General features: G+C 35.4%; 10 protein-coding genes and 1 long non-coding RNA gene across 11 annotated transcripts in view; 10 read left to right on the top strand and 1 right to left on the bottom strand.

Annotated features, from left to right (window-relative positions):
- synj1 (synaptojanin 1) overlaps nt 1-14,155 on the top strand; it is a 36,197-nt gene extending 22,042 nt beyond the window's left edge. The window contains exons 23-31 of the mRNA XM_073830253.1: nt 1-165; nt 1,737-1,868; nt 2,039-2,077; nt 3,131-3,178; nt 4,568-4,606; nt 4,942-4,988; nt 5,075-5,261; nt 6,593-6,891; nt 9,593-14,155. The exon at nt 1-165 is cut by the window's left edge and continues 21 nt beyond it. Of these exons, the coding sequence (XP_073686354.1) occupies nt 1-165; nt 1,737-1,868; nt 2,039-2,077; nt 3,131-3,178; nt 4,568-4,606; nt 4,942-4,988; nt 5,075-5,261; nt 6,593-6,891; nt 9,593-10,381 (1,745 nt within the window). The 3' untranslated portion in view covers nt 10,382-14,155. The remainder of the gene's footprint in view (nt 166-1,736; nt 1,869-2,038; nt 2,078-3,130; nt 3,179-4,567; nt 4,607-4,941; nt 4,989-5,074; nt 5,262-6,592; nt 6,892-9,592) is intronic.
- A 2,376-nt stretch (nt 14,156-16,531) lies between these two features.
- Nucleotides 16,532-32,852, top strand: slc9a6b (solute carrier family 9 member 6b). The gene is made up of 16 exons (XM_073830252.1): nt 16,532-16,898; nt 19,096-19,295; nt 19,437-19,514; nt 19,634-19,710; nt 19,802-19,914; nt 22,036-22,141; nt 22,449-22,590; nt 22,849-22,954; nt 24,912-25,000; nt 25,108-25,221; nt 25,316-25,427; nt 25,520-25,673; nt 25,758-25,788; nt 25,946-26,031; nt 31,853-31,958; nt 32,043-32,852. The coding sequence occupies exons 1-16, from the start codon at nt 16,625-16,627 to the stop codon at nt 32,325-32,327; spliced, it is 2,073 nt and encodes a 690-aa protein (XP_073686353.1). The 5' UTR covers nt 16,532-16,624; the 3' UTR covers nt 32,328-32,852.
- An 859-nt stretch (nt 32,853-33,711) lies between these two features.
- Nucleotides 33,712-47,205, top strand: fhl1b (four and a half LIM domains 1b). The gene is made up of 6 exons (XM_073829670.1): nt 33,712-33,814; nt 42,985-43,166; nt 43,691-43,865; nt 45,886-46,055; nt 46,219-46,405; nt 46,496-47,205. The coding sequence occupies exons 2-6, from the start codon at nt 43,011-43,013 to the stop codon at nt 46,648-46,650; spliced, it is 843 nt and encodes a 280-aa protein (XP_073685771.1). The 5' UTR covers nt 33,712-33,814; nt 42,985-43,010; the 3' UTR covers nt 46,651-47,205.
- A 5,734-nt stretch (nt 47,206-52,939) lies between these two features.
- Nucleotides 52,940-70,002, top strand: LOC141298957 (adhesion G-protein coupled receptor G4-like). The gene is made up of 20 exons (XM_073829249.1): nt 52,940-53,587; nt 60,992-61,089; nt 61,181-61,254; nt 61,337-61,367; nt 61,704-61,747; nt 61,936-62,084; nt 62,255-62,461; nt 64,010-64,083; nt 64,212-64,294; nt 64,385-64,418; nt 64,525-64,547; nt 64,648-64,796; nt 64,943-65,066; nt 66,839-66,948; nt 67,341-67,545; nt 68,117-68,285; nt 69,409-69,555; nt 69,655-69,780; nt 69,853-69,898; nt 69,947-70,002. The coding sequence occupies exons 1-20, from the start codon at nt 52,978-52,980 to the stop codon at nt 70,000-70,002; spliced, it is 2,559 nt and encodes an 852-aa protein (XP_073685350.1). The 5' UTR covers nt 52,940-52,977.
- LOC141299070 (uncharacterized) lies at nt 70,002-75,973 on the top strand. Its single transcript, XR_012341697.1, has 3 exons — nt 70,002-70,106; nt 71,411-71,532; nt 75,715-75,973. It is a non-coding gene; the product is annotated as an uncharacterized lncRNA (long non-coding RNA).
- Nucleotides 75,974-76,082: 109 nt separating this feature from the next.
- Nucleotides 76,083-78,364, top strand: LOC141299558 (adhesion G-protein coupled receptor G6-like). Its single transcript, XM_073829924.1, has 5 exons — nt 76,083-76,183; nt 76,271-76,551; nt 76,629-76,730; nt 76,980-77,144; nt 77,230-78,364. The coding sequence occupies exons 1-5, from the start codon at nt 76,134-76,136 to the stop codon at nt 77,379-77,381; spliced, it is 750 nt and encodes a 249-aa protein (XP_073686025.1). The 5' UTR covers nt 76,083-76,133; the 3' UTR covers nt 77,382-78,364.
- Nucleotides 78,365-78,503: 139 nt separating this feature from the next.
- On the top strand, nt 78,504-88,861 carry htatsf1 (HIV-1 Tat specific factor 1). The gene is made up of 10 exons (XM_073829923.1): nt 78,504-78,578; nt 79,161-79,325; nt 79,434-79,650; nt 79,738-79,785; nt 80,349-80,503; nt 82,067-82,230; nt 82,369-82,465; nt 84,435-84,524; nt 86,301-86,438; nt 88,120-88,861. The coding sequence occupies exons 2-10, from the start codon at nt 79,161-79,163 to the stop codon at nt 88,393-88,395; spliced, it is 1,350 nt and encodes a 449-aa protein (XP_073686024.1). The 5' UTR covers nt 78,504-78,578; the 3' UTR covers nt 88,396-88,861.
- Nucleotides 88,862-89,897: 1,036 nt separating this feature from the next.
- Nucleotides 89,898-93,078, top strand: LOC141298726 (uncharacterized). Its single transcript, XM_073829028.1, has 3 exons — nt 89,898-90,081; nt 90,151-90,555; nt 92,563-93,078. The coding sequence occupies exons 1-3, from the start codon at nt 89,898-89,900 to the stop codon at nt 92,604-92,606; spliced, it is 633 nt and encodes a 210-aa protein (XP_073685129.1). The 3' UTR covers nt 92,607-93,078.
- A 5,322-nt stretch (nt 93,079-98,400) lies between these two features.
- On the top strand, nt 98,401-102,695 carry tmtops3b (teleost multiple tissue opsin 3b). The gene is made up of 4 exons (XM_073829248.1): nt 98,401-98,761; nt 100,085-100,413; nt 102,165-102,395; nt 102,477-102,695. The coding sequence occupies exons 1-4, from the start codon at nt 98,401-98,403 to the stop codon at nt 102,693-102,695; spliced, it is 1,140 nt and encodes a 379-aa protein (XP_073685349.1).
- Nucleotides 102,696-116,047: 13,352 nt separating this feature from the next.
- fgf13b (fibroblast growth factor 13b) lies at nt 116,048-138,675 on the bottom strand. Its single transcript, XM_073829831.1, has 6 exons — nt 138,441-138,675; nt 138,082-138,228; nt 127,055-127,165; nt 126,858-126,961; nt 123,297-123,495; nt 116,048-117,526 (listed from the first exon to the last, which is right to left on the bottom strand). The coding sequence occupies exons 2-6, from the start codon at nt 138,131-138,133 to the stop codon at nt 117,390-117,392; spliced, it is 603 nt and encodes a 200-aa protein (XP_073685932.1). The 5' UTR covers nt 138,134-138,228; nt 138,441-138,675; the 3' UTR covers nt 116,048-117,389.
- Nucleotides 138,676-142,814: 4,139 nt separating this feature from the next.
- f9b (coagulation factor IXb) overlaps nt 142,815-144,179 on the top strand; it is a 7,381-nt gene continuing 6,016 nt past the window's right edge. Inside the window, exons 1-4 of the mRNA XM_073829115.1 lie at nt 142,815-142,999; nt 143,419-143,588; nt 143,674-143,698; nt 143,791-143,904. Of these exons, the coding sequence (XP_073685216.1) occupies nt 142,933-142,999; nt 143,419-143,588; nt 143,674-143,698; nt 143,791-143,904 (376 nt within the window). The 5' untranslated portion in view covers nt 142,815-142,932. The remainder of the gene's footprint in view (nt 143,000-143,418; nt 143,589-143,673; nt 143,699-143,790; nt 143,905-144,179) is intronic.

Genomic DNA, 144,179 nt, shown 5'->3' with positions numbered 1-144,179 from the left:
AGGATATTTTACCCCAGCATCTGCAGCCTGGAGCGGGCTTGGATCTAGGCTCGTCCCCTGCAACATCCCCACGCTCCAGCCCCTGCCCCTCTCCTACCCATGGAGATCCTGCGCCCCCCATCCGGCCCAATAGAGCACCTCCACGCACAGCTGGACCACCACAGGGTAGTGCTAGTATTTGACTCTACTAAATATGGATGAGCTCTTATGCCAATTTTTGGCTTTTATTTCTATATTTCACATATGCACTGCCGTTCAAAAGTTTGGCATCAGAGGATTTTTATTGTTTTTTTTAAGTCTTTTCTGGTCATCAAGGCTGTGTTTGTTTGATTAAAAAATACAGGAAAAACATAATATTGTGAAATATTATTGCAATTTAAAATAGTGGTTTTCTCTTTTAATAGACTTTAAAATAGAATTTATTCCTGTGATGCAAAGCTGAATTTTCAGCATCATTACTCTAGTGTCCAGTGTCAAGTGATACTTCAGAAATCAGTCTAATGTGCTGATTTATTATTAATGTTGGAAACTGTTGTACTGCTTTAATTTTTTAATTTTTATTTTTTTTTAAACCTGTGATACTTTTTCGGGATTCTTTGATTTAAAGTTTTTAAAAGAACAGCATTGTGTAACAATATACCCTACCGTTCGGTTAAGTGTCAGTAAATGTTTTCTTTCTTTTTTTGTTTGAATGTAATTAATACTTTTATTTAGCAGTGTTAAATTGATTAAAAAAAGTGATAGTGTAAGAAAAGATTTTAGTTTTGAATAAAAGCCGTTCTTTTTACCTTTTTTATTCATCAAAGAATCCTGAAAAAAAGTATCACAGGTTTCAAAAAAATATTAATCAGCACAACTGTTCCCAACATTGATAATAATTCAGCATAAATGATTTCTAAATGATTGTGTGACACTGAAGAGTAATGGCTGATGAAAATTCAGCTTTGCATCACAGAAATAAATTATATTTTAAAATGTATTAAAATAGATACTGTTATTTGCAATAATATTTCAGAATATTACTTTTTTCTTTAATTTTGATCAAATAAATTCTTTAAAAAACATTAAAAATCTGACACCGAAGACTGGAGTAATGCTTGCTGAAAAATCACTTTGCATTCCCAGACATAAAATAAAATGTATAATATATTAAATTAGAAAAACGTCATTTTAAATTGTAATATATATTTCGCAATATTATTATACTTACAAAATATTTTTGATTAAGTAAATGCAGCCTTGGTGAGCATAACAGTTTTCTTTAATGACATAAAAAATCTTACAGACCCCGAACAATATAGTTATATACGTAAAACATCAAAGAAGTAGAAGAGAATAAATGTGATTTTTATAAATTAGTTTTCTTCCTTTTTTCTATGTTTTCCAACTAAACATAGTAGATTTAAATTGACAGAGTTGTACAAAAATGTAAATTTCTTATGAATCTCTGCAACATACAAAATTCCAGTCTATTAATTTTTATTTGTTTTTACACTGTGAAAAGGAGGATTAAGCCCAGCATCCATTAGAAGGGAACTGGCAGGTAAAGAGTGCCGTTTGCAGAAGTGTTTCTGATGTGCTTCAGTGGTTCCTGAGCTCTTATAGAGTGTGTATATGTGAGTGTATGTCTCAAGTCGTCAGTGTGGTTGGCAGTGCTGTGAGCTGAGCGAAATCCCTCAGGCTGTTGATTTGACACTTGTGATAATAGGATGGTTTTTTCCTCTCTCATATCTCAGGTTCTCCTGTTGATGGTCAGCCATCTGGAGCTTCCTCTTTTCAGGGACTAGAGCCAAAACGCCCCCCTCCTCCACGCCCCAACGCCCCACCAGCCCGACCTGCACCTCCACAGCGCCCACCGCCACCCTCAGGTACAGTTATGAAATCTTTGTAAATGTTTACACAGGCATGACAGATTTTTGGTTTTGATCTGTTCTTACCAGAAGCCAAACCCCAAAAATCATGAGTTTATTTTTTATTTTTATTTTTTTTTTTATAATTCACATTTCATTCACTTCACAATGTCCTGTGGTTTCTAAAGGAGGCAGAAGTCCAACACCTGTTAGGAAAGGTTCAGCAGGTAATGGTGTACATGAACCAGCATTGTGTAGTATAAGTTGATTATTGGCTTAATGCTGTTTAGTCTTAATTGACTTAGTTTCACCTGATATTAGGTTGACATAGGGTGTGTTCACACTAGTCATGTTTGTGTTAGTGCAGTTCATTTGAGTAAGTGTAAACGCTGCCATCTGAACCCTGTTGCGCAGCAAACAAGCAGACCGAGGCCGCTAAAAAGCAGGAAGCAATGAAAAGATGCGACGTATGCGATATGATTTCACGAAAGGAACAAGTGGTGTATCCAAAACAAAATGAGCAGAGGGCAAATGTTGAGCAATGAGGAGGTAAAGTGCCTTTTAGGAGCTCTGTGAGTTAGCGAACTTAAATGGCTTTAAGTAGAACACCTTTTCCTTTTGTTTGGAGTGTTTAGTGAGTTCCGTCACCAAATATACACCATTCAAACTGATCAGTCAGGTTGTGAATGTATCACTATGCCTTTAGGTACGGTATCTTTAGGTTCGCTGTCAAAAATGCCAATGTGAACGCTAAGCAGACCAGGACCAAATGTATCATTTTCCTTTTTGGTCTGGACCAAATTAACCAAACTGCAAGTGTGAACACACAAATAGTGAAAAAAGTCTGACTGACTATTTGAGAATGTACTTGTAATGTACAATGATGCAGTTCTGTGCTTTGTTTGGTTTGCATTTCCTCATGCTTTTCCATTGTAAATTTGGCTTTTTGTGGTATAAAATGTTAAAGATTTAAAGGGATTGTCCACCCAAAAACAAATTACTCAACCTCATGTCCCAAACCTGTAAGACCTTCATTCATCTTTGGAACACAAATTAAGATATTTTTGAATAAATCCGAGAACTTTCTGACTCTGCATATATAGCAACGCAACCATGTTTAAGGCCTAGATAAAGAAGATAAACAAATGTCTTATGGATTTAAAACAACATGAGGAAGGGTAATTAATGACAGAATATTTGCCATGTAGATTCAGCTTTTTATTACTGTTTTTTGGTTTATAATGTGCTTTTTTGGAAACATCTTGAATTTTCTTTCGAAGGCTTTGCTGAGCCTCTCAATCTAGAGTTTGATATGACTGATTATGAAGGTAATTTCTGAAAACATTTAGATTTTAGACAGTTTTTGCAGTGTTTGTTCTTGTGCGTGATGATCACCTGATCTCTTGAGACCTCCTGCACTTGCTAACAGAAATATTATGGACGTAACAATATTTACAATATTATCAAAACTCGATATCATTGTGGTCACATGACAATATGAAAAACTTGTAGTTTTTAAAATATATTTAAACTTATCTTAAAAAGTTTTTAAAGTTGTATTTTGAGCTATTATGCTTTGGCACAGTATCTGTCAAACGAATTAAAACCGAAAGCACGAAGCATGCACTTCCTTCAGGCAATCAGCTTGTGATCTGGTGTTTTTTGTGCCTCAGAACAGCTCAGTTCACAATGAATGCAGTGAACTAATGTATTGCATGTGCTGTAAGTTTAGCACATGTTTGAGAACAAAACAGCCACCAGTTATGCTTTATTTAAGTGGCAGATGATTACAGCGTTTCACTAGATTTAAAGTGAGATGCAATTTTTGTAAGCCTGTTTTCACTGAAGCTGGAGTTTTCTGTCAGAATAAAAGATTAAAAGTGCATTATGAATTGCTGACAGCTAGCAGTTTAAATGGGCGACGTTACAGCAGTCCACATTCAAAATATCTCTTTCAAGTGTAGAAATTAGGAAAGAGGTATTGTAATTTCCCGACTTTAGTATAAAGCTAAAATAATATGCCTATGAAATAATATTGATTTTCATTTATTTTACAGTGCAGTTGTTTTACAATATGCGGCTATTGCTGTCATAGGAATGACAATGTTATTATTCTAATTAGTTTGGCTTCCTAAAACACCAGTGTGAATGTAATTTAGACTGAGACAGTATACCTTTAAAGTTCAGGTACAAGTCAGTTCACTTTTTTCTGACTTAAGCTTTCTTAGTTAAGAACATGGGTTGGAGCTCTTAATTTTAAACTCTCAATGTGCATTAGATAGAAAAATGTAACTTTTAAAATGTACAAAATTTTCATTTTTGTCCAAGTTTTCAATTGTCTTTGTTTTAAATATCGTATTGTGGACTTCCGATCGAAATATTACTGTCAAGTGAGATTTTAATATCATTACATCCCAAAGAAATAGAGTGATTTAGATGGGACAGGATTGTTGAGGTCAACCATCTTGCTATGATGCAGTGCATGAAGTCTCAGTTATTCCAGTGATTTTGGTTTAGTGTTTCAGTGTGAAGTGACACTGACTTAGGCAAATTAGCTTTTGTAATTGAATAGAGAATGATAGAAATGGTCTCCCTATCAGGTAAGGAGTCTTTTGGACCACATATATTTGATCCCTATAGCTAATAGCTGTAACATGCTACAGAACTGAAAATAATTGTAAATTTTTTTGAATAATTTTTCCTCATGCCAACAAAAGGACAAAAAAGCCCAGCGTTAGCACGTGCAGATGCAGCTGGTGAGTTCGTACACACTCTGCCTTCGCTCATCAGCACTCAAGAATAACATCAACCATCTGTAACGGACAGAAAATTTCACTGACGGACATATTTGGGCCTTCTCATGCCAGAATAATGTAACCCCAGGCTAGTTTCAACACAAAATAGAGCTAGATTCTTGACAGAAGCACTGATCTGACGTTTTCCAAGCATCTGTTTATGTATTGTTCTGTTATCAGGTTTGTAGAGATTGTGCCAATTTGACTGAAGTTAACACAGGTTTTCTGATATTTTTACAAACTTATTGTGTATAACTATTACTAAATATTTGATTATTGAATTGGCTGTTTTTCAGGTCGAGGTCAAGCTGTCGGATCAGCTCCTGGAGGTGCCCCACGGCCGGTGGGTGGACTAAATGAGTTCAAAATAATCAAAGAAATAACTAAAAAGTGAAAAATACTATGTTAATGTTCTTGTTTTTGCTTTAGGTCCCTCCTCGAGCAGGAGTCATCAGCGTCCCTCCTCAGGCTAGACCTCCTCCTCCTGCTCATCCCGGGGCCCCCAGACCCATAGCAGAGGTGCATCCTGGGGCCCCACGACCCTCACCTGATAATCACCCCGGAGCACCAAGACCCACTCCTGAACCCCAAAGCAAACCGTCTGAACTGCCTCTGGGTATGTTAAACACTGTTGATTTATACGTTTTTCTTTGAAAATGTTTTGTTTGTTTTATTGTTATTTTTTATTATATTTTAAAATGCTGTACTATTGTTCTATAATACAGTTTGATAAACAGGATTCACATTTTTCAGATTTGGATTTATATTAGGATCTGCCACAGTGTTTTTGGTATCCCTGAGAAACTATTATTGTTTTTATTTTTTATTTTTTTTTACTTTAAAGTTTTAGTCATTTTGTTGTGTTTTTGTTTTTTCTTTTAAGCAACAGAAATGTTTTTAATGTTTTTAATTTTAGTTTTAGTTAACTATAGTTACCCTGGTCTGTCATCACACCATTCATTGTGAATTTTATCAAAACTAACTTATTCCTTTTTACATCTGTAATACATATTTCTGACTGGAACTAGATATTTAAAGGTACATTTGAAATTACTGAATGACCTAAATAACTTAAAGTTATTAAAATGAAAGTAATAATAATTATCATTGATGATAACAGTAATCAATCTTCAGTATCAATTTTCAAAAAAAAAATGTTGATAAATGTTATTTATTCCTGTGATTTCAAAGCAAACTTTTTAGCATCATATCTCCAGTCACATGATCTGCTGCTCCAAAAACATTTATTATTATGTTGAAAACAACTGAGAAGAATTTTTCAGGTTTGATGAATAGAAAGTTCAGAAGAACAGCATTTATCTGAAATAAAAATATTTTGTAACATTATAAATGTCTTTATCAATTTAAAGCATCCTTGCTAAATGAAAGTATTAATTTCTATAATTTATTTCTAAAAAAAAAATATTTAAACAAACTATATTGACTCCAAGATTTTAAATATAAATATATAGTATAATGTTATAAAAGGTTTTTATTTCAGATAAATGCTGATCTTTGCATCTTTCTATTTATCAAAAAATCCTGAAATAAAAATTTTCAACTAGTTGTTAATAATAATAATAATAATGTTTCTTGAACAGCAAAGCAGCATATTAGAATCATTTCTGAAGAATCGTGTGACTGGAGTAATGATGCTAAAAATAAATGTAGCTTTCATCACAGAAAAAAATGTCATTTTAAAATACATTCAAATAGAAAGCAGTTATTTTAAATAGTAAAAATATTTCAATATTTTACTGTATTTGCTGTACTTTGAATCAAATAAATGCAGGCTTGGAAGAAGAGACTTCTTTAAAAAACATTTAAAATCCTACTGTTAAAAACTTTTGACTGGTATTGTATATATTTCATACCAGATTTATACATATTTTTTTTACCGGTTTATCAATATTTTTTTTTTTTTTTTTTTTTTAATCTGTTCTTCAGGTCCACCCCCAACACTGCCAGGTCCCACGAGGCTTCAGATGACATCACCCATGCAGCCTCAGGTTGTGTCGCCAATGCAGCCTCCAGTCCAAGCCCAACCGCCCCCAACCATACAATCCCAGCTCCCTCCACCAATGCAGCCCACCTTTCCTGCCCCGCTGGTGCCTCAGCCTGCTCCTCAAACTTCTGCTGGAGCCGCTGCCGCCCCTCAGCCTGGACTGGCATCACCCAAGCCTCCACCCCGGAGCCGATCCTCTCACACACTGCCACCTGAGTCTCCTCCTGCTCCTACATCTCAGGTTAGTCCTCTTTCTCTGCACACATCTGCATGAAAGTCAAGATCACAAGCCGAAACATATAATTGTGATAAAGAGAGACAGGTACCCACAGGAGCCCATTCTGGGGTCATTACCCAGCTCTTTTTCTGCCTTTCTAGTAATATCTTTATCCAGGTGGTTCTTGTAGTCATGTGTCGCTCTTCTTGATGCATGTGTCTCTCTTTTTTACTAGCAGGAGCAATCCTCAGGTTGACAGGTACTGGATTAAGTAATTTCTAGTCTTTACGTTGTCTTCATGGCACCATAGCCTGTAGTCACAATGTATGGGTGCTGCTCATACATATAGGATCCTCCATGTTATAGTTGGTTTTTTTTTCCCTTTCCATCTTTAATTTGACCTTTTTTTTTTTTATTTTGAATATCAGAAAAGTGTAAAGCTTAACTTGAACCCCTTGACATTATTGTATATTGCTACTTTGAGAAAAATAGCAGGTTATGAGTTTAATGTTGTTCCGACAGGGGGTTCAAGGGAAGTGTCATCCAGTATTTGTTGTGGGTATTGTTTGTTTTTCTTGTTTTTAATCTGTGGTATAATTGTTTTCAGTGTTTCTTGGATAAGAGAAAGTAATTTTATGAGTAAATAGCTTCACTTTACTTCTAGTAGACTTGCACACTAGGGCTGGGTAAATAAAAATTGATTTTAATCGATTCTCATTTTTACAAAACTATATTGATTCATAAATCCCAAGAAACGATTAATCTATCCTGTGTTCAGTTAATGAACAGAACATTGTTGTGTGCCTCCCATCCAGTAAATCACGATAACCTTTGTGCTTTGTTACTTTTGATATGAAACAAAGTCTCCGATTTTAAATTATATTAGAATATTCGAACAAGAAATTGCGTTTTTAGCGCCTCAGTTTAAGAGAAGCAGCACTAGGCACACATAAACTGATCTCCTCTGCTTTAATACCAGTTATAGCACAAAATATACATGAATAAACATGCAAGGGTATGTTAAAAGAAAGAGGAAACTCACCGAATGCATATCCTGTCTCATGTAATCGCTCAATCAGTGTTTCAACCGTGCAAAGACAGCATGTAAACAATGTCACATTTACCTCAGAAAAACATATTCAGTGACCAAAAACTTGGTAGTCAGACAGAAAAATGAACTGAAAAGGAGCATTTTGCTAAACGTATGCACAATAATATCATATGTTATGGTTTTATTATCTTTGTTTTTCTTAAACAGTAGCAAACATCAAACCATGAGTGAGATCTCTCAAAGTCTTTGAAAATCCAAAAAGTAGTGCTTGAAAGGTCCTGGAATTTTATTTTACGGTGTCTGTACGAACCCTGTATATAATTATAACTTTATTATTCTAAAAACGTAGATGTGTGTAATTTAAGTGTTAATATACAAATCAGTTAATTTTAACCTTCAATATTATAGTAATGTTACTGAATCTCGTGCATTAGTTGAGATTACATTTTTCCTTGAGAAAATTTGGCATGCACTATCCAATATATATCAAAAATAGTCGAATGTATTGAATCAAATCAAATCGCAAGCTTGTGAATCAGAATCTAATTGAATTGTGAAATTCGTGTCAAAACCCAGCCCTATTTCACACTAATAATATTTGTGTTGTTGATGTTGTATAATGCCATTTTTTTATTGTTTAATTAGTTTAATAACAGAATTCAGATCTTTCTGATTTTGAATTATTTTAAGGTCTGTCATTGCACCATTTATGTTTTAACCAAGTCATTGTGATTTTATCAAAACTTGTAACAAACATATTGTTTTATAGTTGAAAGTCAACATGAAATGATATTTTCAACCATTTTTAAATCTGTGACGATACATATTTGTGAGTAAAACACATGCATTCAGTAGTTTGGTGCTAATTTACGGAATTGCTTAATCTAAAATATCAAAAGAAGTGCAAAATTTTATTGTTACTGCTTGAGTGTTATCATTTAATTGAAAAAGAGGGCAATTTTTTTTGTCAACTCATGAACCTAAAATCCCGCAAACTAACTGTTATTATCATTTGTTACCCTGGACCACAAAACCAGTCATATGGGTACATTTTTTTTAAAATTGAGATTGATACATTATCTAAAAGCTGAATAAATAAGCTTTCCATTGATATATTAGGTTTGTTAGGATAGGGCAATATTTGAAAATTTGGAATCTGAGGGTGCAAAAAAATCTTTTAAGCCTTTAAAAGCCTTTAAAGTTGTCCAAATAAAATTCTTAGCAATGCGTATTACTAAAATTACTAACAACTAAATTAAAATTAAAAAACTAAACAAAGTTTTGATATATTCACTGAAGAAAATTTACAAAATATCTTCATGGAACATGAACTTTACTTAATATCCTAATTATTTTTGGCATAAAAGAACAATCAAAAAGTTTGACTTATACAATGTGTTGTTGGGTATTGCTACAAATATACCCTGTGCTACTTACTGGTTTTGTAGTACAGGGTCACATTTCATTAAAGAAAAACAACTTATTGTTCCAAACAGCCAAGGTGTGACCATTTTTTTGAAAGGCCTTGGAGGGTTTCAATAATTTCGCCCCCACTTTATTTAATAAAATCGCATTTTATTTCATGTTGACTCTGTAAATCCATTGTGTTGTAGCTTCTTCTGAAGCCATAAGTTTGATTTCATAATGTAGTCCTTGTGTGTTTTCTTTCCCCAGGCCAAGGACATGAATGGAGTACAAAGAGAAGCACAATGGAAACTAGACCCCTTCGACATGCTTAACACCCAGCCCCTCTTCCAAAATTCATCTTTTTCCGCTTCCCTCCCTCGCTCTTCTTCCTCATCCACCCCCTCCCCTTGTTCTTCGTCCACATTACCCAGCTCCCTCTCCCTATTCTCAGCTCCGGACACCAGCAACACTCCTTGTCTCCTGCCTCCCCCCTTCCCCGCCCGCAGCAAATCCCAAGAGACCCTTCGTGCATCCCCCAATCCGTTCTTCACAGAAGCCCAACCCAGACCCAACAGCACCAACCCTTTCACCGGCAACTTATTGTCCTCTCCACGCCGATCGCTCACGCCCGATTTCTACACACAGCAGCAGGCCCAGGAGGCCAAGTCAGGTCTCAACAGGGCCATGTCAGCTGTGGTTCACAGTTCAACCCTTCCACCATCGTTCTCTAGACAACACTCTTTAGTTCCTGCTTCAGCAGCGGCCCCAGCCAAACAAACCCAAAAGTGGGTCACATTCGATGACGATTCAGATTTCCTTTCAACAAAGGGTCCATCTGCAGGTGGGACCGGCTCACCGCTTATACCAACAGCCTTATCCCTTCCCTTCCCACAACCCCAGAGCAGCTTCCCCAGCTCAGGCTTTGGCATGGACAGCAACTGGGTGTCGCAGCCCACTCCCGCATTTCCCACAATCCCCCCTCCGATCCCGACCAGGACTAATACCAGCATTAAAAATACCCACATCCCTTCCAGAAATGAATTTACAGAGAGATGATACAGCGGAGAACGTGTATGTAAAATACAGAGAAAACTTTATTGTGTATCTATAATAAGTGTATGGTTTGTATAAAGGTTTAGTGTTGGAAGTGTTTGTCTGAAACAAATCCGGCTATTTCTTTTAGATGGGAAACCAAGAGGAAATCAACACAGTATGTTAGTATGGGCAAAAAACCCTGTCATTTGGGTATTAACATGCATATACACACACGTGTGTGTAACAGTTTACACTTCAGTGGCCAGATTTAGTATATTATACGTTAGTCCGCAAATGATTTAGATTTAAAGGGATAGTTGACCCAAAAATGAAAATTCTGTCATTAATTACTCACACTCATGTTGTTCCAAACCCGTAAGACCTTCGTCTATGTAACACAAATTAAGATATTTTTGATCAAATATGAGAGCTTTCTGACCTACATAGACAACAATGCAACTGACACATTCAAGGCTCAGAAAGGTAGTAAGGACATCGAAAAATAGTCAATGTGACAACAGTGGTTCGATTGTAATTTAATGAAGCTTAGAGATTTGTGCTCAGAGAGTACTTCATTTGTGTTCAGACGATGAATGGGTCTTACAGGTTTGGAACGCCATGAAGGTGAGTAATTAATAACAGAATTTTCATTTTTGGATGAATTAACCTGCATATACATTTTACACTTCAATGGCCAGATTTAGTATATAATACATTAGACTGCAAATCATTCAGCTTTAAGCCACATCATCAGATGTAAAAAATGTACGAATATTAAATTATATCTCATTGTGATTTCAATTTCATCCTTTACTTACCCTCATGTCGGAAAACAAAATATATTTTTAAAATATATTTTTGTTTTTCGTCCGTACAATGGAACTCACTGAGGTCTAAATAGGTTATTTTCGGACCTTATTGATTTCTATTATATGGACAAAACCACTTCAAATATTCTTCAATATACAGTTGAGGTCAAAAGTTTACATACACCTTGCAGACTCTGCAAAATGTTCATTATTTTACCAAAATAAGAGGCATCATACAAAATGCATGTTATTTTAAGATATGTCACGTAAAAGATGTTTACATATAGTCCACAAGAAAAAATAATAGTTGAATTTATAAAAATAACCACGTTCAAAAGTTTACATACACTTGATTTCTAATACTGTGTTGTTACCTGACAGTTGTTCATGAGTCAGTTCAGTTCATAAGTCTGAACAGCCCACTGTTCTTCAGAAAAATCCTTCAGGTCCCACAAATTCTTTGGTTTTTCAGCCTTTTTGTGTATTTGAACCCTTTCCAACAATGACTGTATGATTTTTGAGATCCATCTTTTCACACTGAGGACAACTGAGGGACTCATATGCAACTATTACAGAAGGTTCAAACGCTCACTGATGCTCTAGAAGGAAAAATGATTCATCAAGGCCAGGGTTGTAAACTTTTGAACAGAATGAAGAAATATATATTTTTTTGTTTAGTCCTGCCCTTCAGAACCTTCTGTAGAACCTGCTGTTTCAGCAAAAATGCTGGAAAAAAAAACAGAATTTGTGTGACCTGAAGGACTTTTCTAAAGAACAGCAGGCAGTTTAACTGTTCAGGACAAACAAGGGACTCATAAACAACAACTACCACTAAACAAAAAAAACAACACTATTAAGAATCAAGTGTGTGTAAACTTTAAAAGGTAATTTTTATCAATTCAACTTATTTTCTCTTGTGGACTTATGTAAACATCTTTTAAAGAAAGAATATGCATTTTGTATGATCCCTCTATTTTGGAGTCTGCAAGGTGTATGTAAACTTTCGACCTTGACAGACGAAAGAGCATTAAACAGGTTTGTAATGACATGAGAGTGAGTAAATGATTTATGAAATCATTTTTTGCTGAACTATCCCTTTATTCTGTAACCCAATGCAAACTTGTTATTATCAAACGCACAGATTTAAAATGCCTGGCAGTGTCTAACGTGTGTTCTAAGCCGCCATATCCATAAAATAATATTTTTTTGTCGTTAAACTCATTATGAATGTATCTTTTACCAGTTTCTATTGCCTACGTTTATTTGCAGCAGTAACTATTACTGTGCTTTACTGCATACTCAAATCAAGGGTCTTATTTTTCTGGGTGTTCATGCAAAAGACCCCCTCCCACCCCTTGCGCATTCTGTAGCACGAGTGATGTGCTTAGCTTGTTGAAATATCTTCTATACAGTACATATTCATAGTAATTATATGTCTTCCTAGTGGGGAAAATGTAAAGTAGTTCTGAATTGTGATTATACTTGCAGCATATACATGCCATATCTAAAGTGCACTGAAGAGCTGTCCTCTAGGCTTTGAAACGCACACTTTTCGAGTGGTATTTGTTCGCGTGAGGGTCACGCCGGCTCCTCTCATTCGTCGACACTGTATATACATGTGCTTTCAGTTCATCTGATCCAAAGCTCACTACAGAACTGCTGTATTTAACAAATGTGTTGTGTGTATGTGTATGTGTGTGTTTGATTTGGTGGGTTCCTCCTTCAGGATGTTGGTCATGCTTTCTTTTGTGCAACGTGTACTTATTCGCTCAATGAAATTGTATTTTTTAATTTCGATGAACAGGTTGTTGATAAATCTATTTATTGTTGTGGAGGAATACTGTGCTGTATTTTGGAGTGCGTCGTCTGTTTCTGTGTATTTTAGCTGTTCATGCGAGTGCGCTTGCGTTTGGGTCGTCATATTGAGGAATTCGGATATCTTACGAGTCGGCTGACCCCAGAGTCATTATAGCATTATGTCTTCAAACTGTTTTAGAAAGAAATATGGTATAATCTTGAGAGGAAAGCAGACTGTAACAATGCCTTGTTGATAAAAGTAAGGCATTCTGGAGTTCAGAAGGCCCCAGAGGCGTTTATTTGATTCTGGGTAAGCATATCATGGTTCAGCCTCAGTTGTTTTTGTTAATTGTATAGCATTCCAGACTGACCTGATGCATTATGGGTGAACGATCAGCCTTCAGGCACTTATTTTATGCGTGCAGTTGTTTTACTCCTGTTATGCAGGTTTTTAAAATGTCACAAGGGCATAATGAAATGATTCCTTCTTGGTTAAAGTGTATGTATTTCAGGAAAGCAGTATTTTACTTGTGCTTTTGTTCCTTGTTTACATTTTAGGTACAAATTTAGCATCTGCATTGCTGTTTAAATGTTTGGCTGAGACGTGTTGAGCGATGTATTTTGGCTTTGAGCATTACAGATTTATTTTTGAAGAGGAAAAGCACTGGAAAGTTTGTCTCTATTTGAGGTTTGGTTGTGGAAGGGGTCAGAAGAAGCCAGCCAGTAAGAATTAATGCATGTGAAAACCATTCCAAAATGCATTCCAAAGCACTAACTGTGAATATCTGCAGAATACAGACAAGTATCAGGTTGTGGATAATATATATCTTTTTTTTTTTTCTTTTGATGACTGATGAACACAATGTAACCACTTAACATTCAACGGCATTAGAAGTCATGTGTTCTGTTTGTAACGAAAGCGTTGAACTTGACATTGCTAGCGCAACTTATTGAGAAGCAAGGTTTTATAGGAATTAACTCCTTTTGTGAAGTTAAGGTTCCTTTGTAGCTTTTAGCCCGGTAGTAAACAGAAGTCTGTGGTATTAACCTTATATGTATGTATACACAAACCACAAAACTGCAATTCAGTAACTCGATCTGTAATTTAAGTGCATACCAAAAGTGCACATTTATGTATGGAGCAATTGATGTTGTATGTATGCAATAATAAATGTAATTCAACATGAAACATACTGTTATTAATTATTGCTGCATCGACTCATAATACATATGACAAAGTCTTTAAAGACACAAAAGCTGTTCAAAAACTACTGTAGAATTGCATATTTTTAATTGTATAAACATTGTTTAATTTGAATGTTTAAAGCTAGTTGTTAGAAAAATGCAAAATCACATAAATCAAGATTTTATAATTCGAAAAAAAAAAACTTTATTAGTTTTATATATATTTCTAATTTTAGTTAATAGACTTCTTTAATTAGTTAGCAGTTACAACATTTACAAGTTTTTCATCCAGTATTTATATTTAGTTTCAACTCTATTTAATTTCATTCCAGCTTTATTTTAACAAAGTTTTAGGTTCTATTTTACCGCAATTTATTAATAGAAATTTTTAAGTGAAAATTTTTTTGTTGTTATTTTGACATTTTATCTCACAATTCTGACTTTTTTCTCAGAACTACGTGATATACATGTAAAATTTATATTACACAATTCTGAGGAAAAAAATCCAGAATTGTGACTTTACATATTGCAATTATGCCTTTTCTCCAATTTTGAGGGGGGAAAAGGACTATGTTCTCAGAATTGAGAGTTTATGTCTCACATTTCTGATTTAAGTTGGAACTGTGTGTTATAAAGTCAAAATTGTGACTATATTAGCAATTTAAAAAAAAAAAGGTAAAATTGCGAAAAAATAAACTCACAATTCTGAGAAAAAAAAGTCACATTGCAAGATATACACTCACAATTCTGAGAAAAAAAGTCAGTTGCAAGAAAAAAAAGAAAGGAAGAAAGACATATTTGTCAGATAAACTCACAATTCTGAGAAAAAAGTCACAATTGCGAGTTATAAACAATTCTGAGGAAAAAAGTCATCTGTAAGATATAAATTCGCAATTCTGAGGAAAAATGTCACAATTGCGAGTTAGACTCTCAGTTCTGTGAAGTCACAATTGGGAGATATAAACTAGCAATTCTGAGAAAAAGTCACAATTGCTAGATATAAACTTGCTATTCTGAGGGGGAAAAAACACTTATTTGAGATATTAACTAGCAGTTCTGAGGGGAAAAAAGTCAAAATTGCGAGATATAAACTATAGCAATTCTGAAAAAAAGTCACAATTGCAAGATAAGCTCGCAATTCTGAGAAAAGTCAAAATTGTGAGATATAAACTCGGAATTCTGAGGAAAAAAAAGTCAAAATTGCGGGATATAAACTAGCAATTCTGAGGAAAAAAGTCTAAATTGCAAAAAATAAACATGCAATTCTGAGAAAAAGTCACAATTGCGAGATAAGCTCGCAGTTCTGAGAAAGCCAAAATTGCGAGATATAAACTAGTAATTCTGAGGAAAAAAGTCACAATTGTCAGATTTAAACTTGATATTCTGATGGAGTTACATTTGTGAGAACTAGTAGTTCTGAGAAAAAAAAGTCAGAGGAAAAATTAGCATTTGCAAAATGTAAATTTGAGGGGAAAAAAGTAAAATTTGTGAGATATAAACTAAACTAGCAATTCCAAGAAAAGAAGTCGCATTTGCAAAATATAAACTCGCAATTCTGAGGGAAAAAAAAAACTTAAATTGTGAGATATAAACTAGCAAATCTGACGAAAAAAGTCACATTTGCAAAATATAAACTCGCAATTCTGAGGGAAAAAAAAATTAAATTGTGAGATATAAACTAGCAATTCTGACGAAAAAAGTCACATTTGCAAAATATAAACTTGCAATTCTGAGGGAAAAAGGTCACAATTGCGAGATTTAAACTTGATATTCTGAGGGGGAAAAAAGCAAGTACTGCTCCTCTCAAAAAAAGTTACATTTGAGAGATATAAACTAGTAATTCTGAGAAAAAAAAAGCCAAAATTCAGAGGAAAAATATCACATTTGCAAAATGTAAACTCGTAATTATGAGGGGAAAAAAAGTAAAATTTGTTAGATATAAACTAAACTAGCAATTCCAAGAAAAAAAGTCGCATTTGCAAAATATAAACTCGCAATTCTGAGGGAAAAAAAATTTAATTGTGAGATAAACTAGCAATTCTGAGGAAAAAAAGTCACAATTGCGAGATTTAAACTTGATATTCTGAGGGAAAAAAAGTTACATTTGTGAGATATAAACTAGTAATTCTGAGGGGAAAAAAAGCCAAAATTCAGAGGGAAAATGTCACATTTGCAAAATGTAAACTCGTAATTCTGAGGGGGAAAAAAGTAAAATTTGTGAGCTATAAACTAAACTAGCAATCCCAAGAAAAAAAAAGTCGCATTTGAAAAATATAAACTCGCAGTTCTAAAACAAAAAAAATAAAGACTTTTATTTTGTAACCTCCTCTTTCCGGTCAAGCGGGGAATATCGTCAAGGTTGTTGCTGCCGTCTTCACACCGCTATGTGGAGGTAAATAGATCACCGCGATTCGTTATCAACATCACTACAGCGCTGAACTGATCGACGGACTGGTCTCTCACAAACACAGCCATGATGGGATGTCAAAGGAGACGCACCTTAGTCTCGGGGGCTTTTCTGCTCCCCCGTTTACTCTGCCTGATGTGTTTTGCTGTCATTAGTCTGGCTGAGAACACGGAGATGGTGAATGTGGTGACGGAGAGGAAAGCGGAGGAGAGCCACAGGCAGGACAGCGCCAATCTGCTCATATTCATCATGTTACTCACACTCACTATCCTCACGATATGGCTCTTCAAACACCGCCGCTTCAGGTTCCTACATGAGACGGGTTTGGCTATGATTTATGGTGAGAATGATTTCATATAACGTTAATCCTATTCAAGTTCACATTCAGGAAACCTTGTGTAGGAGGGCACCAGGAATATTGAGCATGAGCTCATTTTATCTTCTTAAAATACTAGTTGCATAATACTAGTATTAGTTGCACACACTAGCCACTAATATGGGACAAATGTTTCAAACAATCCCTTAGTTTAAACAGATTTACAAAGCTGCTAAAATTAACCAGAATTATGTGATTTTTTTTATTACAATTGTTGTGTAATAAGTACTTAAATATTAGTTAAATTAGTAAATAGTCTTAAATCAGTCATATATTTAATTAAATTGAGCGAATTTATGATGCTGTACCACAAAACCACTAACAAATAGCACAGGTATATTTGTAGCAATAGCCAGAAATACATTTTGTGTGTCAAAATAATCGATTTTTTTCGGATATTAAGTAAAGATCATGTTCCATGAAGATATTTTGTAAATTTTCTACCTTAAATAAATCAGAATGTAATTTCTGATTAGTAATATACATGGCTAAGAACTTCATTTGGACAACTTTAAAGGCAATTTTCTCAATATTTAGATTTTTGTTTGCACCCTCAGATAACAGATTTTCGAACAGTTGTATATCGGCCAAATATTGTCCTATCCTAACAAACCATATGTCAATTGAAAGCTCATTAAAAAAAAAGAAAAAAGAAATACGCCATCATTGCGTTGCATAAAAATGGCTTCACAGGCAAGGATATTGTGGCTACTAAGATTGCACCTAAATCAACAATTTATAGAATCATCAAGAACTTCAAGAAATAAGGTTCAATTCTTGTTAAGAAGGCTTCAGGGCGTCCAAGAAAGTCCAGCAAGCGCCAGGATGGTCTCCTAAAGAGGATTCAGCTGCGGGATCGGAGTGCCACCAGTGCAGAGCTTGCTCAGGAATGGCAGCAGGCAGGTGTGAGCGCATCTGGACGCACAGTGAGGCCAAGACTTTTGGAAGATGGCCTGGTGTCAAGAAGGGCAGCAAAGAAGCCACTTCTCTCCAAAAAAAACATCAGGGACAGATTGATCTTCTGCAAAAAGTATGGCGAATGGACTGCTGAGGACTGGGGCAAAGTCATATTCTCCGATGAAGCCTCTTTCCGATTGTTTGGGGCATCTGGAAAAAGGCTTGTCCAGAGAAGAAAAGGTGAGCGTTACCATCAGTCCTGTGTCATGCCAACAGTAAAGCATCCTGAGACCATTCATGTGTGGGGTTGCTTCTCATCCAAGGGAGTGGGCTCACTCACAATTTTGCCCAAAAACACAGCCATGAATAAAGAATGGTACCAAAACACCCTCCAACAGCAACTTCTTCCAACAATCTAACAACAGTTTGGTGAAGAACAATGCATTTTCCAGCATGATGGAGCACTGTGCCATAAGGCAAAAGTGATAACTAAGTGGCTCGGGGACCAAAACGTTGACATTTTGGGTCCATGGCCTGGAAACTCCCCAGATCTTAAAACTTGTGGTCAATCCTCAAGAGGCGGACAAACAAAAACCCACTAATTCTGACAAACTCCAAGAAGTGATTATGAAAGAATGGGTTGCTATCAGTCAGGATTTGGCCCAGAAGTTGATTGAGAGCATGCCCAGTCGAATTGCAGAGGTCCAACACTGCAAATACTGACTCTTTGCATAAATGTCATGTAATTGTCGATAAAAGCCTTTGAAACGTATGAAGTGCTTTTAATTATATTTCAGTACATCACAGAAACAACTGAAACAAAGATCTAAAAGCAGTTTAGCAGCAAACTTTGTGAAAACTAATATTTGTGTCATTCTTAAAACTTTTGGCCACGACTGTACATTTAAATCTAACATATTGGTCTTAATTTATCTATTTTAAAACATTACACATATAAGTCAATATTTAATTAAATTGCTGTGTAATAAAATCTTTAAAAATGAAAAAAAATATTGATATATTTCAATAAATTGAATACATATCAATCCGTTTAATGCAATTTTGTGTAATAAATGCATCTAAATTGAAATCTTAAATAAAAGACTTTGTTAATTGATGTATTGTAATACATTAACTACATTTAAGCCTATTTCAATCAAAGTATTATTATTAAGTAATAAATACTTAAAATCTAAATGTAATTTTTTTCTAAATGGAAAATTTTCAAAATTTTTGTTATTAATTTATTATTTTCTGTCCTCAGGTTTGTTTGTAGGTATAATCCTGCGCTTTGGCGTCCATGTGCCACAAGACTTAAATGACATCACCTTGACTTGTGCCGTGAACAGCAGTCCCACCACTATACTGATAAATGTGAGCGGCCGATTCTACGAGTACAGCCTAAAAGGAGAGGTCCGGGACAGCAAGGGCCATGATGTGCCAAATGCAGAGATGCTCAGGAAGGTACTGCTGTTAAATCCTCTAAAATAATAAAAAAAAAAAAATCTTACCTGGTATTGTTAATATTGTTCTTTTCTCCTCCTGGATGTGCATGCATTTCTTGGAAATACACGATTTTGTTCTCACACGTAAATTTGCTTTCAGGTTACTTTTGATCCTGAGGTTTTCTTCAACATTTTGCTTCCACCCATCATCTTTCATGCGGGATACAGTCTCAAACGAGTAAGATTTTCACAAAATACATAGCATGTTTAAGTGAAAAGTCTCTTATCAATTGCCAATGTGTATATGCTATATTGTTTCATTTTAGTAATTTCTTTTTTATTCATTTTAACTATCAGAGGCATTTTTTCAGAAATTTGGGCTCTATCCTCACCTATGCATTTGTGGGCACCTTGACATCATGCTTTGTTACAGGGTGAGCAATGATTTTTATAAAAGAAGCCTTGTCATAAAAATATACATATATAAATTGTAATATTATATCATTTATAATATCCTCTGTGCAGGTTGGTGATGTACGGCTGTGTGGTGTTTATGAAAGCCATTGGTCAGCTTGGAGGGGACTTCTTTTTTACTGACTGCCTTTTCTTCGGTGCTATTGTATCTGCTACAGATCCAGGTATGGTTGTTGCTTTAAATTTACATAGGTTTATATTTAAAGGGGACATAGGATGCCCATTTTCCACATTTGTATGATTCTTTAGGGTCTTGAAAAGAAATGTCTGCAACATACTTTGGTTAAAAAAAATTTCAATGGTCGTGTAAAGCAACACCTTTTTACCTGGTCAAAAACAGCTCTGTTCACAGCGAGCCGTTTCGGTGTATTAAAAGAGTCTTAAATGATAATTTGCTACTGCTCACTACACCCTTCTTCTCCATTCTTGTGTATTTGGTGGCCCATTACCATCAAAAACAAAGCTAATCCTCTGCGTCCACAATGGCTCTGATGTCAGGAGAAAATTAAAACTCTTATTTTCACTTTTTACATCCAACTACAAAACACCTGCATTGCTTACGAGACAATGGCGGAGAGCGTACAACTAAATGCTAAAACGGGACCGAAAATCTGCTCAGAAATTCAAAACAACTTGATAATTGAAACTGTTTAGGTTTTTTAGGGACTAAAACAAAAGGAGTGAATGGGTTTTTATCATTTTATGGTGGTTGCACAAGTGTATTTTGCATCCAGTGTCCCTTTTAATATGGTAAACTATTATTAAATCAATAGGGATGTAACGATATTTCGTGGTACGATATTTCGCGATACAAAAATGTTACGATATGTATCGTAGAGTGATGACGATACATTTACGATATGACGACAGTCTATTCCTATTGGTTGAGCTGCCGACGTCTCCTACTCTGCTACAGCTGCTTGTGCTTGCAGAATCAGATGCAGAAATCATTTGAACTGGATATTAGTAGAGCAACATGAGTTCGGCTGAAATTGAAATTAAAGATACCCCGTTTTCATGTCCGACAGCATTTTGGTTTTACAGTCACGCGACAGTACGACGGTAGAAAAAAAAATTATAAACAAAACATTATTACAGTCACGATGCATGTTAACACGGAGTGGGAAATGAAAAGTTTCGTGCTTCAGACTCACCCGCTTTTCGAGTCACACATTGGAACAAACATATTAAAGCTTTTATGGCTCTTAGCGACAGGAACCTCCGAAGATGTATTGTAATCGTTTTATAAGCAGCAGCCACGATTTAAGCAGTTACCGCACAGATTATTAACAACCAAAAGAACATTTCACTGAGCGCATGTCAGAGTGTTGAAAATATGATCAAGATAATTTAAAATAGCCTATAATGTAGCTGTATGATCCATAAAATACGGAGAAAGGCTATAAATAAAGGTGAAAAAAAATCCAGAAAATGCGTGTAGACTGTGTCTGATATGAAAACTACGCTAGTCATTGTCCCATAAAATGACAAATAGCAAATAACACAGTATTTTCATTAAGTTTCATTTATTTTGTTTTTGTAAAGTAAAATGAGACCTTGTTGTTTGCAACTACGTCTACCCCGAGACCGCGCGTCGCGAACACCAGCTCGACCGCAAAACACTTTCACTATGAAAGAAAGCTGCAGCCGCGCAGCGAGTCCACCGCTAGACGCGTCCCATGTGAAAGGGCTTTTAAACTGTCTTCAGACAGAGCGTGAACACAAGAACGGGACCGTTTGAGAACAGCGTCAGCGTGTACCGGATTGAGTCCAAAGAGCAAATACCCGTGCCTGTCACCCGCACTGTACCTGACAGATAAACATTATTCCACCTGTTACGTCAATTTTAGCGGGTCACCCGTCTGGTAGGACTCTGTTTCGCACACACATAGAATCTTGCATCGCTAGCAGGTTTAAAGAATTCGACATCTTGACAATTTTATCACTATCATGTTACATTTAAAAAAAAAAAAAATTCAGTGACAGACAGACCTATTCAGTTGTTAATTTTAATACAGAAGGTTTTTATTAAACCTTAAAATGTGACCTTGTATGTAAAACTAAGAATGCTATAGAAATTTGTTTATTTTTTAAAAATAAATCTGTTGTTTGATTTTCAGTTTCATGTTTTAATTTTTGTTCAAAATATCGTGATACGTATCGTATCGTGAAGCCAATATCGGGATACGTACCGTATCGTGACCTAGGCATATCGTTACACCCCTATAAATCAATATTGATTCATAACCAAAATTGGAATCTTTACAAGTTTTAATTGCTTACAGTGACTGTTCTGGCCATTTTCAATGAGCTGAAAGTTGACGTGGACCTCTACGCGCTGATGTTTGGTGAAAGTGTCCTCAATGATGCCGTGGCCATCGTCCTGTCATCGTAAGTGAACAACCTTATGTGAAAAAATACACACACACACACACTTTTATTTTAGGTCCTCAATGCTGTTGATTCCTGTTCACATAATTTCAATCCTATGATTTTTCTTATAGATTGGGAATAAACAGGATTTTAAGTTTGGGGTTTTGGGGGCAGTACAATTTTTAAATGTGTTTATATAAATATATATGTGTGTGTGTGTGTGTGTGTGTGTGTGTGTTTATATTTATATATATATATATATATATATATATATATATATATATATATATATATAAAACCCTAACTCTTTCTCACCTACTGACAGATCAATAATGGCTTACCAGCCCGAGGGAGACAATCGTCACACATTTGATGGCAGTGCCCTGCTCAAGTCACTGGGTGTCTTTCTGGGATTTTTCAGCGGGTCTTTCGCAATGGGGGCTGCAACTGGAGTCGTGACAGCTCTGGTACATTTATTTATTTCCTTATATTTCATCTTTAAAGGGATAATTCACCCAAAATTTAAAATTCAAGCCGTCTTAGGTGTATATGACTTTCTTCTTTCAGACGAATAAGCTATGTCTTTATTCTACGTCATCTGCTGGAACGCCACTCTCTCTTGAACATATGTACAACAGTTAGCAGAAGCTAGAAATTACTTGAACTAGTCAAAAAAACTGTATAAATCTGAGATAGTTGATATATTAATATGTGCTGTTATTTAGGTCACAAAGTTCACTAAGCTGAGAGATTTCCCCTTGCTGGAAACGGCCCTTTTCTTCCTCATGTCCTGGAGTACGTTCCTATTGGCTGAGGCCTGCGGCTTCACAGGTAACCATGGCAACACTATGATCTCTGATCTTTGAAATCTCTGTTTAATCACATGCTGCATGTAGCATCATGGAAAAATTAATACTGACGTCTCTAAATGCTTTAGTACAGGAATATTTGATCCTGATTGGTCAGTCATGGCCTTAGTGGTCAATTATTTATCTGTATCTGTACATTACTTTACAGTACCATCTGTGAACATCTTAAACTGCACTACTGGTCAAAAGTTTGGATTTTTTTTTTTTTTTTTTAAGATCACGTTTTCCACAAAAATATTAAGCAGCAAAAAGGTTTTTTGTACATAATGATAATAATAAGAAATGTTTCTTGAGCAGCTAGTCAGCATATGAGAATGACTTTTGATGATGCTGAAAATTTAGCTTTACAGGAATTACAGGAATAAATGAATACAAAGCAGTAATTTAAAATCATAGTAATATTTCACAATATTATGGTTTACAGTTCTTTTAATCGAATAAACAAATTATTGGTGAATATAAAAAAACATTCAAAAACTTGCTTTTTCCAATTGTCCCAATTATTTCAGATTTTAATGTATATTTTTAATCAATGTTGTAATTAACTAAACTTAAACTTTTACCAATAGTTATAAAATAAAAATATCAGAAATATGAACATTCACAAATTAAAATACTATAAAATAATGTAAACTACCTGTCAAAAATTTTTGAACAGTAAGATTTTTTATTTTTTTTAAAGAAGTCTCTTCTCTTTGTTTGATCCAAAGTACGACAAAAACAAAAAAAGAAATATGTTTGCTATTTAAAATAACTGTTTTCTATTTTAATGTATTTTAAAATGTAATTTATTTCTGACTTGCTGTTTTTAGCATCATTACTTCATTTACATGATCCTTCAGAAATCATTCTAATATTCTGATTCGCTGCTCGAAAACATTTATTATTATTATTATGTTGAAAACAGCTAAGTAGAATTTTTTTCAGGTTTCTTTGATGAATAGAAAGTTCAAAAGAACAGCATTTATCTGAAATAGAAATTTTTTCACTTTTATCAATTTAAAGCATCATGCCAAATAAAAGTATTAATTTCTATAATTTCTTTCATATATACAGTCAAGCCCGAAATTATTCATACCCCTGGCAAATTCTGACTTAAAGCAACACTAAAGAGTTTTTTTTTTTACCTTAAAATAATGTTTCCGAACTTGTGTCAGTGGTTCAACTCATAACAGGGTGAAACGGCACTTTCGTATTCGCTTTGCGACCCTCTATCGGCCAGAACAGCACTATGTAAGTTTGGGTCGTCGGGTCCTGGTTTTGTAGTTCAAATGAGACTACAAATGCGACTTGCTTCACGGAAAAAAAAAAATAGCAAACTATGACATTATTATGTTTTATTTTGTTTTCATACTTTCATAAAGTCATGCAACATACTCTACTTTGTCACTGGACATCGTTATTTCCAAAGCCGGTCCTGGATAGCCTCCAAACAAATAACGTGCATGTGACGCGACGGTAGGGTTCAATTATTTATGACAGCGGTAATGGACAATTCCGCTTCCAACCTTTAGAGTGTTGCTTTAAAGTTACTTTTATTCAACCAGCAAGTTTTTTTTGACCGGAAATGACACAGGCTTCTCCCAAAAGATAGGACGATGTACGAGAGGCGTCATTGTGGAAAAAAAATATTTCTCAGCTTTTATTTACATTTGAACAAAAATGTCCAAAATTATTCATACCCTTTGCAAACTGTCACAGTCTATGGGAAAATCCAAAGTTCTATACCATTCCAAATAGTCCAAGCTGTTCCGAAACTTTTGACTGGTAGTGTATATAAACAAAACGAATGAAAAAATGAGAAAAGAGCACAACAAAATTACAATAGATTTAAATGGAATTGAATTCAAAATATTAATAAATACATTTTTGTAAATAACACTAAAAAGCACTGTTTTGAATCATCTTTGTTTGTTTAGGTGTGGTTGCAGTGCTCTTCTGTGGCATAACTCAGGCGCACTATACATACAACAACCTTTCTGTTGAATCGAAGAGTAGAACCAAACAGGTAACAAACAAACTGTTTTAATGTGACGTCTCATAGTTAAAGAATTCTCTGTTTTTGGTGTTCAAGATTTGCATACTGATAGTATTGTCCACCACTTCCTCCAACAGTTGTTTGAGCTGTTGAATTTCCTGGCTGAAAACTTCATCTTCTCCTATATGGGCTTGACACTTTTCTCCTTCCAGCACCATGTGTTCAATCCCTTCTTCATCATAGGTGCATTCGTATCCTTTCCTAGCAATGTGTTTTTGCTGTACTCATGAACTGTGTACAGTTAAACATTCACACATTATCCTTAACCATAGCTTCCGTTGTTAGCTGGCCATATTACTCGGCAGGGCGGCTAACATCTACCCCTTGTCTTTCTTGTTAAACTTGGGCCGCAAGAATAAAATCGCCTCCAATTTCCAACACGTGATGATGTTTTCAGGTAATACCTACAGTGATCAAAAACATGAAAAATACATAATCTCGCATTTTCTGTTGTTGATGATGTCTGTCGTTGTAACACTGACCTCACAGGGCTTCGAGGGGCGATGACCTTTGCCCTCTCAATTAGGGACACCGCGACATACGCCAGGCAGATGATGTTTTCCACCACACTACTGATCGTTTTCTTTACTGTGTGGGTCTGTGGGGGTGGGACGACTCCTGTGCTGTCACTTATGCATATTCGGTGAGTTTTAGTTACATACTGAAAGGAAATTCTATCTTTCATCCATAGTTTTTTTTTTACTTAAATCACATTGTCTTTCCACAGAGTGGGAGTAGACACAGATCAAGATAATTCGGTAAGTTCTACTCATGTCTGCTCAATATGCTATAGTAAAGAAGTCAGAAAAAACACTGTTTAACATTCAAATATTTACTGTACACATCTGAATCATAATGGTAGTATAACAGATTACATTACCTCTGTTGTTTTGGCTCTTGTCTCTGCTCATATAGGTCACAGCACCGGATGGGATGACACAAAGAAGTACCAAGCATGAGAGTGCCTGGCCGTTCAGACTGTGGTACACTTTTGACCACAAGTATCCTTCAGTTGCTCTGCCGAGTTGTATCAATATTTAGATTTGTTCTTAAAACATGATTGTGTTTTTAATAGTGGTGGGCCGTTATCGGCGTTAACGTGCTGCGTTAACGTGAAACTTTTATCGCGCGATAAAAAAAATATCGCCGTTAATCTATTCTCAAATTTGGGTTGGGAGCTGGGTCTAAACTACGCAAGCTATGATGACTTTCACCTTGATAGTTTAACGAGGATGTATACCGAAGACTGTAGAATATGGTCGCGCGTTTAAGTCTCCTCCGCCAAAACACAGACGGGATCGCGTCGTCCTCCATTCATAAAAACCGAATCTACAATAGCGAAATGCCACGTAAATTCGTCGTTTTTTGGATTCATAAATCAAATGTTGGTCAGTCACTTAATTCAAATCGCGATATGGACTAGTGTATGTGAAAACTGAAATGCAAAAAGACCGTTTTAATGTGAATCCGATATGTTCCGTTTGCCTAGCTGTATGTATGCATTGCGGAGACGAGCTTTTACTACACGCATACTGAAACACACGTGACGCTCCCGGTAATTTTTGGCATTTTCATCTCACATGAACAGATAAACTCAATCTCCCAAACTGCTGTGAGTGTCACTTTTACCGTTTCATTTGAGAAAACTAGCATCATATCATACTGTATGACACAGAAACTTCACGGCAACCTGTCAAAATAAAAGTACGGTGTAACATGTAATGGGCTGGGTAGGTGTTGACGTTAAAAAAAACACAATCTAATAGGGAGAAAAAATAATTTCATTGTTAGTTAGTTAGTAAACACAAGTACATCTAATTGAACATAATTTATTTTCATCAACAAATTATCATAGAACAGCTTTATGAGCTTTATGATCCATTCTCAAAGACTTTAAGTCATTATTTGGGTAGCACACATATTCTGAATGCCTTCAGCAGAATTCAAATTAGCCATTTTAATCTAGATTAATCTAGATTAATTCCAAGATTTAATCTAGATTAATCTAGATTAAAAAAATTAATCTATGCCCACCCCTAGTTTTTAACCATACACCCTACATATTAGATGAGACAGGATTATGCAAACATAGTATTTTCTACATCTTCAACAGTATGTCTTCAGTTCAGCATGTTTAACAGGAGAGGGCGCTCATGATATGCAGTAAAATTATATCAAACAGATTTTTTTCCATTTGGAATTTACCAATACAGGAAAGTGTATTTGTCAGCCAGATTTTAAGTTAATGTTTTAATAATTCTATGTCAGTTAAAGGAATAGTTCACCCATGAAAATTCTGTCATTAATTACCCACCTTCATGTTGTTTCAAACCTGTAAGAGTTTCGTTCAACTTCAGAACACAGATGAAGATATTTTGGATGAAATCTGAGAGCTTTCTGACTCTGCATTGACAGCAGTGCAACTACCAATCCACATTCAAGGCCCTGAAACGTAGTAAGGATATCATTAAAATTAGGGATGCACCGATCCGTATCGGCCGATCACTTGCGCGTTTTGTCAGTAAAGCCGGTTCTGTAATCAGCGGTAAATGCCATCAGGTGCGTGATTTCATGTTGAGCCGTATATACTACACACAGCCGTTGTTCACTGACGAGCTGCGCACATTCACACTGATAATGAACATTGATTTGCGCAGCTCGTCGGTAAACAACGGCTGTGTGTAGTATATAAGGCTCAACGTGAAATCACACACCTGATGGCATTTACCGCTGATTACAGAACCGGCTTTACTGACAAAACGCGCAAGCATGATCGGCCGATTCGTATCGGTGCATCCCTAATTAAAATAGTCCATGTGACATCAGGGGCCCTATTTTAAAGGAGAAGTTCACTTCCAGAACAAAAATTTACAGATAATGTACTCACCCCCTTGTCATCCAAGATCTTCATGTTCTTTTTCTTTTTTGAAGAAAACATTTCAGGATTTCTCTCTATATGATGGATATGTATGGTGTCCCCAATTTTGAACTTCCAAAATGCAGTTTAAATGCATCTCATCTTCTTCCCCAACTTCAAAATCATCCTTCATCGCTGCAGAAGTACCGACCTAGTGTTTACAAAGTGAACATACAAAGAAGATCAAACACCCTTTACAAAAAAAGGTAAAACAGCATTGAAGAATGATTTTGAAGTTGAAGACGAAAACGAGATGGGAGTTTTCCGACATACCCTAACTGTACTGACCCGGATTGCACAGACTACACATGCGCATCGCAGAGACGAGACAAGATGAGCATTTGAGGTTAAAAAGTATATTATAAACTGTTAATTTTTTTTTTTTTTTTTTTTTTTTTTTTTTAAATAACCCATCATTTCGCTAGATAAAACCATTCTTCCTCAGCTGGGATCGTTTAGAGCTCTTTAAAGCTGTGTTGGAACTGCATTTTGGAAGTTGAAACTTGGGGGCATCATATATATCCATTATATGAAGAGAAATCCTGAAATGCTTTCCTCAAAAACACAATTTTATTATGACTGAATAAAGAAAGAACATCTTGGATAACAAGGGGGTGAGTACATTATCTGTAAAATTTTGTTCTGGAAGGTAACTAATCCTTTAACGATCTAAGCACATGATCTAAAGTGCACAGTGCGTGTCTGAATCCACTTTTGCTAGTTTAAGGACGGGAAACATGGTTGGCGCGTCTGGCACATGGTCTAAAATGGTTGTCCCTATTCTCTTAATGAGTCATGGATGTGTTTTGGGCGTAATGTGCATTAAACCAATCAGAGACTCATCTCCCATTCCCTTTAAACCGCCATGGCGGTTTGCTATTTACACGGCGGAATTTGTGAGAACAAAGCCTGAACGCTTCTCCAGAGAGCAGGGCTGGTGCAAAGGGGGGCATTCGCAGACCGTGCCCCCCCAAACGAGTTACAGTGCACCCTCTTTCCATCCTCTCCCCTCGCTGAACGTGATCGTTTTCGATAGCTAAAGTGAACCCAAAAAAACAGCGGCCTATAGGCAAATATTACTGATGCATTCTGGTTTCAGTTGGTCAATGGCGCAGTCTGTTTCAATTGCCTCAAAGTAGCAACGTGCCAATAATGTGCCTGAACACCTCGTTTTCTGACTAGCATGCCTATGGGCACAGAAATGGGTGCAAATGCATTTGCTATTTAAACAACGTGGCACAGGACATGAAAATGATAACTGCATCAGGCTGAAACTAGCATTAAAAAAACTTGCGTTGCATTGTGGGGGGTATATGATAGGGCCCTTGTTGTTCATAATTTTCTTCATGAAATTATGAACCTTTTGCAGTTCCTTCACGAACCCTCAGGGGGGAACACTGCACTATGAAATTATTATAATTATGATAATTATTATAATTACATACTGTTTCAGCTTTGTCATTCCACAAAGTGCAGGTACAAAGCCAATAACATACACTGAGCATTCAATCAGAAGTATAAATAGGTTTACAGTATATGAAAACATTTAAATGGTCAAAATGGTAAATGTGCAAAATATAATAAATTTGCAGTATTTGTGATTATATGTATGCATGCATAGCATATGACAGTTAAGTTAGAACAATTCAAAAGTTTCAAATAAATGTTCTTTTGAACTTCATATTAGTAAAAAATGGATGCATTAAATTGATCAAAAGTTAATAGATTTATGTTACAAAAGATCCTAAGATTCCTAAGATCCTGGAAAAAAAATTGTATTATGGTTTCCAGAAAATATGAAGCCTGACAATTTTTTTTAATATTTATATCAATATGAACTTACTTGATTAGCGAATCGGCTTATTAGAGTGATTTCTGAAGGATCATTTGACACTGAAGACTGCTAAAAAAAATCTGCTTTACCATCACCGGGAGTTATATACATTTTATAATATATTAAAATATAAAGCAATTATTTTAAGTTGTTATAATATTTCACAATATTGCTGTTTTACTGTATTTTATCAAATTGCAGGCTTAAAGAGCATAAGAGATTTCCTTTAGTGTACTTAATGAACATTACCAGTCAAAAGGAATTTTAATGTTTAAAAAAAAAAAAAAAGTCTCATCTGCTCACCAAGCCTGCTTTTATTTGATCCAGAATACAGCAAAAACAATAATATTTTGAAATATTTTTACTATTTAAAAGAACTGTTTCTATTTTGATTTATTGTAAAATGTAATTTATTCCTGTGATTTCAAAGCTGAATTTATAGCATCATTACTCCAGTCACATGATCCTTCAGAAATCATTCTAATATGCTGATTTTCTGTTAATGAAATTTTTTTATTGTAATTATCAATATTTAAAACAGTTGAGTACTTTTTTTTTTCAGGATTCTTTTAATAGAAAGATCTAAAGATCAGCATTTATCTGAAATAAAACGCTTTTGTAACATTATACACTATACCATTCAAAAATTTGGAAAATAATACTTTTATTGGTGCTTTAAGTTGATCAAAAATTATGATAAAGACATTTATTATGTTACATTTCAGATAAAACTTCCTATTCTACGGAGCCCCTTACGTCACCTGTAGAAGAAAAATAATTAATCTGTGGGGACGGTTTTGCAATTCGTTCCCTCAGTTTATAAACCGTACTCACGAATTCTTAAACTGTTCCCTCGGTTTAACAATTCATGCCCACGGATTAACAAACCGTGCCCACGAATTTCCAATCCGTGCGCTCAGATTTTGAATCCGTACCCACAAAATCATAATCCGTGCGCACGCTTTCGCAATCCGTTCCCACAGTTTGTAAACTGCTCTCACGGATTTGTGATTATGATAAGCTTTTCACCCAGAGTTAGATACATGCTGCACTATTAATGTTATTATTAAATAAGGCCTATTATTACATTGCATTTAGTCTGAGAGCAAAGGAATGGCAACATAACCTGTACATTATTTGTTTTGTATTGCTTTTTACCTTCTCCTCTCCAAAACTCGTTTTTTTTTTTTTTTTTTTTTAATTCAGGTAATTTTATATTTTGAAAAATATTATATAAAACAAAGCCGTTTGAACAGCGCTCTTCACTTATTATTTTATTTTGGTACCATGACCGCACTTACAAAACAGGCTTCTTTTTATCGTTTATTTTACATTAATAACCAATAGGTTAAAACACATGATGTTTTGGCAGCTAATCTATTGGTGATTAATATAAAATAAAGCTAAAAACTCTGTTTTGTCAGTGTTGCATAGTCTCATATAGCCTACTGAGAAATAAAGTTTAATAAATGCAAAACAATGCATCCAGCATATAAACAGGTGTCCTGGTTGAATTTGGGGGCGGGGCCACAAATCCGTGAGAGCAGTTTACAAACTGTGGGAACGGATTGCGAAAGCGTGCGCACGGATTATGATTTTGTGGGTATGGATTCAAAATCCGAGGGTACGGTTTACAAAATCTGAGCGCACAGATTGGAAATTCGTGGGCACGGTTTGTTAATCCGTGGGCACGAATTGTTAAACTGAGGGAACAGTTTAAGAATTCGTGAGAACGGTTTATAAACTGAGGGAACGAATTGCAAAACCGTCCCCACGGATTAATTATTTTTCTTCTACAGGTGACGTAAGGGGCTCCGTACTATTCATCAATAAAACCTGAAAAAATTCTACTCAGCTGTAGAATCAGAATATTCGAATGATTTCTGAACGATCATGTGACTGGAGTAATGATGCTAAAAATTCAACTTTGAAATCACAGGAATAAATATAGATTTATAATATAGATTTAAATAAAAAGGAGACTTCTTTAAAAGCATTAAAAAAAAAATTTACAGGTAGTGTACTTATGCATCATTTTAAATAATGTTTAATCCTTAACAAAGTGGTCCAGTTATTTAAAACCCTTCCTCACACACAGTGGGCCTCCTCTCACTTCCACTCTGCCGGCCTGCTGTGGTCCAATAGCACGCTGTCTCACCAGCACACAAGCCTATGAGGTAAAAAATAAATATGTAAAATCATATGAGCACATGAGTGTAAACAGAATTGTGCAAACCATGGATTTTTTCCCCTTATGCCAGAATGCTGGTCAGTTGCATGATGAGGACACAGAGCTGATTCTGAATGATGGCGGTAGTTTGATGTACAGTGACATGACGGTCAGCACGGATGCCCAAGGCATGCCCACAGCCTCCAGCCAGCTTTACTCACTAGCCGGAACCTCGGACGATCCTCTCGACAGGGAGCTTGCTTTTGGAGGCACCCGTCTGGTTCTCCCCACAGATGAGCCTCCAGACCCCCTGACGTCATTCCCTCCTCCGCCGCCGTCCCCGCCCCTGACGGACCCTCTGCGCCACCGAGTCTGAGCCTCCCAGACAGCTGCTGACCTCTTGCCCTGTATGTGATGCTTTCTTTCACAGATATTAAGTTAAAGGTTATTTATGCTTTTACTGGTTTATTATATTGTGCCATATATATATTTATTTATTTGTCAAGACACTGGTGTACAATGGTTGTGGTTGCTAATCCTTCTGTTCCAAAGTTCTACCCCCCAAAAAAAAACTTATTGGTCAAATGTGCCATAAAAGAGTCTAAATAAATTTTGTGTTTGATTAATGTGTAGCTCAAATTAAACATCTATTGTGAATGTGTCCAGATTGATCATTTCAAAGTCTTACGTAACTCGTGGCTCATTGTGGATACATTTTTATAAATAAGTGCCTACGTCCGGTAACCTGGTGTTTGTACTGTGATATCTGACTCATTGTTACCTCATTAACATTACTTGCTTATGAAAAGAGATTTAATAATACTTAGGAAAAGTAATTTTGTTACTGTTCCACACCCATTGATCCTCTAATAAATGAAACTTGATGTACTATTTTTTTTAAGCCGATGTTGAAAATTATTTGAGTGCTGTAATTTCTTAACTGATTCATTTATTTAAAACGTGACCCTGGGCCACAAAACCAGCCATAAGTAACACGGGTATATTTGTAGCAATAGCCAATAATATATTGTATGGGTCAAAATTATTGTTTTTTTTTTTTAATGCCAAAAATTATTAGGATATTAAGTATAGATCATGTTCGATGAAGATATTTTGTAAATTTCCTAGCGTAAGTATATCTCAACTTAATTTTTGATTAGTAATATGCATAAGAACTTAATTTGGACAACTTCAAAGGCGATTTCTCCAGTATTTTGAATTTTTGCACCCTCAGATTACAGATTTTCAAATAGCCAAATATTGTCATATCCTAACAAACCATACATCAATGGAAATGTATTTATTCAGCTTTCAAATCTCAAAAAACTCAAAAAAAACTTATGACTGGTTTTGTGGTCCAGGGTCACATAATCTGCTATCGGGTAAATATTGCTAATATTACTTTGCTTGAACGTACATAATGCATTCTATCTCCAAACGGAGATTTAAAATCTTACACAAATTGACTTTAAATCATTTGTTGTAAAGCAAAGTGCTCTTGTTTTAGAGAATGAGACTGAGACGGTCTTAATTTGATTGTTTTGCGAGGAATAAATAAAACGTCCTTCCAGTTGTCACATCATGTAGATTTACGAATTCTGTCATGCTACTTAATATTCATGAGCAATATCTTCGTAATTTGATGGCTGCTGCGCAGCGTCAGAATCGCCTAATTAATATTCATATGAAAGTCTTAGCCATTGGACGTCTACCAAAGAACGTTAGCATGACCTAATTTATATTTATGAGCTAAGACTTCCCGACAACCCACCAACGCAAAACTGGACCAAGTGCAAAATACTTTGAAACTTCGCAGTGGCGGCAGTCGACAAGACACTTTGAGCACCGTGTAACCCAGACAAGGTAAGTTAAACTTTCTCAAGGGTAAAAAGCTCAGACAAGTCAGCGAAATTTACGTTTTCTTAATAGGATACGGTAATCAAATTGCGCAACATCCAGAATCACAGGGACTTGGTTCTCTGCTGACATGCAAAGACCTGTTCCTTGGAAACATCAGATAACAGAGACATAATAGTGATGTTTTTATATTTAAGTAAATAAACTATAATAAAATCATATGAAAAATTAAATTTAGAACATATTCTAATCAGTTTAGTGTTGTATGATAAACAGGAATTTCACCTGCCATTAAGACTTAGAACAAACATCCTTCATTACTCCTGAAAAAAAGTTTAATATTTAATCTGGCCAATAAAATTTCTACCTTCAACTACTTAATGATACTGTAGCAGTGTGCAAGTCTAAATATGAAGTGTATTGATGTAAATACAGTCATTTTAAGATGGGGCGTTGGCTGGAAGGATTTTCTGCATGTTCTTTCAGCCTCTGAAATATGTTTCTTATTAAAGATTTTCACTCCAAAGATCTAACCGCATGTCTAAGGCATGGACCGATGGGGTGAGAGACTCCGCTGGACAGTTTGTGTCTAAATTATGTGCAGAAAGGAATTCACCCCATGAGAGTGAAATAAAATATCTGATGTCTGTCTTTGATGTCCATAATTCCCTGTCATTATCCGGTGCACATTCCGAGGAAGTAAAATACTCAGAAAAATCATTAGGCCATGTCTATGTTATTTAGTTTCCATCCTTTTTTCCATTTGGATGCTTCCTGCTGGCTGAAGGCGACGGACACTGAATTGCATCTAATTATTTCTAAGGTCATTAATATACAAATGTGTTTTCGCACACAGGCTGTAAATGAATAACAATGGGATACGTGGTGCTGATAAAAAATGCACATTAAAATAGAGGAACTAAACGGTCTGTGCATACCGCAAGACAAGTATTGTATTGTACCAAGGGCTTATGAACAGCCTTATGTGGTTGAGTCACTGCTTCAGGACTGATTATGAATCAGGAGCTAGTTGCAACAAACCTCCTAAAAAGGTTAAAGGAACAGTTCACCCAAAAAAAATTGTTTGCTTATTAATCTACTCATCTTTAGGTCATCCAACATGAGATGAGTTTGTTTGTCGTCGGAACAGATTGGAGAAATTTAGCATTACATCACTTACACACCAATGGATCCTCTGCAGTGAATGGGTGCCGTCAGAATGAGAGTCCAAACAGCTGATAAAAACATCACAATAATCCACAAAAAACTCCAGTTCATCAATTCACATATTGTGAAGCGAAAAGCTGCTTGTTTGTAAGAAACAAATCCATCGTTATGATGTTTTTAACTTCAAACCATTACTTCCTCTATCGTAATATTATTTTCTCCAGTGGAAAGTCATCTCATCTGCATCAGGAGAGAAATATGCACATATCAATCACCATTTACAAGCAGTTCTAAACCAATATTTTGGTGGATTTTAATGTGAGACAACAACAGAGGATGGACTTTTTCACTAGAGGAAGTGTTATTATGGATTATGAACTCATATTTTGTCCATAAGTTTCATAGGTTCAAAGTTAAAAAGCCTTAAACATGGATTTGTTTCTTACAAAAAGGCAGTTTTTTGCTTCACAAGATGTGAATTAATGGACTGGAGTTGTTTGGGTTATTATGATGGTTTTATCAGCTGTTTAGACTCTCATTCTGACGGCACCCATTCATTGATGTAATGCTGTTTCTTCAAATCTGTTCTGATGAAGAAACAAACTCATCTACATCTTGGATGGCCTGAGGGTGAGTGCATTTTCATTTTTGGTGAACTATTTCTTAAGCTAAAAGCAAAAAACTTTTGCAACTATAACTAAGGGTTTTGACATGGACCATCAAAAGATCTCTCTGTTGCTCATTCACATCTGCTCCATGCAGATCCAGTTTTGCGTTTGTGAAATGATCTTTTGTTCTCCTGATACCAAGAGCACAGTAGGGACCTGTAAAGCATTTGCCGTTCCCTTAAAGTCAGATGTAAAGTGATTCATTTCCTTTCCATTTTTGCTTGTTGGGGCCTTTTTTAAAAGCATATGTAAAAACATTTAGGTAAGAACTCGAGGGATTCATACTCTTTTTTTTTTTAATGTATCTTGCTCTGTGTATTTGAATAGACATACAACAGCAGATGGATATCAGTGAGTGCTACAACAAATATTACTGTCAGACTGTTTACGTTGGGTGTTAACATTTACATCATAGGACAGATTAAAAAAAAAGATTAAGAAACAGATTTTATTATTATTCACTAGAATTTTCTTATTGGATGGTCTCTGCATTCAGATAAATGCCCATCCATTTTTTTATCTGCTCTATGGCTGTCACTAATGATTATTTTGGTAATCGAGTAGCCTAATCTGTCGATTATTTGAGTAATCGGATCATTATAATAATTTTTTGTAGTAATAAAAACAGACCCAAGAAAGCAATAGCCTTTAAAATACCTATTTCGTACAATTTAACATTATGCATTATAACAATGATTGCAGAGGGTGCCAATGGCCTGACGATTGTTTTTTTTTACACTCTAATGCTAATCTAATTCTTGTGTAATATTGACCAAACAACATTTAATTCAAATGTCCTCTTAATCTTTAATATTTGACCATTTCTTTATGACAGAAATGCTAAAGCCACAATAATTTCTTGAGTAACCGGTATTTTGCAATCAAGGATTTGTTTAAATCAAATACTCAAATTGAATCAAAGCATCATGACAGGCCTACTTGGTTGCATTTGTATTTCCCCCATAGGACCAAATAGCTACAAAGTGAATCACAACATTACAAATTTTGATTTAAAGCAAAAAAAAAAAAGAAAAAAAATTGGATAAAAAGATAACTGTACAAGACCATAAACTCATTAGCTTTATTGAGGGAAAGACCTACAATCCCATGAAGCTTTTCAAATGACATAATTAAATGGAAAAACTAGTATAAAACTCTTGACTATGTATATAGAAACAGTTGTTATGCATATCTATACAAATTAGGGCTGCACGATTAATCGCACGATGTTGTGAGGTGCGTTTAGTCATGGTACTTTGATTAGTAGTAAATCTCCATCATGTGCGTTCAGCTGGAGCGGCAATTAATACACAGAGGTGTAAATCACTGACAAGCTACGCCAATATTATTGATTTGGCGTAGCTTGTCAGTGATTTACGCCTCTGAACGCAGCTGAACGCACGTGATGGAGATTTACTACTAATAAAAGTACCGGCTTCATTGACTAAACGCGCTTCACAACATCGTGCGATTAATCCTGCAGCCCTAATACAAATATTTAAATAGTTTGAGAGTATAGGACGGGTACATGGGAGTAGGCTGACGCTAAAGAGCTCCTTTGATTGATTCGCTTATCTAGATTCTCTGATTGGTGGAGATGTTTTTAGAGTTATGGGTAATGTAGTTTTTCACCAGGAATTCCACAGGTAAACATTCATATTTCTTTTTGTTTTTAAAAAGGTTGAATAATGCTAGGGCTGCCCCCTAATAGTTGACTAACCGTTAGTCGATGAGAAGAGGCTTGGTCGACCAAAATTTTATTGGTTGTTTAGTTGCAGAAAAGAAATACACAGGAAGTAGAGAAGTCACGCAGTCCGTGAATCACAGATCATTAACGGCATGTCTATATGGTAATATAGTACTTCGGGCGGGACATCCAAACACTTTCCTATCATTCATACAGATAAAAGTAAAACATTTTTCGAATCTGTAAAGACTCTACGTTTATTTGTGTGCACTTAGAATTAACAACGAAACGTTGCACTTTTGTAAAATAATTAAAACAAACAGGATGCGCTTTCTGCCGTCTTGGTCTCTATATGAATTTGAGTGCGAAACTTTGAAACTCTTTTTGAAATGTCTACTTTTAAACTAATTCAAATAGAAAACAAATACTCTCAGATTATGTAATGGGTATGAAACGAATCAGTGTCGCCAAATTATTCTCTTAAGCCGAAAACAAAACAAGCACTAGTTTATCAGTAAATTATTAAAACATTAATGTAGTCTCCTTGCTGTTTTTCCCTGACACATTCATAAATATTATGTCTGCCGGTGCACCGTGGGAAGCTTTTTTTTGCGTGCGTTGAGCACTTATTAGGCTATGTAGGCAATTAAAGCTCATTATTTAGATTTTATGGTTTAGTAATAAACATGTGACTAATAGTCGACTAATGCGACCAGAAACATCTTTGGTCGAGGACAGAAATAAAGCACACCATGGCTTTAACAAAAGCATATACTACAATAAACAACTTTGTGGGTCACAGCAGGCCAATCTTTGCACAAATCTTTATCAGTTTATGAATTACCATTAAAAATCAATTCCTCTATGGACAACATTCCAGAACCCACACAAAAAAGCACACAGGATGGCGTGACCAAATGAAGTATTCCAGAACAGCATGTAATAAGTAACCTATTGTTAGTGCCATGCCTCTTTAAAAGAAACATTATAAACAAACATTATAAACGGCATAATTATGGCGGTTTAAATGTGGCCCCAAATTAACCCCACTTGCCTAGAGAGGGACGGTAGTCTTGTTTGAGTTTCCTCTTCGTGAAAGTGTATTTAGGAGCGCAGATCAAGAGTACTAGGGTTACGCCGCTGGCCAGCCGTCTCGCCTGTTCTTCTTACCGCTGTTTCACAGGCTTCCTGTTTCCATGCTTTCGCCACATTCTTCAGCATGTAGATCATGCCAACACAACACTCTGCCAAGACCCCCTCAATTTTCCCAACTGTGTAACAGGGTTGATTCCGTTACCATACCCATTTCGGATGACCCACGTTGGTTAAACAGAACCACTTGTGCTATAAAATGCATTTAAAAAACATATGTTTAGAGCATATGCACAATGCGCTCGTGTGTGTGGTTTTCGAATGCAGTAATTACTGTAAAAGTGATATTTTCGGCTAACCAGCAGGTGATGTCATAGCCCAGCTTCTAATTTGGTCGCCTTCATCATATGCACCGCACCCTTTTATGAGCCTGCGAAGAAAAATAAGTTGTTAAATGCACGCAAAAGCAGCATAAAGGACGAAAAAAACATGGTCAGCATCACCATATTATTTTTCTCCTTAGCAGAAGTCTCACAGGCTCTCGAGTTGCCTCATATCGCATCAACCAATGGGTCGCAAGCAGCGTGACTGTTCCAATTCTTCCCCTCGTTTGCTTTGGCTGCTACGCTCACCCGACTGTGTTCCAGATGCTGGTGCATGAGGTCATCCTGAAACCAGATTCCAGTCTCAACAGTCTGCCATCTCCCTGGAGATCACATTAAATATTTGAGTAAAACAGGGGTCTGTCAGTTTGCCATTACATCAGCGTCTATAAAAATGCCCCCATTCACGCTTATCTGTGACCCATTTAGCGGGTTCCCTTATTTGCTCTTTATTTGTTTTAATGAAACTGTTTGCTGTTAATTATAACCATATGAGCAGAGCTGTAGTCTAGTGGTTAGCACATGTGCATGTGTGGGTGACATTAGATCAAATCAGAGGTATAGTTTATGAAAATTTTCTAAAGAAATAGAGTAGTACATATATAAGTACATAGAAATAGAAAATAATATATAGAAAATAGAAATAGAAAGTACACACACACATATATATATATAAAAATGTTTTTAGCTCTGCACCAATTTTATAGAATGGCCCATATATATATATATATATATATATATATGGGCCATTCTATAAAATTGGTGCAGAGCTAAAAACATTTTGACCAAAAATGGTCTTATTAAACAAATTTTGTATGTATGCAAATTGTATAATATCCAAGGTACACATTTCTAGTAATTGTGAAGTTAATTCTCATTGTATTTTCAGAAAGTTTTGGAATATTTGTCCTCTCCCTACATTTGTCACAACCAAAACAAAGTAGTGTATAATTTAATAAGAAGGATTATATGTGACCCTGGACCACAAAACCAGTCATAAGGTTAAATTTTACAAAACTGAGATGTATACATCATATGAAAGCTCAGTAAATAAGCTTTCTATTGATGTATGGTTTGTTAGGATAGGACAATATTTTGCCGAGATACATCTATTTGAAAATCTGGAATCTAAGGGTGCAAAAAAGTCAAAATCCTGAGAAAATCACCTTTAAAGTCCAAATTAGGTTCTTAACAATGCATATTACTAATTAAAAATTACATTTTGTTACATTTACAGTAGGAATTTTGCAAAAAATCTTTATGGAACATGATCTTTACATAATTTCCTAATGATTTTTGGCATAAAAGAAAAATCAATCATTTTGACCCATGCAATGTATTTTTGGCTATTGCTACAAACATACCCCAGCGACTTAAGACTGGTTTTGTGGTCCAGGGTCACATATTAAGATTTTAAGCCTTATAAATTTATTTTTTTGCTATTTTATTCAAAAAAGTTTTCAGAGGTAAATCAATAACAATTACTATTTTAACAATATTTCAAGTGTGACTTATGAGATTTGTTGTATTTTGAATCCCAATTTTTCTTTTAAAAGACATAAATGTGACCATACTGATTTCAAGCTTAAGAATTCATTAGTTTGAATATACATTGAACCAAACACTATCATAACATCTTAGTTTATAATTCAATATACTTTATTTTTGACAAAACATCCCATGTTTCGGTCATGACTGGACATTTTCGGTAGTGACTAATGTTTTTGTTGCGACCACCTCACATTACAGAATTCTAACCCACATACTAAAACACTACTAAAACATACTAAAACACAAAAAAATGTGCATAACTGTACTGTAATTTAGCTTATTTCCCCCAAATAAAGGATTATGTGTTCCCTTTTGTCTCTACTGCAACAATGATGACATGTTTCGCTCGTGATTTTATGGAATAACTCCCCAAAAAATCAAACACTATGACACTACTGAAACGTCACCAAATGTTTCGGTAGTGACAATTTCAGATACTTTACAAGCCCAGCTCAAAGATGCTAATTAGCACATAGTCAGCTAGCATAGTTCTGAACAGTTGTACCACATCAAAACTAACTTTTATAGAATAACACCCATGAAAAACCCAATGATGTCACTACCGAAACCTCACCAAATGTTTCGGTAGTGACAATTTTTGAGCCAACCTCAAAAATGCTAATCAGCACATGGTTAGCTAGCACAGTTCTGAGTAGTTGTACACATATAAAAACTAAATGTTATAAAGTAACACACAAAAAAAGTGTGCTTAATTGCAGAAAAATAGTGTCCAGTAGTGACGTTTCTTATAGTTTCACTCAGATTTTGAGACTTTTGAACACATTCACCCTAAAATGATAAGGCCTATCTACTCACCATGTAGCTATGAGAGAGAGTGACATATAAATAATTCCTGATCATAAATGTAGGGGGAAAGTTAAAATCGGTCTCAGCCAATGGACTAAAACATACACTGCTTCGGTAGTGACATAAAAATGCTTTAAGCAGTTAATAAATTTTAAGAAGAAAAAAAAGATAACAATAAGAATATTCTCTTTTGACTTTATAGCCTAAGTCTTTTTAGAAGCTAGAACATAAGAAAGTAGTAGAAACAAAGTTACCCTTAAAAATGTTTTATGAATCCAGACCCTGTCCTCTCTTGACTGTCCCATAAAAACACCATAAATCTCATTTGAAAAAGTATGAGCCTACGATCTTTGAGCTTTGGTGAGCGTGACCTAAAATGTGATCCCTAAATGTCTATCTGCTGTCATTAAAGTTAACCGACCAGGAAACAGAACTGGAAAAAAAAAAAAAAAAAACTATCATGAACAGCACATTTCAAAAGTCTTCAAACTTTCGGGAAAACAAGAGCACTTACGCCAAGTCCTGAAACAGTATCTAGCCTATTTAAACCTCATTACTGTTCAAATACTTCTCCTGTGTCCATTAAAAAAATACTTCTGCTTGTTTAAAACTGGCATGGATGGGAGGTTTGGTTTTAGATGTGTTAATAGGACTACTGGGCCAGTACAGCGGACGCAAAGTCGCAAACTATTCACTATACAGAAAAATAGGTCTGCGATTCTGGTTTTGGCAGGAATGTTTGACAACCTTAGCCGAATTTATTTATGGCCTGCGCAGGCCAACTAGCTCAGTTTCTTTTGAAACTTTGGGATCAAGCAGCTCTCTGACAATAAAGGATATTAGTTTAGAGTTCACATTTGCAAAGAAGACAGGAAAGTAAACCCATTGTTTTTCCTCAGGCTTTGTGACTTAGAAATATGTCAGACCACAGCCATTAGTTGGGCTAGTTGACAGACAACCCACCTGGAAAGTGTTCAGATCTGATGCTCTGCTGCATGCTAAATAATTAACCAGATATGTAAGCTAAGGGTAGAAGTGTTTGAAGAAGTGAATGAGAGTTCCCTCTTCAAACATCGTCGAAGAAATGTTAACATTCCTCACCTCACCACAAGCATACCAGACATACTTATTGAAAAAAAAAATCAACACGATCAAATGTGTGCCTGCGTGCTAGAAAACACGAAGCATTTGCACAAAAGTTAATATTTCATTTCCAAGAAATGCTAACCAGGACTCATTTTTAATGGGAAAGTTCCCATTTTGTTTTGGCGAGCGAAACAATCTGTAATTCAAACCAGACACTCGTTGCGATATGATCCAGTGTGTTTATAATCGAATATCTCATAACAAATTCAATTTTTATTATACTTCCTACCCTGGTTCACGAATCATTTGATTTAGGTATGAATGCGTGCTTTTTTATTATTACCGATTAGCTTTATCATAATGAAAGACGGTCTTTCATCGCGTCTGCCGGTCTGCAAACCCGCTTTACAGCTGCACTGAACCGCTATCAGATGAAGATAAGAACTGAGCACAATAAAAAAAAAAAACATGTGCTGTTTGCTGTTGCCTATGGTTACATAAAAACTTAAAGCAATTTGGTACCCCGCCTAAAGGGAAAACGGAACAAACACTCTCTTATCAATAAAATGTCCTCACTCACTGTTTCCTGAGGAAACTCTGAACACAGCGAGTTGGCCACATGAGGGGGTGTGAGGCTTGTTACAACAAGATGTACTTCTTTTCTGCATTTACACGTTCGTGATGTATTTCTATGACCTAATTGCATGAGGTAATCGCTGTTATTATTTCTCACAGCATTTCACACGGTCTGCTGGGCGACTATGGCGAGCCGTTCCAACTGTTTTTACTGTCGCGACGACCTAAGTGGAAAGAAGTTTGTGAGAAAAGACGAGAAACAAGTCTGTGTGCGATGCTTTGACAAGTTCTGCGCCAACACCTGCACGGAGTGTCGACGCCCAATCAGCACTGAGTCCAAGGTAACACGTGATAGCAGGATCTGTGTGTGTGTTTGTTTTTTCCATGGGTGGTTTTGCAGAAAATTCCGGAGAACCCACACTGAAATATCGCTGTGTTGTTGTAGCTGCCCTTGCGCTCTGGCCCATATATTTCAATGTCAGATAAGAGCATATAACGTAATAATAGTGTAGTGATAATGCTAGTTTAATGATAGGTTAGAGAAAGTTTTACACCTTCGGTAATCTATTAAACAAACTTTTACACTTTCAGTCATGTACTGTATATAAACATTAGGCTTTGAAGTCAAAATGTTTTTTTCTCCAAGCTTTTCTCAATATGTTTTAAATAACGTTAATCAATTAAAAATAAATATATAGCCTACAATAACTGTTTTCTATTTGAATATATTTTGAGAGATAATTCAAGTTTTCAGTGTTACATGATGATTTGCTGCTCAAGAAACGTTTCTTATTTGTTCTTAATATTACTTTAACAAATATTGTTCAGTTGTATTATATCACGTGTGTACCTCTCGTCTTTGTAGGAGCTTCACCATAAGGGCCGGTACTGGCACTCTGACTGTTTCCGATGTGCCAAGTGCTATAAGAATCTGGCCAAGGAGGCTTTCACCTCCAAGGATGACAGGATCCTGTGTGGGACATGTGGCTCACGTGAGGATGCCCCTCGCTGCCATGGCTGCTACAAGCCCATACTGGCAGGTAGGTGGGCAGATAGTCTCGACACCTCGTGCTGTATTAATCATAAATATGTGTATATAAATATCAAATATGTGCCGTTCAAAAGTTTAAGTGGGATCAGTAAGATTTTTAATGTTTTGTTTTTAAATCTCTTATGTTCATCAAGGCTGCATTTACTTGATCAAAAATTCAGAAAAAAGTAGTTATACTGTCAAATATTATTACAGTTTAAAATAGTGGTTTTCTATTTTATATTGTTACTAAAGTAAATTTTTTATTTATTTATTTGCATTAAAGAATTCTAAAAAAAAAAAAGTCCAACAAAGGTTTTAACAAAATATTAAGCAGCACAACTGTTTTCAACATTGATCATAAATCAGCATATTAGACTGATTTCTGAAGGATCATGTCACACTGAAGACTGGGGTAATGATGCTGAAAATTCAGCTTTGATCACAGGAATAAATTACATTTTGAAATATATATACATTCACATGGAAGATTCACATGGTATTCACAAAACCATGGAAGCCTGTTTCTGCCACTGAATAAAAAAAATATATAATTTATTGCAACTTCTCACAAAATCTCACAATTCTGACTTTTGTTCTCAGAATTGTGATATAAACCCACAACTGTGAGTTCTAAAGTCAGAATTGTAAGATATAAACTCACAATTCTAAGAAATAAAGTCAGAATTGCTTGATATAAACTCACAATTCTGAGAAATAAAGTCAGAATTGTGTGATAAACTCACAATTCTAAGAAATAAAGTCAAATTTGTGTGATATAAACTCACAATTCTGAGAAATAAAGTCAGAATTGTGGGATAAACTCACAATTCTGAGAAATAAAGTCAGAATTGTGGGATAAACTCACAATTCTGAGAAATAAAGTCAGAATTGTGGGATAAACTCACATTTCTGAGAAATAAAGTCAGAATTGTGTGATATAAACTCACAATTCTGAGAAATAAAGTCAGAATTGCGTGATATAAACTCACAATTCTGAGAAATAAAGTCAGAATTGTGGGATAATCTCACAATTCTGAAAAATAAAGTCAGAATTGTGTGTTGTGTGATATAAACTTGCAGATCTGTGAACATATCAGTCTTTTTTTCTCCTCAGAACTGGACTTAATCACTCACAATTGTGAGTTTATATCTCACAATTCTGAGAAAAAAGTCTCGCATTTGCGAGAGAAAAAAAGTATGAATTGTGAGGAAAAAAGTTGGAATTGCAAGTTTATATCTGCCAATTCTGACTTTATTTCTCGCAATCGTGCATTTATATCTCCCAGTTCTGAGAAAAAGTCATAATTGTGAGTTTATATGACACAATCCTGAGAAAAAAGTCAGAATTGCTAGAAGTAAACCTGAAATTGCGAGAGAAAAAAGTCAGAATTGTGAGATAAAAAGTTTTTACAATTACCTTTTATATTTTTTATTCAGAGACAGAAACGGGCTTCCATAGAAAACAGTTATTTTACATTAAAATAATATTTCTCAATTTTACAGTTTTTCAGGATGTTTGATAATAAATGCAGCCTTGATGAGCACAAGAAACTTATTTGTTTTTTTGGTTTTTTTTGGTTTTACTGATCCCAAACTTTTGAACGGCAGTGTATAGTACATGTTAATAGATAATTTTATTATAAAGTGATATTTCTTATCTAATTCATTTGCTCAACAAGAACAAGAAATTCTAAATTTAAAATATAGGAGAGAATTTTAAAAGATTTTTAGACTTGAAAAAAAGTGTGGAAATGTATAAAATCCAAAAAATGTAAACAATAATAATAATTTAATTTAATTAATTAAAAGTAATGATAAATAAATAATAAAAATAGATTTATGTATATTATTTTATTGAATTCTTACCACTCGTTGTAAACAAACATATTACAGCAGAACTACCAGAAATATTTTGCAGGGCCTTTAAATTTTGTCTTCTTAACAGTGGGGGGCCTTGGAGTCTAGTGCTTAATTTGTATGTGTCATGTTTTCCTGTATAACAGACCTTTTTCCATTTTCCTTTCCAGGCACTGAGAATGTGGAATACAAAGGCAACTCATGGCATGATGAGTGTTTCATCTGCTATCAGTGTCAAAAGCCAATCGGCTCCAAAAGTTTCCTAACAAAGAACAACAACGTCTACTGCAGCCCTTGCCACGAGAAGAAATTTGCCAAACAATGCGCTTGCTGCAAGAAGGTAAGAGTTATAGTACAACTTTATTATTTTAAAGTTATAGGTTACTATCTATTTTGTAAATAAAAACACATTCTTTTATAAAATATAGACGTTTTATAATAATCCTGACCTCACACGTTGCTTCAGCCTATTGTTTCCACATGTTTTGGCCTTCTTCCTCCAGCCCATTACCACAGGAGGTGTGAATTACCAGGACCAGCCGTGGCATTCTGAGTGCTTTGTGTGTTCCTCCTGCCGAAAGCCCCTGGCTGGCACCCGCTTCACCTCCCATGAGGAAAAGGTCTACTGTGTGGACTGCTACAAAAGCACTGTGGCTAAAAAATGCAGCGGCTGCCAGAATCCCATTACAGGTTTGAATCCACACACATTATTCTTTTTAAAAGTTCTGTATTTGACTTTAACTAAAATGACAAATAAATCTACATTGTCTCATTCCACAGGATTTGGCAAGGCTACCAACGTAGTGAACTATGAGGGTGGCTCTTGGCATGATTACTGCTTTAACTGTAAGAAGTGCTCCCTCAATCTGGCAGAAAAGCGCTTTGTAGTTCACAGTGGAGACATATACTGCTCTGACTGCTCCAAGAAACTGTAAGCGCCTAAGAAGAGTGAGATTTCTTTAGAAAAATATCAGCATTCATTCGAATTTATACAAAAATCCCACATAAGTATGTTGATGTATTGACAAAGGCTTCTGTTATGTTGGTTCTGGCTTCTTTATGAAGGGAGTTTGATATTCCCTGTGAGGAATGCTAGGTTTACCTAGAGGCTTTAATAGGAAAACGTATCCTTTCTTTTTCCAAAAGCTTATTTGTCTCAGGAAAAATAGTAAGACGAGAAGTGTGTATTAAGAAGGTAAAGAGACATATTACTGGTACATCTGTGTTTCAAATATTGTTTGGGTTGATAACGTTTAAATCTTTAACAGCTTGTAATCATGGACACTGAACCTTTTAGTACTATGTGGTTCTGTATCCTTTAGATTGCTTCTTCGGGATTAATATAGTGTTTGTACATTTTGTGTAATTCTCATATGAAAACCCATACTGGAAATTTTCAGAATTACACAAAAGCATTTATCTGTCTCCTTACTTACACATGCTTCTTATTGTAATTAACCGAAAAAATAAAGTTGGAATTCTGACTGTCATTTGTTTGTTAAATGGTGTTTCTTTCATACAGCAGCGACATCTAGTGGCACAATATAGCACAGACTTAGTAAATAACCCATTTCAAATCAGTATGCAGAATCTAAAGTGTAAACAGTTGGAATCAAAATTATTCAACCCCTCAGAGACTGCAGTACTTTACGAATACAAGCTTTTCTGAAGATCCAGGACTTTATAAAAATCACATCTATAACAGACTACTGGCATAATAAAAGTGATAATATCAATATACCCAGGGTTTCCGCGGGGTCTTAAAAAGTCTTAAAAAGTCTAAAATTTAAAAATCTAAATTTTAGGCCTTAAAAAGTCTTAAATTCGATGTTCTAGGTCTTAAATAATTTTACACAGGTCTTATTTTTCCGATGTCCATGTAACGCTACCTCTAATGCTCATTTAAATTATCTTTTTGTTGTTTCCATGGTGTTGTAGTTCTTTATTTCACTATTCCAAATATAATTTGCTGTATTTAAACTACAAATGAGACCAGCATGCAATAGCCAATCAGCTTTCTGTTATTGGCGCGAGTCTCTCTCGGATTGTATCTCAGAAGTAAAATGGATTTAACTTTTTAGCCATGGGGAAGTGCAAGTTTAGCGATACTTAGCTTGAAAAAACTGAATATACTGTTGGGCTTGCTTGGCTGAGGCCAGTTGCTAACAACTAGATTTTTTTTCTCCCTCTGTGGAAGTTACTGCGTCTTCAGAATCGCAGTAGCAGAATACAGGTCAAACGACCAATGTTATCAATAATAATAGAAATATAGGTCGAGCTAGTCCGCCAGCCTTCGAGATACTTTTAAAATGTTTTTTTTTTTTTTTTTTTTTTTTACTTGCCCGACCGAACAAACCGCCTGATTAAAACTGAAGTGACAAAAACAACTAGCGAAGCATCGAAAGGCAAGAAAGATTCATATTTTTAAACATTCAACATAAACAGAAATTGATAATGGATAGTGTATTTCTGGTCTATTTGTGACACACTTTAAAACAAATGAATGTAACAGCACTCTAAAGAAACACACTGAGGTAAAAATTTCAAATGTATAGTTTATTTATAACATGATATAGTTCAGTAATATACCAAGTGAGCTTTTTGCTGAAAATTCTCACAATTACAAATGTTACATTAATTTTAGCTCAATAAAAAAGTAGTTAGTCAAGTAGTTACTTACTTATTAGACAATATGCAACATTAGCAGAAGCATTCTCCTAGCAACGTTTTGCTATGATTCAGCGTTTTGATCGAATCAGTTGAAATAACTCGCTCATGAAGTGACTTACCGCCACCTGCTGGTAGTTTAGTGTGTTTAAAGGTATGCCTCCACACCCAACATTTCTAATGTATATATTTATAAATCAATAAATGTATTTAAAACATTAATCTCACTTTTAATTTTGCTGTGTTAATTATGTAATATCACTGCTAACAGCCATTTAGAATTTATTGATAAATTCATAAAATAAATTTCAAAGGTGATGCATACATTTCAAAAGTAAAAAAAGGCCTTTGTAAAGGTAAATCAAATATGCAGATTTAAGATGTAAAAGCTAATAGAGCACTGATGAAAATATTGCTTCAGAATTTTTTATTTTTTTTTACATCAGATATTTCTAGTGGTACTTTTATGGGGATATTTTGTGTGGAATTAGTATCTGCTGATATGAAAAGTTCACTGTATATCATAGTAATAAATGTAATTTATGACAGCCATGAAATTGTGTTTACTTTTTACATTAAAGACATTAAATATTACATGTATGCATGTAATATATCTATTTCCATTACAGATTTAGGTCTTAAATTTCATATAGGGTGGTATTAAAAAGGTCTTAAAAAGTCTTAAATTTCACTTGTTCATATCTGCAGAAACCCTGATATACCATGTAATATTTTTGAGTTCTAGGATTTTTAATAACACCGCTATTATTCAACCTCTATTGAACATTGCTGAACATTAAGTATTTGTATAGTGGGGAACAAAACTGTCTTAAAACACAATTAAACCATAAGAAACTATTAGAAAACTGATTTAGCTGAGCTGTTATAAACATATATACAGTTAGCCCATGCATGTGCTGAAGTTGAGTAGCTAATGCGACAAAGTCAACAAAGCTTTCACAAAAACTATAATAAGCTATAGAGAAGAAATCATTTTATTACTTTAAAAAAGTCTAAGGTTAATGAAGATTTCCAAGACATTAAAAGTTCCTAGAGACAGAGCTGGCAGACTTATTCCTTAACTTAAAATGTGTTGTATACCAGAAAACCTTTGAGGTTGTTGAACAAAAAATCACAATATCATAAAATGTTTGATCGAAACAACTGAGGAAAAACCTGCAATGTACCAAAGACTTGTAAGATGAAAGGAGGTAAAAACATTTCAATGCAGACTATAAGAAGTCTGGCCTTTATGTTGAGGCATCTTGCCGAATACCACTCTTGACCAAGAACAAAAATTTGACCAAGATTTGAACATGCTAAAATTCATTTGGACAGACCTGTGGAGTTCTGGAAGAATGTTTTATTGATCATAGCCACCTCTCACCGGTAGCCATGCTGGAGCTACGCCATTGACAAGTGTGGTATAGAGGGTCGAAACACATGCAAGCTGCGGCTGATGTAAACACAAGCATTGACGAGAGTGACGATCATCAGTTGCCGCGTCGGAGCCATGCTGTGGACGTGTGCAGCGTGTGGTAAGAGATTTATTCATCATAAAGTGTAGATAGCTTCACTAGCCTTATGCTGGAGCAGGTTTTGGGCATGTAAATAATTTAATAAGTTAGCACAATATTGATAATATCATGTATCATGATCTCGCAGGCTGGCGATCAGACCATCACTACTGTAGCCTTTAAGTTTACTCAGCCTCTATGCATCCTGGGTATATGACTTCCTTCTTTCAGATGAATGCCCCTTCCCAAAGCAGCAAACTAGATTTAAGTGATTCTTACGTTTTGAATATGGATATTTTTCTTCAAAACACACTGGATTGCTAAAGGAGACTTTTACTGACCCTACCCCCCACCCCCCGACCTTTGAGATTTGTAACATTGTAGATGTTTTTTTATGCCCAAACATACACACCACACACTGGTTAAAATTTTTAAATGAAAGAAACTTGCATATCTTAAAATTTGTTAGTGCCATTGTTTTGTAACAAGATGCCCACCAAAGAAAAGAAGAAGAAAGACACCAGATCCAACGCTTCAAGCGATTAAGCAATGTGCTGTGATACAGTTTGATACCGCAACCGAGTATGAAAGAGAATTCATGAGGATAAAATTAAATCAATTTCAGTAGACTTTAGTCATTTAAAATGTAATTTCCCAAGAACAAAATTGTGGCTAGTGAAAATGCTGAGTGGCTAATTTTGGAAAACCATTAGCCACAGTGGCCGGTGAGCAAAAAAAGTTAATGTCAAGCCCTGTTTATTTGACTTGGCGACAAGAGCTTCCAGTGCAGAAGAAAGTAAAGACAGTGCAGACATACTACACAGTAGAAATGAAATTATATAACACTAATATAAGAAAAACAGAAAACTAAATACTAAGCAATGTCATATATACAGAAACTTCTTTTAATTCTTTAAAAGAATGTGCAGATATGTTATTTACAAGTGTACAGTTTATAGTTTACAGATGTACAATTTTCAGTTGCTATGTGTCAGTTATGATGTACAATGTATATAAACATTTCAATTGTTCAGGCTGTATGGCCTGATATGATAACTCCCTTAACGTGACATAAAATAGACTACGATAAATTTGTGGTCTTTCCACTCATACGTCGGCAACATGAGGATTGATAAAAAATGACAATTTTATATAAGTTTGTTGCAACTGGGATAGTTATTTTACACAGGGAATGTTACTGAAAGTCAAATAAGTTACTGTGAGATGCCTAACCTGCTATTCGTCTCATGGCAAGAATCGTCTTCTCTATTTACAGGTTTCACATTCTGAGATGGACCATTCAGAGAGACAATTTTCACACTGCATGGATCCCATATCTGTTATATAAAAAACATTACTCTTGACAAAAGACTAATATATGAGTATGTTTATTTTATTTTTGACTTGTGACTTGTCGGTGACTGTCGAGGCAATTTTCAGTTTCTACTGATGAAGCATTTAGACAGTTTAAAGAACACTCTATAGAGTAAAGCAGATAATAACTATAATAATAACATTCCCTTCAGTGACTCAGCCAGAATCTCATGATGTTTTCACTTTGGCATACAGTTTAAACCTTCCAGTAAGTAACCTTGCCAGTAAGTTACTGTAAAATTTACAGCAGTCTTTTTACAGTGTACTCCAAATGTTCTTTTGGCCCCACCGATTAGTACAGCATAAAATGAAAGTGATCAAAGTAGTTTCAGCACTGTGAATGAAGTTTTCACTTCTATGAGGTTGGTGATTCAAAAACAAGTGCCTCTATGTCTACTTCATACATCTCCAGTGATATGCGACGCTGTGCACATTTGCAAATATGAGAAAGAAGTTGTAAAAAATACAATTGCACCTGTTGTTTGCTAATCATATAACAACTGTACAGACTGCTGCTTTATGAAGATATGCGTATTGACACTGTATGTTATGGCTAATCTGAATAAGTGGAAGATTGATGAGCTTAATGAATAACCCAAAACGATGAAAGCGGACTTTTTAACGGGAACAAGATCTCTCTCATTGTCATTCCTTTTCACATCAACATACATGTTCAAAAACAGTTACTCTGTTGAATGAAGATCAGAGGTATGTGGAAATTTAACACTAGCAGATGCTGAATGTGGTGAGTAACTATTGTTTCATTCATTTATTTGTTTGGATTCTTTTACATCTGATGATTTTGTGACTTCATGATGAAAAAAGATGAATAATTGACATGCACTTTTTTTGTTCAGCAGATAAATGTATTCAAATAATCTACAAATCAGAACATAATTCAACACTGATACATATTTGTTTGTACCAATATTAGTAACTTTTAAAAGTGTTTCGCCCCGGTGACAGTTTTGTTCCTTTTTTCTGAGAGAAGTACAATGAACAATAAAATGGAGAAGGGATTTATAACAGCAATTAAAATCTTTAATGGCAATAAGTGGAGCTTGATATTCTCTTAAAATATATATAAATATTTCACAACACAGTTTTTATATTATATTATTTCATGTTAATGTTAATGTTAATTAACCTTATTAGTAGTAGTAGTAATAGTAGTAGTACTATTCATTTCTTGTCTTTTGTCAGGTGGAGAATGGAAAAACACAATAAACACGTTCAGGCCTTTTTCATCTTTCTCATTCTATGTATAATACCACTAAAGGAAGAAGGTATTGTTCAATAATTTAACATTCAAAAATTATAACATTTTAATTGGGAGCTTTGTGTATTTGCTAATTTGTGTATATACATGACCCCTGACCACAAAAACTGTCATAAAGGTCAATTTTTTATACATAATCTCAAAGCTAAATAAAAAGCTTTTCATTGATGTATGGTTTGTTAGGAAAAATACAGTATTTGGCTGAGATACAACTTGATCTTTACTCAATATCCTAATGATTTTTGGCATAGAACAAAAAATCCCATACAATATATTGTTGGCTATTGCTACAAATATATCCATGCTACTTATGGTTTTGTGGTCCAGGGTCACATATAACCATTTAAAGTGTTTGTTACAAATCTATTTTCTACACCTGAGGTTCAGTAAATGCTACCAGTTTGTGGGGGAAGAAAGTGGATTTCATGAAGAAGGACTGTAGTTACTGGATGCTGAAAAATGAATTCAGAATCCCTGCCATGGATGAGCTCAGTGTGTGTGTGAACATAAGGAGGAAGCTCAGCAATTCACACTGGACTGCATTCACGTACCGGCACCCTAATAAGACAAGCATAGAGGTTGGGCTGAAGGGACATGGACCAGATCTTAAAATCATAATGTTTGGAAGAACCTGGGCCAACTGGAACAATCTGATATCATTGGAAAACTGGCATTCAGTTTGCATGACCTGGTCCAAGTCTATGACCGAGCCAAAAGTGTATGTCAATGGAACCAAAGTAGAATTAAAAGCACAAACTAAAGGACTGGCGTTGTCTCCTTACTGCTGTAGTGTGGCGGCCGGTGGCACTCTGACTTTAGCTGTGGCCCACGATTTTGTGAAGAACAGGATAAGCATTGAAACCGGCACTGAATTGAAAGGCAGCTTAAGTCTGTTCAGGGTATGGGGACGAGTTCGAAGCGCTGAAGACATAAATGGGATGGCCTGCACTGATGGGGATATTCTGCATTGGGAGGAACGAATCTGGAACAAATCACCAGACTGTATGCCTGTACAAGATGTTACGCAAAAATGCGGTAAGGGACACATAAATACACAGAAAAATTGTTAACAGTGCCACTGTATGGCACTTTCCACAACAAAAAGTCCTTAAAATCTCTTTCTTTTTAATATTCAATTCAAAGATACAGTTTAAAACCTAGATTTGTGTGACCTTTCTTTATTTTCTGGCAATGAACAGTAAATAAACATCAAAAGTTAACAGGGTTTTGTCAATTTAGCCTAAATAAAGTCACTGAGTAGTTAGTTTGGAATCAAACATTGGTTTGTAGTTATTAATAAATGGTAATCTGAGGGTGCAAAAAAATCAAAATATTGAGAAAATAGCCTTTAAAGTTGTCCAAATTAAGTTCTTAGCAATGCATATTACTAATCAAAAACAGGGTTTCTGCAGATATGAACAAGTGAAATTTAAGACTTTTTAAGACCTTTTTAATACCACCTTATATGAAATTTAAGACCGAAACCTGTAATGGAAATAGATATTGTATTACATGCATAGATGTAATATTTAATGTGTTTAATGTAAAAAGTAAACACAATTTCATGGCTGTCATAAATTAAATTTATTACTACGATATACTGTGAACTTTCCATATCAGCAGATACTATTCCACACAAAATATCCCCATAAAAGTACCACTAGAAATATCTGACGTAAAAAAAAAAATTCTGAAGCAATATTTTCATCAGTGCTCTATTAGCTTTTACATCTTAAATCTGCATATTTGATTTACCTTAATAAAGGCCTTTTTTTAACTTTTGAAATGTATGCATTACCTTTGAAATTTATTTTATGAATTTATCAATAAATTCTAAATGGCTGTTAGCAGTCAGATTACATAATTTACACTGCAAAATTAAAAGTGAGATTAATGTTTTAAATACATTTATTGATTTATAAATATATACATTAGAAATGTTGGGTGTGGAGGCATACTTTTAAACACACTAAATTACCAGCAGGTGGCAGTAAGTCACTTCATGAGCAAGTTATTTCAACTGATTCGATCAAAACGCTGAATCATAGCAAAACGTTGCTAGGAGAATGCTTCTGCTAATGTTGCATATTGTCTAATATGTAAGTAACTACTTGACTAACTACTTTTTTATTGAGCTAAAATTAATGTTCTGAAGACGCAGTAACTTCCACAGAGGGAGAAAAAAATCTAGTTGTTAGCAACTGGCCTTAGCCAAGCCCTATATTCAGTTTTTTCAAGCTAAGTATCGCTAAACTTGCACTTCCCCAAAGCTAAAAAGTTAAATCCATTTTACTTCTGCGGTACAATCCGAGAGAGACTCGCGCCAATAACAGAAAGCTGATTGGCTATTGCATGCTGGTCTCATTTGTAGTTTAAATACAGCAAATTATATTTGGAATAGTGAAATAAAGAACTACAACACCACGGAAACAACAAAAAGAGAATTTAAATGAGCATTAGAGGTAGCGTTACATGGACATCGGAAAAATAAGACCTGTGTAAAATTATTTAAGACCTAGAACAGCGATTTTAAGACTTTTTAAGGCCTAAAATTCTGATTTTTAAATTTTAGACTTTTTAAGACCCCGCGGAAACCCTGCAAAAATTAAGTGCAGATATATTTATGGTAGGAAATTTACAAAATGTCTTTATGGTACATGATCTTTACTTAATAACCTCATGATTTTTGGCATAGATAAAAAATAAATAAAAAAATCTTTAATTTTGACCCATACAATATATTGTCGGCTATTGCTACAAATATACCCATATACTTTAATTTATAGCAAATATTAACTAATATTTGTTATAAATTAAAGAACTCAGCGCTCTGAAATGATTGATTGTGATTGGTCTTTGCCAATTTCCCCTCTCCAAATGGCACTACTTTCTTGTTTCTTGTATCAAGCTGCAGACAGACACACGTTTGTACAGTTATCTGTTGTATTGCAAAAGACATTGCTGAACTTTAGTATTAATACTACTGTAAATTTATAACGTCTTGTTATAATATTATTACATCAGGATTTAGTCAGTTACCAGGATGCACGGCCATATTGACGATACTGAGATGTAAACAACAGCATGGATTGTATGGTTAATATTACTCAATATGTTGTTCTGCTAATTTACACTGTCTAAACCACAGAAAAAAAAAATGTGTGGAAGCTTTTAAATCATATAGAGAAGGACTTAGTAAGCAGGAAAGGGTGCAATATTTTGATATTTTAATTCATGTTAACAAGTTAATAGGTGGTAAAGATACATGCAAGCAGTTTTAATTAAGATATTAAGACTAATATTTCACCTACCTGACCGGAAATTATAAGAACGAACACGAATGTTGTCAAGATTTCTGCCCTGGAAATTCTGGTTCAGTTTGGCCAACCACAAACACATTTTGTTCCTCAGTTTTTGCACTCTTCTCCTTTTGGCAGTGTATACTTTAAATGTTTTTTTCCCGGTCTGACCAATTAATTCAGGCCAAAACATGACAGTAATTTACCATTTTCAGCAGCAATAATCAGCAAAATATGCGAGTTTCGTTTGGTTCAGTGGCATTGTTTACATTAAGTGAAAACTCATGAGAACTATGAGAACTCATATCTGTTTTCTTAGGCTAAGATACTATATATATTTTTTTAAGTAAATATTTTAAATGATTTAAAATTACCTTTAATAATGATTTATATTTTAGTGCGTCGGGATGGATTTCGTGGAAAATTACAGTTTATTCGCCTGTACGTGTTGCGTCATCCATACACAGAGAAGTAGCTCCGGTTACGCATATGGTGAGAGAGTAGCGTGAAACTGAGCGTTTGTTGTCACAACAACAAATAAGAAAAATCGACAATGTATCATACAGAACGGTAACCTCCGGTGAATCACCGGTTGTAAACACAAAAAATCCGTAAATTATTTGTCTATCCGCTCTGATAAGATGTCTTTTATCTGTGTGCACCGGTGCCTCGATCCACATTCATCCGCGCAGAGAACCAAAGCACAACCAAACAATATTCTTTTAACGAGACGTACAGTTTCAATTTGCTTACATATAAAGTCGATTGTCTGTTTGTTTATTTGTGTGGATTATTCATAAAAATGCTGTAGACACATTCTGTCATGTTTAGTGTGTATTGTAATTATTTTTTGCTAAATTCGGTCAATTATGTTTGCAAAATGATGTCCAATACCCCATACCGAAATGTAATATATGACATATATGTCCCTATATCAGAAGTGCTACTCTCATATATGTTAAATATAGGGCAATATATTATTATCGCATATATACATCTTCTGGATATATGTAGATATATGTTTATTATGAATTTCCCATAGTACAATTTGTATATAAACATATATTGAAAGTATATATATGGTCAACTTTTATATGGTATTGCATGTTATGACCATATATGTTTACAATATATATTAAAATTGTATATTGTATTATATGATAAGACCATATATGTTAACAATATATATCAAAATTACCAATGTATATATTGAATTTATGCAAGTTTATTAACCATTTATGCCTAAAAGATACTGCTTATTGTAAATCACATAACAAAATATTTTTTTGCTTAACTTTATTGTTTCAATTCAGTTTTCTGGGGAAAAAATACAGATGAATATATAACCTGTTCAAAAAATGCCAATGTACTAGTTACTTGTAGTAAAACGAATGTATTATGGAGTTATTGAGGGGGAAAACACTTAATGTAACTGTTTGTCCATATGTGCTGTCGATGAACTAAAACGCATTTCATTAAAATACATGAGCGATTGAGTGCGTGTCACAATACCGCTACTGCGCATGCGCCAAAATTCAAACTCACCCGCGCTAACGGCAGAGTCTGAGCAATGGCTGGGCAATGATACAAGTCATCTGCGGTAAGATGTTTTTCTTAGTAAGTGGAAGGATAACAAATGGGCCAATACATTCACATAATAAACGACAATGATTTTATAGACGGGCACGAAGACAGACCGACATCACTGAGAGGAAACGATGAAACGCCTTTGAATGTGGCAGCGGTGCAGGTAATTTATGCTAATTTACTCAACGCTTTATACCTACGCTAATATTTCATAGAAATTAAGTGTTATATGATTGTTTTGGTCTGCAAGAGCCTCTGTCTCTATATAGAGCAGATAAGTTTTTTAAAATATTCCCTTGCATTGTTTTATATATGATGTTATGTTTACAGCTGCATTGATGTGTTTTGCAATTTGCTTGCATTAAAGTTAATTTTAGCTAACGTTACTGGGTAGGTTAATGAACAATCTGTATGGAGATACTGTGAGCTCATTGTTTTCACTGGATAAGCAATGCCACATTTGGAAATTATTTAAAGCTGTCTGACAAAAATAACGGATGAAAATTATAATGTTTATCTCTGAGATGTAGTCTAGACTAGAACTATAAAACTTCAAAAAATGGAATTATTTAAATAAAAGCACCTTGAATTCATATAGTAAATTACAGTACTTGGTTATATTGCACCAAGTGCATTGACATGTCAGTGACATGCCTAGAGTGGGTGCATAAGAACATGTAACGTTATTTTGTGTACATTGCATAAAGGTAACAGTACACTAAAGGATGTGATTATGGGGTTTTAAAAATATGGTTAATCTATCGTAGTAAATTTTGTTCATATCTTTGCTGATAATTGTGCTATTCTCGTTTGTGTCCCATGAATAGGTAATGAGTCCCGAAATTCTCATAAAACAGAAATGGAGGCCGAACCTGCAGATGTGGATGGCAGTGATGTGAATCATGGAGCGTACACAGAAAAGGTTAAATATGTAGACAAATCAAATCAACAAAATATGTGTCTCCGTGTACTATTTAATAAAATTCTAGTGCATTTAATCTATAAATAACTGTAGAGGTTTTGGATATGGTAAGATTAAACTTATTTTAGTGAATGAAGTACCACATTTCAGCTATCATGTTGTTAGGGTGGGTACACAAAATATTATTTTATCCTTGCTTCAAGAAAATCCTCAATCTATCTGCTTTCTAACAGCTTCATATGGCCGTAAACATTTATCTTAAACGTGGCTTTAAGCACTATAGATTATTAAAGTTTCACTTTCACTGTGACAAAGGCAGTGAAATTGCACTATAAATTACACTACAATGCAAAACACAGTAAATTGATAAACTGTTTGGCGTGATGACGTTTAATGCCTCCGACAGGCCCTGTAGTCCCATTCAGCAGCATGTTAGCAACCATCTTTAAAGGAGAACTCCGGTGTGATATTGACCTAAAGTGTATTGAATCATGATACCGAGTGTGAACGTACCTTGCATATTTCATCTCGGTTTGTGTCCAGCTGTCCGAAATCTGGGGTCAGTTAGCCGATGCTCACAACAGGCTGTCTATGAGAGTGAACAGGGCATCGGAAAAGCCATGTAAATAAATCACTGTTTTACGCCATTTACGAGGCACAAAGTAGCTCCACACATCATCGGTAGACTTCCTAGGGCCCTGACATTTAAAACGAGACATTGAGAACTCAGAAAAAGCACCGGTAGTTTATTTACAAGAAGATTTATACAGACAGTACCTGGGAAAGAAAATCCGGTCGCCGCCATCCTGAACTTAGTCACGATAAATCGAGTGTCGAGCACCAATGAATTTATCAGGTTATCAACATATCAGGTTGTAGTTTCCTTCGTGCTCGACACTCGACTTATCGTGACTACATTTAAGATGGCGGCCACCGCTCTGTTCCTGGTGGAAGATGTCTGTACAAATCTTCTTGTAAATAAACTACCGGTGCTTTTTCTGAGTTCTCAATGTCTCGTTTTAAATGTCAGGGCCCTAGGAAGTCTACCGATGATGTGTGGAGCTACTTTGTGCCTCGTAAATGGCGTAAAACAGTGATTTATTTACATGGCTTTTCCGATGCCCTGTTCACTCTCATAGACAGCCTGTTGTGAGCATCGGCTAACTGACCCCAGATTTCGGACAGCTGGACACAAACCGAGATGAAATATGCAAGGTACGTTCACACTCGGTATCATGATTCAATACACTTTAGGTCAATATCACACCGGAGTTCTCCTTTAAGAAACATAAGAGTTTAAAAATTAAAATACGAATCAAAAGTGGGGTTTAACTGGTGTTTTTTTATGTCATAGAATAAAATGTGAAAGGATTATGAGTTTGTGTGAACGGCGGACCTTATTTTAGGGGATTTAATCAAAATTGTCATTCAAAAATCCATGTAATAGTTCCACCCTGTTTTCTCCAGGCCAAAACAATGCACATATTAGGTATTATGAATGTCAACACTTTATTTAATTGATGCTAAATAGCAAATTAAATTGTAACCTTAGCTGTGAACTCTGTCATTGAGCATTTGGGTTACTATATTTTAGTTCTTCATGTATATAGAGACATATTATTTGAATGGCCATGCAGGCTGTGCTCTGTTGTTCTGCCATGTCCTTGTGGTATCTGGGAATATTTTACAACTACAACTTACAAACATATATACATAATTAGTATTCTGCAGTTTTAAAAGAATCTTTAACTTTACCAACTGTTTAATATTCAGTATATTTGTCATCTTATAGTAGTTTATCACTTTGGTACAATGTTGGATTGCAAGTCTTAAGTATATGGTTCAGAAAATGTATTGTAATTATCTTATCAAAATCTAACTTTTATCTTTTTTTTTTATACAGATGCTGGAATCCAGACATTTCTTCACCTGGGGCCTTCTGGGGATGGCAATAAACCAAAAACTAACAAAGCTGTGGGAATACAAACCTGTAGACCTTTAGCTGGACCACTACAATTGATGTTTTGTTTCTTATGCCTGTTCAGTGTTTTGATCAGTTATATATGTAATTGTTTCTTTTTTTCTATTTGATTGTGCATGTCAGTAACATTTTTTTCCCCTATTTAAATAAATTCTGTTTAAATAAAGATGTTTCTTTGTGTACCATTTAACATTTAAGGCTCAAGGTGTGAAATGTGCAATGCACTGCAACTTTGTAGAGTGTAGTGTCTCACATGTGTCCTGTATTTAAAGATCAAAGATCACATATTAAAATATTAAATATGCATGAAATATATGGTTTCATATATGTCTAATTTGTATATAACATAATAAAAAAATGCATATATCTCACATATATTAATAATTATATATATTCCATATATGGCAATACATGTATTATACATACATAAACATATATTTTTGTATGGGGTAGACTTATATGTCAATATATGAAATTGTTCCATTTTCTAATAGGAATCATATATGGATATGGCATATACAAGACATGTATTTAATACATGGGTATTTCATATAAGCACATATATTACATTTCGGTATGGGACAGAATATGTATGCCATGTTCTCTTTATTGGTCTCTTTTATATCTGACACAATTTCCTCTTGTTCCAGACTGGCCTTATTATGAAGTTAAATTAGTACTTATCATCCTTCGTGAAGACGGAAACAAAACAGACATTTACGATGCTCGAGAAGTTGCACATCAATGGGTAAGCTATAGAAAACACATATTTAAATTTTACTACTGTTTGTACCAAGACAAAATGTCAATGATATTTGCATATCTTCCCCCTCTCCAAGTTGACAAAAGCATTAGAAGAGTTAAAATTGTGGTCGACATATTTGAATAAAGTCAGAGTGTATCCTTTAGGAAGGTAAGAAGTTGTAATATCTTTACAAATATAATAACTTTTTTCGAGGATAGAATCTAAATGTACTCATGTTGTCTTTCAACAGCATTCTTACACACTCCAGTGGAAATGCAAAGGTGCGTCAGTAGCATTAAATGAATATTTCATCCAAAAAAACAAACAAACAAAATCTGCAGAATATGTACTCAACTTCAGGCCATCCAAGATGTAGATGAGATTGTTTCTTCATCAGATCAGACTGACAAATTTAGTATTACATCACAGCACATCTTATAAAGTGAAAAGTTGCATGTTTGCATGAAACAAATCCATCTTTTAGACATGTTTAACTATTCAAGACATGTCAAATTATTGCTTCCAGCAACTCTTTCTGTACAAAATTCAAATCATCAAACATGCTCATTAAACTAACAAGGTAAATGTTTTTTTTTTTTTTTTTTTTTTTCTTTCAGAGAGGAATCATGCAGCTGTGGGCCACCAGTCCTGGACTCAGCCGGTGAGGATCTCAGGCATTTTTTTTTTTGTTTGTTTGTTTTTTTTTTGTTTTTTTACAATTTGCACTTTTCATTCATTAGTTTTGGCATATTCAGAAAAAAAAAACATGCCTTATTATAGATTCATTTAAAAGTTAAAAGGAAAAGTTTGAGAAATGTTTGATAATGTCATCCTTCTGTATCTTCGTAGGTTTGACTGTGTGGCTCACCTGAATGTGGTTCCTAGTGCTGATATCGGACAAATGCAGAATGAACTCATTGAGATCCTCGCCAAGCGTTGCAAAATTGATCACTACGAAATAATTACAGATGCTAACTTCATCTTCATATATCCTCTTGGTAAATCAGATCGAGGATAGCTGAGATGCTTAAAAAATTCAAAGTAGAAAGCATAATTTCCATACAAACCACAAATTCGTCCTTTAGCAAAGTCAAGCATATGTCTGGTGTAGTTAACAAATACAAATACATTCATGAATGTTTTTAATTATGTTTTTTTTACTTTTTAGATGACCTCTTGCCAGACCCAGTCACAAGCCCACCTATAACATCGACTGAGTCTTTGCCTCATACAACTGAAACACCAACAACCACAGTTCCTCAGCTGACATCTATGACTACTGAAATAATTACAAATGCCAAAACAACAGCAACAACACCCATACAAGTGGCATCAACAACAGAATTTATTTCATCATCAACTGAAACAACAAGAAGTCTGTATAGCAACTATATGTATTAGTTTCTTTTAGACTGTAACATGCATACAGTTGAGGTCAAAAGTTTACATACACCTTGCAGAATGTGCAAAATGTTAATTATTTTACCAAAATAAGAGGGATCATACAAAATGCATGTTATTTTTTATTTAGTACTGACCTGAATAAGATATTTCACATAAACGTCGTTTACATATAGTCAACAAAAGAAAATAATAGTTTATTTTATAAAAACGACCTTGTTCCAAAGTTTACATACTTGATTCTTAATACTGTATTGTTACCTGAATGATCCACAGCTGTGTTTTTGTTTGTTTGTTTAGTGATAGTTGTTCATGAGTCCCGTGTTTGCCCTGAACAGTTAAACTGCCTGCTGTTCTTCAGAAAAATTTAGGTCAAACAAATTCTTTGGTTTTTCTGCATTTTTGTGTATTTGAACCCTTTCCAACAATGACTGTATGATTTTGAGATCCAACTGAGGGACTCATATGCAAATATTACAAGAGGTTCAAACACTCACTGATGCTCCAGAAGGAAACACAATGCATTAAGAGCCGGGGGTGAAAACTTTTTGAATTTGCAGATCAGGGTAAATTTAACTAATTTTGTATTCTAGGTAACATATAAGTATCTTCTGTAGCTTCTGAAGGGCAGTACTAAATGAAAAAAAAAATGATATTCAGGAAAAATAAGAAAAATGTATACAAATTCATTCTGTTCAAAAGTTTACACCCCATGGCTCTTAATGCATCATTTTTCCTTCTGAAGCATCAGTGAGCGTTTGAACCTTATGTATTAGTAGCATATGAGTCCCTCAGTTGTCCTCAGAGTGAAAATATGGATCTTAAAATCATACAGTCATTGTTGGAAAGGGTTCAAATACACACACACACAAAAAAAAACTGAAAAACCAAAGAATTTGTGGGACCTGAAGGATTTTTCTAAAGAACGGTAGGCATTTTAACTGTTCAGGTCAAACAAGGAACTCATGAACAGCTGTGGATCATTCAGGTAACAACACAGTATTAAGAATTAAGTGTATGTAAACTTTTGAACTGTGTCATTTATAAAAATGTTCTCTTGTGGACTATATGTAAATGTCTCCTTTGTGAAAACATCTTATTCATGTCAGTACTAATTAAAAAATAACACATTTTGTATGATCCCTGTGATTTTGTTAAAATAATTAACATTTTGCAGATTCTGCATGGTGTATATAAACTTTTGACCTCACCTGTATTTGCAATTTTAGATTAAGCCAGGAATCTCTGAATGTTTATCTTTTCATTTTTTCAACAGTCACTACCTCCACACCATTCATGGAAACAACCTTGGCAGGAAGTTCAACGACACTTAAAGAAACAACTGTTTTGTTCTCCACAACAAGTCTTACATTAAATACAACCACATGCTTTTCTACTAGTTCACCTGATGGAAACATAACAGGTTAAGAATGGCCTTTTTGTTTGCGTTACAAAATCACATTTTCAGTCTTTTGCAATTACTGTGGGTCTCTCTAACAATGTCTCTCTGTCTTGAATATAGAAAGTTACTTCAATGTCAATGTCAATGTGACTATAGATGGCTCTGATGACCCCGAGGGCATAATTACAACCTGGGTAAGAAATTAACCTTAATTGAAATCCTAAAAATTATGCAAATGTGCTGCATGTCAAACTGGAAATAAGTATCATATCTCAGCATCAGTATCATATCACAGTTGTTTTGTTTTTTATCATCACTACAGCTTAATGAAACTCTTTCTAGTAAAGGAATACACGTGTTGCACTTCAAACTCATGACGTCCTCAACACATGCACGAAAACGAAGGTTAGCTTGTTACTCCAGAGAACAGACTAAATCCCAAAACACTATAGAAATTATTTAATTATTTAATACAAATCTGAATTGTGTTTGCAGTGTGGAAACAAAATCAGTCAAAGTGGATAAAAAGGTACATATAAAATCCTATACAGATAAATGGGAATTGAATTGGTTTCTCTTTTATTAGATACACAAACTAATTCTATTTCCTATTACCTTGTATATTTGTCCTGCAGGGATCCCTGATTTTAGCAACAAGGTGAGATCTTCATTACAAGACAGAAGTAAACAATAGTGATCAATAATTGTTGTGTATGTCCTGTGTTTTAATGGGTTTATCTTATATGGCTTGTTCCCAGCCATAGCTTTGTTTTTCATGCCGCGGTAACAACTTCCTCAAACATCACAGAGACAGAAACACTAATTCATGGGCTTCTGGATAAACCATACACGAATGGAGCAGTACGCATTGATGCACAACCCGAGCAAATTTTAATTTCTTATATTGGTATGTGCTGCATCTGACCAGATGATAGAAAGAGATAAAATTGTGGAAATAGAAACTGAGGAATTTAATTTCATTATTAAATAAATTTCATTGTATAACCACACACAGAGTTGTCTGAATGTATCTCTCTTCTTCTCTAAAAACAGGACCATGTCCAGAGCACAGCCATCAGACAAGGCAAGGGCTTTTCAAATGGCCCCAATTTGGGGTTCAGCGCAACGCTTCACTTTCCTGTGTAGGAAACCCTGAAAAGACAGCATATAGACAATGGTAAGAGCCTCTCTTGAAAATATTCTGTTTTATCTAAATAGAATTGATGTTGGAAATTGCTTTGTACCTTTTTAATTAAATATATTTTTATATACATTACCATTCAAAAGTTTTTGAACAGTAAGAGCTTTAATGTTTTTTAAAGAAGTCTCTTCTGCTCACCAAACCTGCATTTATTTGATTTAAAGTACAGCAAAAACAGTAAAAAAAATTAAACTGTTTTCTATTTAAATAAATTTGAAAATGTAATTTATTCCTGTGATTTAAAAAGTAAATTTTCAGCATCATTACTCCAGTCTTCAGTATCACATGATCCTTCAAAAATCATTCTAATATTTTAATTTACTGTTCAAGAAATTATTATTATTATTATCAATATTTAAAACAGTTGAGTACATTTTATATAAATGATAGAAATTAATACTTTTATTTAACAAGAGTGTTTTAATTGATCAAAAATTATGAAAAAGACATAATGTTACAAAAGATTTCTATTTCACATAAATGCTGTTCTTTTGAACTTTCTAAAATTCTACTCAGTGGTTTTCAACATAATAATAATAATAATAATAAATGTTTTTTGAGCACCAAATCAGAATATTAGAATTTCTGAAAGATCACATGACTGGAGAAATGATGATAAAAATCTGCTTTGAGATCACAGGAATTAATTACATTTTAACATATATTAAAATAGAAAATAGTTATTTTAAATAGTAAAAATATTTCAAAATGTTACTGTTTTTGCTGTACTTTGGATCAAATTAATGCAGGCTTGGTGAGCAGAAGAGACTTATTTAAAAAAAAAAAAAAAAACATTACCAATCAAATGTTTTTGAACAGTAAGATTTGTAATGTATTTTGAAATGTTCTTTAAATATGCAGCATGATCAAAAATCAAGGCAAAAAATCATGACGCTTAATGATAAAATAATTAAATGTAATTTCTGTATGACTAGCAGCACCACACATAAATGCAAAAATAATTCACCATTTCCAGCTAACTAATTAATATTCTAAGTTCTCCCAATGTTCCTATTAAGTGCCTATTAAGAAACATTAATTTCATTCAAAGGTTTTAAGAATTCTTTCCCTTACTTATACAAACACTGATATTGAAACTCTTTAGAGAAAACATTAATTTTCTCAATTTGCAAACATCCTGGAAACATTCTTCCAGGAACAGCTGAGCCAACATCTCAAACAGCCAATTGCAAATACATTTGGTGCCACTAGTGGCATGGAAATGACACATTTCATCTTTAATCAAATTCTAACAATTGCATTACAACATTTAACATTTCCACTTCTTAGTTGCCTGTCTGCTCTACTTAATGAGACATTGATGGACAGCCTGTAAATCTGCCTATAAATCTTTTGACACTCCACTGGATTATTGTTCCTAATCACTAATTCTAAAAAGCGGAAGCTGTCTGATTTAATATTTGAAAAGGATGCTGTAAACCAATTAATCAATTGTATGTTCCATGTAGTAGTATCATTAATGTCAGAACTGTTTGTACAATCGATTTCATTGCAGAGGGAAAGAAATCTCTTGTGTTTCCATACAGTTCCAGTCGTTCAAGGTTTATTTACAGCCATAAAATGGATGGGCAGGTTTTAAACCTGAACCTCAACTGCATTATATAATAATGTGTATCTTGGAGTCTAGCAGCTCTGAACAGTTTGCAATAGTTAATGGGGGGAAGTGATCCAAATAATGGTTTGATAGGTTTATCGATTGTGACCATCTCACCCTTCTCTCTAAACAGCTTTCTGGATGCAAACTCTAACAATGCTGTTTGGAAGTCTCCAGACCTGAGGGATTGCCAGGTTGTGGTCCACAGTGTTTCTGATATGGAAGACATCACAGTCACTAAGGGTAAACCCTTCTCAGAATTTACATTAGATACACAAGCTTCCTGTTAAAGGAACAGCTCAGCTTAATTACTCACCCTCATGTTGTTCCAAACTCGTAAGACCTTCGTTCATCTTTAGAACACAAATTAAGATATTTTTAATGAAATCTGAGAGCTTTCTGAACATGTGTAGACAGCAGCGCAACTACCACATTCAAGGCCCAGAAAGATAAGGACATTGTTAAAATCCAGAGTCATAAAGCTCTCGGATTTCATCAAAAATATCTTCATTTTTGTTCCGAAGATGAACAAAGGTCTTACGGGCTTGGAACGACATGAAGGTGAGTAATTAATGACAGAATTTTCAATTTAGGTCGATCTCTTTAAAAACACTCCCTATGCATTTCCCTATTAGACAATGCAGAAGACATTCTGACCATGATTGAGGATTTGGTCCATGAGAACAAAGATCTGGATGAGTCCGACCTCTCAATGGTACTGGATAAATTAGCGGATGTGATTAACGTTAGCGTGATTACGCCTCTGCTGGGAGAGTTCATCATCAACATCACATCTGACATCCTGGAGTCTGACAGCAACCTGCTGCCTTACACCAACAGGTGTGTGTGTGTGTGTGTGTGTGTGTGTGTGTGTGTGTGTGTGTGTGTGTGTGTGTACCTGGTATTCATCACGTTGTGGGGACAAATGGATAGGAATACCAGTAGATTTTGAGCTTGTGGGGACATTTCTCAGGTCCCCATGAGGAAACAGGCTTATAAATCATGTACAAAGAGTTTTTTGAGGAAGTAAAAGTGTGCGCAATCTCCTGTGTGGCAAGGTTTAGGTGTAGGGTAGGTGTAGGGCCATAGAAAATACGGTTTGTACAGTATAAAAACCATTACGCCTATGGAATGTCCCCATAAAACATGTAAACCCAACGTGTGTGTGTGTGTGTGTGTGTGTGTGTGTGTGTGTGCGTGACACACTAATTGTTTATTGAATATATTTGCTTGATTTTTATGAAACAATAAAAGTAATAAAAATCAATCAAATATATGATATAATTTCATGTATGTGATTAACAGTGAAATATATTGTGCGCAATTAGGCTTGCTGTTGTATTTGAGGGTTTTACAGGCAGGTTTTATACTTTCTATCTAAACAAAAAAATCTTTCCCTGTATTTGCATAGTATTCTGAACATCACAGAGTCTGTTGGAGACCAGATGTTTGGGTTCCCTGGAGAGTCACTGAGTTTAACAGCGCCTGCCTTAGCAATATCAGTGGTCAATATTGACCAAGGAAATTTTCACAACCTCACCTTTGGAGTCTCATCCACTAACAAAGGCTTAAACCCTGAGGTGAGCACACCTGCACAGCACCTTTATGAAAATTGTAGAACTTCATTGTGATATACTACTTTTCAAATGTTTGGGGATAGGTTTTTTTCTTCTTTTTTTAATGATACTTATTAGGCAAGGATGCTTTAAATTGCATTGAAAAGTGACAATAAAGACCTTTAAACCTTAAAGAAAATGTATCACGGTTTCCACAACAATTATTAAGCAGCATATGCTTTAAACATTGATTATAATTACAAATGGGTCTTGAACAGCAAATTAGAATGCTTTCTGAAGGATCATGTGAAACTGAAGACTAAAGTAATGATGCTAAAAATTCATTTAAATATAAATAAAAAATATTTTATATTATAAATATTATAATACAATTTTAATAATATTTTACTGTATTTGTGATTAAATTAATGCAGCTTCTGTAAGCATAAATGAAAATAAATTCTTGCCCAAACCTTTGAAACACTGTATGCATATAATATAATAGTATAACAATATAATATAATATAATATGTGACCCTGAACCACAACACCAGTCATAAGGGTCAATTTTTTAAAACTGAGATTTATACATCATCTAAAAACTGATGTTCATGTATGGTTAGGATAGAACAATATTTGTTCGAGATACAATTATTAGAAAATCAGTAATCCGAGGGTGCAAAAACATCAAAATAGTCAGAAAATCACCTTTAAATTTGTCCAAATTAAGTTCTAAGCAATGCATATTACTAATCAAAAATTATGTTTTGATATATATACAGTAGGAAATTTACAAAATATCTTTACTTAATATCCTAATGATTTTTGGCATAAAAAAACAATAATTTTGACTCATACAATGTGTTTTTGGCTATTGCTACAAATATACCCATGCTACTTAAGACTGGTTTTGTGGTCCAGGTTCACATATAATATAATATAATTATAATATAATATACAATTTATTTTGTAATGTGTTCATTATAAATTAAGTATCATCAAGTATTGATCATTGAGTGTTTCAGACAAAAATTGTCCCCTAATTTCATAGTTGATTTTCTCAACCTAGGAAAATGTAATGCAATGAATAATAATAAATCATAATAAAAGCCACACAATGATCAAATGTAATACTTTTCTTCTGTAGATTTATATCAACCGGGAGCCTTTTGATGGTACAGTGGCCTTCATTTCTCTGCCCTCTGAAATACAAGAAAGATTCCCTATCATAAACAACACCAGCCCTCGTGTTCTGTTTCAGTTTTACGGCGTTCCAACTCTCTTCCAAATAAAGGTGACTTCATATTCATCTGTGGCAGATGTTATGTTATGTTAAAGGTTTTTTTTTGTCTATCTCATTGTAATATTATTTTGTCACACCACTTCGTCTCAGAATGACCCAGATGGGAAAAAACTGAACACTTTTGTGGTGTCTGTAAGTGTGACTAATGCCACAGGACCCATTGAAAACCTAAAAGAATATGTTGCAGTCACCCTGCACCATCTAACAAGGAAGAATGTAAGTACTTTTTATAGGAATGTGTAGAAAATTAAAAACAGAAATAATTTCTGAATTGTCTTTACCTAACAGAAAGACCAGGATGTCCAGTGTGTCTACTGGGATTTCAACAAGAATGGCAAGTCACTTGGATTACATAAATTTATTATTATTCTTCTTACATTAGGTGCAATATCTCATAAAGCTGTGGGTGTGGGTGGGTTTGTGCATGTTCTGTTTTAGATGGATACGGAGGATGGAATCCAAAGGGATGCTGGACGTATAATAGCAGCAGTGATTATACAACCTGTCTGTGTGACCACATGACCCACTTTGGAGTGCTGCTGGTACGACAAGATCCTGTGTTTAAAACTTACAGTTGAGGTCAAAAGTTTTCATACATCTTGCAGAATCTGCAAAATGTTAATTATTTTACCAAAATAACAGGGATCATACAATTTTATTTAGTACTGACTTAAAAAATATATTTTACATAAAAGACATTTATGTATAGTCCACAAGAGAAAGCAATAGTTTAATTTATCAAAATCCCGTTCAAAAGTTTACATAAGCTTGATTCTTAATACTGTGTTGTTACCTGAATGATCCACAGATGTTTTTTTAAGCAATAGTTGTTCATGAGTTCCTTGTTTGTCATGAATAGTTTAACTGCCCAGTGTGAACTTTTGAACAGAATGAAGATGTGTAAATTGCTTAAATATCATATTTTTTGATTTAGTACCGCCCTTCAGAAGCTACAGAAGATACTTGTATGTTTCCCAGAAGACAAAATAAGTTAAATTGACCCTGATCTTCAAATTCAAAAAGTTTTCATCCCCCAGGTGAAATGCATTGTGTTTCCTTCTGGAGCATCAGTGAGTGTTTGAACATTCTGTAATAGTTGCATATGAGTCCCTCAGTTGTCCTCAGTGTGAAAAAATCTCAAAATCATGCAGTCATTGTTGGAAAGGGTTCAAATACACAAAAAGGCTGAAAAAACAATAAATTTGTTGGCCCTGAAGGATTTTTATGAAGAACATAAGGCAGTTTGACTGTTCAGGGCAAACAAGGGACTCACAGCTTAGCTTTCCATTGATATATTGTTTGTTAAAATAGGACAATGTTTGTCTGAGATACAACTATTTGAAAACCTGTAATCTGAGGGTGCAAAAAAATCTAAATATTGAGAAAATCGCCTTAAAAGTTGTCCAAATAGTTCTTAGCAATGCATATTACTAATCAAAAATCAAGTTTTTATATATTTATGGTGGAAAATTTACAAAATATCTTCATGGAACATGATCTTTACTTAATATGCTAATGATTTTTGGCATAAAAGAAAAAACGATAATTTTGACCCATACAATGTATTTTTGGCTATTGCTACAAATATACCCGTACTACTTAAGACTGGTTTTGTGGTCCAGGGTCACATATGTAAGCATCTTTTATGTGAAATATCTTATTCAGGTCAGTACTAAATAAAAATGTAAAAATGTATTTTGTATGATCCCTCATATTGTGGTAAAATAAGTAACATTTTGCAGATTCTGTAAGGTGTATGTAAACTTTTGACTTCAACTGTATTTATGCATTCATTATTCTGGCTTTAATAATATCTGTTAAGCCAATACTTTTTTTTTTATTTAAGGATGTGTCCAGAACTCCCATTGATGCGAAGAATGAGCAAATCCTCACTCTTATTACATACATGGGCTGTGGTGTGTCTTCATGCTTTCTTGGGATCACAGTGCTAACATACACCCTTTTAGAGTAAGATGTAATTTACAATTGATGCTTATATATAGCAATGCAGCATACTTGCTTTAATATCATACAGTGGAGATCCAACTTAAAGAACAATCTATAAATACTTGATCTTTCTGAAATATTGTTAACCTTCATCACTCAAAATTTGAAGGAATATTAGCTATAAGTATACCACTGTTCTACTAACATGTTTGACAAAATAACCAGAGAAATTCAAAATTATTTTCAACATTATTTTGTGGAAAACACAGTGATCAAAATTAGAGAACAGTAACCACTGTAACATGAAAGAAAATTAAAACTAAAAACTAAAATTTTGGAGAGTTACAGCTGTCAAGAATTAGCAGAAAGTGTAGAGACCCTTGCTTCAAATGACTTCAGCACATCTGTGGTAGCAGGACATTACTAGTTTCTCACACTGCGCTGCTGTGATCTTGGTCCACTCTCTTCCATAGTTTGGCAACTGTAGTGGGTTTCTTAGCTATAGGATTTTCCAGAGATTTTCAATCAGGTTTAGATCAGGACTTTGCCATTTCATTATTTCAGTGTTCTTAGCTTCAAGGAACTGCTTTATCTGTTTTGCCGTGTGACAGGGGCATTGTCTTGCATGAAAATTGCAGGCTGATTGAGAGATGCTTGCAGGGAAGGTACTGCATGTTGATGAAGAAGGTTCTGAAAAACATTTAAATTCACCCTGCCGTGTATCTGTATAAGAGCCCTGAACTCCTGCTGCAGAAAACATCCCCCAAACCATTACACTTCCTTCTCCAACTTTCCTCAGTATGACACAGAACAAAATATTTTCCATCAGACCCAAATAAATTAAACTTGCTCTCATCTCAAAAGTAAACTCTAGACCAGTTCTCCTCTGTCCACACAACATGCTCCTCAGCAAAGGCGAGTTTAGCCTTTTGATTCTTTCTTCTGATGAGAGACACGGTCACTGCAGAGTTCACTTTCAGTCTGACTCCTCTTAAACATGCCGAGACAGATCCTTACCTTGTATAACACTGAACTGGCAAGCAATTCCAGCTGCAGTGCTGAACCTATTCCCCTTTGAGAGTCTCTACATGATCCTGTCTTCTCATGCATTTGTCTTACGTGGACGACCAGCCTTTCTGGGGGACTTGAATGAATTAGTCATTTTAAAGCTGCAATATTCAAGAAATCACAGGCCTTCATTTGGACAACCTCCTGTCGCAAGGTTTTAGTCCCCTTACAACGGCCCGCCATTTTGCAATCTAATGGCGCTTTTCCACTACACAGTACCAGCTCGACTCGGCTCGCCTCGGCTCGACTCGACTCGGCTCGACTCGGCTCTGTTTGGTTTTCCACTGTGTAAAAGTTGTACCTGTACCTCCACAATAGTACCTGGTTGTCATAGCGACGCTGCAAGAAACTGCCGTGATGTAATCTTCTACGCGACACACACCCGCTGTCTGCACCTCCTCGTTTGACCACGGCGTATTCTTCCGAGTTGCCATAATATGTAATGGATTGGATATGTCACGCAATCTCTGGCCAAACTTTTTAAAAATGGCGGGGTTATTCTGGATACTTTTGCTGGCGCGTGCAATGATGACGCAGTGAATAGTGACGATTCTCTCTGACCAATCAGTAGTCTGCTGTGTTTTCACGTCACATTTTAGTATCGCCTTAGCTCGACTCAGCTCGCTTGGAACCTCGCCTGAGGTGGTACGAAAAAAAGTACCTGGAAGCCGGTACAGGTACAACTTTTACACAGTGGAAAACCAAACAGAGCCGAGTCGAGTCCAGCCGAGGCGAGCTGGTACTGTGTAGTGGAAAAGCGCCATAAGTGAACATTAGAGGAATGCTGCCAGTTAAATAGTGTTTGTCATTTAAATTAAGGAAATTAGCACAAAATATATTTTAAAGGTTGTTATGCTGTGCTTTAGAATACAATTAATTTCTGACTTCACAAGTAACACAAAAATACACATATTAATCACATTTTTCAGTCAAACAAACTGGTTCCATTTTCCTACCTAGTCCAGAAGTACGGTATTGGGAGCAATCAATTCTTGACTTATTTGCAACTCAAATCAGCTGTCTTATCTAAAATCAATAACAGAACCATCAATCTTCACCTTCCTTCCGCAGTAGCAGATTTAGTTAATATATCGTCCCCCAAGAAATTACTTTCTAAATTATACAAAATGATAACCAATTCAAATAAAACCTTAAGTTTACCAATAACCAAATGGGAAAAAGACCTTTCTATTGCTCCTGATACCGACTTCTGGACTCAAATTTGTAATAATATTTATTCCATGACTAAAAACGCCAACCTTCAGCTCATACAGTACAAGACCCTTCATAGAACACACTACACTGGGGAAAGGCTGTTTAAAATGGGATTCACATCAGAAACTTGCGTGCACTGCTCACAAAATAGCCCGGACACATATATCCACGCCACATGGCACTGCCCACCCATTAAACAATTCTGGGAAGATGTCACTGAATCCCTATCCCACCTCCTGGGTTGTCACATCCCATTATCCCCTTCACTCTGTCTACTGGGCGATCTATCAACACTTAATCAGGAAATAACAAACAAAAGGATACTCCTCATAGCTCTAGCCATTGCCAAGAAAACTATCTTCTTGAACTGGAAATCCCGAAACACCATTCACATAACACACTGGAAAAATGTGCTTACAGAATACATCTCCCTAGAATATTTTTCATCTCCATATACATCAGAATCGCAACATCCAACATCAGACCTCAGTCAACTCTTACAAATCTGACACACTTATCTTTAAGTATTCACAAAATATTATTCATATTTATATAAGGTATTAGTAACATGAGTGTTTTCATTATTATTATTTTTATTATTATTAATATTATTATTATTATTATTATTGTTGTTGTTTTCATTTATTGTATCACTATATCAGAGAAACATTGAAAAGTAATAAATTGATGGGATGATGTTTTGTATGGACGGTAACAGTTTTCTGAAGATTACATCATTAAATATACATAATTAAAAATTTATAAATATAAATAAATTAAAACTGCACCCAACAAATACCACCCATGTTTTTAATGCACCACATATTGATTTTAATGCACCGCACTCTTCTTTTAATGCACCACTTGAATTCAAACTTACATACATCATATGATGTCTACAATGTTGCCTTGAATGGAAAAGAGGAAGGAGGGGAAAAAAAACAAAAAAACATGCACACTGACACAGAAGCTCGGATAGGTGTGGTATGTGTTGGGTATGGTTCATTAGTATATTTTCCTGCATACATATATTTAGATAACTACTATTGTGATTATATCATTATTATTATCATCATTATTATTATTATTATTATTAATAGTAATAGTACTGTTGCCTTCATCACAAAACATCGTCACAAAATATCATTGTTACAACTCAAACTTTACTATTGTTATTAATACTACTATTATTATTATTATTATTATTTATTTATTTATTTTTATTATTATTATTATTTTATTATTATAATTATTGATATTACTGTTACCATCATCACAACATCATACTGTAATCACCATCCTTGGGATTATTGCTGTTATTATTATTATTATTATTATTATGATTACTGTTATTATTGATATTACTGTTACTGTCATCACAAAATATTAACCGTATCATCACTACCTTTGGTGTTATAGTTGTTACTCCGATTTATGGCCATTTCTATTATTTTTGAACATGCTAATACTACCTATACTGCTACTACTACTTATACATTATTATTATTATTCAGATTGTCTTGTTCTCATTTCTCATTTATTATCATTGTTGTTGTTTTTTTTGTTGTTGTTAGTATAGTTTTTTGTTTGTTTTTGTTTTTTGTTGGTATTGTTTCTGTTGTTGTTGTTTCTGTTTCTGCATTTACCATGTATGTTTTTGCACTCCAAAAAAAAAAAAAAAAAAATACAATTAATTTATGAAATATGCTTAAAAATGCCCTTCTACTCCTATTAGGATAACTTCAAATAGGACTAAGCAGTGACCTTGAAATTTAGGAAATTGTAGGTTGCTCCCTAATTTTGATCTCCACTTTATATGCGAAATGTATTCAAAATGTTTTAAGAAAATTTACATTTACAAGTCATAGTTCATGTTACAATGCTTTGCCATTAACTTTGATGCACTGCGTCTTAATGCAGGAAATTAAGAAGAGACTACCCATCCAAAATTCTGTTAAATCTGTGTGTTGCGTTACTGGGACTGAACCTGGTGTTCCTGCTGAACTCCTGGATTTCTTCTTTTGGCATCTATGGTCTCTGCATTGCTGTGGCGGCGACCTTACACTATTTCCTACTGACTTCCTTTACCTGGATGGGTTTGGGGGCTGTGAATATGTACTTTGCTTTGGTTAAAGTTTTCAATGTGTATGTGCCCTCATACATCTTGAAATTCTGCCTGCTTGGCTGGGGTGAGATATTTAAGATTATTTACACATTTAGAGAGATTTATGTTTTTAATTCATACATTTATCTCTGTTTGACATCCATTATGTCTTTTTACAGGGATTCCGCTTGTTATATGTGGCTTGGTGGTGGCTGTAAAGAGAGATGCATATGGCATGAATGCCATGAATGGTTCCCAAATGACACTGGATGATTCAGAAATGTTGTTAGTGAAGTTAAAATCGTGACATAACTTTACATTACCATCATGTTGAATGAATCTGAATCTGAATGAATCTCATATCTTTTTCAGCTGCTGGGTGCAAAATGATGTGGTTTTCTACGTGTCAGTAGTGAGCTACATAGCCTTCATACTACTGTGCAATGGCTCCATCTTCTTAGTGGTTCTGATACAGATCCGAAACATGCAAGTCAATCAACCAGCCGGCACCAGGAGTGGGATCTTGAAAGACCTGCGTGCTGTGGCGAGCCTTACCTTCTTACTAGGTCTCACCTGGTCTGTGGCTTTTCTCGCTTGGGGTCCTGTCAAAGTGTTCCTTCTCTACCTGTTCTCCATACTGAACAGCCTTCAAGGTTAGAAAGTGCAAATAAAATTAATTTAGATTCAGTTCTAGGATCCAGTCCATTTAATATGTTGTGATTTGTTCCAGGATTCTTTATTTTTGTGTTCCATTGCCTCATGAAGGAAAATGTACGCAAGCAATGGAGAATACATTTATGTTGTGGTGCTTTCAAGCTGCAGGAATACTCTGGTAAAGCAAAAAATTCTTTCTTGCAATTTTAAAGGGGTAGTTCATCCAAAAATGAAAATTCTGTCATTAATTACTCACCCTCATGTTGTTCCAAACCTTTAAGACCTTTGTTCATCTTCGGAACACAAAAAATATATTTTTGATGAAATCCAAGGGGGTGAGTAATTAATGACAGAATTTTAATTTTGGGTGAACTTTTCCTTTAACAATCTTGGAAAAAACAAGCATTAAGTTACTGATTGTTTTCAGAATGGAGCCAAACTGCGACTGTGGTCCCCAAACACAAACCCAATCCACCAAATACGTTTCCTTTCATGGCATCTGTGAGATCCATCAAGTCTAATTCAACCCAGAGCTCAACGGTTTCCTCAGAGTCCAGCCAACATCAAATGACTATCACAAGACCCGACCTTGGTAAAACATTTCCAATATGACATACTGTTAGTACTATAATGTTCAAATCTTTTACGTTTTCTTGTCTTAACTTTTCCTGTGATAGGATTTGTATATGAAAACAGTTTGGTGATACCAAGAGCCAGAGGAGGATTGACGGTTCTTCCCTATGATACATCTCCTGCCACAGCAACTGGGCTTGAGTTTCCTGCAAAGCCATGGAAGAATGGATATGACACAGATATCTATCCAACATAAATGTGACTGTTTTTGTTTGTTGGTCTGTACTGGTAACTTTCAATTTTAAAATCACTTGGCTGTTAAGAAAAAAATAGTGAATAAACCTTTCATGAAATAATAGTAGAATCAAAAAAGTTATGTAAATCTGGCTTGATTGGGGTCATTATAGAGGGTTTGCACTTACATCACGATTTGGTCAGTTACCTGGATGTGCGGCCATATTGGCGATACTCAGATGTCAACAACAGCATTGACTGCACGGTTAATGTACTGAATACATTGTTCTGCTAATTTATGCTGTCTAAACCATGGGAAAAAGGTGTGGAAGCTGCTAAATCATATAGAGAAGGACTTAGTATGCAGGAAAGGGCGCGATATGATTTACGTCTCTGTGTAGTATTTGCCGCTCCAGCTGAACGCACGTGATGGAGATTTACTACTAATCAAAGTACCGGCTTCATTGACAAAACGCGCCTCACAACATCGTGCGATTAATCGTGCAGCCCTAGCTGAATGTGACACTTCATGTTTCAGCCTAGAATCGCTGATACAGCCTTTAATTAAGATAATAGCCTAATATTTCACCTACCTGACCGGAAATGACAAGAACAAACATGAATGTTGTCAAGGTTCTTGCCCTGGAAATCCTGGTTCAGTTTGGCAAACCACAAATGTCTTTTGTTCCACAGACAGGTGCACTCTTCTCCTTGACTTGTTATAACTTTTGGCAGTCTGTAGTACTCCAAATGTTTTGCCCTGTCCGACCGATTAGTACAGCCGAAAACATGACAATAATTGATCATTTTCAGCAGCAATAATCAGCAAAATATGCGAGTTTTGTTCGGTTCAGTGGCATTGTTTATGTTCAGTGCCGCCAATATGGCTGATTGATTATGCCTCATGAAACTACTCTATACTAGTATGCACCTATTCTTATGTCAACATGTATACCAAATATTTAAATAATGTATAATTTGTGTGCGATGTGCCATTTTTGTGAAATAATCACCTTTCCTAATAAATCTTTAGGTTCTAAATAAACCTTTAAAGTCTAAAAAGTGACTTATTAGTACCTCAAGAGGAACTTTAGAGAGAGGAACTAACGTTACACATGTGAAGTCGATAGTTGTATTCCGGAAGACGCACAGCGGCGCACGTGCACGCTTCTCGGAAGTGCAACACTTGTACGTTTTTGGAGGCTCAACACTGGAAAAGGTGGGATCTTTTTAAATACAGTCCTCATGTAAAATGTTGAAGCAGAGTAAAGACCTTATCGTTCACCTAATATAATAAATCTAGATAGCGCTCTGGCTCAAAATAAGCCGATAAGCAGCCGTGTGTTTACCCTTCACATCATCATAAGCGGATTGATATGGGGCAGTTCACATCAGTCTGTCGCCTCATATAATTTATGAATACATCTTTGGGCTGAAAACTTTGAGAACTCATACCAGGCGGGTCGATTACATTATATAAATATATTTAATTAAAATGTGACGTAAATATGTAGACGCGCAATCCTTAAATCAAGCGACTGAACGCCCACAAGTTAATTATTTCCAGTCTGGTGTGTCGTTTTTTTTATTATTTAGAGCCAGTCTATAACATTTAGCTTATCTACATTGGCTGCCATTAGATTTGAGTAAATATTCATAGTTACAACGTAATATAGTGTTCACAAGGTGATATTACCTTTAATTAGTTCTATCTCTCTCTCTCTCTGTGTGTATGGCTCCTATGTTTTGTTTTCATATATAGTTTCTTACGTGCCTCTGTCTTATCTTGGTGTTTCTGAAGATGAGCGGGAACTCAGATGGTAATAAAGAGTTTCTTGAGCAGCTCCGTTTGCAGCAGCTGTATGGACAACCGCAAGAGGGTGGAGAGAATCCATTCACATATGTCGACCCAGAAGATGGCACTGTGTACGACTGGGACCAAGAAAAGAGAGCATGGTTTCCAAAGGTCTCTCATTACCAAACAAAATACTCAAGTTACTCAATTAGTCTGCTTTCATAACCCAGTCACAGTAGGTTCTGTCATAAAATTCATTTGTTATGTGTTTCTTTATAGGTAAATGATGATTTTATTGCAGCGTATCAAGCAAACTATGGATTCAATGAGGAAGGGGTCCCTGATCCATCTGCTGCAGCTACTGCCCCCGAATCTCTCCCTGACAAACCAGAGGCGAGCAAAAAAACAGAAGAGCCTAAAAAGCTGGAGGAGAGCTCAGACCAGGGCAAAACTAAGGAGGGAGCTCAGAAAGGAGAGAAAAGGAAAGCAGATCCAGGTACGAAGTTATTCATTACTGAATGTTTTTTTTAACCATGTAGTCTAATTATATTAACTAATAAACATTGTGTGTTGTGCTTTACAGGATGGTTTGAAGTTGAAAAGGACAAAAACACCAATGTTTATGTGACAGGTAAATAATTTCGCTACAATTTCGATTACATTAGGTTGCTATTTTTGTCTTTAATTTTGATATGAAGCTGGTTTTATGTTGTAAATACTGGTATGACTCCATCTAGTGGCCATTTCTGTTTTTTTTTTTTAAATCAGTGGACTGGTTTAAAGGAGAATTTCGCTTCCAGAATAAAAATTTCCTCTTGTCATCCAAGATGTTCAAGTCTTTCTTTCTTTCTTCAGTTGCAAAGAAATTAAGGTTTTTGAGAAAAACATCCCCAGCCGAGGAATAAGGGTCTTATCTAGAGAAACAATCCCTTATTCCTCAGCTGGGATCATTTAGAGCACTTTGAAGCTGCATTGAAACAATTTGAACCATCAATTGGACACCATTGAAGTCCACTATATGGAGAAAAATCCTGGAGTGCTTTCCTCAAAAACCTTAATTTCTTTGCGACTGAAGAAGACAGACGTGAACATCTTGGATGACATGATCACACAATTTTTTAGTCTGGAATTTAAGTTCTCCTTTAAATCAGAACTGACAATTTTGATTCATGCGTGAATGTGTCTTTCTGCTAGGTCTTCCTCCAGATATAACTCCTGATGAATTTGTGGAGGTCATGTCCAAATGTGGAATTATCATGCGTGATCCTATTACAGAGGAGTATAAAATAAAGCTTTACAAGGACAAGGACGGAAACCAAAAAGGAGACGGACTTTGCTGCTACCTGAAGGTTGGTCATTGTAGTACTGTGATCATGTATATTTATTCTTTGTGCCATGCTAAAAATCTTTGAATGAAATTGATTGATCGTAGGCCTCATTGTTCTGTGCTTATGCATTTAATTTATAAATTTAAAAAAAGCATTAAATGTGGATACTTTGGCCTATGTTTACTTAAAAACTAAGCTCAGAGTCAGTCTACAGTCAGTAAATGTAAAACCTGTGCAAATTGAAAGAAAACAAGTTGACAGCATAACATTTATAAGCAATTTTTAAGAGACTGGTCATTTTTGATCAGAAACACCAAGTGTAACCAAATTTTTTTTAGTCCAATTTGATAACATTAACTAGCATTTTTAGGAAAAAGAAAACCCTTACTCGGCCTAAATGACCAGAAACCAACATAAAAGTTTTATACTTATTTATTTCATTTTTTTTTTTTAAACACTTACTTTACATTCAATGTTATTTTACTATTATTTACACTACCAGTCAAAAGTTTTTGAACAGTAAGATGTTTTGTTTTTTAAAGAATTCTCTTCTGCTCACCAAGCCTGCATTTATTTGATCCAAAGCACAGCAAAAACTGTAAATTTTAAAAATATTTTTGCTATTTAAAATAACTGCTTTCTGTGTGAATATATAATATATTTCCTGTGACTTCAAAGCTGTATTTTTAGCATCATTACTCCAGTCACATGATCCTTCAGACATCATTCTAATATTCTGATTTGCTGCTCCAAAAACATTGTTAAAAACAGCTGAGTAGAATTATTTCAGGTTTCTTTGATGACTAGAAAGTTCAGAAGAACAGCATTTTTCTGAAATAGAAATCTTTTGTAACATTGTAAATGTCTTTATCATCACCTTTGAGCAATTTGAAGCATCCTTGCTAAATAAAAGTATTAATTTCTATTATTTATCATTTCTATAATTTAAAATTATACTGAATCCAATCTTAAGAGTGGTATGATGTTACAAAAGCTTTTGTTTTTGATCTTTTTTTTTCTATCCAAGAATCCTAAAACAAATGTACTCCACTGTTTTAAATATTGATAATAATAATAATAAAATATTTCTTAAACAGCAAATCAGCATATTAAAATAGAGACATAGTGATCGTGTGACACTGAAGACTGGAGTAATGATGCTGAAAATCTAGCTTTGATCACAGGAATAAATTAATTATTTTTTCAAATATATTCAAATAGAAATCTAAATGTTACTGCTTTTGCTGTACTTTTGATCAAATAAATGCAGGCTTGGTGAGAAAAAGAGAATTTTTCAAACTTTAAAAAAAACTTGAGTGGTGAAGTATATACTATTATAGTATTTATTAATATTTTGAATTAGATTTTTATATTTTAATTTTAAATTTAGTTGAAGTTTTAGTAATGTTTAGTGTTTTTTTTTCTATTTATCTTTATTTTTATTTGCAATAATTTAGTATTCAAATGTAACCTATTTTTTTCAGCTGTATTTTAAGTTGACATTTTAAAGCTCTTTAACCTTATTTACATGTGTTTTTTATAATTTGTAGACAAATATTTTTATTATTTTATAATTCCTTGCAGAAAGAGTCTGTGGCTCTTGCCGAGCGGCTTCTGGATGAGTCAGAGATTCGAGGCTACCAGCTGCACGTGGAGGCAGCGCGATTCGAGCTCAAAGGACAATATGACGCCAACAAGAAGAAGAAAAAGAACAAAGAATATCGCAAAAAGGTCCAGCAGCAACAAAAGTAAGAGCCTGTTCAGACTGACTCCTGCAGCTCTATATAGTCGATTCTGATGGTTGGTGCAACAATGCTCTGCCTAATCACCATATTTTTTGTATTGCTGTAGTTATGACTGACACTTTTGTAATTTATGATTAACAGGCAGCTGGACTGGAGGCCAGAAAAGGCTGGGGATGCTCGCAAAAGGCATGAAAAAGTCATCATCATCCAAAACATGTTTCATCCCAGTGACTTTGAGGCAAGAGTTAATCACAAAACATGCAGACACACCCACAAAATACACTGCAACAAACTACACATAGAAGAACATTTTGTTAGCAGCACTTTACATTGAATGCCATTTGCATGAAAAAAGTACCTCCTAACAGCTTTTGTCAAATGTCTTTTGCTGCAGCTGAAACCAAACCTACAGAGTTTATTTTTACAGCTCAGAATACCTTCAGCCTTGCGCTGGTATTTAAGATGTGAGAGGTTAATTACAGTAATGGTCTTGATTAGCAACAGTTTAGAGCTACGGCATTGTTTAGTTTCTCCGTAACAGCGATGAACATCTTGCGGCAGGTCTGTCTGCATTCCTGAAGTAGGTGCAACCTAAAGGGTCAGATGAGAACAGGAATGCAGGTGTGGATCTGCAATTCAAGCATCGTCATGATTTCTATGACTTTTAATTGTGTTTAATGAAAGAGACTGATACTTAAATTAGACTAAAACTATGTATGTAACGCAACTATAAATAATATAGTGCTTAATTATAAATAATACATATGGCCAATTTAATTTGGAGATAAACTGTGCACACTAATTTTCTTATTAATATTGTAACATTAATTAAAATTCTTACCATGATTTCTATTTTTAAAAAAATGCTGTTCTTTTGGACATTCTATTCATCAAAGAATTTCTGAAAAAATGCATCGTGGCTTCCACAAAAAATATTAAGCAGCACAGCTGTTTTCAACATAAATGATAAATCAAATCAGCATATTAGAATGATTTCTGAAGGATCGTGTGACACTGAAGACTGGAGTAATGATGCTGAAAATTCAGCTTTACCATCACAGGAATAAATTACATTTGAAAATGTATTCGAAATGGAAAATAGTGGTTTTAAATTGTAATAGTAGTTCACAATATTACTGTTTTTACTGCATTTTTGATCAAATAAATGCACCTTTGGTAAGCATATGAGACCAATAACATACACTACCAGTCAAAAGTTTTTGAACAGTAGGATTTTCAGTGTTTTTTTTAGTGTTTCAGTCTCTACTGCTTACCAAGCCTGCATTTATTTAACCCAAAGGACAGCAAAAAGAGAAATGTTATGAAATATTTTTACTGTTTAAAATAACCGCTTTCTATTTTAATATATTTTTAAAATGTAGTTTATTCCTGAGATCAAAGCTACATTTTCAGCATCATTACCCCAGTCTTCAGTGTCACATGATCCTTTAGAAATCACTCTAATATGCTGATTTGCTGTTCAAGAAACATTATTATTGTTATTATAAATATTTAAAACAGTTGAGCACATTTTTTCAGAATTCTGAAGTATCTGAAATAAAAAGCTTTTGTAAATGTATACACTTATACCGTTCAAAAGCTTGAAATCAGTGTATATATCATTATAGAAATAAACTTACTTTATAGAAATGAATTACTTTTAATGTTGATGTTGAATGTTGAAGACATTTATAATTCTATTTCAGATAAATGCTATTTTTCTGAATTTTCTATTCATCACAGAAAACTTCTCTGAAATCTACTCATAATAATAATAAATGTTTTTGAGCAGCAAATCAGAATATTAGAATGATTTCTGAAGGATCATGTGACTGGAGTAATGAAGCTAAAAATTCAGCTTTGAATAAATTACATTTTAAAATTTGTTTAAATAGAAAACGGTTATTTTAAATAGTAAAAACATTTCAAAATGTTGCTGTTTTTGCTGTACTTTGGATCAAATAAATGCAGGCTTGTTGAGCAGAAAAGACTTCTTAACTTTTGACTGGTTCTGTATATCAAACTAACCAAATCTGTATAATATTAGGCCTACAGCTTCTTCAAAGAATCTAACCCTACTAACTAATCATTTAACCATAAGCCTTAAGATAAAAGTTTTTAAATAATGAGGAATATAAATTGCTACTAATGTGTCTAGACTTTTGACTGACATTGTGTTAAAGAGCTGCGCCCTATGTCTCATGCAGGAGGATCCTTTGGTTCTGAATGAGTACAGAGATGATCTACGAACAGAATGTGAGAAATTCGGGCAAGTGAAGAAGGTCATCATCTTTGATGTAAGTCCTCTTTTACTCCTGTCACAGTTATTATAATACAACCCAAAAATTCAAATTCTGTCATTAATCACTCACCCTCATGTCGTTCCAATCCAAACCTGTAAGTCCTTTATATATCTTCGGAATACAAAAAGATATTTTTAATGAAATCCAAGAGCTTTCTGACCCTGAATAGACTGCAAAGCAACTACTAAGAAAGAAATTGTTAAATGAAGTCATTATTTTTGTTTTCTCTGTGCACAAAAAGTGTTGTTCTAGCTTCATAACATTACGGCTGAACCACTGATGTCACATGGACTATTTTAACGATGTCCTTAGTAGGGCTGTAACGTCCCAGTCGATTAGTCGATTAATTGGTCGATACGGTCTGGTTCGACCAAAATTCTGATTGGTCGATTTTTTGCCGCGCTCATTTCATCAGTTTGGCCGTGCTTATTTCATCAGGCGGAAAGCACTAATTGCTAATGGGGGTGTTTTCAGAGCACCCCTGTTTCACAGGGAACAGTCTGTTTTCAGAACACCCCCATTGTTTTCACTTTTTTGGATTAGCCCAACCCACTGGAGAAGAGAGACAGATAAGTAGGCTTTTGGGGCCGTTCACATGTAGCGTCTTTTGCGCGATCAAGTTCGTTATTTCAAATATAGATGCGCGTCTTGCGCGCGCATAATGGAAGCGACGCGCACGCGGTGCGACGCGCTCGTTTTTTCCGCTTCATCAGCTTCCTCACGTTTTTCCGTTACATTGAAACCTCAGCAGAAACAGCTCATCATTGTGGTCTAAGGATTTTCTGAACTTTATGATTTGTCAAGCCTCCATTATTTTGACGCTAATAGAAGCAACAATGCATGAGACGCATATTTGGAGCTAGAGCGCAGCTGATGGTTGCTTAGAAACGGCAGACGCTTCCGGAGAGCAAGCGCCAGAGCGCTTTGTTGACAAGGAAGAAAGCATCGCGCCTAGCGTTTTCCACGCCTTTTTAGTCGCGACATGTGAACGGCCTCTCATCCAAACGGAAAAATAATATCACGGAAGGAGTTAAGTCTATTCGTGTCTCAGCCGCGTAGCTGAGCTCTAATGTTCAGCCTCGCTCTGTGCGAGCTGCGCAGAGCGGCTGAAATGATAGTGTCTGACAGTTATACTTATAACATATGACAAAAATAATTTTCTAAATTATGTTGCACATTCCTCAAAAGTTCTTGTGATATCACTAGTTGACAACATAGTACTGTTTTCAGAAATCACAGGCTATGATATTGCGCAGGTGCACGTGATGCACCGCTGTCAGAGACGACAGACTCGTGTGTCAGACTCATTTCAGTGCAAAATAATTAGGTCAAAAACGATTAAATATACTGCAAAAAGTCTATAAGTTTTTTATGTTTATTTATAATTAATTTAGGCAGACAACAAGGCTACCAAGTACTGAGCACAGTACGTATCTAATTAATGTAATGTACGTTTTTTTTTTCTCCACAACGTCATTTTTAGTCGATTTTTAGTCGAAAGTTACTGGACTTCAGTCGACCAAGATTTTCTTTGGTTGATTACAGCCCTAGTCCTTAGTACCTTTTTGGGCCTTGAATGTATCAGTTGTATTGCTGTCTATGCAGGGTCAGAAAGCTCTCAGATTTCATCAAAAAATATCTTTATTTGTGTTTCAAAGATAAACAAAAGTCTTGGTTTGGAAAGTAGTTGTATTTAAAATCAGTGACAATTCGAATGTCTAATTCTGCTTTTTCTAACACTATACTCTTTACTTTTTCCATGGAAATCAGAGGCACCCTGATGGAGTGGCATCCGTGGCTTTTAAGGAACCTGAAGAGGCAGACTTGTGTCAGATAGCTCTGAATGGACGCTGGTTTGGTGGGAGGAAGCTATCAGCACAGTTGTGGGATGGTGTAACTGACTACCAGGTAAAATACTTGACCTATTTAAAGCCATCATTAGTTGCTGATTGCAACCCACTTTACTTCCTCAATCTGATATTTTCGGAATGAAAGATGTTTGAAGAGCAAAAATGTAGAGGGGAACATTAGTTTACCAATCAGGAATTTACTGAATCATGTAAAGCACGTAACTGTACATATAAACCAAATGCGGAATTGCTAAAACAGTCACTAAATAGCTATCTGGCTGTTGTTTAACACTGTCCAATCATCTGCATGGCCTTAATGATGTCATCAGATAAGGAAAGTTATTACATTGAGTAAACAAAGACATGCATTTTTCTCCTTTGGAATCACATGCACAATTAGACCTGAGATGTACAGTCGTGGCCAAACGTTTTGAGAATGACACATTAGTTTTCACAAAGTTTGCTGCTCAACTGCTTTTAGATCTTTGTTTCAGTTGTTTCTGTGATGTACTGAAATATAATTACAAGCACTTCATATGTTTCAAAGGCTTTTATCGACAATTACATGACATTTATGCAAAGAGTCAGTATTTGCAGTGTTGGACCTCTGCAATTCGACTGGGCATGCTCTCAATCAACTTCTGGGCCAAATCCTGACTGATAGCAACCCATTCTTTCATAATCACTTCTTGGAGTTTGTCAGAATTAGTGGGTTTTTGTTTGTCCACCCGCCTCTTGAGGATTGACCACAAGTTTTAAGATCTGGGGAGTTTCCAGGCCATGGACCCAAAATGTCAATGTTTTGGCCCTGAGCCACTTAGTTATCACTTTTGCCTTATGGCACGGTGCTCCATCGTGCTGGGAAATGCATTGTTCTTCACCAAACTGTCGTTGGATTGTTGGAAGAAGTTGCTGTTGGAGGGTGTTTTGGTCCCATTCTTTATTCATGGCTGTGTTTTTGGGCAAAATTGTGAGTGAGCCCACTCCCTTGGATGAGAAGCATCCCCACACATGAATGGTCTCAGGATGCTTTACTGTTGGCATGACACAGGACTGATGGTAGCGCTCACCTTTTCTTCTCCGGACAAGCCTTTTTCCAGATGCCCCAAACAATCGGAAAGAGGCTTCAGAGAATATGACTTTGCCCCAGTCCTCAGCAGTCCATTCGCCATACTTTCTGCAGAAGATCAATCTGTCCCTGATGTTTTTTTTTGGAGAGAAGTGGCTTCTTTGCTGCCCTTCTTGCCACCAGGCCATCTTCCAAAAGCCTTGGCCTCACTGTGCGTCCAGATGCGCTCACACCTGCCTGCTGCCATTCCTGAGCAAGCTCTGCACTGGTGGCACTCCGATCCCGCAGCTGAATCCTCTTTAGGAGACCATCCTGGCGCTTGCTGGTCTTTCTTGGACGCCCTGAAGACTTCTTAACAATGCAGTGGAAAGTTTTTTTCGGGATCAAGTTAATTTTAATGGCAAAGAAGGATAATGCAATTCATCTGATCACTCTTCATAACATTCTGGAGTATATGCAAATTGCTATTATAGAAACTTAAGCAGAAACTTTTCCAGTTTCCAATATTTATGTAATTCTCAAAACTTTTGGCCACGACTGTATATTAAGAAAGTTAATAGGGTCAATTTCAGGGTCATGTCACAACAAAATGACCAAAAAATGTACACAAATGTAATCATTTCTCTTCTCTTCTGCTTTTTTGTCTCACATTTTGGTTCTGTTCACCCAGATTGAGGAAACCTCACGAGAACGAGAAGAGAGACTGAAAGGCTGGTCCTCTTTCCTGGGTGACGCGAGTGCATCTGCCGAAGTTAAAGCTAAAGCAGCTGAACAACTAAATTCCAGCACACAAGAAGCAGCAGAACAGACTCGACAGGAGGAACATGTGAACGAAAGTACCACAAAACCGCAAGAGGAGAAAGATGAGAAGGAGGACAAGGAAGAAGAAGGAGGAATGGAGTCAACTGATAGCAGTTTAGCAGGAAGTGATAATGAGGATGCGTAGATGTGGAGCGAAACTTGTTTAATGTCTCTTGCTAAAACATCTTCACACTAATATAGTGCTTCCTTTAAATTGTTTATTCCCATGACATGATCATATCAAAATTTGGACTATAATGGAAATTTGACTGTAAATAGTCATTTGTGTGTCATCATTTTGAACGTCTGTTAATAGTTTTATAGTAAAAAAAAAAAAAAAAAACTTTTTGTGATCTCATCATTGTTTCTTGCTTTCATGAAAAAGATGTTTATTAAAGAAGATCTTTGGCTTATTAGTGGGAACAAACAACTAGTAGTTCCATGTAAGCCTAATGACAGCTGTGATTTTATCTGTGTGAGAGACCTTGTTCAACTCGTTCGGTTGCATTTTTCGGTGCACATGTAAAGAAGAGCACCTCCTGCACGTAGTATCGCATTTGTTTTCTTTTAGTATGATCTGTGGCTGGATGTTGGCTGGATTCAGTTCGGTAAGCAGTTTGGGGTTTTAATTTCTTTGTAAATGCAATTAAAGTTATGTTTCTATTGGAGAAAAGAGTGCTTGAAGTAGAAACTATACATGTTCACATTTAAAAGTGTGTTTAAATTTTTTTTTTGTCTTTAAAACAAAACAAAACAAAACTATTACCTACTTAAAAGTGTGTTTTTTTCTAGAATAAATAAGAGCTTATTTATATGAAATAATTAATTTAGATTTTTTTTCCCCCTGAAGGATTTTCTATAGCCAGTTTTTACTCGTTTTTAAGATTTTTCTTTAAAGCATTTTGTTGGTTCTGAGGTTTAAATGTTCTATCAAATACATAATGTTTAAATATTAATAACCTGCACTGTGCCATCTCAATATTTACAAATTGTAATATACACTACTTTTTAAATGTTTAAGTCTGGTAAGATTTGTTTTATGTTGTTGAAAGAAGTATCTTATGCTTACCAAGTATGGTGAAATATATACAATAGAATTTAAAATAACAGTTTTCTATTTTAATATATTTCAAAATGTAATATTTTGAATCATTACTCCAGTCTTCAGTGTTACATGATCCTTCAGAAATCACTCTAATATGCAGATTTGGTGCTTAAGAAACATTTACTGTTATTAATGTTGAAAACAATTGTTCTGCTTAATATTTTTGATAAAACCAACATTTTACAGTTTAAAATTTACAAATCAAAGGTTGTGAAATTACAAAATGCTTGAAAGAAAATGTTTATTGCTGATATTTATATAGGCCTACATTTAATTTAGTTGAATGCACAAAATCATTGTGTTAGGGTTGATGTTGTAGGATACCTAAGCTAAAGCTTTAATGAGAGAGTTCTCAGAGAGTTCTCTCTTTGAAAGAGTGGTTTTATGAGTCTTCGCTACTTTATTTTAATGTAAAATGATTGTAAAATATCAGAATAAAGACAAAATGCTAGATATATTTCATTAAGTAATGTTTACTCATTTAAACGGAACACAAATTGAATCTGTTTTTTAAAACAACTCATCCGTTGTATTCAGTCAGGATGATGGAGGACAGACTGTTAAAGCGCTCAGTGGAGTGTAGAGATCCTCCTCAGCTCTTTACGTACTATCAAGGCGATATCAACACTGCAGTGGATGAGCACTTCTTCCGTGCACTGAATAAAGCAACCACACCGAAAGACCTCAGCATTAAAGCCAAGGACATCAATAGGACTCCCAAATCTGGTGCGTTAATGTTCATCTATCTATCTGTGTGTCTATTCATCTATCTATCTAATGCTTTTCTTCTCATAGAAGTTCCCTCATCATCATGGGCATCTCCTGGTCTAACATGGTCTAACAAGTCCGCACACTCCTCCGGCTCCTCAAAGCTGACCCAACTCACAACCATGGAACATACACCTCCATCCCAGGGAGTTATTGTGAATCCCTCAGTACTATCATCATCATCATCACCATCACCATCATCTCTCTGGCAATGTCCACCTAGACAGGGCACAGCCTTCGAACTGCCTCAAATACTCTACCAACAGCCCGTGGCTGCTGAGAGCAGTGGCAGCACTTACCTGAACATGTTACAACAAATGGATCGGCCAACAGGGGGCATCATGATCTCGCCCTTCTCAAAATCAGAAGCCAGACCGGAGTGGAATTCCGGAACGGCCTTTAAGGATGGAAGCAGGATCGGTCTAGATTCAGGTAACGTATGGTGACCAAACGTCCTCATCCCCGGACATGTCCTCTTTTTGGATTAAAAAAAAAAAAAAATCCTAAATCGCCCAAAATGTCCGGGATTCGGATTTTGCTTTCTACAGTCGCCATTTTCCTAATCCTGCTCCCGCAAACATTCATATATTGAATATAATTTTCGCGCATCACGAAGTATTTAAATCGATTTGGATGCAGCTCGTGTTGGATGTAGGGTTGCCAAATCCGCATGTTTTCCACGGAATTGGGCTAATTTTAAACTGTTGCGGCGTATTGATTTTCTCCCGTGGATTAAAAGTTTGGAATACTGCACAAATTCCATTTAACTGAAATGCTTGTATTGAAACATTTTGCATTCTACCTGTGATAAAAACTGTGGTAGTTATTAGTTTTGTGAAGGATGGCCATTGTTTTAGCTGTGTTTATGATAAATCTGTATAACGGTGACTAAGATATATAGTTTTGGTATGGAAAAGTCCTACGTCCTCTTTTTTGAAAACTAAAATATTGTCATCCTAGGTAACGTTATGTCACTGCTAAGTTCGCAAATGCCTCAAACGCGAGTTGACAAGAAATGAATTGTTTTGATAGGAATAGTGAACAGCCAGCTAGTAATAAAGTAAAAGAAACCAAAACAAGGTGATCAGATTAGCCTTTATCATTCTGAAGGGGTTTGAAACAAAAGAGCGACTAGTTTTCGGTGAATGTGTGCAAGATTTCCGGTTCATTAGTTTCATATTGGCGAGATGAATAACAAAGTGCAGTAAACTCTTTGCTATGGAAGCATTTCCGCCACTGAAAAAAAAATTTTAAATGGTAATTGCGACTTTTTATCTCACAAGTCTGACTTTTTTTTTTCTCACAATTGTGTTTATATCTCGCAATTCTGACTTTTTTCTCAGAATTGCCTGATACAAACTCGCAATTGCAATTCTGAGAAAAAAGTCAGAATTTGTGTGATATAAACTCACTATTCTAAGAACATATCAGTCTTTTTTCTCCTCAGAACTGTACTTTATAACTCGCAATTGCAAGTTTATGTCTCATAATTTTGAGAAAAAAGTCAGAATTGCAAAATGTAAACTCACAATTCTGAGAAAAATTATATCTTGCAATTCTGATTATTTCTTGCAAATGCATTTATATCCCACAATTCTTTTATATCTCACAATTCTGACTTTATAACTAGTCAGAATTGAGAGATATAAAAGAATTGCGAGATACAAACTCACAATTGAGTTTATATCTCGCAATTCTGACTTTATTTCTCGAAATTTTTAGTTTATATCCCGCAATTCTTTTATATCTCGCAATTCTTACTTTATAATTTGCAATTGTGAGTTTATATTTCCCAATTCTGAGGAAAAAAGTAAGAAATGCAAGATGTAAACTCACAATTGCAAGAAAAAAAGTCATAATTGTGAGATATAAACTCGCAGTCCTGACTTTTTTTCTCAGAATTGAGAAAACAAGTTGCAGTTCCTTATTTTATTTTTTAATGAGTGGGGGAAACAGGCTTACATAGTTTACATTACAAACCAGTGTGTTCATAATGAATTGAAGTAAGATGGTAAGACACGCCAGTTTGCAATATCAAGCAGCAAAACGAGTTGTTTTGTACAGCTAAAAATAGCTGGAAGCAAGATCAGGAACCTTGCATGTAAATTTGACAAATGGGTGGCCTTGCTCACTCTTATGGATAAATAAGGTGGATATAATATGAAGTCATATATTTCAGACACAAATGAAAATTCTGTCATTTACTCACCCTCAAGTTGTTCCAAACCTGTATGAGTTTCTGTCTTAGTTTGAACATAAAAGAACAAACTTTGAAGAATGTGGCTGGCCAAATAGTTGCTGGTCCCCACTAACTTCCAAAGTATGGAAAAAAAATACTATAGAAATCAACTTATACAGGTTTGAAACAACTTATATAAAGGAATTTGATGATAAAAGTGATGATACATTTTTTATTTGTGATCATCTTGTGTTTTCCAGGTGTGCCTGTCTCAGAAATCAGTAAGGATTTGTACTGGTATTGAAGAAGCAATTTCTGGCTCAATGACGAAAGTACATTTTCAGCGCCAGACTGCCTGTGTTTACATTATTATGTAAGCTTAAGAATGCCGTGCTTTTTGGACATCTGGCAGAGTGACTCAAACCATAATATTCATGGTGTCAGACATTCCTCAGAGATGAATAGTAGTAATTGCCTGTGAATAAGCTATCTTGTAGTAGGACATAAGAAAATACTTGATTGGAAATAGTTAATTTCTCTTAGCTTTTTAATGGGTGAATGAGGAAGCCTATTTATATTTGATTACAGTTTTACCAAACTTTCTTTGTGTTTAGTGTTCTGTTTTTTAAAAGTTAATATTATTACCACTGACCATGAAGTTCTGAATGTAAAAACTATATTGTCATTTGTCAGCAAATATGTATTTAATATAGGTGCATTTTCTCTCTGAAAAGTTCCTCATAACTTGTGGGATTAAAAAAAACTTCAAAAGTGTGTCGACTCTCTAAATCTGGCTATGCAGAAGCCCAACAAAAGCTAATGGTGAAAGTTAACCGACATGCGCAAACCAAAAATAAATTTCTTTGAAGTTGTACAAATGTTATTGGACTTCGTCTTAACAAACCTGTTTGCAAAACCTGCTTTACGCTTTTTCCCTCAAGCGGTGATGTATTTCCCTGTCACAAGCCCTCACTTTTGATGTACGAGTATGACAAAACAGCTAAAGGACAAATCTCCTCAATTATTTTCAAAAATAGTATACAGTAGTCTCTTTTCAGTATGAATAGACAGGTGTCCATTTGTTTAATTAATCTGACATGTAAATTGTCCGTTCGTTCATACTTTCGGTTCATACACATTTAGACATTTTAATTTCACCTCCTTGACCGTCTGTTGTTTATTAGTACATTAGATTTAGCTTCCTTGTTTAATTCAGAGATTTTTACAAATATACAGTGGTGTGAAAAAGTGTTGGCCCTCTTCCTGATTTTTTATTTTTTTTTGCATGTTTGTCACACTTTAATGTTTCAGATCATCAAACATATATTAATTAAAGATAACACAAGTAAACAAAACATGCAGTTTTTGAATGAAGCTTTTTATTATGAAGGGAAAACAAAATCCAAACCCACATAGCCCTGTGTGAAAAAGTGTTTGCCCCCCTAAACTTAATAACTGGTTGGGCCACCCTTAGCAGCAACAACTGCAATCAAGTGTTAACGTCTGTTACAGCACTGTGCAGGAATTTTGGCCCACTCATCTTAGCAGAATTTTCGAGGGTTTTCAAGCATGAACCGCCTTTTTACGGTCATGCCACAGCATCTCAATAGGATTCAGGTCAGGACTTTGACTAGGCCACTCCAAAGTCATAATTTTGTTTTTCCTCAGCCATTCAGAGGTAGATTTGCTGGTGTGTTTTGGATCATTGTCCTGCTCCAGAACTCAAGTTCACTTCAGCTTGAGGTCACAAACAGGTGGTAGACAGCAGAATTCATGGTTCCATTTATCACAGCAAGTCTTCCAGGTCCAGAAGCAGCAAAACAGCCCCAGACCATCACACTACCACCACCATATTTTACTGTTGGTATGATGTTCTTTTTCTGAAATGCTGTTACTTTTACGCCAGATGTAATGGGACACACCTTACAAAAAGTTAAACTTTTGTCTCGTCAGTCCTCACTGAGTATTTTCCCAAAAGTCTTGGGGATCATCAAGATGTGTTCTGGCAAAACTGAGATGAGCCTTTATGTTCTTTTTGCTCAGCAGCGGTTTTCGTCTTGGAACTCTGCCATGCATTTTTGCCCAGTCTCTTTCTTAAGGTGGAGTCATGAACACTGACCTTAACTGAGGCCAGAGAGGCCTGCAGTAGATGTTGTTGTGGGGTCTTTTGTGACCTCTTGGATGAGTCGTCGCTGCGCTCTTGGGTAATTTTGGTTGGCCGGCCACTCCTGGGAAGGTTCACCACTGTTCCATGTTTTCGCCATTTGTGGATAATGGCTCTCACTGTGGTTCGCTGGAGTCCCAAAGCTTTAAAAATGGCTTTATAACCTTTCCAGACTGATAGATCCCAATTACTTTCTTTCTCATTTGTTTCTGAATTTCTTTGGATCTCAACATGATGTGTAGCTTTTGAGGATCTTTTGGTCTACTTCACTTTGTCAGGCAGGTCCTATTTAAGTGATTTCTGGATTGCGAAGAGGTGTGGCAGTAATCAGGCCTGGGTGCGGCTAGAGAAACTGAACTCAGGTGTGATAAACCACAGTTATGTTTTAACGAGGGGGGAGGGGGAATTTTTCACACAGGGCCATGTGGGTTTGGATTTTTTTTCCCCCTCCATAAAAAAATCCTTTATTTAAAAACTGCATGTTGTGTTTATTTGTGTTATCTTTGATTAATAATTACATTTGTTTGATGATCTGAAACATTAAAGTGTGACAAACATGCAAAAAAATAAAAAATCAGGAAGGGGGCCAACACTTTTTCACACCACTGCCCAAAGCATTGATTTGCATTTAAAGGAGACATTTCTTTGAGGATTAAGACTCAACCATACGTCAAGACTGCCCACACATCTCTGCAAACTCACGTCACGTGCCTCTTTTTTAAAGTTCAGAAGTGGGAGACAGTGTGTGCTGAGCAACGGTGCCAAAGAGGGATTCGTCTCCCACTCAGTCATTCATAAATATATAAGATCCCCACACCATAGGTGTCCTCCTACATGCTTTCATTCAACAGCACTCTCCTCTGCGTGTGTATTCAGGAGATGTGGGGTATGAACATGCACGTGAAGACTGCTTTTCATGCTCTCTGACTCAACAAATCAGCAATTACTGCTTAAAACACTTTGGGAAACTCTCAAGGAGAAGAAAGCTGCCCAAAAAAGTTTTTCCAAAACATTAGACCTAACCTAATTTATGTTAGGTCAGCATATAGCTTCGAACTGGAAACATACTAGATGGAGGCAAGATGCATGATAGTGAGTTGTATAATTTTTCCAAAGCGTTAATTGGGGTAATGTTAAATAGCCATTTTGTAACCAAGACTATTCAGAAATTACGTTTAAAAAAATCAATAAGAAATATACACCCGTGTGGCTTGAGAATGAGAATCCTTGTAAAAACTGAAGGCTTTTAATTCTCTTGGGTTCAATTAGCAGGTCATAACCCTAACCCACTGATTGCTGTATGTTCTTTCTTTCATGTGTTTTTCTCTTTCCCATCTTCCTCTCACATCCCTAGAGTGTATTTGTGAATGAGAAGATGAGATTTGAGATGTTCTCAGAGCATTTACCCTAGATCAAAAAAGATTTTAATGAAAAGATCTTTTCATTTGATTAAACCATTAGCAGTAATCTCAAGCGTGCTACAGGAAGCTTCTGCCTGAGCTCGGTTTCTAACTTTCTTAACCATTTACTCCCGTAATTTGGCGTCACTTGAAACACAGGATATTCAGTGTGCAGGCCACAATGTAATTATGAACACAGGAACTTGGATTGAGAAAGTAAATACAGGGTCAGTTTTATGGTTAATAATGTGGAATGCACTTCTTATCTGTAGATCACAGCAAAAAGGAGTACATTATACTGGACCAGATGGCAGAACTTGTCATTTCAGCAAGCTCACTATTCGATTATTGATGCCTTGGCATATTTTAGGTTCTCTCCCATCTGCCCTAATTTTCATGTTCTCTTGTGAAGTAAATAAATCAGGTTGATGCCAAAACACGAGGACAACAGGGGCACATTCAGTCTAAATCTGTCATGTGTGACATTCAGCACATTTGAGGAACAACCATGAGAAACACTATGCACAATCACTTTACTGACTAACATACTGAAGAAACAGTCAATGTAAACAGAAAATGTTAACTCAGAAAGGAAGAATCAAATGGAAGGGTGCAGAAAAAATGGACTTTGAAGCCATTTATTTCCAATCACCAATGTCTGAAACCTCTGAAGATGTGTGAGACATTCTCATATGTCAGTCTTTATTAATAGTTACCCTCTAGACAGATATCAAAAGACCTTCCATCTCATTAACTGGTGTATAGGTACAGTATATGGGTATTATGGCAAGCCATTTTCATTGTATTCCTTTAATAACTACTCTTATATAATTATTATTATTTTTTAATACAGTAGTGACTAATATCTATTTTAGTTTTACTGGCTAAAATTCAATATTAAAATAGTATCTTACCAATATGTATTAGAGAAAGCATTATTATAGATGACTGGTTTTTGGCAAGAAGTGACGGTTTAAAGGCAAAAAGCCTTTTGGGTTCACCCAAAAATGAAAATTACCCCATTACTCACCCTCAAGTCATCCTAGGTGTATATGACTTTCTGCTTTCAGACAAATACCATTGAAGTTATATTAAAAATGTCCTATCTCTTCCAAGCTTTATAATGGCAGCTAAGAATATAAAGAGCAGGTCATATTGTATTTGAAAGTGTCCTTATATTGTGTTGGTTTAAATGCATCTATGGTCAGAAAAAATTGTAATTTTCTCTGAATATACATTTAATATTAGAATCATTTTGCAAAGCAGTTCTGAGCTTAAAGGAGGTAAACACCTCCTTTCCATAAGCCTACTCTGCTCTGATTGGTCAGCTGGCCAAGTCCGTTGTGATTGGTCTTTCCGTATACAATGCAAGCGAATTGTGCCTTTTAGCCGAGTGCTAACGTGACTAACGGGTGAAACAGTACAGTTTGTAAACCGAAATATGTCTACATTCTTTTTTATTAAACAAAATAATTAGAACAACAACTGTCTACATTAATCATCACATTCTTAGGAAATAGTGGGTTCACAGTGAATTATCAGAAATATTTCAGTAAGACAGTAATATTGTGGTTTACCTGGAAACATAAAGCTGCACTATCACATATTAGCACAAACCCTTGATATTTTGAGCACTCATTTGAAAATGTACACATAACATATTAATCATTCTTTCAGGTTGTGGTTCTAAGACGCTTGTTGGTCCAAGTAAAGACAGTACGGACTTATCTTTCATGGACAAGCGTTTAGCGAATCTTGCAATGAATTTACCAAGATTAGAGAAGCAGTCCTCTGTAAAATAACTAGCACACACCAAAAGGTTTGAATTGTATTGCTGTGGTATTGTGGAAAAAATGACTCAATCATGAACGTGTGTATGACATTTAGCGGAAGCCATGGATTACAAAAGTTTTAAATACACATTTTTCTTACAAAAATGCATTGAAAAGGCCTTTATTAACCCCCCGGAGCCGTTTTTACTTTTTATGATGGATGGACATACTTTTATTTGACTTTAAAATCTTAAACCCCATTCACTGCCATTATAAAGCTTGGAAGAGCCAGGATATTTTTTAATATAACTTATTTGATGAAAGAAGAAAGTCATATACACCTAGAATGGCTTGGGGGTGAGTAAATCATGGGGTAGGGCTACTAATTTTCCTTTTTGGGTGAACTATTCCTTTAATAATAGAACACACATGGATTTTCACTTCACAATATATATATATATATATATATATATATATATATATATATATATATATATATATATATATATATATATATATATTAAGTTTAAGAGATAAATGTTCAAATGGCTTGCCATAGTATGTAGATAGCGTGATTAACTTGTGAGAGGCGTTTATGCCTGTTGAACACGGGGAGGGTCGCGTTCAGCTGAGGAGGTGGCAGTGGGGGGAACCGGGTCTGTGGGTCTATATGGTATTTAAACAACCTGAAAGCCCAACTAACTTTATCTTTCTTTAGCCTCTGCATTACAGCGTACAGGTGTGCTCTTTTTTTAGTCTACTATGGTGGTTACTGTCCACTATGTCATGTTCCTTAGAGAGTCCTCAGAGAACAGCAGCCAGTTGGACACACTGACTCCTGTAGATCAGCCTGGATTCAGCCGCACGGGATACACTGTGGTGGCAGTGTGTTTGGGAATAATTTTCGTTTTTGGTTTCCTAAATAACTTTCTTGTTCTTTTGGTTTTCGCCCGCTTTCATGTCCTGAGGACTCCGATCAACTTAATACTGCTGAATATCAGTGTGAGCGACATGCTCGTTTGTATCTTTGGCACACCTTTAAGTTTCTCCGCGTCTGTTTACGGCCGGTGGCTGACGGGAGTTCATGGCTGCAGGTGGTATGGTTTTGCCAACGCATTGTTCGGTAAGCTCAGCTGGGATATAATTAATTAAGATATTCTATTGATTAGCCTACAAAAAATAAAAACTTTGTGGTTAGCTTTAAGTTGATGTTATTATTTAGGAAACGTGCATCACTAACTGGTTTGGTTCGGTCATTTTCAAAAGTTGCTAACTTGCAGTTCATGACACACCTCAGATTGATTCGCTTCATAAGAATCATTCGTTCGGGATTCGGACACTTGTTGCTAATTCAGTGAAACGAATCGGTGTTCGGCTGAATTCGCACTGAAAAATTGTGATTCACTGAAATGAACCGACTCGTAAGAGTCATTTGTTCTGGTTTTGGATCACGCTGTTTGTTTTTTGATCACCGCTTTTGTCGAAAACTTTTTCCATCTGTTGTGAAATGTATAGATGGTAATTTATTTTGTACATTGTTTAATAATAATTAAAAATAATAATAATTTGGCAGAAACCAGGGCTAATTTTGTAATCTTGTTTTCACCATGCGTCCTGAATCAGCCATATTGGCGGCACTGAATGTAAACAGCGCCAGTGAACCAAACGAAAATCGCATATTTTGCTGATTATTGCTTATGAAAATGGTCACTTATTGTCATGTTTTGGGCTGTACTAATCGGTCGGACCGGGAAAAACATTTGGTGTAGGCCTACTATATAGACAAAACTATAACAAATGAAGGAGAAGTGTGCAAAAACTGTCTGAGAAACAAAAGATGTTTGTTGTTGGCCAAACTGAACCAGGACTTCCAGGGCAAAAATCTTGACAACATTCATGTTTGTGCTTATCATTTCCAGTCAGGTAGGTGAAATATTAGGTAAATATCTTAATTAACACTTCTTGTATGTATCTTTACAACCTTAACTTTAGTTTGTCAAAATATTGCGCCCTTTCCTGCGTACTAAGTCTTTCTCTATATAATTTAGCAGCTTCCACATGTTTTTTCTGTGGTTTAGACAGCATAAATTAGCAAAACACCATATTCAGTAGTACATTAACTGCGCAATGCATGCTGTTGTTTACATCAGAGTATCGCCGATATGGCTGCTCATCTGGTAAGTGCAAACCCTCTGTATGGATAGAATGCAAAAATTTGTTTGGTTTGGTATTTCTATTCCAGGGAAATTAAGATATTAAATTACATTAAGATATTCTCTGAGAGGGAAATTAAGATATTAATTGAAAAAATTTATCACAAAAACAAAAGCCTAATGTTGAGGTTGTTTACATTAAGTAAAGGTTTTTTCTATCAATCAAACAACAAAACAACCCCAAAAAATTAATGAACATATAATTGATATGTCTCCTTATCCATTGTCAACAGGTATTGTTTCACTGGTGTCCCTTGCTGTATTGTCATACGAGCGTTACAACACCATCCTCTGCTGCGCAAAAGCAGATGTGTCTGACTATAGGAAGGCTTGGTTATTCATCACAGGCTGCTGGCTGTACTCTCTCGTGTGGACAGTGCCACCACTCTTTGGCTGGAGCAGCTACGGTCCTGAGGGTCCTGGGACTACCTGTTCAGTCCAGTGGAACCAGCACTCCCCGGAAACCAGATCTTACGTCATCTGCCTCTTTGTCTTCTGTCTACTGCTGCCTCTTCTTCTGATGGTCTACTGCTACGGGAAGATCCTCATTGCCATTCATGGGGTGAGGGACGAGTGAAAGAGGAAAAGGTTGAAAGTGAGAGAGAGAGAGAGTGTGGGAGTGGAAGCAATGATTTTGATAAAGAGCTCTCTTCTAGTAAGACTCATCGATCTTTCTAGCCAAACGTTTGTTCTCCATAAATTAAGCATTTTTCATGACGCTGTCCAGAACCAAAGTCCTTCTCACACTCATTGTCATCATTATTTAGGGCTACTGTTATTTATAAGCATAGCTGGATCAGATTTGGGCACTTTTGTATGTAAAACGCTCAGAAAAATCCATCAGGTCCCGCAAATTCTTAGTTTTTTTTCAGCATTTATGTGTATTTGAACCCTTTCCAACAGTGACTGTTTGATTTTGACATCTATCTTTTGACACTGAGGACAACTGAGGGACTCATATGCAACTATTACAGAAGGTATAAATGCTCACTGATCCTTCAGAAGGAAACAAGATGCGTTAAGGGGGTGAAAACTTTTTGAATCTGAAGATCAGGGTAAATTTAACTTATTTTGTCTACTGGGCAACATGTTAGTAACTTCTGTAGCTTCTGAAAGGGCAGTATTAAATGAAAGAAATGTGATATTTAGGCAAATTAAGAAAATTGTACACATCCTCATTCTGTTCAAAAGTTTTCACTCCCCGGCTCTTAACGCATTGTGTTTCCTTCTGAAGCATCAGTGAGCGTTTGAAACTTCTGTAATAGTTGCATATGAGTCCCTCAGTTGTCCTCAATTGTCCTTAGTGTGAAAAGATAATAATTTGTGGGACCTGAAAGATTTTTCTGAAGAACAGAGGGCAGTTTAACTGTTCAGGACTAATGATCACTGAAAAAAAAACACAGCTGTGGATCATTCAGGTAACAATTATTTCTTAAGAATCAAGTGTATGTCAACTTTTGAACAGGGTAATTTTTTAATAAATTTAGCTATTATTTTCTTATATTTTATGTGGATTATCTTAAACAGGTCTGTACTAAATAAAAAATTACATGCATTTTGTATGATCCCTCTTATTTTGGTAAAATAAGTAACATTTTGTAGATTCTGGGAGGTAAACTGTAAACGTGCAAATTCTTGTTCTCAACAAATAAAAAAGTACACAAATGAATGAATACATAAAACAATTATTTATAAATCAAAACTATTTTTTTAATTATTAAACATTTATATTAATTCATATTGATTAATATTTTTTTTAATAAAACCCATGTGTGATTTACAAGAAAAGTTCAGCCAAAAATGAATGTTTACTCACCCTCAGGTCATCCAAGATGTTGTTTTTCCTCATAAGAACAGATTTTTTTTTAAAATGTAACATTACATTTGGATTACTTGTGGATTATTGTGATGTTTTTATCAGCTGTTTGGACTCTTATTCTGACGGCACCCATTCACTGCAAAGGGATCCATTAGTGAGTAAGTGATGTAATAGTGAATTTCTCTAAATATGTTCCAAACTCACCTACATCTTGGAAGGCCTGAGAGCAAGTACATTTTCAGCCAATTAAATTTTTTGGTTAAACTATTTTAAGTTCTCTGATAACACTTTAACAATTCTTTTTTGTGTTAACTAATTTATGTAACTAATATTAACAAACGGAACCTTATTGTAAAGTCTGTTGTTTCCTAATCCATCAGTGAAAATACAGTTCAAACATTTTGCTGCATAAACACCATGTGGTGTTTCAGACCAGCCTTGTTGCTGCTATTCTTTGAAAAGCAAACCTCAAAGCGTGTCTCCTCATCTCACAGGTTGCTAAGATCAATCAGACAGCTGCACAGAGGAGGGAAACGCACGTGCTGGTGATGGTGGTTTCCATGGTGTCCTGTTACCTGCTCTGCTGGATGCCGTATGGGGTCATGGCATTGCTTGGCACGTTCAGCGTTGGCATTGTCAGCCCCACAGCCAGCGTTGTGTCCTCCATACTTGCAAAGAGTAGCACTGTTTTGAACCCTATCATCTATGTCCTGTTTAATAATCAGGTATGTGCTTCTCGTAGGTGTATTTGTCTCCAAATTATTATTATAGATAAGTGTTACTGTCAAATCTGTATTTACTGCCAGTTTTACAGGTGCTTTATAGCTTTAGTAAGATGCAGACCAGAACCTCAGGCCCATTTGAGCCTCCACACAGAAGAAGGTGGTGCTCAACAGGACTGCATCCCTATGGGGTCATACGGTGCTACTTCTCCACCTGACAGCCCAGACAAATTTGGGACCCAGAGGGCTTCTGTACAAAAAGGTAATAAGACTTTGGTGCTTGTGGTACATTGTACTTCATAAAAGCCCGGGACTTTCAGTTCCATTCATGCAAAACCATATTTTGAGGGACATTGTGTGCAGTTTTACTGCCATATATTTAACACAATGTGTGTGTTAGTAAGAAAGATACTAGGATATTAGTATCTGCTTCACAGTTTTTTATAAGTCCAATGTAGATATTATTATTTAATGTGTTTAATTTATTTATTTATTTTTTTTTTTTGCAAATGTTGCATGTAATTATTGCCACCAGGTGTCAGTATTTGTTCAAACGTGAAACAATGAAACTTGGTCTTGGCAGCATTCGAAGGTCATACCTATGGTGTGCACAAAAGTGAAAAAATAGAAGTATTAGGATGTTTCGGTCATACTTTATTAAAATATTCTTCAGGTACATTGAGTCGGTCACCTGAACCCTCTTACCTCACAGTGACACAACTATAAACCAAAATATTTTACTAGAGATTTTTTTTTCTTACAGAATTCCAAAGAGCATTTTAACTTGGCAAATAGATTTAATAATTTTAAAAGAATATTGCATTTTATGTTCTGTTCCGTCCAGTGATATATTACTTTAAATGACTGCAATATTTTTGAGTAGTAATGGAGTAAGAAAACAAGTTTCACTTGCATTTTAGATTTTTTTAATGAATTTATTTTCTGTTAATAATTTAATTTTATTCATTTGTTTTCCTTTTTGTTGTTGTTCAATAACTTACCGTTTACTTTATACAGTTGAGGCCAAAAGTTTACATACACCTTTTAAAATCTGCTAAATGTTAATTATTTTAATATCCCTAGTTTGTCCTGAGTTTAACTGCCTTTCAGAAAAATCCTTAAGGTCCCACAAATTCTTTGGTTTTTCAGCATTTTTGTGTATTTGAACCCTTTCCAACAATGACTGTATGATTTTGAGATCCATCTTTTCACACTGAGGACAACTGAGGGACTCATATTCAGAAAGGAAGGAAGGACAAACTAGCAAAGAGCCAGGGGTGTAAACTTTTGAACAGAAAGAAAATGTGTACATTTTTCTTATTTTGCCTGAATATCATTTTTTTTTTTCATTTAGTACTGCCCTTCAGAAGCTACAGAAGATACTTACATGTTTCACAATGTTAATAATCAAGTGTATGTAAACTTTTGAATGGGGTCATTTTTATAAATTAATCTATTATTTTCTTGGACTATATGTAAACGTCTTTTATGCAAAATATATTATTCAGGTCAGTACTAAATAAAAAATAACATGCATTTTGTATGATCTCTCTTATTTTGATAAAATAATAATGAACATTTTGCCGTTTCTGGAAGGTGTATGTAAACTTTTGACCTCAACTGTATCTGCCTCATAAACTTTTCCTTTCTCTCCATTGACAATTATGAGAAAATTTTGATAAAACCTTTGAAATCATTTGGATTTCTGTATAAACGCTTCCTAAAATCATAATTGTCTATACAAATAGTCTTACATACCAAATAATATTTTGCAAATACATATAAAAAGTGGTTAAATCTATTAAACTAGTAATTAATATACAATGTGAATAGGGCCATATGAAATCAGTTACATTTTTTTTTCCAAATTCAGTTTTTTTTTTTTTTTTTCGTTTCAATTTTTCTGGAATCCATTCTTTCCGTTTTCATTTTTGTAGACTTTTAATGTTTGTTTTAATGTTTAAATTAAAAAAAAAAACATTAATCAAAAAGGAAGTGTAATTACCTGGAATCATGAAACTTACACAGTTTTTTTTTTAATGGTTTAATGTTTTTTTATGCTTTCAAAAATTTTAATAATCAAAAGCATCTCTAATTAACTGATTTTATAAAATAATATAAAATTAATTGTACCAATAATTTTATTAGTAGCAGTAGTACTATCATTACATTAAGTAATATATTTCTGTCACAGTTTCCTCAAATTAAAACTAACTTTTATTTTGATGGGTTGCTGTGAAGATTTTTCTGTTTGTATATGATATGACAATAGTTTTTCTCAAAAGAAACGGTAAAATGCTCATGATGTGTCTCTCAGAGCAGTTCTAGAGATTGTTTGTGTGTTCATCTACATTTATTGAGATGGCAGAGGCTGAAAAGATTGCGATTGTCACACACTTTTCAGTATGTGTGTAGTAAACGAAACCACACATTTGCGCCATTCATACACACACTGTTCTGACTTAATTTTGATTTATTAAACCAAAATTTGGCAAATTCTGTGACTGGATTGCTCGATTACGACCTGATTTTGCGCATTGCGGAAATCATTGGGCCCTATGTGAATATCTAGGATAATGACCTTCAAAATATGAAATAACTTTACCTCCAAATCCTGTTAGGGGCTGTTCACATGTAGCCTCTTTTGCGCGCTCAAGTTCGTTATTTCAAATGGAGACGCGCGGCTTGTGCGCGCATAATGGAAGCGACGCGGTGACACGCTCGTTTTTCCAGGCGCGTCTGCACCGCATCGAGATAAAAACATCTCAACTTTTCAGAATTCCGCAAGCGCACCGCAGGTCATGTGACATGAACTAACCAATCAGCTTCCTCACGTTTTTTCGTTACATTGAAACCTCAGCAGAAACATGGAGGAGCAGCTCATCATTGTGGTCCAGGGATTTCCTGAACTTTATGATTTGTGAAGCCCCCATTATTTTGACGCTAATAGAAGAAACAATGCATGGAGATGCATAGGCTTGGAGCTAGAGCGCAGCTGATGGTTGCTTAGAAACGGCAGACGCTTCCGGAGCGCATGCGCCCGAGTGCTTTGTTGATAAAGAAAGCGGTGCGCCTAGCGTTTTCCACGCGTTTTTAGGCGCGACATGTGAACGGCCCCTTAAAGTGCAATATATTGATATGAATTTTGCAAATCCATATCAACAAATGTTTAAATCCATCAAAGTAGTAATTCATTTACATGTGAATTTCTAGGATAATGGCCTCTTGAAAAAAAAAATATATGGTTACCTGCTCTTTACCTTCAAATTCTGTTAAAGTGCAAAATGGCGTGACCTAAGAGATTTCAGAAAGCCACAGAAGAGGAATTGTACAGGCTCATTAGTCTGGAAAAGGTTACAAGTGGATGTCTGAAGACTTGGGGCTCCATCAGTCCCCATTGAAGCATATTGATTACGAATAGAAGAAATTTAGCACCAGTGGTACATTGGCTGTCCTTCAAAAGGTCAGTGTAAAGACATGTCAAAGGATCCTTCAGCAAATGACAAAGTACTCTAGAAAGAAATCTATGGATCTGCAAGCATACTGATTAAAATATCATTGTTCCAATTTTGCAGCACATTGTCAGGAAGTTTGTGATGTGAAACTTTAAAGAAAAGTTGGTCGTGCAACATGTTTGTTTCTAAACAAAGGAATAAATCACAATCAGAGTGTGTCCAAACTGTGGAAATTCCATATATTAGAATAGCCAGGGCAGAGTCCTGACCTCAATCTCATTGAAATGCTGTGGCATGATTTCTATTCAAGGCCATTTGAGGCATCCCAAAAATATGCAAGATATCCCAAAATATTTATGAAACAGCTTGTGCAGGAATGGACCAAAATATCTCCTGTGCAGATCTGATGAGCAGCTATAGGATGCATTTGACAGTTCCAAAAGTTACTAAATATATGTAATATGCACATGAAATGTGTATAATATTATTATGGACTTAGATGGAAGCTATTGGAGCACATGCTGAGAGTCTGCCAACATAAATCGAGATCATTTCAAAAGGTTGAAACTTTTTTTAACTGTTCGTCAGGATAGATGGTGCAGGTTCTATGATTAGCCCTGGCTGATTAAGTTCACAGGAAATATGTGAGGAAGGCTTTCATTAATAGTGCTCCTTGTTCTCATCACAGAATGACTGGCTCTGAAATTGGCTTGTACCTGACAGAGATAGAGCTGCATATCACACTCTCTAATGAGCCAGCAAACCAGTCGATGAGAAAAGAGCTTCAGCTCTGAGAATGGCATGTTGATCTGAAAAGTTGACAAGGATTGGTATGCAAGTTAAAATGTGATCTGATCAATTACATGATATGTTAAGTAGTTTGTCAAATTAATCACAATTATTCATAGACAAATACAAGACAGATACATATCATTTTGATATACAGTACAGACCAAAAGTTTGGACACACCTTCTCATTCAAATGAATGAGAAGGTGTGTCCAAACTTTTGGTCTGTACTGTATATTTTTCTGTTTATTAAGTTTTTACTCTACATTTGTGCAGTTTTCAGTGGGTTAGTGATATTTTTTTAAATATATATAAATTAATAAATAAATATTTTTTTAAATGGGTTTTTATACAAAAACTGCTTTTTTTATGTAAAATTCACTTTATAAAAGACCCACATTTCTTGATTTAATTCATGGGGATAACATGGATAATTTCACATGGTTTAGTGTAAGATTTTTGCCCATCTTTTGGAAAATCCAGTTTTAAAAGTAAAAAAAAACAACTACAAATAACTTTTACCAGTAGGTGGCTGCAGAGCTCCACTATTTCTATTTGCTATTTGACCACCTGAAAGATATTTTTTTCAGTTGAATTCATATCTACAGTACAGACCAAAAATTTTGGACACACCTGAATGAGAAGGTGTGTCCAAACTTTTGGTCTGTACTGTATATATTTAAAAAATGTCATTTCTATAAGCTGGATTCATTAAAAATCTGAACAGAACAAAAATTTGCTGAACATTCATTGCTCACAGGTTTTACTTTCAGTATATCACAATGCAATCAGTGTATTTGCCATAATTAAATCCATAATTTGAGTGATCTGTGTATTATGTCAGATCCTATTCTCTGTATTCATCTCTGGAGTTCATTATCCCTTCACAAATCTCATGAACCTCATTGTCATTAATTATACAGGGCAAGGCAAAGGTTCACATGCATGATTACAGACAGACATTAATTTGGCCTGTCATGTCAGATAATCTATGGCAGTATATTTCAATCTCAGCACAGTAGTAAACACGGCTTCAGCAGAAAGGTAATGCATGGACCTCTTATAATTACAAACCACAGTCCTGTGGCTTAATGAAAAGGAGGTTCCTGTCTATATTTCTTTCTAAAAATGGCTGTTGCACTTTCCCTTTGTATTCAGTACAGCTGCTTTCATTTTGGTCTCATGTTCACTCTGTTCCCATTTCGTTAGAATGGCATCATCAAATTGAATGGCATCATCAAGCTGTCATTTTTGCTCTGAAGATCAGTCTTATCCTTGAACTCTGACTGTTTACTGATCGATCAGGTGAAATGAGTGCCAAAGCCGAGCACATACGCACATCAGCGCTCAAACCGTGAGCCGAGCATTGAGTCTATAAAATCTATAAACTGACAGTTTTATGGATGTGTCCTTGGTTATCCAGTTGGACTGGGATTCTATTTGTAAGAAGATGCTGTAATATTACATAAACGTAAGCAGTAGAAAGTGTTAAATTATGTATGCATATGTGTGGTTTGTTTATATATATATTATCATAGCATTTCTATCATGACAACTCTCAGAAGTTTTTAGCATGGTAATAGATATGACAGTGTTAATGTATTTGGTCTTGGTGAAATAGATCTGCTATACTGCTGAATTGCTGCTGCTGTTGGTGATTGCTGTTGTTGTAGATTATTGATGCTGCGGCTGCAAAGCAAGTATAGGAACTACTGCTAATACATACGCCAATACGGTGCTGTGAGTAGTTAAAACATAGCATAAATAATAACCCTTAGCAGATCTAAACAGGTGGAGCTGGGGAGGTGGAGGGTTTCAGATGAACTCTGAAATGCTCTAGTGATTGCTAACCAGCCATTTAAATGTAAAGCAAGCTCATTGGCTGCGTTATGCAATGTGAACTAATCATCTTGTGCCAAGTAGTTTAACGCTGTGAATATCATCAGTTTGCGTTAGCAGCCCATCAGCTTGCGCCATCTAGAGTTTCATGACAGAACTTGGCATTTGTTTTTAATTAAATATAATTAAAAAAAAAAAAAGTAAAAAAAAAAAATCGTTGCAGTCTGTGCTATCATACACTATCAACTCAAATCTGGCTACGACTTTAGTCAACTAGCATTGACTTGTTGAGACTGTAAATCTGGACAAAATCTTGTAGTGCCTTTAGGAGTTTAAGTGTAAATTTCCAAAGACTCTGAGCGAGTGATTCTATTTAACTAAATAGTGAGCTTTACTTTGAGAGTTTTGTGAATCATGAACTGGTTCTTTTTAATGAGTCAGTCAAAATAAGTGTTTTTTGTTCACAAATAGGTGACAAAGTGACAAAGTATATAATAAAAATATAATAAAGCAGAATTATTTTTGAGAATAAAGTCGAAATATTTTGAGCATAAAGTCGAAATATTTTGACTTTATTCTCAAAGATTGTCACAAACGAGCTGGTGGTGATATAAAGGAGATGCCGGGAGAAACAGAATTATAAATGAAAACACTTTATTAAACAAAACAAACAGAAATCCAGGAAAAACAAAACATTAAGTAACAAGCATCGACGGACAAAGGGGAGTGATCAGACACAGACTTAAATACACTGAAGACAGGGCGTGGTTGCAAATGAGCAGATGAGGGGGAAATACAAATATGGGCAAGACTGAACCAAATGAACAAGAACCAAAAGGGGGAAACAAGGACTAAACCATTAGAACTAGAAACAGAGGGGGGAAAACACTGGGAAAACAGAACAGAACAGGACAAAATTCTGACAAAGATATTTCTACTCTATTATATTTTTATTGTATACTTTTTGTCATTCTGTCTATGCCCTAAGTATATAATAAACATAATAAAGTCGAAATATTTTCAAGAATAAAGTCGAAATGTTTCGAGAATAAAGTCGAAATTACAGTAATTAAATTGTAGCAATTAAAGTTTCTATTTTAAGAGTATAGCCTGCACATGCAAATGGCTTGGATTGGGAAAACCGGGAGAAGTTGCCAGGCCACTGGAATAAATTGGATTTTCAGGTATGTGGGATTATTAGCAGAAATTATATCATGTGTTATACTCGCAGGCACGGTATGCTAGGGAATAATATTTCATGTCCTCAAATGCATTTATTAGGCCTATTTGTAGTGTGCCATCCACCCAATAATAGCAATAAGCATTGTGCTTTTGGTACTTTTTAATAAAAAATAATGTGGCAGGACAGATGGCTGTATTAATCAATTGTCTTTTCGATTACATTAAGACGACATTGGTTTCATTAAATAATACAGTTTTCTTTGTAAAAAATTCTACCATCTACTCCACAAAAATGTCTGTGGCGTCCAATCTTTAATTCCTCACGTGTTTAATTAAAAACAACAATAAAACTTTCTAATAATTGCTCTAAGTAATTGCTATAAATGAATCTCGTAATTTAGATTTTATTTTCAAAATATTTTGACTTTAATCTTAAATCATTCCAACTTTTTTCTCGAAACACTTTATTCACACTATTCTTGTAATTTTTACTTTATTCTCAAAACATTTTGAATTTATTTTCAGAATTTTGACTTTATTCCTGTAATTTCGACTTTATTCTCGAAATTAATACTTTAATCTCATAATCTTATTTTTTTTTTAACGTCGCACTAAAACGCTGTCATATAACAGAGTTTTCCAGGCTTTTAATATTTTCAATTATTTTTACAAAACATTTTTGTCGCATATTTCCGCTGACATTTACGTATAAGAGTCATTCGTTCCTAAATCAGACATCATGGCTCACATTTTGTTCTTTGTGGCATGCTGGACATACCCTTGTGTACTGTGTAAGATTATCCAACTAAAAGTTAAAATTTTAATTTGCTAAATATTTTGTCATATTTTCACTATATGTCATTAGATCTGTTTTACAGGGGCATGAGCCCCAGTTAAATACCTCTGTGACCCAGTAAAATTTTACTCATAAATCCTCGGGTGATGCCTGAGAATACTGCATACCGACATGATACTTAATATCTCTGATAATATTTCAGCAATAATATCATGTGTGGTTTCTATCAGCTGTTTAGAATCAGAGCTAGTGATTCACTGATGAGTCACTATTGATATATTCAGTTAACTGGGTTTGCAAAAAGGTCTGAAATATTTTGCAACTCTGCTTGATTAATCCAGACAGTTTACTCACACACAGAATCGTTTACTGTGGTTTCTCAACCCGTGATAGCATACTTTATAAGACAGAAAGCTACAGTCTAGCTATGAAAGAAATGAAAACAAAACTCACAATAGTATGTCAACCATTTATATCTAAACTTCCAAAACAGTATAATAAATGAGAATGAAAAAATGGAGACATTTTTTGATGGAGGTCTGTGCCCCAGTAGCCTACTTATAAGAGGTTAGAAATGTCCCTGATTTGCCCTGACAGTCCATGTGCAACTATATTTTTTCGAGTTTTCGTTTACCTGGATGATGCCACTTGGTGGGATGGGGGCGGGAGTCTAACAGCATATGTGCATGACTGTATATGTGCATATGTATAAATCCCTATAGATTCAAAGAGAAGTCAGAGTAAGCCAAGCTTTTAAAACATGCATAAAACAAACCCACAAACAACACAAGGTTTGATTCTGACAGGCATTTTTAACCTGCTCCCTCCACTTATAAGACAGAAGGCCCTAAGCTTCCAGATTCTTCTGATGGCCTGACTCATAGAATAAAATATGACTATATGCCTTTCAGTTTCTTTGGCCTAACACTGAATATCTAAATCTGAAGTATAGACGCATACACATTAATCAGCCAAAACCTATATGTAAGGGTTTTTTAAAGAGTCGCCCTAAGTACTGAAATCACATCCTCCCCGATTCCATGGCAACCAGTGATGGTACAGGCTGTCAGCCCCGCCTTTCTTCTGCACTCCATCATCAACATCAGAGCCTGCGAGGCAGTACTCGCAGCACACGTACACCAAAACAGATGGGAACTTCACGCTCAAATCTGCTGTACTGTAAATACAAACACAGACCTGCAACTATACTTTCTAGTATCTGCAGCTTTACCAGTGTTCATATTAGAACTTGATATCCCATACAGCAGGCAATAAAATTCTTTTAAGAAGTCAGTGCTCACCGAGCCGTGCCTTTCCTCTATAGAGTCCAAGTTGACCGTGGCAGAGTTAGAGTGACCATGCATGACTGCACATTGTATAGCCGGCTGTACGTGCGATTCAGTCCAGACTCACCCTTTAGTCTGGTGTCCCTCCATTCATTATTTTCATTTACTGGTGCAGCACGAAGCACAATTTCCTGAGTGCTGCTCACTGAATCAGATTTTAAAACGGCAGATCAGCACTGAGCTGTCCATCATAACTTCACTTCTCCATCTCATTTCCTTTCTTCAGTATCTACACATCTATCCGTTCCACATCACTCGTCCATATCGGTTAGTTTGTGTTTCTCGCTCAGACACCACCTGGCTACCAACCAGGTGATGTCACCACCTCGCCACCACGAGTAATGCTCTTTTAATGATATGAATGTTAATGAATGCAAAGCCTTTAGCACCTTTCCCAGGGGCAAATAATCTTGTCTCACTGGGTTTATTGGGAACGAAATCTTAGGTCATTCAAAATTCATTTCAGGATATGAAATATTAACATAGGATTTGATGGCCTTAGCCTGGGCAGTGATGAGGTAACCATCCTAGATTCACCCCATAACGGAAGTAAGCCTATGGGCGAGACTTACGGTTCATTAGTTGCTATAGGGAAATAACGAGAAGAATAACAACGTGAATTAAACGGTAAAACTGTTTGCACTACAAATGTGTTCATAATAAAAATAATACATTAAAATAATATGGTAAGACACACCAGTTTGCAATATCAAGCAGCAAAATGAACTATTTTGTACAGCTTAAAATTAACTGGCTACGGATGAGACTGGAAGCCAGACCCATAAAATTTACAAATGGCTGTTTCCGCTCTTATAGGAAAACTAAGGTGGATAGAGACACATTGAAGGCCCAGATATACTTTAAACAAAATCAAAGAACAAACTGATATGACATAATTTTGAACAAAATCAGGCCAAAACGAAATTCGTTTTGAGTTCGTTTCGGCACTTTGAAACAGCTCACCCAAGCAAACTTTCTGGGGGAGTTCGTTTTGGCTCCTCCTTTTTGCCCCCAAACGAAGAATGAAAACGAACTTCGATTGAAGCATATCAGGGCCTTTACAGGGTGTCCGGGTGTCCTTAAAAAGTATTTTTAAAACTTTATTTTTATAGGAAAAATAACGTTTTCCGAATAAAAGGCCTTAAAAAGTTTTAAAATGTTCAGATTCGATGGGTCTTAAATATTTTTGGTCACATTACTGCTAAGATATCTTCAGTCTGATGGATTGTTTACAATCATTGGACGTACCAAAGGTTTTTTTTTTTCTCCTCCTCGCAGTAGTTACTGTGTCATCAGACAGATTTGCAGTAGCAGAATACAGGTCCAACTACATTTCTTCTGTATATAATGTTCTCAATAATAATTGTAGGTCGAGCTACAGCTAGCTAACCACCAGCCTTCGAGCTTCAAGCTTTTTTTAACTTGCCCGACCAGGCAAACAGCCATTGACTGCCAAGTAAATAACACTGTCAAGGCCCAGAAGCTACAAGAATACTTTTTTGTACGCAAAGAAAACGAAGCAAAATTTAATGAAAAAAAAAAATTAATGACAAAATTTTAATTTTGGGGTGGAGTACCCCTTTAAGTGAGTTCCAGTCAATCACACATCACGTTAACATATTTCTGTCACTTACCGCAAAAACAAATTAGTGTGCTCATTGGATGCAGTGACGTCAAATGACACGTCAGGGTCGGATATCCAGCTTCAATTGGTGTTCCAGATGTTATTTCCACGTAGGAGGTGGGAAAATTCCTTATTTCGAGTTGGCTGGAACATAGTATAAATGTAAATAGTGATAGATGCTATTTACACTAAGTAAAAATAGCATATTTTCTTAGTGATGTGCTATTTACACTGACTGCAAATAGCAGTAGATTCTATTTACACTATTTTAAAAAGCAGTATTTTCTGCTATTTATATTACTAATTGCAAATATGTGCACTTTAGTATTGTACTACAGTTTAAAACAGCATGCAATAAAAATGTAGTGAGTGTAAAATCTGTAAATTATCATTTGTATTAAATTTATAAAAAGGGTGTTGCCTTATTGGGACAATAAAGCACTCCCTACAACTACCCCAAACCTTACCAGATACTTTATTTTCAACTTTTGAATTGTTTCCTTCATTTTTATTGAAAATAAATGTCTTTCTGATCTGATATGAGAAAAAGGAAAAGAACAAGTTTGTCAAAAAGCGGTTTCGAACTCTGGTCCATCGCGTCAAAAAGCATGTGTAACGCGCCTTACTATCTACGCCACTAAAGATGTCGTTTGTGAGTGCTCTTTTGCAATCTTGTCAATCTTGAGTTTGTGTAAATATCCTCTGCCAACCTTATAAAAAAAACACATGTTATTTCCAAGTAGGAGGTAGGAACAAATCCCAATTTCGAGTTGTCTGGAAAGCAGCATAATCCTGCTCCAGGTTTCATAATCCGGGGTAAAACCCAGGGTTAAGAACACAATGGTATATGTCAGCCAAAAATAATTCAAGCTAAAGCTATTTTCTGTAATTTCATTTTCTTCAGCTGCTTTACAATATTGTTCTGTCTCAAATGCTTGATTGCATTTCTTGAAAACACAATCAAGTAAGACCATCTTGCCTTCTTTATTTTTAGTGCCTTTTCATTAAAATGTCCCTATATACATTATTTAATGGTTTGATCATATTTGAGTTAAATAGAGTTGAACTGCATGGTCTTTAAATGAGGCCTATATCATGCCCATTTATAGTACATTAAACAACAGCAGATGGTTTTCCAATGGCCTCCCCATAGGTTGTGCATTAGACATGATCAAGGTTTCATTACACCACTCCAGTGAAGCAAAGCAAAACAAAATCAATTCCTTCATTCACAGTGTCTTCATCAATATGAATTCATGAATAAAAAACAGGTAGAACTATCTACTTAAAAATCAAACAGTGCCCACTGACCTGATGTTTATTCACGAGTTATGGTTTAAATTCAGATGAATTCACCACTGTTTATGCACCGCAGTGCCAAAATGAACATTGAGTACGTTCCTAAGAGGTTCTGAATGTCACAGAGTCTGCATATTTAAAGAGTGTGAAGAGTTTTACTGACAAACTGCTACAGAAAAACTAATTCATTAGTTAATTAAAAAACGCCTTTTTATGTAAAGTTATTTGCTGCTGTTGTCATTATATCTGTCAGTCAACATTACTAATAACAGCCCAGTATGTCAAATTACTGTAGGTTATTAAAAATTTTCGTGTAAAAATGGCATTTATTGTAAGATATCTTTAAAACTAAGGTCACCTTTGAGTAGTTTAACATTATTTAAGTCTGTAATGGAATATATTGGTCCAATCTGGGTATGAGCAATATGGGAAAAATATAAATGTAATATAAAAATAAATATTTTATATAAAATACATTTTATTTTTGATTAGTTTTAAGGTTGTCTATCTCTTTAGTCGTTAAGAAATTATGTTTTTTGAGGAATGGTGCCTCCAAGTTTGAACTTCCAAAATGCAGTTTAAATGCAGCTTCAAAGGGCTCTTAACAATCCCAGCCAAGGAAGAAGGGTCCTATCTAGCTAAACAATCGGTTATTTTTTTTTTTTTAAATGACAATTTATATACTTTTTAACCTCAAATGCTCATCTTGTCTAGCTCTGCATTAACTCTGTGTATTCCGGTTCAAAACAGTTAGGGTATGTCAAAAAACTCCCATCTCATTTTCTCCTCCAACTTCTGAATCATCCTACATTGCTGAAGAAGTACCGAACCAGTGTTTACAAAGTAAACGTGCAAAGTAGGTCAAACACCCTTTACAAAAAAAGGTAAAACAGCGATTTAGGAAGATTTTGAAGATGATTTTGAAGAATTTAGAGAAGAAAATGAGATGGGAGTTTTTCGACATACCCTAACTGTCATGAACCAGAATACACAGAGTTGACGCAGAGCTAGACAAGACAAGCATTTGAGGTTAAAAAGTATATAAATTGTCTGTTTTTTTTTTTTTTTAGAAAATAACTAATCGTTTCACCAGATAAGACCCTTCTTCCTCGGCTGGGATCGTTTAGAGCCCTTTGAAGCTGCATTTAAACTGCATTTTGATTTTTTTTGTTCAGGAAGTGAACTTCTCCTTTTTGTGTTTTTCTTCTTTTTTATGTATTTTAAAGCAGCGTTGTCACGCAACATACAGTACAATGACTGTGTTTTGAAGAAGCGTTATCAAGTGCATTCAAACACATAGTAAAACATCATGAGTGCTCTGAACATACAAAACATTTTATTCAGTGCAGCTTCTTAAATGTACAACAAATAATAAACAGGCGGGTAGCAGGATAAAATGCATATATATACATTTGTATTTTACTCCAGTATCCATTAGAGCACATGGTTCCATATTGTAGTTAATATACATAGCCACATAACATGCAGCGTCCATTGTCCCCCATGCATTAAATATGCTTCATACATACATACATACATACATACATACAACAGAAGAGGATTTTGATCAAAATTATAAACAGGGGCTGCTGCCTGACCACTGAGGACTAGAAAGAAGACCCATAAGAATGACTTTTCACACACAAATGGTTTACTAATGCTGATTTAGCCCTGTAAAAGCAATGGAAGCTTTCTCCTACTTGGTTATCATTACATTTTTGTTGGGAAAAAACTGCCCTCTTTTTATGTAACAGAAATCTTACCGGCTTGGCATTAATCAATAATTTAAACATTTTTTGATTTGACACTTCTCCAAGATGCTGGGCTCCCAAATTAGAGGGGAAGTAAAGGAAGACATAAACAGAAAAAAAAGCAGGGACGCACAGCAAGTAGCCTTCTTCTATCCTGAATACATTTCCTCTGACTGAATGACATTCACTCTTGCGGTTTTCTCAACCATCTGTCTGAGGGAGCTGAAATTACACAAATTGACTTACCTCCATACAAAGAGACTAATGACATCTTTGGTGTGCAGACAGACCGAACCCTAAATCTGTTTAATTTGCAGAATAACAATGTGTGGGGTGGGGGGGGGGGAAGCTGAAAAGACAGAAAAAGAGAAGCGAGGAGCAAAACGCCTCGTCTAAAAAGCACACAAAAATGAACCGCTGCCTCAAAAAAGCTGAGCTGAAATACTTCATATATCATATGTCCAAGAACCTTTGGGATTTCTGACTCTATATACCGATAAATGGGTCGCACAAGCTGCTATTGTCATGTTGTAGTTGACTTAGCACTATGGAGTTGGCATCCCTAAGAAGAAATGGAGCAAAACACAAAAGTAGGTGTTCTAGAAGAAGATTCTGTGACAGTGCCACAGGAGAAAACCACAGCTCTGTATGCTACACATGGAAACGGGGACTGCCCGCAAACGGACGCCGACCCCTACATCAGAAAGATGGCTTGGTTTGTTTGTCTCACGAGGTTGACCTGCAGAAGATTGTACAATGTAGGTTTGCACTTGTGTTCTCATCACAGTGATTTCAGGAAACGCTAGCTAGCCACCAGCTAAGGGTTTCACTGCACTCTTGTAAACGCGTTTGTGCTGTTTAGTTGATGGTAGAGTCCAGCAGCTGTACAGCAGCAGACCCGCAGTTGTGCCCTGCGGTTATGTTGACTCATTCTGGCTCAGAGTCTTGCCGCCGTTGAGCATTGCCGAGGCGCTGCGGCTCTTGGTTGGAGTGCCACTTCCGGAGCGGGAGAACTCGGTCAGATCGTGGAGCGACGGCTCTCTGTACATGGCAACTATATGAGAGAGACACAAGTAACAGGTCTCATGAGTCTCATGTTCAGGTTGTAGCAAGCTTGTCTTCTTATTAGTACATCGATAACTTCTATTAGTGTGTACACAGCGCTATAGGTTTCCTTGAACGTTCCATTACTGAATCTTTTGAATCTGAGGAAGAAATATTCTCATCAAGTTAGTGTTTTTAATCATTTTACATTTATTCCAAAATAATAACTTAAGGCAGTAACCATTTAAACAATATATTTTATGTTAAGCTGTTCTTTTTATTAGTTAACTTTTACATATCTTTTAATTTTTCGGATCATCAGTCATCAAAGCTTCAGAGATGCAAAGATTTACTTTTAAATTTCTTTAAAAAGCTAATTACTCACTAAAAACTCCCATAGATCATGTTTTTACGCCATTTTAAGTCTTATTTTGACGTAACAAAGTGGTTATATCTAAATGTGTTGTTTACTTACTTTTTTTTTTAATTAGTCTTTCCATTAAAGGAGAAGTTCACTTTCAGAACAAAAATTTACAGATAATGTACTCACCCCTAAAGTAAGTACTAAAGAAATTCCGTTTTTTAAAGGAAAATATTTCAGGATTTTTCTCCATATATTGTGCTTCTATGGTGCCTTGAGTTTGAGCTTCCAAAATGCAGTTTAAATGCGGCTTAAAATGATCCCAAATGCGGTTGGAAATTATCCCAGCCGAGGAAGAAGGGTCTTTTTTAAATGACAATTTAAATACTTTTTAACCTCAAATGCTTGTCTTGTCTTGCTCCTGCTCTGTTTTTTCCGGTTCAAGGCAGTTAGGGTATGTCGAAAAACCCACATCTGATTTTCTCCCTCAATTTCAAAATCGCCCTACATCGCTGTTTTACCTTTTTTGTTAGAGGTGTTTGATCTTTTTTGCATGTTAACTTTGCAAACACTGGGTCGGTGCTTCTGCAGCGATGTAGGGTAATTTTGAAATGATTTTTGAAGTTGAGGGAGAAAATAAGGTTTTTCGACATATCCTAAAGGTGCGTTCACACCGGACGCGACTTGCGCGGAAAAAACGCGCTATTCGCGCGTAGTTGAACGCTTGAAAATTTGAGTTTACTCGCGCCATTCGCGCGGTAAAATTTGCGTCATTCGCGCGTGACATTTTCTTCACAACAGACGCGAATTCGCGTCATGGGAGGGGCGTCTGCCACTCGTCAGCGGGAAAGTAGTTGTAAAATAGGTGAATGAGCTCAATTTGCCAGCTTTAGCTTGCTTGTAGTCCCAATATGTATGTATATGTAGGTCAAATTGAGTAAAGAGCATTTTTTTTAAGTTTACCAGATTGTCCGACCTCTTCACTCAATTTCTTCCTAGCAAGATCCTTTTTATTCCTGTTTCTACAAAAGTCCAAAGATGTATCGTACAGCTCCGAGTAACCACAGACAGCAACGGTGATTTTGTCCTCCATTGTTGTTTCGGATTTCTGCCTCCGTCACTACTAGAGCAAGCTCCTGATTGGTTAATGCGGCGCAGATTTTCGCCAAAGTTCAGATTTTTGAACTCGCGCGGCAATCGCTTGAAATGCTCAATGCGCGCCGCTTCGTTCGCGCTATTCGCGCATTTCGCGCCGCCTCATTCGCGCGTTTTGCGCCGCAGGATGGCTATTCGCGTCTTTGCATTGACTTAACATGTAAATCACTCGCGCTTGCCGCTTCATTCGCATCCGGTGTGAACGCACCATAACTGTCTTGAACCGGAAAAAACAGAGTTCAGGCAGAGCAAGACAAGAGGAGTGTTTGAGGTTAAAAAGTATATAAATTATAATTAAAAAAAATAATAACAGATCGTTTCGCTAAATAAGACCCTTCTTCCTCGGCTGGGATCGTTTAAAGCTGCATTTAAACTGCATTTTGGAAGTTCAAACACGGGGGCACCATAGAAGTCTATATGGAGAGAAATCCTGAAATGTTTTCCTCAAAAAACATAATTTCTTTACAACTGAAGCAAGAAAGACATTAACATCTTGGATGAATGGGGTGAGTAGATTATCTGTAAATTGTTGTTCTCATATTGTTCACTCAGACTGATTTGTGAAAGTGCACCAACAAAAGAGGTGGTATAGCTATATACAGTAGCCAACATTTGAAGTGGATCAAAAAAGTTCATCAAAGTTGTCCTAAAAAAGGGGTATTGTTTTGGTTTTAGGACAACTTTGATGAAAGGTTTTGATCCACTTAAAATGTTGACTACTGTCTATAGCCTATTCTCAACTGCCTGTGATTGACTAAGAATAACTCGTATAATTTTTGCGACTGGCACTAGGGGTCACATGCGACATACGTATGCAAATATCTGAGATGGTGTAGAAACCCCATATTAAAAAACTAAAACACTGTTTTTTTTATCTTTAGCACTTAACTTACAGCACAGGACTCTTCTTTTTAGTTAATCAAAAACATTATGACTTGTGTGCCGGTTTTTATGACCTCGTCTAGTGAAAATCTGATTCTCCGCTTATTTACCATGGTAAAGTGATTGAATAATGAATGTATGAATATATCCACACAAAATTCATCACTGAATTCAATGATGAACTGCCTTTAACTGGAAATTGAGTGTTTACTGTTGTCCTTTTGCATTATTGACACACTATTTTCCTATTTAAGGCTGTAAAGCTGCTTTGACACAATTTGTATTGTTAAAAGCGCTATATAAATAAAGGTGACTTAACTTGACTTGAAAACAAAATACTGTTAATATTTTGAAAGAAAAACAGTTGGTTTTCAATCGATAATACACAGCAATTATTTAAATGATCATAAAATAATTATTTCTGGCAAAAAAGCTTGTTTTAGAGAAGTAGTGTTTAAAACATGTGACCCTGGACCACAAAACCAGGGCCAGACCCACCATTGAGGTCCCCAAGGTCCGGACCTCTGTATTTTTTCTAAGAACGTTTTAAGGTGTGCAATTATTTTCAAGGAAATACACGGGGAACGTATAATTCCATGCATGTCTTAACTGCATATATGATTTCAGTTATTTCAAAGGTCTTCCAACAGCAAAATAACCAAAACCCACAATGACACTGGCCAAACAAATAAATATAGTGAACAAGATAACAGATCCTCTCATCTGAGATGCCTCCTCGGTCAAGTCAAAGTGTTTGTGATGATGGCCAATCAAGTTAAAGTAGACAGGGTTTATGTTCACAGGCGCTGAGTGTAAACATTCCAGCTTGACGCTTCAGTTATGAAGCCCAAAATGTAATTAGCTAAACCAAATAGTTCCTACTTGACTGCTGTTTTACGATAGAAATGATAAACGACGGGCAGAAATATTCAGGGATGTTACTTTTGCCTAAATTTGCTGTTTAGATTTTATGTATGTGATTAGGCATATTAAGCTTAGGATTAATAAAGTGAGTGCACATATTGAATTCAAAATAATATATCAAATATTTCTTAATTAAGGCCATTCTTGTTTGGGATGTTATTGTGTATTGTCAAAAATAAACAAACTGCATCTTCTCGATTTCCAGTTTGTAGCATGGATCATTCATTGCAATATTTGCAATCTGATTCTCATGTTTAAGAATCTGTTTTCTTGAAAAATAATTTATGCTACTACTGCCCACTGACTTGGTTTTAAGCCTATATTGTTATCCAATTTATGAGCCTTAAAACATCTTAAAATGCACACATGTAGGTCAGGAAAAAAAAAAATTGTAACCCCCCTAACAATCTCCATTTTGGGACCTCAGAATTTATTAAAAACCTGCATACGGCCCTGGTCATAAGGGTCAATTTTTTTTTATTTTTTTTTGAGATTTATATTTTACATCATATAAATAAGCTTTCTTTGATGTACGTTTTGTTAGGATAGGACAATATTTGGCCAACTATTTGAAAATCTAAATACTGAAAAAGTCGCCTTTAAAGTTGTCAAAATTAAGTTCTTAGCCATGCATATTACTAATCAAAAATTAAGTTTTGATATATTTATGGTAGGAAATTTATGTGGCTTTTTACCGGGTGATCTTTGGACTTGTGGGAAACGTCACTATATGATTCAATGAAGAAGGCCTGCTGCCAAAATGTCTGATTGTTGATTGATCTGTTGCTAAATTAAAATAATGGAAAGTGATTAAGAATATTAAGCGAGTACGGATCCCTTATTTGGGGGCCTAATGGTTAGAGAGTCGGACTTGTAACCCAAAGGTTGCGGGTTCGAGTCTCAGGTCCGGCAGGGATTGTAGGTGGCGGGAGTGAATGTACAGCAATACCACGACTGAGGTGAGTCCCTTGAGCAAGGCACCGAACCCCCAACTGCTCCCCGGGCGCCGCAGCAATGGCTGCCTACTGCTCCGGGTGTGTGTTCACAGTGTGTGTGTTCACTACTGTGTGTGTGTGCGCGCGCACTTGGATGGGTTAAATGCAGAGCACAAATTCCTAGTATTGGTCACCATACTTGGCCTCACATCACCTCCTTTCCTTTCCTTTTCTTTCCTTATTTGAATATGGTAGGAAATACACAAAATATCTTTATGGAACATGATCTTTACTTAATATCCTAATGATTTTCAACATAAAAGAAAAAATCAATGATTTTGACCCATACAAAGTATGTTTGGCTATTGTCTTATGTCTGGTTTTGTGGTCCAGGGTCACATATATGTTTTAGTTTTAAAAAGTTTAGTTTGTATTTCTCACCTCATACTTATAGTTTTAAATAAAATACATCTGGTTGGGCACTGCATAAGTGCTAACAGCCAAAGTTTAAATATTTCAACCCAACCAGGGCTCAAAACGGATGCAAAAATCTTTTAAACACATATGGAAGGAAATCCACTCAGCTCAACTGGAAAGTAACAACTTCCGGTCTGTCACAAGTTCGCAAATGAACATTCTGAAAATCATCTGAACCAGTTCCAAGCAAGTACCCGATGCAGCACATAAACACCTACTTGCAATAAAAATTATTTTGTGCTGCATGAACACACCATAACTTTATTTAAAATCTAATTGCATGGCGCTTCCATGCTCATTTAAAGCAGACTAATGTCTAGCCATCTTACAGTAGCTTCACTTATGACTGCACACAAGCAGCTGCAGTTTTTGATTTCCCCACTGATTCAGACAGTTCTGAAAAAGAAAGGCACCAATTTAATTCAAGGAGGAAAAAAACGGCATATTTCTTCAAGGGGTAAAATAAGGTGTGTCTATCATCTTCGTTTATGGCCTGTTTTCTCTTCGATGTGAGAGCGATATTTTGTGAATTAGGGGTTCTCTTGTTAATGGAGAAAAAAATTTTCATATTAACATTTGGTTGTATTTTGCCTAAATGAATGAAAAAAATAAAACATTAAAAACTAAAATCTATCATTTTGTAATTTCAAATACACACTAATGCTCATAAAACAACAACAGCTCTAAAATGGCTGATAAAACATGTAATACTAATATAATGCACCCCAAACTAAATCTGCTTCGCAGGTTAGTTAAGCTGTCAGCATGTTTACAGCAATTGTACTGGTTTAACCAGTTTAGTGGCACAGATGCCCCCTTCAGCACAACAACGGTTATGCAAGTTTGTACAATATAAGCTTGCATTTGCCACACATCTGCATTTTCATCCCTTCAACCAGCACGTCCTTAACACCAAACGAGACTGGAAAGCCGACAAGTTACTTAAATGCTTGCGCTACAATCAGCCAATCCCTCCTCAATCTAAAATAGTTATTTTTAGAAACCCATCAGGCCTGACGATCGGTAAAGAAGACACTTGAACGAACCTTTGAGAGGTTTGGGGATGAAGTGTGCAGCCGGCTTGGTCTTCTTTACGTGGTTGCCCTTCATGATTTGACCCTCTTTGTTAAGACCTAGGTACCAGCCTCGGCCCGACTGCTGCTGCCGGTAGATCATTGACGAGTAGGTCACGTAATAGTTCTCAAACACTGACTCTTTGAATTTGCACTCTGGCGTGAAGTGCTCCTGCAAGAGTGAAATGGGCAGAGAAGACAACAGAGACATAAGAGAGAGAAAGAATGAGGGGAAGAGAAAAATTTGTACATGTTTGTGGAGGAGTATTTGCATAAGAGAGAGCAAAAAAAATGTGTGCGCGAGCTCGTAGGGAGATGAAGAAAGCGAGAGCAGACAAATTTGAGCTGAAGATGGTCCAGACCAGCCTCGTCAATATCACATATCACCTCATTATGATTTGTCTTGAAACCTGAAGGTAAATTCCTCTGATTTGAACCGTAATAAGTGGTCTAAACGTGGTAGCACGTTGTCCCGTGTGCTTTCCCCCTAGTTTGTGGTGCAGATTGATTACCATTAAACTCCTGAGGCCTGAAACACTTTGACTCATTCCTGCGGATCAATACATTCATCCTGGGGAAAACAACCTCTCAAAATCAACAAGGAGATACATGTATGCCGGCACGACCATGGGTGCGAGTTTGAGTATGGACCCTTTTCACATTTATGTTTTTAGAAGCAAAGTTGTCATATAGTGTAAAAGAAAAAATTAAGTGTAAATAAAGATTATTGCAGTACGTTTTAGAAAATTCACGTTTAATTTAATGTGTTACTTACCGTTCCTTTCTAATTGTGAAAATTACTAGTAATTTTTTCAATGTAGTGCTGGGTGATATACTGGTTCAAACAATAAACCGGTTTAAATTTTGCACACGGTATGAATTTTTTAAAAACAATGTATACAGTAAGTAAGCAATGTAGACAGGTTTGAGAGGAAATCCCTGTGAACTGCATACACTTCTGACTAATGGTTAGAGAACTATTAATAACACACGAATAATTCCTGAACTGGGTGAATAAGCCAACTGTAAACGGCTGTTAACAGAAGCCAGAGGCACTGAAAACGAACGCAAAGAGGAGAAAATACTGTAGCAGGCAGAGCACGCTCATTGTTAGCGATGCGTGAAATATTGGAAGAAAATCCTAAATACTGACTTGGAAGTTTATGTACACTACCAGTCAAATGTATTTGAAGAAGTCTCTTATGCTCACCAAGCCTGCATTTATTTAATTCAAAGTACAGAATTTTTTAAAAATATTTTTACTATGAATAGAAAGTTAAGAAGAACAGCATTTATTTAAAATAGAATTTTTTGTAACATTATACATGTCTTTATCATTACTTTATCATCACAACACAATTTGAAGCATCCTTTCCAAAAAAAAAAAAAAAAGAAAGAAAGAAATTATACTCACTCCAAGCTTTTAAATGGTATAGTGTATAATGTTACAAAAGCTTTTTTTTTTTTTCAGATAATTTGGGTCTTTCTATTCATCAAAGAATGCTGAAAAAATTTACTCAACTGTTTTAAATATTTATAATAATAATTATAATAAATGTTTCTTGAACAGCAAATCAGCATATTAGAATGATTTCTGAAGGATCATGTGATGCTGAAGACTGGAGTAATGATGCTGAAAATTTAGCTCTGATCACAGGAATAAATTACATTTTAAAATATATTCAAATAGAAAACAGTCATTTTAAATAGTATAAATATTACACAATATTACTGCTTTTGCTGTATTTTGGATCAAATAAATACAGGCTTGGTGAGCGAGAATTCTTTAAAAAACATTAAAAATGTCACTGTTCAAAAACTTGTCTGGTAGAGTAAATGTATCTCTGAGGGGAACTGAAAGTTTAGATGGTATTTTCTTTTCATCTTTCCTCCATATAATACATATTAATGTAGTATTTAAGATGGGAGCGTTGCTTTGTTTACAGTGGTAACCAAGGAAAGTACAGTGGTAACCGATTTCAGCCGCAGCTTCAGCGTCTATTTATAGTTTAGTGGCAGGACTTTTCGGATGCTAGAGAGCATTTGATTGGACAGAAAGTTAGATGAGAAGCTAAAGTGCAGGTTGATGTCGTCAAAATCGTTGATCCACATTGGCGGAAGTTAGAGACTGTCAGTTTTGAATGCTTATGTCTTCTAAATGCGAATTTTGACATTGTTTTGGAGCATACTAGCTTATAGAACATATTTATACTAAAAGCCAAAAAATGTCAATTTTGATTTTTGAACTTTAAAACGCAGTGGTTCTACAAGTGTTTCATGCATTCTGATTCTATGAAGGCGAGTTTAGAAAAAAAATGTGATAAACCGTGAAACCATCAGAATCCTAAAAATAAAAAAAAGTGAAACCTATTTTTGGCCAAACCGGCCATAGAAAGAATATTGAGAGATTGATTATATCAGAAAAGTCCAATTTTGCAGTCATTCTCTCAGCTGTTGTGTTAAAAACACCCACAAAGCAGCATTAATAAGTTTTCTAATATTTCACACCAAGGTAATATAACCTAAGTATAGAGCTATAAATGTACATATAAACATAAAAAAAAAACTTGCTAGATCTTCAATGTTAATAACTGTGGAAACACGTCATTGCAGACTGTGAAAAGAGTCCATTTCTGTGGGCAGGCGGTCAGACGCGAACCCACACACGGTTGAAATGCAAAGGTACAGTGTAAACTGTTTCTGCATTATGAAAGCACAGATCTGGCCATAACTTTCAAAAGCCACTGCAAATCTTTAGCAGTCTAATGCCAGCAATGTTCCTCAAAATGTCCATTTTGAATTGACAGATGCACTTATTGGCACGGCACTAAATTATTCATCTCGCCACAGCACATTTAATCAAAGAAAAGAGGCGAGGAAGGCACTTGCAAAACAGAATATCCATTAGGAGCGTTATTGTGATTTCTCCATATTTAAAAACTGCAGAGTAAATATTGGGGTGGAAAAGCTTGGGTATGATGATACGCTCTCTCCCAGGAGCGTTCTATAGATAGTTCAAATACAAAGCAATTATATGAAGTGTGAATTATCTTCGCGTGAATGCGAGGTGCTAACAAGCATGTCTAAATATGCCATTATCTCCTCTTTGAATATGATCACGATACAATGCTGCGATAAATAAGAGAGGCAGATGGTGTTTGGGCAGGAGTTGGATCTCATTAACTCTTCAGTTTATCGATCGCCCGCTGTCTGGAATCCAACCTGCAACCTTTAAGTTAACAGCTCGGATCCTCCGGCATCCATGATGCTGTCTAAGACATAGATTCAACCACAATGAGAGCAGCAGAGACGAAATGTGGGATGTTTACTACTGCCCTGATCTCAGAAGAGCCCACAACGTGTAGGAGGGACTCGCAAAGATGCACTACGCTCTTAAAAAGCAAGGTTTTTATTGGCATTGATGTTTCAGCGAAGAACTTTTAACATCCATGGAATCGTTCCATTGTACAAAAGGTTCTTTATATTCAAGTAGATCTTATTTTTAAGAGTGTATGATGAGATTGTTTTACTTACAGAGGTGTACAGGTAGCCTTCATTGTTCATGGCCAGGTAGAGTTTGGTCTGGACGCCCTGTATAGCCACCACCCGCAGCCCAACGGGGATGAGGTTGAAAATAGCTGTGAAGTTACAGTACAAAACAGAAATGAACCCATGGGAACGAAGCGTGACGACGTGGTCGTGTTTAAACATGTTACGTGAAGTAAACCCACCATAGCTATTATCTTCCTCTTTTGTACCATCGATGGTCCCATCAGCTTGGAGTTGTAGATGAAAGCCTTGTCGACTATAGAGCTTGGTGACTATCCCCTTGAGCTGAGGCTCTGTGGAATTGAGACAACACAATTTAGGAGGACGGGGGAAAAAGGGAGGGTGTGCAACAGCAGATTATATGGGGTGAGGAAGAAGGGAACATCCAGCACAAAGGCACAGCTTGTGAAAGCCAAGAAATGACTGTTGGAAAACCATAAAATGTGAATTGTGAAAACATAGTGAGTGCTGGTGCCAACAGGACCCAGGCATTTACCAAGCATGCCTCAGTGTTGAGGTGATAGATGACTATGGCTTATATAACATGCATTTCAGTAATGTCCTAATTCCAGTTAACAGAGTTAAAAACTTTCTTTTCTCATTGTATACAAGAGAAAATGCAAAAAGAGCAATGAGAACACAAATTGCATTGTTCACCCATTCTGTGCTATTGATATTTGATGATGCTGTAAAATAATAAATTGTTTGAGTCACAAACAGTTTTCCAGACAATTGTATTTTATTATAGTAATTCTCATTTTAACAGTTTTCTTAAAGAGGTATTTCTACCTGACCTGTCCCTTCTGATGTGAAGCAATCAGGTTTGTTCAGTCATATTCAAGAATATTTGATTATTTATTTGTTTGCTATTATTTATATGTGACCCTGGACCACAGAACCAGTCATAAGTAGCATGGGTATATTTGTAGCAATAGCCAACAATACATTTTATGGGTCAAAATTACAGATTTTTCTTTTATGCCAAAATCATTAGGATATTAAGTAAAGATGTTCCATGAAGATATTTAGTAAATATATCTAAACTTAATTTTTGATTAGTAATATGCATTTCTAAGAACTTTATTTGGACAACTTTAAAGGCAATTTTTTCAATATGTAGATTTTCTTCCACCCTCATATTCCAGATCTTGATCAAATATAATTATCCTATCCTAACAATCCATACATCAATGGAAAGCTTATTTATTCAGCTTTCAGATTATGTATAAATCTAAAATTTTTAAAGAAAAATTACTCTAATGACAGGTTTTGTGCTCCAGGGTCACATTTGACTATTATTAATAATATTTTAAATGGTAATATTGCCATATTTTAATATGGTTTCGTACTGCTTCATTTCTGGTTGTATTTTCGAAACTCTGAACATGAATAGCCCTACAATTATTGAGAAATATTGAAAAAAAAAAAAAAAAATATATATATATATATATATATATATATGTGACCCTGGACCACAAAACCAGTCTTAAGCAGCATGGGTATTTTTGTAGCAATTGAGTGGGTCAAAATTATCGTTTTTTCTTTGATGCCAAAAATCATTAGGATATTAAGTAAAGATCATATTCCATGAAGATATTTAGTAAATTTCCTACCTTACGTATTTTTTGATTAGTAATAGATTTAGATTTTACAACTTTAAAGGTGATTTTTTTTTTTGCACCGAGATTCCAAATTTTAAAATAATTGTATCTCGGCTAAATACTGTCCTATCCTAATAAACCTTACATCAATAGAACGCCTATTTGTTCAGCTAACAGATGATGTATAAATCTCAATTTCAAAAAATTGAGATTTATGACTGGTTTTGTGATCCAGAGTCACATCCGCCTCAACCGACTCTTAAAAATAGAGGTTGTTTATTGACTTTGATGGTTCCATAAACCCATATAACCTTCCATTGCACAAAAGGTTCTTTAAAGTGGAAAAAAAGGGTTCTTCATATTTTTAAAACGTTTTTCACATTAAGAAAAAATGGCTCTTTTAAGAACTGTCCACTGAAAGGTTCTTCGAAAAACAAAATGGTTCTTTTATGGTGAAAAAAAACTTTCTTTTTAAGAGTGTACCAACTAGAAATCCACTGTGTTCATTCATAAACAAGATCCACATTTATTATATTTATTGCAGAATAAGAAGTAAACAAAACACCCAGCCAGTGCTCATACTAACAAAATACTAGCAACAAATGTTCAGTATCAGCAATGGAAATCCATCTAATTAAAATCAACATAACCCAAAGACTGCCACAGATCTGTTTAGCTCAATCTCTGATTCAGGCTGCGTAGACTGCATGATATCTAGTGTAGAACAAGTGATGAGCTGTGTGCCCTGGTCATATTGCAACATCAGCTCTAGCTCAGAGAAAAGCCAGTGCTCAAAAGCAGTGAACTGTGAATCCTTGTTACTCTGCGCATCGGATCTTAGTATACAGTTCAGACTCTTTCATATAGGAGTTAAAGTGTAGTCACAATTTCTAAACACAGTCAACTGTGATGATGATGATGAGGAGGAGGAGGATGGGGATGATAAAGATGATTGATGGACATGGGTATCCGGGTAAAGTCTGCTAAAAAGAACACACATAATAACATCAGACCTGGCCGCCTTCTCTTGCGTTTCTTTGAGCCGAAGAGTTTGACGCGTGAGAATAAGTTGAGCCTGCTGGGCTTCTCGCAGTTCCCTATGCTCTTATTGGGGCTGCTGGCGCAGCGGTTGGCATTGGCTTTCTCCCGCTCCCTCGCCTGCCTCTTCTGCCGAATGAGGGAGCTGGCGATCGCTGCGGCTGTAGCCAGTTTGGCGTTTTGTTGTGGCGACGCGTCCCAGATTAAAAATGACCATATGTTGTGTATGTTAAAGTCCTGTTTGCTCAAAACATTGTCACGGAGGACGAAAAATCAATACTCCATGACGGACTGCGTAATGGTCATTTCAGAAGTCCGCTGTTGTCCCCACAAGGATTGAGCATATTTTTGCCTATTGACAAATCACTTGCTTTGAAGCCTTTACAGCCGCTTCGTTCAGCGTCGGCTGTTGTGCCCTAACATGGTGCAGCAGATCCCGGACAGCAGCTCCTCTTCTTCTCTCCGGGGAAAAAAGCTGTCTTCTAGAAAGCGTTGCCTTTTTGTTGCGCGTTTGTGGGAGAGAGAAACGCGTGCCATTGTGCCATGATCCAAAGCTCTACTAAGCCATGCGCTGATTCACAAAAAATGAGCACCTGTTAACACACCGCGGCTGAGGAAATAATTAAATATTGTGTTCATGTGAGGAACAGAGAGAGGGGGGAGAGGGGGGGACTGTGCCGGAAAATAGTGAGCAAGAGGTCCCCGCCTTTCAATAACGCAGCCTTTAATTGAAGTTGAGTGGATTAATCGGCTTCCCCTGCAGATGTGCTCATGTTTTCAGCAGTGGAGATCTGCATAGGTACTCAACAGATTTCCCCGTCCCCGTTCTCCAAGACCGTCTAAAATATGGAAATTCAGAGGCGCAGGAAACAGCATCTGAACTCAGATGTCAGCAATATGATCCATGAAGGCAAAATATCCACATCCACTAGTGCGGAGATTCCAATCTGCTCTCTTTTCGACACGGGTTGGATTGCAGTAGCAGCAGCAGCTCGTTCTCCTCGCAGTGGCTCCTGCAGCAGCACGGCTTCAGCGGCTGCATGGTGACAGACAGCCCGAGAGACGTGACTGTTGTCTTCAACAAGCCGCCGTGTATAAACAGGCAACATTAGAGCCTCCTGAAATGAGGAGTGGCTTTTTTGGCACACATATTCGAACTAATTAGTAGTCCTTTCATTGTCACACATTTTTCATTTTGTTTAGTAGAAATACACTGTAAAAATGTTTTGATAAATTCATTTTTAAAAACTGGTTGCCAGAACTTTACAGTAAAATACAATGATGTAACAATCATTTTGATGACATCACATTTTACAGTTCCTAACTGTATGTCTCAAATGTTGTTTTACCAACTAATTACATCTTTTTGGTTCTGAAATACTTATAACAGACGAAAGAAGGCCACATAACGACTTATAATTCATAAAAATTGCCTCTCCAGCAACTAAATGATAACATAAACACTATCAGAGTAACATACATGTACAGAGTAAATAATGCGGGAAACTTTAACTACACAACATACTGTGCAATGTATAACATATATGTATAACATTAAAATTGCATAACAAAAATAAGAGGAAACTTTTTTTTAAAGATGTTCCACACATGATTCTGGGAATGCCTCTTACACATCAATTAACAGGGATTATATTTTTACTTAGAAAACATTTCAGCAATATGTTTACAAATAAATATATTACTGTCTTGTTAAATATATATTTTTTTGCAAAATAAAAGGTTATTTATATTTTTACAAATAAATATATCTGAAAATACATCTACAGTAATTTTACAATTTAAAAAATATATAAAATATACTCTAAATAATACCACAAAATTAGTCATAAAGTCAAAAGCCAAAAATACACTGTATTGGTAAAAATGATCGATTTTTCTTTTATTCCAAAAATCATTAGGATATTAAATAAATTCATGTTCCATGAAGATACTTTGTACATTTTCTACCGTAAATATATCAAAACTAATAATTTTGATTAGTAATATGCATTGCTAAGAACTTTATTTGGACAACTTTAAAGTTTTTTTTTTGTTTTTTTAGATTTTTTTTGCACCCTCAGATTTCAGATTTTCAAATAGTTGTATCTCGACCAAATATTGTCCTATCCTAACAAACCATAAATTAATAGAGAGCTTATTTATTCAGCTTTCAGATTTCAATTTAAAATGACCCTTATGACTGTTTTTGTGGTCCAGAGTCACATATACCATATCTAAAGTAATTTTACACTTTTAAAAAACTATGAAATATTTAATATACTCTTACAGTGTATTGTAACCTATAGGCATGTTAATTCAGTCATATTAAATAATGTTTTTCACTTAATGCTCAATACAAAAACAGTTCATTTATATGTTACCCCATTAAGCACATTATTTAGATTACCTGACAAAACATTTTACAGTGTATAAGGATGGGTGGTGCCAACTAAGAACACAGCGGAAATACATATTTGGCAAAATATATATAAGCTAATATATGTTTCAGAACTGTTTGTTAAAACTCCAGTCCTCCTTTGATGAAACAACTAGAAAACTCTGGCGACCCACTTAAGAATTTCAGTTGTACTGGTGAATTTCAGCACCACGGACAGCGCTAAAGACCCACGCCTGTCTGTTAATCCCAAACAAAACCATCCAACCACTCAAACATGCCATTATCAGCTTAGAAAAGTCAATCTCTCATTCATTTGTCTAACTCCTATTAAGAAAGCCCTTAGGATTGGATATCTAAAAGTGTACCTGATACAGATCTTCTCAAGGGAAACGCCATGCTACTCTCAGAGGCATCCAGAGAAGGCTTTTATTCTTTCGCACTTCTTCACAGTGTGCAAAGCAAGAAAAAGGGCGTTGCGAACTTTCAACTAATTCTCATGAGTATTCTGTCCATTAAAAGAGCACAGCCCGGTGATCATAGCAGATCATTATCGGCTATTATTGACAGACCACTATGAGTTTAGGGCGCCTTATCAATGATTCATCAGATGCATCTGTGATACTGCCAACTCTAACATTCTCTTCAGGGTCATTCACAGCAAGAAGCTGAGGAGAGAAGAGAGAGCAAACACTCTCAAATCTTTGTTTAGATAAATGAATCCCAATCAGGAACCTGAGGATTTACTTATTAAAAGTAAACACTCGATATATCCAGCTTATAGTAAATAACAGATTACAGTATTAGTGTTGCCAAGGCAGCATCATGACAAATAACAGGGCAATGAATAAAACCCATTTGGATAAAAAGCCTTGCTTATAAATATTATTCTGGGTAATAAATATGTCAGAGATCTGGCTAGTTTGCAAGCTCTGAAAACCATGCACAGTTTAAGAACAGTCCAGAAAAGCAGAGCCAACCAGCTACATGTTCAGAGAGGGACTAATGAGATATCGGCGTAATGAGGAAACAGGGTTTTTTCTCAAACAGGGGAATCAAATTAGTCTGGCCCTCCTTCCTGTTATGTGTTGGGCCAACATGCAACAACCAAGCATATGTTACTGCTCGTCTAATGCAACTAATCTACTGTGAGTTTAGGATCATATCAAAGTCACTGTCATATACGCAAGTGTTTTATGTAATCCTGTTATGCTTATGCAGTCTAATCCACTAGCGATTGTGACTTCTATGAATTTTTGATGTCTTTTCACATAAGAAACTGTCAGCACTTTTTATTTTCTAAATTTTCTATGTTGCTATTAACAAATATATTGCCTTTGTTGGAAACTGAATTGAATTAGCCAGGCAAAATATGATTATAAAGTCTAATCTAATGTATTAGAGCTATTAAACCTCATGGTTTATAGAACTTGAGCTATCTAAAATCTTATAATGATGAGAAAATATGTCTCAAGTCTCAAAATGGCATAAAAATAATCTTTGTTTTAATGACTGACTGTTGAACAAAAGCAGAATACCCATTAACAACTAACTGACCATTTTGGATAATTCATATGATCAAAACAGACTTAACTGGCTAAACGTAAGACTATTTTATTTTACCTTTTTTATTTTTACCCTTTAGTTCTATGCTTCCAGAGACCTTTCGAGTAAAAACAACAACCCCACCCTGATGAGGCTGATCTCAAAGAGTACCACTAGATGGCGCTAAAAGATGTGAAATGGGCTCTAGAGCTCCTCATTACAGCCAAGCGTTCCTGAAGTGCACAATAAAACAGACTTGGGTTTGAAATACAGTCAGTGTATACATGCAGAAGTAAAAAATTATTTGTGCTGATCCAGTGAAGGCGTACTGATCATTCCCTTACTATTCAGTTCATTCATAACAGCATTTGTGCACTGAAATAATAGCATGTGTTGCAATGGACACTTTTCACATTTTTGGGTTTCTAAAAAAGCAGATAGTTGGTAAACTTATTTTTATCTACCTTTGTCTTCAGCCTATGGATAAGACTTCCGGTTCATAAGCTGCTATTCATAACCAGAAGAATAACAATGTGCAGTAAACTGCTTGCACTACAAACCAGTGTGTTTATTATTAAGAGAATACATTTAAATGATATGGTTAGACACCAATCTGCAATATCAAGCAGCAAAACAAACTGTTTTGAACAGTTAAAAACAGCTGGACGTGGATGAGACCGGAAGCCAGACACATACAATTTACAAATGACCACGTCCACTCTTACACGTGTCTACACCGGACGCAAGCGGAATGGAGCAGTGCAGCGCGACGTGACAAAATACAATAGAACCACACTGGATGCGGCGCGGCAAATCCCCGACAGCAATCTGCTGCCGCGTTCTATTTATGACGTGCTCACACAAAGTTTAAATGATTGGCAACGGTCGCTTTGTCGCTTCATGGCATCCGGTGTAGATACGGTGTTACCGGAAGAAAAAGGTGGACAGCAGTGAATGTAAACTACAACATACAATCTTTGCATCTCAATTTGCTCCAATAGACCTTTTTTTCCTGTGTAAACGATGAACGCCGCCATTACGAATTCTAACGTCAGATTGAATGCTTTTCTGGTCCGGTTTCCATAGGAACCCATTCAAATAGCGTCCATCTGTTTTTAATGTAGCTAATGTCCGCTGCTTCGTGTCATCTACACACACTCATTAAAGTGAGGCACTGACAAATGACAGTCATTGCGACATTGCCAAGTGATGGCGCTATGGAGCCATGTGCTTTTTAAAAACATTTTAATAGATTTAACATTAGTTTATTAGCTCGGAATATACCCTAATTTGACTAGAAACAATGCAGACCGGAAATGCAAAGCATTCTTTCAGTTAAGAGTCGGACTTACTTCCGTGTTCAGGAAAAACGTCTATAGCAAAAGAAAAAACTCTAGCGTTTGTATGACTTTACAAAAAAACTATCGGGAGATTGTTTGCGTTGGCCAGAGGAGATCAAGATTTCAAATTTGCCGCCAAACTCTGAGCCGTTGGTAACTCTCCCATTGATTTAACTAGTTTTAATGCTAAGGTAATCTAACAAAGAGTAATAAAATGTAACGTTACAGTAAAACTAAAATGGTTTACTAGACTTGTTTTTAACTGTGGAAACGCGTCATCAGTCTGTGGGAAGTGTCCATATAAAACATACAACGCATGTCCAGTGTGTTAGTACGGTTTGTTTGTTTTTGATGATAAAAACAACGCCAGTAGTGTTTCCTTATCATAACATTCTTGTGTGAAATTTACATTAAAAGTGCTCGTCAGGCAGAACTGATGAACTTCTCATCTCGACAAACCTTCAGTGTTTTCTTTTTTCTTTAGAACGAAGAGTTTCCAGAACGGACAGCAAAAGAGCTCCTGACATTTACTGTGAAAGGGTGAGTTTTCTTTCTTATCTACAGCAAGAGACTGAGTTGACTCCGTCCGCAACAGAATGTACTCCTTGCCATCTTGAACAGTGTATACTTAAACACACCGGCAGAACAACAGGTATTAGAACAAAGTATGTTATGATATAATATAGCCTAGAGAGAGACATCATTTTTACACGATACTGATTCATGCGAGCGTGCACGTACACAAACACACAACTGGGGCCGAAAGCCATATAAAAGAGACCAACTGCGTTTAGAAAGACGATACTGACATCTTGTGGTAAAGTCACGGATTTAGTGAAATAAACACTATACAGTCGAAGTCAAAAGTTTACATACACTTGTAGAATCAGCAAACTGTTAATTACTTTAGCAAATTAAGAGGGATCATACAAAACACATGTTATTTTTTATTTAGAACTGACCTGAATCAGATATTTCACATAAAAGACGTTTACATATAGTCCACAAGAGAAAATAATAGTTGAATTTATAAAAATGACCCCATTCAAAAGTTTACATATACTTTTTTAGTGATGGTTGTTTACGAGTTCCTTGTTTGTTAACAGTTAAACTGCCTGCTGTTCTTCAGAAAAATCCTTCAGGTCCCACAAATTCTTTGGTTTTTCAGCATTTTTCTGTATTCAAACCCTTTCCAACAATGACTGTATGATTTTTGAGATCCATCTTTTCACACTGAGGACAACTGAAGAACTCATATGCAGCTATTACACAAGGTTCAAACACTCACTGACGCTTCAGAAGGAAACTGATTAAGAGCTGGGGGGTGAAAACATTTTGAATTTGAAGAACAGGGTAAATTTGACTTTTTTGTCTTCTGGGAAACATGTAAGTATCTTCTGTAGCTTCTGAAGGGCAGTCCAAAAAAAGATATATAGGCAAAATAAGAAAAATGTACACATCTTCATTCTGTTTAAAAGTTTTCACCCCCAGGCTCTTAATGCATCGTTGAAAGGTTCAAATACACAAAAATGCTGAAAAAAAAAAAAAAAAAAAGAATATATGGGACCTCTGAAGGATTTTTCTTTAGAACAGCGGGTAGTTTAACTTTTCAGGATAAACAAAAGACTCATTAACAACTATTACTTTTATAAAAAAAAAAAAAAACACAGCTGTGAACATTCAGGTAACAACACAGTATTAAGAATCAAGTGTATGTAAACTTTTGAACAGGGTCAGTATTATAAATTGAACTATTATTTTCTTATTTTGTCTTGTGGACTAAACGTCTTTTATGTGAAATATCTTATTCAGGTCAGTACTAAATAAACAATAACATGCATTTTGTATGATCCCTCTTATTTTGGTCAAATAATTAACATTTTACAGATTCTTTTGACTTTTATCAGTATTCATCGCTAAATAACATAACTGTCATGTTTTTTTGTTTTGTTTTTTTAATTAATGACTAAGCTGAACACAATTTTAAGTATTAGGCTTTCTAAGACAGTCAAGTACTATAATTGTTATATTTATTTTATAATAAAATTCTGTAACATGCCTGTAATGATTTTTATAGACAGTATGTTTGTTACTTTTTTGTATCATATCTAATTTATAGCCACAAATAAGATTGTTCTGGAGGAGTCTTGTTTACACATGTGGCGTGAACCATTACATATGATGGATTCTTGTCCCTGACACTTTCATGAGATTACAAAGTGTAAATCACTAAGGCTTCAACATGAAGCATATGATGTATCTCTGAAGAACACTTTTGGACATACAGTGGTGACATACAGTGACCAGAATTAAGCACGTAATGAAGGTGTTCTAAACGAACAGTGTGTTCAATTAAAACGCCACAGAAGCTTAATCTCTAGTTTAAGATGAATCCCCACAGGTCTATTAAATATAATTAAAAGCTGTGTCTTTCTAATGACCCCTTATTTTACAAGGCCTAAGTGTAGATGTGTAGATTGTTCCTTACTTTTCCATGAAGTAATAAACTTTAATGAGTTTTTCCTGTAACAACTTAATCAAACCTAATCCTCCGCACAACCATTTACAGCTTCCTCTCAGGGTTTGTGGACAGCTATTTTACTTATAAGTGGACCACACAACACACATATTACTAAAACCTAAAAATGTTAACCTTATATAAAATGTTACGCAATATAAGTCCAGTGAAAGAGCCACTGTAGATACTAAAAACAGAATACATCTGTTTTATACAGCATGCTATGTATTTTTAATGAGGCAGCCTCTCCGCCTCTTTGTCTCCATGGCAATAGGTACCCAGCCTACATCCGTGAACTGAAGCGCGGAGAGTCACGCTCCAGAAACATAAATAAACACATATATAACCCCTTTCATCCCATAAACACGTTTTATATAAAGCAAATGTTTTTACTTAAAGCGTTTGCTGATTTGAGGTAAAGTATGAGAAGAGTGGAAAGCTATTTTTGCTTCTCGAAGCGCACTAGGCTGTTACTGTAGATTTAAAGTGACCGCGCCACCGCAAATGTGATAGCTAAATAAACATCACACTTGTTGGTTGTGTTTATCTACAAGCTTAAATTAAGTAGGCGATTTTTATCATTTCAAGTTACTCTCTGTAGAGGCCTGCTAGATTGGTGGCTACTACCGCTGAGGGAATCAATTTTTAATGATTTTACGTGCATGCCTGACATCGGGCCATTAATTGTAGCCGTCTGCATAACCAAATCGTGTGCCCTTTTGCAAAACATAAACACCAACATTAATGCAAAATAACAGATGTGATGTCTTACCCTTGGTTGCATCCTTGTCTTCTTTCGTCTTTAGTAATGCTTTCCCGCTCATAGATCCCAGTTTTGATGAAGAATTCCAGATGATAACTCACCAAATCGCTCCTTTCATTTAAAACTGGCTCTTCTATTAAACAGTGGCCAGCCCCCCTTAAAGGAACCAGAGCGCTTTTATAACGTTTTCACATTGTCTTTTTAAATTATGTTTTTCATCTATTTCGAATCAAAGAATACATAGCATTCAGAAGACCAGTTAAAACCAGTTATGTATGCTTTTCCAATCACACTCATCAAATAAACCTAAACCTAAATACCTGAATTTAAATAGCCTACACTGGATTTTAATGTTGCTGAATCCTTACCGTTTGCGAGTCGTTATTATCTTCTCTGGCAGGTGTGCATAGCGCTTTGTTCCGTATGACAAAAGGCAAGGCAGCAAAGCAACGGCGTGAAAAATTCTTACAGTTTTCAATTGAGATTAAAATGTAAAAGGCCACTTGGCAAGCTGTTTCAGTGTCGTTCAGTTTGCGGTGTGCAAGATTGCAAGTCGAGCGCTCATGATGTGCTTTGACACATCAATCAGACCACATGGCGGTGTATCACTCCTGCTACGCAACTATTGAGGTCGCGTTGTGGAGCCCAGTCCCCAAACTTCACGTGACGCGTGACGTCGCCCTCCGATGATGCTACAGTCATCAGAATACTCACAGTTGACAAACATGACGTAGAACATGTACGCAAAGTCATTCATTAGCTGAACTTACCGCAAATGGAGGTTTCGTTGAAAGAGTAGCTACAGTTCAGGAAGTTAAAATAGAACCATAAGCAAGACAATGTGTTAAACAAGACTGATGTCTATTTTAATTCAACAAGTGTTGGACTCGTTAGTCATATATGCTATACTTACTTGATTTAGAACAAAAATAGCTATTTGAGCATTTTTGTTCGAGAAGTCTCTTTTGCTCACCAAGCCTGCATTTATTTTATCCAAAGTACAACTTTAAAATATTTTTACTATTTGAAATAACGGTTTTCTATTTGCATATATTTTAAAATGTAATTTATGCCTGTGATCAAAGCTTAAATTACTCCATTACTCCAGTCTTAAGCGCCACACGATCCTTCAGAAATCATTCTAATATGCTGATTTGCTGTTCAAGAAATTATTATTATTATCAATATTTAAAGCAGTTGAGTACATTTCTTCAGGATTCTTTGATGAAAGATAAATAGAAAGATCGAAATATCAGCATTTATCTCAAACAAAAAAACTTTTGTAACATTATACACTATACCATTTAAAAGCTTGGAGTCAGTATAATTCTTATTTTTTATTTTTTGGAAAATAAATTATAGAAATGAATACTTTGGATGCTTTAAATTTATTAATTTATTAATTTTAAGTTATGGTAAAGGCATTTGTAATGTTACAAAGATTTCTATTTCAGATAAATGCTGTTCTTCTGAACTTTCTAATTATAAAAGAAACCTAAAAAAAATCTACTAAGCTGTTTTTAACATAATATTAATAATAATAAATGTTTTTTGAGCAGCAAATCAGAATATTAGAATGATTTTTGAAGCATCATGTGACTTGAGTAATGGTGCTAAATATTTATCTTTGAAATCACAGGAATAAATTACATTTTTAAATATATTCAAATACAAAACAGTTATTTTAAAATTAGTACAAATATTTCAAAATTGTAATGTTTTTGTTGTATTTTGGATTACTTAATTGCAGGCTCGGTGAGCAGGGGTCCGTTCTTCGTACCTCGCTTACTACATCCAAGATCAAATGACACATCCAAGATCAAATCATCGCGCTAACTATGAGCTCGCTATTCCGGTTCTCCGAACGCACCTGTTGTTGATGATTAGTATAGCTGGATGAAGTCATTTGAGATCACTGGGTGGCTTAAAAGGTACGTATCGATAGTAGAAACATTGATAGGCAACTCTTTGATTGGTCAGCGAACATGTCGAAGGAGCGCACACAGTATTTTTCTGCAGCAGAGCAAGAACTCTTGATTGAGGGATTTCAGGAGTTTCAGAGTTTAATTAAAATGCAAGGGAACACTGCAAAGGCTGCAAAAGCAAGGAGAGAGGGCTGGCAAAAAGTAGTGAACAAATTAAATGCGTTAATGCTGCCCATGTTACATGTTTTTTCCTTGATATGTTATTTTATTTATATTTTTATTTTTTTATACACTACCGTTCAAAAGTTTGGGGTCAGTAAGACTTGTAATTGTCTTTAAAAAAGTCTCTTATACTCATCAAGGCTGCATTTATTTGATTTCAAAATACAGAAAAAAACAGTAGTATTGCAAAATGTTTTTACCATATAAAATAATGTTTTTTATTTTAACATACTTTAAAATAGAATTTATTCCTGTGATGAAACGCTGAATTTTTATTAGCTGTTACTCCAGTCTTAAGTGTTACATGATCCTTCAGAAATCATTCTAATATGCTGATTTATTATTAGAATGATCAATGTTGGATAATATCAACAGTTGTGCTGCCAAATATTTTTTGGAACCTGTGACCCCCCCCCCCCCCCCAGCATTCTTTCATGAATAACAAGTTTAAAAAGTACAGTGTTTATTTAAAAAAAAAAAAAAATTATAACAATGTAAATTATTTATTAACTTTTAATATTTTTTTAATTATTAACTTAATACATCCTTGGTGAATAAAAGTATTAATTTCTTAAAAAAAAAATAAAAAATAAACATGTACTCACCCCCAAACTTTTGAACAGTAGTATATATATATATATATATATATATATATATATATATATATATAGATAGATAGATAGATAGATAGATAGATAGATAGATAGATAGATGGATGGATGGATGGATGGATGGATGGATGGATAGATAGATGGATGGATAGATAATGTGTGTGTGTGTGTGTGTGTGTGTGTGTGTGTGTGTGTGTGTGTGTAGCTGTGGTCATCATTCGTGTGTGAATCATCGTAATTATTTTCTACACTTTCTTGCAAGATACTTTTCTTTTCCCGTGAGTCAGTCCGCATCAGTCGTGATCTTTAACCAATCAGATGTGACCTCCCCATTTCAACCAATCTTAACCCGCCAGGAGCGCAGCCTAAATCCTGTTTACATGAAATAAACCTGCTCCCGAGCAGGTTTAAGTTTACGGACCTGTTGCTATGACACCAAGTCCAAGATGCGCATCGAAGAACGAAACAATCCAAGATCAGGACAAATCCACAACAATCAAATCCAGCTTAACTGAGTTAGCGACGTACGAAGACCGGACCCCAGAAGAGACTTCTTTAAAAAACATTAAAAATATTCACTGTTCAAAAACTTTTGACTGGTAGTGTACAGTATTATATAAATACACATGAAAATACTCCTGTCTGAGCTAGATGAATCCCTAAATAGAAAATGCCATAGAAATAGCTGACTAATTGGTCCCCTGAAAGTCATTGTAATTTCCACTTCATTCCACAACCCAAGAGCAGCATTAATTATATAGTTTAAACTTCCTGTTTGACTGCCACAGAGAAGTCACAAACCTTGTTACATAAAACTGATGAAGCGTTTTTTTTTTTTCCAAGTTGAGTTGTCAGATATGAGCACTATAAATATTTAAAATCTACACTTTTAAACTAGATCTGTCTGGTTCATTAAATGTTTAGTACAAGATACTGTCAAACAAAAATTCACGTAGTTTCTGTTGGGAAGCTTATGTTGGCTTATTCACCATGAACCACTTGGGGGAAAACCTTAAACATGCTTTATATTTTTCCACAAGGATTTTTTGAGTCTAAGTTGTCAAAGGCTTTAGTTGTTTGCCTAATAGCTTGTCTCAAATTTTAGCACATGATGTTGGTGTTTGTTGTTTCTAAACATTAATTTTGAAAGCATTAACTTGTTTAGCAGCCACTGATGTCTGTTATGAGGTCAGTATTAGTCAGCCAAGTCTTGTCAATATTTGCAGGGTCCCAAGTCTGAACTGAGTTCTCTGACTCAGCAGAAAGAAATGTAAAAGCAGAAATGACTCAGACATGTGTATGGGTATCCGTGCACGTATAATCATCCACAAGAATCGCATATGTGACCCTGGACCACAAAACCAGTCTTAAGTCGCTGGGTATATTTGTAGTAATAGCCAAAAATACATTGTATGGGTCAAAATTATTGATTTTTCTTTTATGCCAAAAATCATTAGGAAATTAAGTAAAGATCATGTTCCATGAAGATTTTTTGTAAAATTCCTACTGTAAATATATCAAAATGTAATTTTTGAATAGTAATATGCATAGTTAAGAACCTAATTTGGAGAACTTTAAAGGTGATTTTCTCAGTATTTTGATTTTTTGCACCCTCAGATTCCAGATTTTCAAATAGATGTATCTCAGTCAAATATTGTCCTATCCTAACAAACCAGACATCAATAGAAAGCTTATTTATTGAGTTTTCATATGATGTATACATCTCAGTTTTGTAAAATTTAACCTTATGACTGGTTTTGTGGTCCAGGGTCACATATATCTATATATACAGTATATTCATACTGCTGTGTTATGAAGTCTGAAGTGACACGAAATGCATTATTCAAACATCAGAATGTTTTCTAATGAATCTACACATTACATCAAATCTATTTCAATTGCATTGGCTAAAAATGCAATAAATTGCAGGGCAAAGACCCACAAACACTGCAGGTGCAGGCTGGGGGGAAAAACACCCAACAGATGAGATATCTGTTTGCATGAAGTGCAAACAAGTGACATCCTGAACTTTGGAGCAGAACATGAAGGTATTTAGACTGTTGGGAAAGATTTGTGCCTGAAGGGAAATAATCAAAGAGAAAATGGTGAAGATTTATCCTATTATTTTGATATGCAGTTTGCTGCTTGAAACCTGGCTTTCTTCTGGAGGTAAGTTAACATTCATCTGTCTTAATCATAATCTAAATTTGATCTGGTCAATATAAAATCTGTTCTAATAGCTAAAGGCTGAGCATTTGTTTGTTACATGTAGTCTTTAGAAATGTGAAAACCTTGTGCTATAACCAATTAGAGTTAGTAAAGAAAGAAACTTGTTAACACAAAACAATATTTCATGTTTTGTGTTGTGAGAAAACATAAAGGAAACTAAAAATCAATCATCATATTGTTTTTATCATGGTGGAACTGAAAGAGCTTTCAATAGCTGTTCTGGGTCAACACAAAAGCCTTTCAAAGTAAAACAATATTCCCTTTTCAAATCTTCAATGCTTGTAAGAACACATTATTTGTGTCCTAGAAACAGACCTTGGCTTTTGTGATTTTTCACCATGTCTTTTTTGTGCACGTAGCTTCAGTGTTTGTGCCGAGGGATCTTGCGGGGTCTCTTCTGAAGAGACAGAAGCGCTATAACACAGGTAGATTTGAGGAAATGATGAAGGATAATTTGGAGAGGGAATGTTACGAAGAACGCTGCAATCTAGAAGAGGCCAGAGAGGTTTTTGAAGACCACGAACAAACCGTGAGTTGCATAAGCACATGTTTATCTCATAGAAATGTTTTAGGACTCTATCTGTGAGTTTAAAACTTTCCAAACTCTGTTTCAGATGAAATTCTGGATTACTTATATGGGTGAGCATAAATATTCTTGGCATGAACACTGTTGATAAACCTTTACAGGATGTATTCTTAATATCATGATCATGGCTTCTCCTCCCTTTCAGATGGAGACCAGTGTCAGTCGTCTCCCTGTCAGAATGGCGGGAAATGTGAGGATGGTATGAATACATACACCTGCTGGTGTCCAGCCCGCTTTAGTGGGAAGAACTGTGAGTTAGGTAAGATCAATGAAGCTCACATTAGCTGTAACATTTACATACATTGTATAAAGAATATATATAAGATAAAATATTTTAATATTTGACATATCTTCTAGTTCATTCATTGTCTTTAATCTTATTTTATATTTATTTCATTTTTTTTCAAATCGTGTATTTTTAAAGATTGTATGTTTCTAATATGTTTATTCTGAATTGTATATCTTTAAAGATGAAGTTTGTAGATAAACACACACAAATATATATACACTACCAGTCAAAAGATTTTTAATGTT

This window comes from Garra rufa, chromosome 23, assembly GCF_049309525.1.
Source record: "Garra rufa chromosome 23, GarRuf1.0, whole genome shotgun sequence".
NCBI lineage: Eukaryota > Metazoa > Chordata > Actinopteri > Cypriniformes > Cyprinidae > Garra > Garra rufa.
Note: the sequence above shows the minus strand (reverse complement) of the source record. Positions and strands in the feature narration are given on the sequence as shown.

What these genes read in the sequence shown, in the direction of transcription:
- tmtops3b (XM_073829248.1), top strand. Translation starts at nt 98,401, where the DNA reads ATGGTGGTTACTGTCCACTATGTCATGTTCCTTAGAGAGTCCTCAGAG. An exon ending in TCCTCATTGCCATTCATGGG is followed by an intron (nt 100,414 to 102,164) that starts GTGAGGGACGAG and finishes CTCATCTCACAG; the next exon opens with GTTGCTAAGATCAATCAGAC. An exon ending in ATGTCCTGTTTAATAATCAG is followed by an intron (nt 102,396 to 102,476) that starts GTATGTGCTTCT and finishes ATTTACTGCCAG; the next exon opens with TTTTACAGGTGCTTTATAGC.
- LOC141299558 (XM_073829924.1), top strand. Translation starts at nt 76,134, where the DNA reads ATGAATGCCATGAATGGTTCCCAAATGACACTGGATGATTCAGAAATG. An exon ending in CATACTGAACAGCCTTCAAG is followed by an intron (nt 76,552 to 76,628) that starts GTTAGAAAGTGC and finishes GATTTGTTCCAG; the next exon opens with GATTCTTTATTTTTGTGTTC. An exon ending in TATCACAAGACCCGACCTTG is followed by an intron (nt 77,145 to 77,229) that starts GTAAAACATTTC and finishes TTCCTGTGATAG; the next exon opens with GATTTGTATATGAAAACAGT.
- LOC141298957 (XM_073829249.1), top strand. Translation starts at nt 52,978, where the DNA reads ATGAAGAAGGACTGTAGTTACTGGATGCTGAAAAATGAATTCAGAATC. An exon ending in TCCCTGATTTTAGCAACAAG is followed by an intron (nt 64,548 to 64,647) that starts GTGAGATCTTCA and finishes GCTTGTTCCCAG; the next exon opens with CCATAGCTTTGTTTTTCATG. An exon ending in CAACTCTCTTCCAAATAAAG is followed by an intron (nt 69,556 to 69,654) that starts GTGACTTCATAT and finishes ACTTCGTCTCAG; the next exon opens with AATGACCCAGATGGGAAAAA.
- LOC141298726 (XM_073829028.1), top strand. Translation starts at nt 89,898, where the DNA reads ATGATGGAGGACAGACTGTTAAAGCGCTCAGTGGAGTGTAGAGATCCT. An exon ending in CAATAGGACTCCCAAATCTG is followed by an intron (nt 90,082 to 90,150) that starts GTGCGTTAATGT and finishes TTCTTCTCATAG; the next exon opens with AAGTTCCCTCATCATCATGG. An exon ending in CAGGATCGGTCTAGATTCAG is followed by an intron (nt 90,556 to 92,562) that starts GTAACGTATGGT and finishes TGTGTTTTCCAG; the next exon opens with GTGTGCCTGTCTCAGAAATC.
- fgf13b (XM_073829831.1), bottom strand. Translation starts at nt 138,133, where the DNA reads ATGAGCGGGAAAGCATTACTAAAGACGAAAGAAGACAAGGATGCAACC. An exon ending in AGACAAGGATGCAACCAAGG is followed by an intron (nt 127,166 to 138,081) that starts GTAAGACATCAC and finishes TCAATTCCACAG; the next exon opens with AGCCTCAGCTCAAGGGGATA. An exon ending in AGAGGAAGATAATAGCTATG is followed by an intron (nt 126,962 to 127,054) that starts GTGGGTTTACTT and finishes GTAACTTCACAG; the next exon opens with CTATTTTCAACCTCATCCCC.
- htatsf1 (XM_073829923.1), top strand. Translation starts at nt 79,161, where the DNA reads ATGAGCGGGAACTCAGATGGTAATAAAGAGTTTCTTGAGCAGCTCCGT. An exon ending in CACCAATGTTTATGTGACAG is followed by an intron (nt 79,786 to 80,348) that starts GTAAATAATTTC and finishes TCTTTCTGCTAG; the next exon opens with GTCTTCCTCCAGATATAACT. An exon ending in GACTTTGCTGCTACCTGAAG is followed by an intron (nt 80,504 to 82,066) that starts GTTGGTCATTGT and finishes AATTCCTTGCAG; the next exon opens with AAAGAGTCTGTGGCTCTTGC.
- slc9a6b (XM_073830252.1), top strand. Translation starts at nt 16,625, where the DNA reads ATGATGGGATGTCAAAGGAGACGCACCTTAGTCTCGGGGGCTTTTCTG. An exon ending in TCTTCATCATAGGTGCATTC is followed by an intron (nt 25,222 to 25,315) that starts GTATCCTTTCCT and finishes TTCCGTTGTTAG; the next exon opens with CTGGCCATATTACTCGGCAG. An exon ending in ACACAGATCAAGATAATTCG is followed by an intron (nt 25,789 to 25,945) that starts GTAAGTTCTACT and finishes CTGCTCATATAG; the next exon opens with GTCACAGCACCGGATGGGAT.
- fhl1b (XM_073829670.1), top strand. Translation starts at nt 43,011, where the DNA reads ATGGCGAGCCGTTCCAACTGTTTTTACTGTCGCGACGACCTAAGTGGA. An exon ending in CTACAAGCCCATACTGGCAG is followed by an intron (nt 43,866 to 45,885) that starts GTAGGTGGGCAG and finishes TTTCCTTTCCAG; the next exon opens with GCACTGAGAATGTGGAATAC. An exon ending in AATGCGCTTGCTGCAAGAAG is followed by an intron (nt 46,056 to 46,218) that starts GTAAGAGTTATA and finishes TTCTTCCTCCAG; the next exon opens with CCCATTACCACAGGAGGTGT.